Consider the following 144,179-nt stretch of genomic DNA (forward strand, 5'->3'; position numbering starts at 1 on the left):
AAAGAACAATGGAAGTCGCTGATGCATCAGCCTCTTTATCACTCCATTTCCCCGGCCATGTCCTTTGTCCCTCAGCTGATAAGATGCGTACACAGGTGGTGTTTTCAGCTGTGCATGTTAGTGTCAGTGTTTGCAGCTCTATAGACCTATAGGTTTGCTTGGAGCTGTGGGTCTTTGCGGGCTCATGCCCAAGCGCTGGCTCTTGCCAGTTAGATCGGGGGTCGTGCCACAGTTACTTTGTGCCCCGCCTTCATCACTTCCCTCTGTCCCCAGGGTCAAATGAGGTTCTGTGAGCCTGCGAACCCAGGCTGACACGTCTCTCTGGGTGCAGATAGCACCTAGACCATGCGTGACTTATATGAGGTATTCCATGAGATATTCTCCATGGTGCAGAGTCAGTACCCTGTATTTTTCTGTGCATAAACGGGACCACAGAATATTCTGAGAGAGGCGGACTGGTTGCACACAAAAATGGATTAAGGAGACTGCCTTAACCCATTCCTGACCAAAAAAAGCATGCCTCTGCAGTTTTTGCCCTGGTGAATTTTATGTGTCGGAGGAGGGATGCACTGTCCCGTAATGTAATGAGGAATGTATAGGGGGTTGGAGGGTAGTTGGGGGTGGGGGGGCAGTAATTGCGTGCGCCTGGGAGGACGCTCATTGTCCCTGCCTCTGTATCCCTCTCCCAGACCTGCACATGGCAACCCCGCTTTGCCTGTGTTTGATGTCCAGCTGTTAGAGAGAGAGAGAAAAAATTGGGGGGCGGTAGGGATGGGGGTCATAGAGGGAGGGAAGGCGCCTGCTCAGGCCAGTGGGGGGTGGGGGGGGCTGGCTGGCCTTTACCGTTTTGCCTTCCTCAAATCAGATTGGAGAGTGGGACCCGTTCACCCCCCCTACACACACACCACCACCGGTGTCCCGCTTGGATAGCATTTCAAGGCAGCGGTTTGGGAGGGATATGCAAATGCTGCCCTGGCTGCCTGCCCCCTTTGAAGAGGCACTAGCAAGCTGCCGCACGCTGGGAGAGCACAGTTGGCTGCGAGAGCCCAGTCTGCAGGTCCCCGGGTCCGGAGGCAGTCTCAGCGTATGCAGTAGTGTCTCTCCTTAGTGCCTCTGTCTTTCTCTCTCCCTCTCTCTTCTCTCTCCCTCTCTCTCCCTGTCTCTCCTTCTCTCTCTCCCTCTCCTGCCTGTCCGCCTTCGCCTGAAGCTTGCCCTCCACATCTGTGCGCGCTCGGCTCCTCTTACCGCCTCCTCCGCTGCGTTCGGTTCCCCCTCTCTCCGCTTCCCGCTCCCATCCCCTCTCCTTCTCACAGCGCAGGAGCGAAGGGAGATGATGCCAGCACAGATGTCTGGGCTGCAGGCTTCTCTGGAGTCGAGCTGAAGAGCTGAAGGAGTCCACTCTGAAGATACCTGGGAGGCTAAGAAAAAGAAAATTGGTGCTTTTTCAACAAAGGGAGGATTTCTCAGAGATTTTTTGGTATCAATCCTTCCACTTTACAACTTGGTTTTGGTGGATTTTTGTTTTATTTTTTTCTTCTTTTGGTGCTTTTTACACTTTTTCTGGAGGCTGAAGATGATGGCATCACTCTCTCAGGTCACTCTTCATCCCTTTTTGTTTGGTGTGCTGTTGTCTCTGGTTGACAGCAAAGGGACCTATTATGGCAGTCCCTACAGATACAACCTGTACAAGTCTGGAGTCAGTCCCCACTACTCTCCCGGGAAACCCATGACCAGACACAAGTGAGTACCACTCTCATCATCAGTGTTAACACTGTACACAAATACTTGACCTTGTAACAACCAGCAGTTATCAGTTAACATGCTGTATGCATGCTTTTTAGTTTAAAATCAATTTCAGGCTGTCTGCCAAAAGACAGAAAAGTGTCAAATATTTATTACTGTGGTGTCAAACACTCTTGCAAGTGTCATCTGCTTTGAGGAACCCTTCGAACAGCCGACCATACAATTTCTATGGGTCTGCTCTAATATGATAAAAGATAATGAGCATCTGAAGCATCTGAAGATTAAATACTAGGATGGTGTATAGTTGGATGTACAAAGGGCATACCAAGTGAATAACCATTGCGAAGGTGTTTGTCTGGTAAATGTTTGTTTGGGCCAACCAAACTCTTTCCCTGGGTTTACAATTTACAAATAACCATTCTAGGTGCCCTTTAACATCACTGCAGAAATATAGCCTACTTTGATCAGTATTGAAAGCATTTCACATGGGAAAAATAATGCTGTAGAACATATGGAAAGACTTTGGCAGAGCAACCTGGCATACAGTAGGTGGGTTTGCCCTGGTTTATTGCAGACAGAATGTTTTTGTGATTAGCTCATTTGCCTCAACTATATATAATATACAATGCAGATCTCTTCAAAATACACTATGTTTGTAGGGTCATAACATCCCACACCATCTTTTCTACTGCACAGTATTTCTTGCTGCCCAGCCATTAACATGAAATGAATCATAATTTTTACATGGTACACTTTGCAAGAACACATCTCAGCTCTTGCCGGATTTGAAGTGTGCACTCTAAGGAAAGCTGACTTGACAAGTCATCTGCGTTGATACTAATGGATGTAGTATATGAGAGCAGGGCAGCATGTGGGATGTAGGACAGCATGGGTGCAGTGATCGGTGCACTGGCCTTTAGACCTGAGGGTCGCGGGGGTCAGATCCTGAGCGGAACACCGCTGTTTGATCCATGAGAAAAGAATTAAAGGTACATTCTTTGCCACCTTTTCTCTGTTAAAAAACCCGTCTCTGACAAAGCTGGGCGAAAACAGAGGCACCTAGACATTGTTGTTGTTGCTTGATATTCTTGATATAGCTTGATATTGCCGGCATACGATACAGCTGAGATTGTCTGTGTGGACTGAAGCCTTTTTTGTGCTTGTTTGTCTCTGCCGTTTGCTCGGGAGACTGGGTTAAGCAGGGGGACCTCAATAAAGTTGTATCTTTTTGACTGAGGACAGAAGCGCAGTGTCCAAGTAATGTGTTGTCATCAGGTCTTCAGAGGTGCATTGCTATCTTTTGGCATTTTTCCTTTTCTGTTTCTTTTTCTTTTTTTTTTTTTTTTGCTCGGCTTCCTCTTTGGAGCTCTATCACTGTGGACAGCTCTGGGGCAACCTGCTGCTTTCCAGAGGCAAAGTCATGTCAAAAGGCCAGAGCAGTGTGGCTGTGAGTCTGCCCTCGCTGCCGGTCTGGGCTCTCCCTCCAGGCAGCAGACATTCCACACACCGCGCTAAGCGTTTCCCTGCAGCTGCAGCTACCGGCTTCGGTGTGGAGTTGTCACGCCAGGGAAGGCCAGCCTGTTCGGACTCTGCGGTCCACCAGGCTTGCCTCTTAACGCGCAGACAGAGACCTCTTTGTGCTCACAGGTAATGTTGTGTGGAAGATCAGGTAGACAGCGGTTTCCTCTGCGTATTCGGTTTTGACATCTGCGCCGCAGCCTTTCCGCAACCATCCCCTCTGCCTCCGTAACCCTGAGCTCTCGTGAGATGCAAGGTACATGAATATACTCAGTCCTCTGTGGTGTTAAATGCTGTAAGATCCAGTGTTACATCCTCACCCACACTGTAACTTCATTAGCCATGACACAGACTCACTGTGGGTCAAAAGAGGCCCTTAGTACCATTGTACCACTTTTTGCTTAGGATGGCACTAATTTCATGTGTGGCTGGAGCCTGTAACGGGCTCCTACAAGGAACTTTGTGTAGTGTAAGATGTATGTGTGACTTTTAGCATTTTTTCCAGGGATTTTTTATATTGGAACAGCCTCAACTCCTCCCTTCCTACACACACAGACACACACTACAGAAAATGACTGTTGAATACAAGCACTGCACTTGACATTTCCCCCGCATCTCCCCTTCTGAGCAATGCTAGTATATTTTTTTGGTTTTCTCTATTTTGCAATGGAGCATGTGATTTGACAGCCGTTCCCCCCTTTTATTCGAAGTGCTTCCTGGTGGGAGCCCATTGTGGGTCCATCCTCATTGGGAGTGACATCTCAGACAATGATCACAAAGGCCAGGCCGTACTGTATGGGGAGAGCCCAAAGTGTCCCACAGTAAAAGTTGAATTTCTCACTAAAACACAGCTCATTAGTCCCTTGTGTTCCCAGCTATTGATGGTCATAAGCACCCATTCTTATGCCACCAGGCGAGAAAGCCACGGTGTCGTTTGGGGGGGTGGGTCTCGCTTCACAGCTGCAGAGGCCAGGGCCCAATCCCAATGCTCATCTCACTTGGTTTCCATGCTATGTGAGTGCTTCTGTTTTCCAGGCAATATCCTTGATACTGTTTCAGGGTGCATCTCTAAAGTCCTTCCTCATACTGTTACACTTAAAATAATCCAGGTCAAGTAGTATGCTGTACACAGTGCAACATTTACTTATGAAAGGACTGCGACATATGAAAAATAACCCTAGCTCCTTACCATAGTGTAGTGTAGTAGCACAGAGCAGGGCTTGTAATCAAAATGTTGCTGGTTCTATTCCCCATTGGGACACTGCAGCTGGACCCTTGGGCAAGGTACCAAACCCATAATTTCCTCAGTACATATGCAGCTGTATAAATGGATAACATTTATAAAAAGCTGTAGCCAATGTAAGTCACTCTGGGTAAGACCCTCTGCTAAATGACAATAAAGTAATGTAATGCCCAAGAGCCAGGGCTCTCTAGTGAATTTTACCCTTTTTCAATTTCACCATCCAGCAGTAGTTTTACATGGACAACATGGAGCAAAAAAAAAGTAACCATTTGATCACATTTGAAGCACTGTACTTCTGAATCGGATTGCAGAGGAAAGGAGCCTCGGGGCTGTTTTGGGGGGCTGATCCTTTTTCTTCGGTGGTTCCTGTCAGAGCCGCGTGGGGCGGCCAGTCCTTCTGTTGGGTCTGGGTAGGTTTACACATGCTGCTTTACTGCGGTTCCGGTCACGGGGTCAGGAGTCGGTGGCGCAAGTTTGTGTTGATCCGTACGCAGAGGCCTGCTGGGGGTTGGGGTGGGGGTGGGGGTGGGGGTGGAGGTTTCAGGGAGGGGGGAGGGCACTCGATTCTTGCAGGGTCAGAGGGCGCACCCTCAAAGACAAGTTTAAGTCTCTCCAAAACCAATTTTCCCCCAAGGAAAAACAACTGCGTTCCAAAACACAGAGAGGCGCAGCGGTCCCCGCGGTACATTAGCGCTAATAACTCCAACGGACTTTGACAGCTGTGTAAAATTACTGCACTGTTTCACATGATAACTGTGGCGTGTCGTGACCTTGGAGCGGTATGAGCCAAGAGGGGTTTCCAGGATTCTGAACAGCCATGTTCAAATTGCATTCCAGATCTATCCTACAGAACTGTATGAAAAAGATATATCCTTTTTTTGCCCACAAGTACAGGAACAATATTAGATGGTGTTACATTACTGCAGTAAAATACAGACCTGTTTAATGTTCCACACTGGTAAATGACAGAGACTTCTCCACCTCTGGAGTACTTGATGACATATGTCTCCCTGACTGACACAGCTGCTACTGGGAGGCCCCCCCTTCGTGCCAGATAATTGCTTGTGTGTGAAATTAGTTATGATGGCAAGTCATGAGTCCCTCTGTTGACTAACAAAAACATGAAAGGGTTAACATAATGCTTCGCATTCCTGGATCTGAGGTTGCATGGAGTCTTTGCCACACACCCAGGCTACTGTATTGTTGACCCTTAACCCAAATACAGTAGGTAATAGTCTGATCCCAGGGCATGCGCAACTTCTGCACTGAAGGTCCTCCATCCACATCACTGCACTGGCAACCATTTTCAGACTGGCCATTCAGACATTCAAAGCAGCCAGGCCTGCATATGAAAGCGACGAGAGAGAAACTACTCTCTTTAGCGAGCAAGATGACCCCGTGTGCACTGTCTCCTTCCAATCACATTAGCGGCCACAGGTGCGTTATTTATTATGCTGATGCTCTCTTGCCATTCAGAGCTGCCAAATGCTTAAAAATAGGTTTCATTAAAAGCACAAGAGCACTCTGGAGGAGATCATTTTCGTAACTGTAAAGAAATCGCCCCGTTAGGCTCCCTCTCCCTGCCCCACCAATAAATCTCTTGAAGGTCAAATTATGGCCAGGTTCTCATGACTGCAGGTGAAAGGATCGCATTATTGGATTGCCTGCAAGTCGCCGTTTACAATTTCATTAAAAAGAAAAAATAGCGGGAGGGGTGGAGGGGGAGGGGGGAGGGGGTGCGAAAGGGGCGACTTGCAATAATATTTGACAAAGAGTGCCATATGGGAACCTTAAAGGGAATTCTCCTTTCCTCCAGGGAAGGTCGGAGGGGATTTAGACACTGTAACGGTATCCTGGAAATATTTACAGTGGGACCGGACCCGCCAAAAAAACGAATCGTCAGAAAAAATGCAAATACTTTTCGAAGCGCCTGAGGAACGTGAGCACTCCCTGGTTCACTGTGCTCCTCTGATGCAGAGACAGGGTGTGTGAGAGAGTTTAATGGGTGGGATGATCCCTTCTCGCCCTGCGCCCCCCCCCCAGCCGGGGTTCCCTTTGACTGCTTTGGGGCCTCCAGTACCTTTCCTAAAGATGAGGAGCTTATCCCGCCCCCCCCATCCTGAAAAGCAGCTGACCCGGGGGTAAACGGGTAAAACAGCTCTTGGATCTCCCACCGCCTGCCGGCTGACGCTCTGTCACTCAATGTGTGGTCCCTCAGATGTGGAACAGCCCTAAAACACTTGTGCCTTAATGGCGATTCCTTGGGGCTGTTCGTATCCTCTGTGACACTGAGCGGGACTAACATGTGGCCGCGGTGCAACGTGTTCGCTAACACTCTGTGTACATCTCTTCCATGAAAACAGCCCTCCTCTGACCTTCTCACCAGAGGACGAAACACACCTGACGAGATTAAATATCCCAGGGAAAAAGAAATGGCATTGGCAGACAAGTGACAGGAGAGGAGTGGGGCTGGATGGGGGGGGGGGGGGGGGGGGAGTACTCTGTTAACATCTGGATTCTTTTACTTTAAGGCTCTGTTAAAATATGAATGCTATTTGCTTCCCCAGATGTGCACCTGACAAACAAATCTTGGTTCCCGATTTTTTTTTTCTTCTCCGGTTGACCCCACTGTGACGTGAGAAGCATTCCTCCGTTCCAAGCATATCATCCTGGCGACTGTCAATCAGCTTCGTCCCCTGTTTCAACATCGGGCCGTGAGGGAGCCGCGCTCTCACGAATTAAACAGACAACAGGCAGTAAAGGTTTTTTATTCTGTCAATAAAACTCAGTATTTATTGGGAGGAAAATGCTGTGATAAAACCCTCTTTAGTTTTATTGCTTGATTTCAAAAACAGCTGCAATATGAGGTTGGGGTTGGGGGGGGATAACAACATTTCAAGAGTGCATTCTTAAAGCGTAAGGCATACAACAATCACTACCTGAACCCCAAGTACAAAGAATGTGCTCTGTCAAGACTCAGCTAAATTCTTCAACTGTGGGAAGAAATATTATTATTATTATTATTATTATTATTATTATTATTATTATTGTCATTATTAAAATTCATTTAACCTGAATCAGGTTCTTTTCAAATCACAGCACGGCCCGCTGGTGTTCTGTGGTAATGATTCATTCCTCTGAAGAATTCATTTGTAAACAGGAACCTACAGCAGGGGAGACTCAGAGCTATGTGCTGGAATGCTTAGAGTATTCTTTCCCACCAAGCCCTTGCTTGAGTGGATCAATCACTGCTGTACCTCACAGGAGCTGTGCCCCCATTCTAAATCCCCAGCCTCAACCCCGGGATTGCCAGGTCACAGCAAAACCACTTCCTGGATGGTTTATGGCCATGAAATACCTCTTAAGGTCTAAATGAAAGGAAGCCTGTCACGAACGCTCAAGCAGTTTCATACAACTGTATTAGCCACTTGATAGAAAAAAAGGCCAGTTTGCGGCATGAGTTTCCATGGTGTGAGGGGAGACTCTTCAGCGAAGATTAGCGAGGTGATAGCTTTATTACCTCTTACTTCCATATACATCTGCTGGCTATCTGCAAGTCTATACTAAAAGATTAGAGCATTATAATATATGATAATGGAACTGAGAACAGACAGAAGTTCATAATATAAAAATATTCTCATATACTGTTGAAGTATACATCAAAAGGCATGTCCTAAATAAATATCACTTGCAGAGGGGGCCAGGCTTGTTGGATTGCGTGATGTTGCAAGATGCTGGCTTGCAACAAGCAAAGTCTAGTGGGATTTTAGGTGGAAAAAAAAACAGCATGAGGTTACAGGTACGTTGTTTTTCATTCAGTCACCGGGTGTCCTGTGGGGCCAATAACATAGATTCGGACAGTATTTCAGTTTGACGGCTCCATTCTAACCCTACCGCTGAACACATGCAGCATTTGTGCGTGGATTTTTTTCCCTCCCTTTGTCAAACTCTGCGTTTTATCACAATGGTGTGGGGTCATAAATCGGGATCTACATTTTCCCTAGGAATAGCATTAAACTCTCAGGTTTCAGGCGAGGAATGTGGATTATTGTTTACCATACAGAGGGGGCTGGATGACATTCGCAGTTGCTGTAGTGTGAGGCCATGATGTGGTGGAGTTGTTCTTTTGGGGGGGGGGGGGGGGGGGGGGGTCAGGTTGATTTCGATCTGCGCTCTCTCCGCAGAGACCCTTCCAAAGAACAGCTGCTCGACTCCACGGCTGCGCCGCGGCGTTGGACGCGGTTTTAACAGCAGGGTGTCCCATGTGCCTGACCGCTGGCAGGACAGCCGGATGACACACTGTTGTTCTCTCCGCAGAAACTATTGCGCTTACGTCGTCCAGAAGAACATCTCGTGCACCATGCAGGACGGGATGGCCACCTACGTCAAGGCGGAATACACCAAGTGCGTCTGGGGACAGAAGTGCCCGGTCGTCATGTGAGTCCTGCAGCGTGACAGCCAGAACAACTGAAAGATTCCATCTACCATGTGAAGTTTTTTCTCAATTCCATCTACCATGTGAAGTTTTTTCCTCCCAGCTCTCAGCAACCAAACACATATGATCGTGTTTGTTTTTGTAGTGAAATCAAAGGGGTTGACAATACAACAGTCTGAAATGATTCAACAGCTCTGCTGATTATTTCACCTCATGTGCCGGACACATGATCCCATGAACTATTTGACTGACAAAAGTAAAATATGCTATGGATTGACTAAATACTGACCTCTAGTGTTTCAGTTTAATACTGCAGCACCCAAGGCAAAATCAATCCTGTTATGGTGTTTGGAGCCTTAGACAGACTAATTTGTTTCTGCCCCACAGTAAAAGCTCGGCCCCATTCAAAATTGCATTAATGATGTCTGTTCAATCAATAAAGAGTGCATTTATTACAGTGTAAACACTACCCATATACAATATTCCATGCTTAATACAATGAGAATACATTTGGTTGCTTCTCATTCATTCCTTTCAGCTGCAGTCCAAAACAATCAAGAGTAACCTGCTGTCCACCCACATTAGTAATACTCTGATGATATTCAACAACAATAACAATGGATTACATATGGCACCTTTCAATGTTTTCAAAGTCCTTTTCTATTTATTTATTTACACTACTTTGCCTGGTAGACTTCCTTTCCCAGAGTAACTTACATTTATGTAGCTGGGCATTCCTTGAAGCTATATAGGTCGAGTACCTCAATAATTATTACAACATTATTGCAATACCAAGAATTTAAGCCCCTAACCTGCTTGCTACATGATTGGCCCTTCAGTCAGCATGCCACCACAGCATTTTTTTAAATGACGAACACAATAGCAACTGTCAATAGCAACTGCCAATAAATCATTGGTTCTGTTCATCCCTTCCATGGTCTCAGATTTATTAATCAGCTGATGTTCTGTGTTGTCCAGGTACAGGACGTTCTATAAGCCCAAATACAAGGTGGGGTACAAGACGGTGACCGAGCTGGAGTGGCGCTGCTGCCCTGGGTACTCGGGCGAAGGCTGCTTCGACGGGCCCACCTCCTTCCCCGACATGATGATGCCCCCATTCAAGGGCGCCTTGCCCCATCCCGGCATGAAGGGCTACCCCCGCGGCCATCCTAGAGTGCCCCCTGACCAGCAATCCATCCCCACGGGGGAAGTGCCCCCAGGTGGCAGTAAGTCCAACTACGGTGAGTCCCGCCATTTTGCCTCTTCATGCACTCTTAAGGGGCAGCATGATGCGCAGTGATTAAGGAGAAGGGCTTGTAAGAAACTGTAACCTACTGTATGTAAGTTGCTCTGGATAAGATTGTCTGCTAAATGACAATATTGTAAATGTAATGTAAATGATATGGGAACCATACAAGCATGACGACATTGATAACCTCTGTTATGGTCCGATAACGACAACTTAGAAATAAGGGAAGAAATAATATTATAATACTATAATAACATTAGTAAAATATATAATATTACTACTAATAATGAAATGCATTCATAGAAAGTAATGTATACCGCTGAGTAAATCTGAACTGGCTGTTATTGTTCTTGCTCACGCCCCTTAGCCCAGAAGTTTGGTGTGACGGGTGAGCGCCTGGACCGGATGGAGGAGGACCTCCGGCGCCTGTCGCAGGGCCTGGATGCGCTGACGGGCACGGTGACAGGCCTGGAGGACCGCCTGCGCACGGCGCTGCGCGAGGACACCAGCAAGACGCTGGCCACCCTGCTGGGCTCCGCCCCCCGGCTGTCCGACTCCTCCGTGGGCTTCGGCGTGATCCCCGACGGCACGCCCGACGGGCTGGAGGGCGGCGAGGGCTTCCCCGGCTTCGGTGACCTCGTCGGGAGGGTGACGGAGGTGAAGGACGAGCTGCGGGCCAAGAGCGACATGCTGGACGAGCTGCACGGCATGGTGCTGGGCCACGACGGGCAGCTGAAGCGGCTGACAGAGGCGGCCACGGGCCGGCCGGCGCCGGAGGGTGCGCGCAAGCTCCTGGAGGAGCTGCTGGATGCCAAGCTGGCGGGCGTGCGGGCCGAGATCCTAGACGGCTTCGAGAGGCGGCTCACGGGCATGGAGAGCCACTGCGAGGAGCGCATTGGCCAGGTGCAGCAGCAGTGCCACCAGGACCAGCTGAGCGGGCAGGAGCAGATGCAGCTTTCCCTGGACGGCCGGGAGACGGGCCTGCGGAAGGAGCTGGGAGACCTGCAGGCTCAGATCCAGGGCCTGACCCTGACGGAGAGCTGCTGCGGCCAGGTGTCCAGCCTGGCTCACAGGGTGCTGCTGCTGGAGGACGCGGTGAAGGGGCTGACCGAGTCCCAGAGGCAGCTCCAGATCTCGCTCACCGAGCAGACCGCCCACGTGGAGACCATGCTGGAGGGTCGCCTGGAGGACATAGAGGGGAGGCTCAACGCCACGGAGAAGGGGGGCCCTGACGACAAAGACCAGGGTGGCCCGGGCGGCCTGGATGGCTTCAAGGCCCTGGTGGATGAGAAGATGAAGAACCTGGAGGACCGGCTGCTGGTGGCGGTGGAGGAGCTGAGCAATGCCACGGCGCCCGCCCTGCTGGAGGGCCAGGCGGTGCCGGCGCTGGAAGCGGAGATCGAGGCGGTGCGGCGGCGCGTGGAGACGGGCCTGGATGGCGTGCAGAAGCAGCTGACCGACCTGGAGCTCCTCTGCACCTCCTCCTGCTCCCCGACCGCTGGCGGGGACGAGACGCCACTCCAGGGCGAGGTGGAGCAGTGCAAGGAGATGGAGGACAGGCTGTCAGGCCGCCTGGACGGCCACTCCGACCGGCTGGAGCACCTCAACCGCACCCTGCATGGGCTCATCGCCCATATCGCCCAGGAGGAGGAGGAGGGCGCCATCCAGGGGGAGATCACGCTCCTCAAGGTCAACATCAACTCCGTCAACCGCACCCTCAAGGGGCTCCGCGACTCGGTCAGCACCGTCGCCCGCGAGGTGGGCCAGGTCAACGCCACCTGGCGGCAGCGCGAGGACCGGCTGGCCAGCCAGGTGGAGGGCATCACGCAGCTGGTGGGCCGGCAGGCGGCGCAGCAGGGCTCCAGCGAGCGCCGCCTCATCCAGCTCAAGGGCGAGCTGCAGAGCCTGAGGCGCCGGCTGGCGGGCGAGCTGCAGGGCTGCCGCACCACGGCGCTGGGCGTGCACAAGGAGGTGATGGCGGTGGACACCCGGGTGGCGCAGGTGGAGGGCCAGTGCGGCAGCCTGAGCGAGCTGGCCGAGCAGCTGGAGCGGATCCGCGGCGAGCTGGAGAGGCACTCCGACAGCTACCTCTCCCAGGTCAACGGGACGCTCGCCAGCCACTCGCACCAGCTGGCCGAGCTCAAAGACGGACTCAAAGACTGCGTGGGCAAAACGGGACAGTCCGAGCGGAGGGGGGACCAGTAGCACGTTGGGGGGGTGGGGGGGCGCCCAGGCCACAGGAAGCCTCACAGACGCACCAATTGGCAAGAAGTGAACCGAGCGTCGATTCAATGGGGCATTTCACTCTGTTTTCTCTCCCATTTGTTTCATTTGATGTCATGTGATTGTCAAGTTTTATATTGATTTTAACTGACATTTTAACTTATATGAAGAAAAAGTGACTGCATTGTTATTTACTAGATGTATTTGTAAAGATAACAAGGCAAATGACACTAATAAGCTGCTACGGGTTCCTACTGGCAAGTCAATAATTTTTTATTCCTTCATGGTTTCTTGTCTTTTCCTTTTTTAAATACTGTATGTTGACATCAAGGGTGCTAAAATTTTTGTACACGTTTGTTTTGCTGTCAAAAATGTTTGTAAAAAAGAAATGTATTTCTCTTTTACTTCGTTGTTTTGTTTTTCATTTACAGTAGTGATTACTTTTCTCTTAGTTAAAAGTACATATAAAAGCTCACACTGCTTAAGAGAATGAAATGAGAAAAATTCTATTTTAGTTTAAAATGTTATGCTCATTTTATAACGCTGTCCAATAAGCTACTACGATACTGTACACTCGTGCAGTTGAAGTTCCCTGGGTGCCCACAAGGTGGCAGACAAACCCCTAAGTAAAATGAATGGACAACCTTTGGCAGAGTTAGTTTGGCTTATTCTAACATATCATTTGCAATGCACATTTCTCCATGTTAAACATGCAAAATTATTTTGATAAATTTCATTGTTATGTTTCAAACTCAACAAACAGAAGGTTTACTTTGACAAAAGGCAACAGCTGATTGGTAACAATGAGCAACATTTGGAAAGCAGAAAATCACCAGACACATCAAATAACTTCAAATGACTGACCTATGTGCTTCTTGGAGCTAATTAGTGACAATAAATCAATGAAAACAACTGTGATATGTTTGCAAATTGAGGGATTCAATTTTTGGGCAGCAAACACATCAACTAGCCTCATCCTTGTGTCACTTTCATGTGGAATCAAAGCTCATTTACATTTTCTAACGTACGTCCGAATGGTGCAAAAGCGTGTATATGTACTTCCTAGAGAGGGGCAAGTAGTGGGCCTTACTCTCCATCTCCTAGACTGTGAATGACTTTGAATGCATGCACTGACAATGAATAGGGTGGCCTCTACCGCATGCTGTTAACAAGGTTAGAGGCCATCATTGAACACACGGGACAAGAGGAGGCCCTGAGCTATGAAGGTCTTGTTCCTGGCAGGAACGCTGGCCTGGTTGCATCAAGGCCTCACTAGGTTTTCTGATAATGCAAACGGGAGCAGGGCAGGATGACTACACAACAGTGTGGCACACAGATACTGCAGTAACACCAGATGCCTCTGGTGGCAGAGTGAGCCCTACAGCCTGGGAGTGAGTGCTAGAGAAATCTCAAGTGTTTGTACTGCTCAGAGAGGCAGGAGGCTCAGAAAGGCAGCAGTGTAGCACAGTGGTAAGGAGCAGCGCCTGTAACCGAAAGGTTGCTAGCTCGATCCCCCACTAAAGCACTGCTGTTGTACCCTCGGGGCAATGTACCTGACCCAGAATTGGCACAGTAAGCGTCCAGATGAATAAATGGATAGCATGTAAAAACTGTAACCTACGTAAGTTGCTCTGGATAGCAACGTCTGCTGAATGCCAATAATGTAATGTGCTAATGAGACCCCTCATTCATTCACCTCGGCCCGTGCTTTCATTTCATTTCACGCCGCACGGCTAGCCTGCTGCTTTTCCGAAAAGGTCACTGCTTCGGGAAAGAAGCTTGGGAGTGTGCAGTCTTGCCAGTGGCATGGTATCAGTCATCTACTCAGCGGCTGACAGCTGCCTGATTAGGAGGTCCGGAACCTTCTGCTACGCAGTAATGAGCCCCCCTGCTATGAAATGTACAATATTCAAAGGGTGCCAAGTTGGCAGCTCTTCAGGAGAAGGGGCTGGGTCATTCTGATGATGTCTCATAGCTACGGTTTACGTAAGCAAGTTAAGCAGGACTGGAGTCCAAGTCCATAGGAATGTGGACTCCTGTCAGTTGGAACATATATTAATGTGACCTTTATGTGAGTGGCCTCCTCTTACTACATTTCACCTTGAATGGGACCGTTGCCCTTGATAAAGCTGCCAGACCAGAGAGCTGATATTAACTGGAGGCAGAACAGATAACATTCTCACAGGGGGAGTGGAACAAGCAAATTCCTCTGCGCTCAAAGAAATTTCTTTCTTTTGTGACAGTTTCCCATTACACACCAGACAGGGCACATAGGCGATGATGACAAAATGTGGAAAGGCACTGCATTATAGAAAGCATAAATGTAAACATTTTACATTTACATTTGTGGGCAAACAGAGTTTGGTTGTGTTCATGTGAATCTGTGCATGTGTCTGTGTATGTGGGAAGTCTACTACAATCCATTCATATCACTTTCTGTCTCACACTGCCCAGATCCACCGACCTTTATATCAGTGGTGCATCTCATTCGCCTCGGCCAACCTAATGAGCTACAGATTCGAATCCCGCCAGACAGCGACTCCAGGACTGGAGGTGAACAGCAATGTCTGACTGCAAGACCAGCTGTGATTTAGAAACTCAAGGGAGCAAAAGCCTCCTGAGGGAGGGCCCAAAGCCAACCGATGGCACATCCTTTTTAGAGCTATGCACCTGTCTGAGCTATTCGCAATGGGGCATTTGGTCTGTCTGGTTGGCTACATACAGTCAGAAGCATTGATCGCAAGTTCACAGCACAGAGCAAAATGTGTCAGCTAAAAGGAAATCATACAGCGTCTTTGTGGCTTTACAATTTCACAAGTATGCATTGAGCTTCCCCTCTGGGCAACAGCTGCACAAATCTGTATTTTTACACTGATGACAGGTTATACAGTAGTGACGCTGAAAATGTTCCCATCCATTACAAACTGGCATAAGGAAATGTCAGTAGGGGGGAAAAAAAAACAGATGGCTTGATCATCATATCAGACCTGATCGCATTTAAACTGTGAGGTTTATGCGACGGTGTGTAGTTTCAGTGACATATTTTGAAAGGAACGGAGGTGGAATTTCCGTGTGCTGGATCGGCCTGCGCGCTTCTGCAGCTAGGTTGGCGTGTCTGCGTTTCTGCGTGCGGGTGGCTGCGATGCGCAGCCAGAGCAAGCAGACGGGATGAGAAGGACAGAGGAGACGCACTCAGATGGCTAGGGGTCACATATACATCCTTTATTTGAAACATCTCACCTGCCTCAGCCAGTTGTGGAGAGTTAATCATTAACAAGTAAAAAAATTGTATCTTTTAAAGATTTTTTTATTGGTGAATTTGAACAATGGTAAAAAAAAAAAAAATACTCCCTCAAAAAAATCTCAAGAATCACAAATATGCAGATACATATTTACACACTGATACACACACGCACGACTGACATCAAGTATATATGTGGCAAATGGCTTCAGTTTGAGGAGGCTGGTTTGAGACCCCTACAATCACAAAGGAAATAGATTTTCTCTTTTTTTCCAAAAAACACTGTCTAATAGAATTTGGAGTTGGTTACAATGCCTAGCATGTGAAATAAAGACAAACATTGTTCCCTACTGAATGAGAACAGTTTAGAAGACAAAGACAAATTTTCTGCGCACGCACACATACACACATACACACACATACACACGCAGAAGAAAACAATAGCACAGCAGCAGACACCACATGCTATGATGCGGTCAGTGGTTTGAGGTAAGAAGCTTGTTCCTCTTTCGTTTTTTTTTTATTCATTTTTTTATTTACAATACTCTCTGCTGAGACTATCCCTGCCACATAGGTAATATAAAACTAAATCTAATCATTTTTCCATGACTGCCCCCACCACCACTACCACCGCCATGTCCCCCACCCCCCCCCCCCGCCCCCCCAACCCCTTGTCACATGTCAGGCAAGCTAAGGGCAATACTGAAAAAGCCTGAACATTCCATTAAGGGGCCAAAATTGTGACCTCAAACAGAGTCCGGCCAAACAGATCTATAAGTCACTGAAATGAAGTGCACCAGAGAGCACTGTAAAATGTCTAGCCTTTTTTTTTGCAATTGAAAGAATGAAGCTATTGTGAGCTGAACGGAACGAAACTGGCCAGCAGAAACCACTCCAAATCCTTGCGATGATAGTACTCGCGGCTACGGCGACCGTCTTAAAAACACAGCACGACAAGAACAAGTAGGACGTGGGTATAGATTTACAAATCATTTCATTTAAATAGATTTGCTTATACAAAAATAAAAACATGAAAACATTGGAATAAATTAAAAAGGTTTAAGGCTGCCAGCCCGTCAGGTGGTTGTTGCCCCCTTCATTTGGGCTGGTATAGAATGGATTCTTTCACGGCTCTTTTGGAGCTATGTTTGACAATGCAGAGGTGTCACAGCAGGGCACTGACTGAGGATCAGCCAACCAAACCCTGACCCCAACCACAATGCGCAAAACACTGATCCGGGGTCAGGGCCGTCGGATGCCACAGCCCCTGCACGCGCCGGGTTTGGCCATTTCACTCAAACGTGCAGAGAGACAGAACGTGCCGCGTCCACACTTCCAGCCGAGCACCTCCTCGTGATTGGCTATGCAAGGTCAGCTTGCGCCTGATTGGATAGTTAAAAAACTTTTTTTCCCCCGCCATCCATATCATAACTGGTTTCAAGAAGCACAGCATGACCTTGTTAGAAAGAAGTGTTCTGGAACAGCACCATTGAGCGTAGAGAGGAGGAGCTCAGTGAAAATGCGTAACGCAGACGTTAGGCAATCCCTTCCAGCGTTCTCATTGGAAATGGCACTCTGCCTGTGTCGCAAGGAGGCTTCCCCATTCGGTTAAACCTCCTTCCAGGAATTACTGTTGGTTGTGGTTTTTGCCATCATATTGTAGCTGCTCTCTTCATACCAAATTGTAATCATTGCAATAACAGCAACAAAAACAAAACTAAACAAATTTAATAAATAAAAGAGGCCTGCCTCTAAAATATAAACTCCAAATATAAACCTCATGTAATGGTTAATCAAGGCTGTTCATAGAAGATACTGCTTTTTAATTATTTTTTGGGAAGAGAGGCATGGCTGTGGAGACAGGGAGGCAGGACTGGAGGGGAAATGAGTGTCGCTATCCCTGCTGGTCCCTGGCATGCACCTAAAGAAGTGACAAGCAACTTTGCGCAAAAATGGATTGGCATCTCAAAGAAATGGAAGTGCCGGGCTTTGTTTCTCTGGAATGCTGGCAGCAACCTGACAGCGGTGCTCAGAGACAGGATAAACTAAAGGAGGTGGGTGGCACAATTGGCCATGCCCCCCTTCCGCTGAGCAGTGTCCGCCCCCTTCTCCTCCAGCCTCTGCCCCGTAGGAACTATAGTTGTTATGATGAGTCATCATGTTCAGGGGAAAAATAAAAGGAATTGCTACAGCAGCGTCAAAAGTAAGACACAAACCATACCTACTTTGAGTGCATTCAAATCAAGTAAAAACACACACTTACATTTCTGAAAGGATGGAAGAGTGGAGCTTGTTATATATGGTAAATACCTTGTAAATTAGAGGTGACATATTGGTTGTGTTGGGGGGACTTTTCAAAATTTTTGAGAAAACTGTTTGGTGTTCAACGACTACTTTAACCAAATGAAGGTGGCAACAGCTCCAGTGTCCCACTGCCTTTCAGTTAGATGATGAATGCCTTAAGACAGCTGTGTCGAAGGCACTACACACACACACACACACACACACACACACACACAACTGTAGGACCACAGCGTAGAAAAAAGCAAGGAGTGCATGAACTGAGTTAACCCCTGTAGTATCGGAGGTCTGATGCGCCACATGCAAATCCTTCACTCAGACACCCGCCGTGACCTGCGTCTTCTTTTTCACCATGCAGGGGGGGCCCGCGTAGCTCCGTGTGAGCCCGCTGCGGCTCCGGCTGTGCTCGTTCAGGCCTGAAGGGCGGTCTCGGCTCACAGTGACGATTTGCATGCCCGGCATAGGAGGGGAAAGTGCAGACACCTCCCACAGCCTGCCATTGTTTAAAGCGCTTACATACTAGATGAGGAAGGTCTGGGCTGAACAGGTACGGGGCCTGTGTGGTTAATGTTCTCAGCGCCACCCTCCTCCATCCATTTACTGGTCTGTCTGTGAGACGTACCATCCAGAATGAGGTGATGTAGTCTAAATTAATCTACTTCAGTGTTGTTCCCATCTCGTCCTTCTAACAGTCACAATTAAAGATGAAAATAGAACCTGTCTTGATATCTCAGATGAGCCCAGAATCGTTCAGACCTCTTAAATAGCTCTAAAAGAAGAAGACTCAACATCTTCTCCTTGAGTGCACACTTTGCTCCGCCATCGATCGGCAGGAAGCCCTGCTCATTGTCCTTAATCTACTGTGCACACCCCTTTGTCGACGGCCCACCCACAACGGTGTGGAAAATCCAAAGTGGCTGGATCTGGTTTGGTTTCCCAAACAGAGGAAAACAATTGGGGTGGACGGATGCGGGGCCTTCCCAGGTCACAAGGGTCTGCCCGCCCGTGGCGCCGTGATGGCAAACAATAGCAGCGCCAACCGTCGGCAGCTAAATCAGTTGGCAGCCGCGCCAAAGGCGCATCACATCGGCGAGATGCGTGTGTTTGCACAGGTGCGCCGTGCCGAGCGGTTTGCATGCATCAATTTGTCTCTGTCACCACGCTGCCACTGTTTAAGTGGGGGCAGGGTTTCGCTGTCTCAGCCTGGAGAAAGAGGTTTGCATACAACTTTGATTCCTGTGGCGATAACGAGCATTTCCAGGCCGCTAGTAAGTGTGAAGACAAAATGGGAACTGGCAGCTGGGCTGAGCTCACAGAATAATAATGTTAGAACTAGAGCACCTGCGGTGGGAGAATCCCCGTCGAGGGGGGGGAGGTCATTTGCGCTCTGAACGGTTCTGTTTCTGTTTGGTGGAGTTTGCTCCTCCTTTTTTTCTGGGCAGCTAAAAAAAGCCAGCAGACAAATCCAATGAGGCATTACTGAAGACCCTTCAAGACCTGAGGGGCTGCACTCCACAGCCCTCCAGAGATCACCTAGGTGTGCGCAGTACAAATCTCAAGTCCGGTGTGTGTGTACAGTGTTTGTGTGTGTACCCGTGTGGGAACCACTACCGCCACCCACTTCAGTGCATTTAAGAAGTTCCAAACAAGCTAAGGATCACACCACCTCAACCAGTAGTTACACAGTCTCAGAGCATAAGAGGTTAAGTTCTTCTTGACACCATCGGAGAAGCGTCACAGGTGATCGGTCCAGTCGGGCGGCGGCGTAGTCGGGAAGACTTGGGCGTCACGGTCCAGTCTGCGGTCTCCGTGTATACCGGAGCTAGTTTTTTTTTCCCCCCAGACTTTCCCTTTCGAGTGGTCTCCCAGTGTTACTGGCCCTCTTTCAGTGCGGGTAAATTAATTAAAACAAAAGAAAAAAAGCCCTGCCGTTTCTAGCAGGACCAGCGAGGACTTTGGCTCGTCCGTGCTTCCATAAGTGTAAATTTTCAGTGCAGAGGAGAGTGCGGAGCAGAAGCCGGCGCACAGCGAGGTCCCAGCTGGGTATGGAGGGGCGCTGTTTCCCGGTCGTTTCTGCCAGTGGGTGCACGCCTTCCCGTCTGCTTATTGCGAGACATGGACTGGCCTGCTTCCTCCATTTGCCTGGAGGAAACTCACATGGCGATACGGGAAGGCAAAACGCATGAGAAATAGATGCATGAACGAACGAATGGATGAATGAAAAAAAATGAATGAGCAAAAGAAAAAGGCAAAAAAAAAATAAAAAATTGGCGCGAGGCAAATGGGTGTAAGGCATGACAACAACACTGCTGCAGACATGGCTGGGCCCGTTTTGGGGCCTGGAGAGAGGGGTCGCTCACAGCAGCAGGAGACAGACAGGTTCAGGAAAGGGGAGGTCTGCAATAAGGACCTCTTACAGATGCGATGAGGTCATGCGTACCCTTATACGACAGCGCTTAAAAAAAAAAAGACCAGCTTCTTTTTCAAAGCAGCGATGAGATTTTTGAAGGGTGGCTGTTACAGGAAGCATGGGCGCCGCCACATTAAGTGCTTCAGCCAATGCGTGGGGAAGGGGAGGAGGGGAGGGGTGTCCGCTGCTGACCTCGGGGTCAGTACTCGGCGATGGGGGCCAGCTCTCGGGTCAGGGGGACAGTGATGTTTGTGTAGAGTGGCCTACGGGAGACCTGAGGGGTGTACTTCAGGTTGTTAAGCCCGTCCATGCCCTGCCTCTCTTTGGAGCGCCGGAGAAGCGAGTACCTGAAGAGGGGAGACACAAACAGAGCAGGTGAGCAGAGCACTCTCCCATTCCTATTTTATTTCAGGGGGTGGGGGGCTCAGAATGTTCCGGTACATGGGCATGGGCTCACCTTCCTAGGAACTGCACTTCGCCGCGATGGTGGTGGGGGATGGACATGTAGCGGCCGACGTCGCCGGGCGGACGGCTCACCTTGTATCCCGCAAATTGCACCCTGCCAGAGAGACGCCACACAGTCAACGCTCTGTCACCCCTCAAATGGCCACAAACGGCACGCGGTACAGACTCAGCACAGCCCCACATGGTGGGGGTAAAGCTGGAAACGCATGTGCTCGGTACAGTAAAAAAAAAGAGCATCAGGAAGATCAAAGGTGTGCCGAGACACCGCCGTCACACCGCCGGCGCTCACTGTTGACAAAATCCTGCTATAATAAACCCCGCTGGGTTTATGAGAGGTCAACATGGAAGTTTATTTCGCTGTCCGTTTGGCAGACTCCTCACCTGTTCCAGAGGTCATCGTCCTCGCCCCCCCACCCCCAAAAAGCATTGGGGAAGCCGTTTATACTTTTGAACTGCTCCACCGTAAGGCCGCTGACCCCACCAAAGAACTCATTGTAAGGCAGCCTACAGAAGACAAAAAGCAGAAAGTCAGGATGTCAAAATTCAAGGGGTAAAAATGAACAAGTTTCAAAATGACGGTTCTCATACATTCCTCGTATATGTTAACAAAGCTGGTAGTGAAAATTGTGCTCTGTCCAGGGATTTAAAAGTGCTCAACAAATCACTGCAAATTCCATAGACGGCAACAGTTCAGTATTGCTGAAGATGCACCCCGCAGAGACAAATTAGAGACTTTATTGGGAAATTAAGGTGGGACGGAAACGTGCATTTCCCTCACATGTAGGAGTACTTGTTGAGCTTGACGGCGAAGTGGCGGGGCATCTCCCCGCAGCCGTAGTAGTTGCGGTCGTTCTCCAGGATGTGGTCGACATCATGGAAGACCACGCAGTCCCAGTTCAGGTCCTTCATGGCCTCCTGGAAGCCCACGTTGAACAGCATGGCGCGGTTGAAGGGCTCGTCCCCGGCCTAAGGCAGTCGGGAAGACAAGTCAGGCACATGCACACACGCGCACGCACGCGCACGCACGCACGCACGCACGCACGCACACGCGCACACACACACACACACACACACACACACGCACACATGCACACACGCACACATGCACACACGCACACATGCACACACGCACACACGCACATAGGAACACACACATCCACACACCAGGTTTTAGTATCACATTGCATCATCAGCGGGATTCCATTGAGACGATGCATGACACTCTGCGGAAAGAATGAGGGTTGAGTAAACGCTAGTATCGCCTGCCTCATGAGATAAATGCAATCTGAGGGCAATCTCATGCCTTTCACAAGTCAATGTGTTTTCTCATGGAAAAATCAGCCACTGTTGTTGTTTCAGCACACGACCATCAGAGGCTGGGAGGGGCTGACAAGTCAACAACACCCCACCCAGTATTCCCCTACAGAGTTCACCTATAGCAAATAGGTTTCACAACGTGTTGCGGTTACTGCTTTGCAAGAGGCAGAAACATGGCCCTGAAACAGGGCCATACGTGCTGCTCTAGTCTCTCCCATGTCCCGGTGAACTCGGGACAGACTGTGTAATGCATAAGTAGTTCATTCATGTATCAATTTTTACCAGTATATTGGGAGTTTGGAGTTTTACCAGGGTACATCGCATGGTCAAGTAAACCACACGCATTCACCACACAGTGCGGGAACATCCACCTTTATGCCACATAATTTTGGGCATGTGATTTTAGAGAAGAGTGTATGTGTGTAGGGGGCCAAACATGGTTACATTTACATTTATTCATTTGGCAGTCGCTTTCATCCAAAGACACTTACGAGTGAAACACAAGCAAATAGCCATATAAGGAGTCAACAATATTAGTAGCGCTTCATGACCAGTTTCAATAGCTGGCCAGACAAGGCACAAACTAGCTAGTAGAGATACAAAAAAAATGTTCAGGGGGTACTGTGCTGGTGTATTTGCACCGTTCTAGGGCGGTGAGAGATGGCGAGCGGACGCGCAGTCCTCAGCGAGGCGGCTGGGCCTGGGGGCTGACCTGCTCGACGACGTAGAAGCCGAACTGCAGCCGCTGCCTCTGGAGTGCGGGGACGAGGTGCCGCAGGAGGATGGGCAGGTGCTCGTGGCGGTTTCGGAAGGGCACCAGGATCGCCACCTGAGGGGAAGGTGACACATGTTAGCTCAAACCACTACGCGCCGCCACATCCTGAAAGGTGGCATTAGTTAATTAGGCATATCCTGCCAGTAAAGACCACATAAAATGCTTGTACAAAGAGCGAAAATATGAACAAACCAATTGTATATTAGGTTACAGCTATCGCTTTCTTGGAATACATTCAAGTACATATATACATATATGTACTTGAATACATTCATGTTTGCTAATGCCCATTGTAACGCCTACTCCAGTAAGATGCTTGTATGCTTTGTATGCTACAAGGCATCTACTGCAATGTACAGCCTTATCATCTTCTTTATTTAAAAGCTTAATTCAACAAACAGTGAATACATGCCTGAGACCCTGCATCTGAAAAGAGCTGAATTACTAATTAGTGCTGGCTGTCAATCCACCTGCCATAATACAGTCACACCTGCCTGAGTTATTATGAATTTAGAATATGAATTATAGAGGATAAATGAAAAAACATTTGCGATGAAGTTGACGTTCGCATTTGTACTTTTGTGCCGCGCGTGATTGATGGCACACGATTTCCCCCGTAAGCCTAACTGAGGGTGACATTAATAACCCTTTTCTATGGCTGTGGTGAAACTCGTCGCAATAAAGGAATGCAGAACAGCCACAGTTTATCAGCAGTAGCCCAGGTGTGGACACTGACAGAATTGGGCAATAGTACCATGACTGGAAAGTGGCGGCATCATACGGATTTTGCTGTTGACCAGAAACATGGAGAAATACCAGCCCTGTGTGGCAAGTATGAAAAAGAAATGTGGTTTCGTTTTCCCACCACTTAACCAGCGTTGTCTAACAGTTTTTAAATGCTGCCGGATATTGACTGAAGCAATGTAAGTACACTCCCTCGCTCAGGAGAGCGACCGTGTTGCCCCTCCCAGGGTTTGGTCCTGCAGCATTCTGGCTGAGGCCAGCTCCTCGCCTGCTGCGCCACACCACCCCGACCCGCGGATCACATCATTTGTTTTTAATCGTTTTGTGCCGCAAGTGGAGACGCCCAGGTGTATCCCAGTCCCAGAGAACCACCAGAGAACTCCAGGCACGGAAGTGATACATTAGGACAAGAGGATGCGGTTCAGCCTTGTGGAAGAACGCCAGTGTTATCTTATTCCAAACAGTTCCAGGCGCCCCAGGGCAGGGCTGGACAACATCCGCAGGGAGGGCCAGCCCTGCGGATGTGGTAGGGTTCAAGGCCCAGCCGTGTCGCGCGCTGTTCTCCTGCTGTCTGAAAAGAACCAGCCCGGCTGAAAAGATAAGATAAGGCCCTGCTCCAAACTACTTGCTCGGATGGCACTGGTGTCCCTGTGCGAGAGCATTATTCTCACTTGCGTGATTTACCACCAAATCAGAAGATATCTTCACACAAAGACGGTGTGGCATGTTGAGATATACACTTTTACACCCTTCCTATAGACAGAACACTAACCACACCGTGCACACTACAGCGGAGGATACTATATCTCTCACACCCCTACAGCACCAAACACACAAGCAAGCCAGTTTTAAAATATCACCATCAAAAAATGAAATCCTTGCTTACTGTATACATGGCCTATTTTGTTCCTTCAAAATCATTTCTAAATATATAATTCACAAAAGGGATATCTTTATTAAAAGATACCCACGCTGGTATTTGGGTGCGTGCTACAACTGAAAACAAGAACTACACTTGTCTAAAAAGCAGTAAGATGAAGTCCTTTCTCTGCATTGTAGCCCACTGAAGGAGAGGACTAGCGAGTCCTGATGTATTGTACCCTATTCGTAAATAAATCTCTCTCCTTAGTGCACATCACTTCACAGTAGATTCACAATCAGTTCATTTGCATGACATGAGAGGAACCATAGAGCATATGTTGGATTGCTTTAGAAAGGGTCGCGTACCTTCCAGCGCGGAATGCAGTCTTTGGGCTTCCAGTGTCCCCCAGTGCTCAGGCTCGGGTCCCCCTCCAGAAGACTCCTCTCCACTTCCTCCAGAGTGATCTCACTCACGTTCACATCCACCGGGCCCTCTGAGAAACAAACAAACAAACACACACACACACACACACACACACACACACACACACACACACACACACACACACACACAGTGTCACGAAACAATTTATTTCACTGATCAAATCTCCTATTTCCTAATCAAACCTCCACTAAGTCCCAGAAGTCCTATGTATGCTTGTCAATCCTTACACCATAACTTGTGAAGAGCGAATGCAAGAGACTGTCACACACTGGACATCGTGCATAAGGGCTTGAGCATCGGCGAGGGAATGCATGTATGTTGAAGGTGCCCATTGACAGATTCGGAACAGAAGAGCTGGCCATACTCACTCATTGAGGGCAGCCGTTCGGGGCACCTCTGGCTGGGTAGGTAGGTGAACCCCTCGGGGAGGTAGGTGGTTGCCTGGACATACGGCTCACTGAGGTTGAAGTCATAGGCGTAATCTGTACCAGGGAGAAAAAGAAGGGGGGGGGGGGGGGGGGGGGGGAACATACATTTTCCATGTTTTAGCAAGATTATCTGAATGGGATGTGGAAGCAGGCAAGATTAAACAGCACTGCTTTGTTTGTGACCAACAAATACAGCCTCTCTGCTGACTTCTATGGAAGGCTATTGGACAGCTTTGGTGGTGAATCCACCATCCAGTGTATGACTCAAAGTTCGCGTTATGGCTACCGTATCCAGGGAGTTCCTCTTAGCTATCCCAAGCTGTTGGTTACACAGACCCTCCTTCATGCCCGCCAGGGGAACTAAGAAAGCAGGTTTTCACCCTCCCACTGAGACATCTTAACTTCCGGCCGATGAGAGGGCGCCTGGTTGCCTACCTGTGCCATTAACATTGCTGTAGGCTCCTCGCACCACCTGCTCCAGGACCTGAGCCCCGATGTTCTTCACGTTCTCTCTGATCTGGATTCCCCGGGCCTGGACCATGAACAGGTACTCGTTCACTGCAGGGCGAGACAGATGAGCAAGACAAGCCATGAGAGGCAGGCTATACTGTATGACTGGCCTTCCCAACAGCCTCTCTGATAAGAACAGCTGCAAAGTCAGGTTCTCCTGGACTTAGCCCTCATTGTTGCCGTCATCATCATCCACATCATAACCACCGTCATCCCTATCATTTCCCTTGACAATGCCATTGTTAGGAGACTGTTTGGAGATGGAACTCAACTGCTGTGATGGAATCCAGCTCAGGCATCCACAACAGGGGACTCAAAAGGGGGGAAGAGAAGCATGTGGAGACAGTGGTCTAAAAGATCAGATCAGGAAGAGAGACCGGACAGAGAGGCAAACAGGAAGAAGTGCAATCCACATTTACTTATTTGCACTGCCTCTGACAGTAATGTTCCTTCACAGTGGGAGAGGGAAATCACATTTTCACACTGCAGCCATGGAAACAGTGCCATTTCAAATGAACTGCTTGCTGCGTGTTTGCGGCTACTTTACATTTACTTTTATCTGACAAGGACAAGCAATGTAGAAAATGTTGTCTGACTACATGTGTAGGTCTGTGCTTTGGAAACAAGGAACCAGTACTAGCTTACATTATAAACTACTCAAAACAATCGAAAGTTTACAAAGCTGACCCTTCATATATATTATTATTTTTGATTTCCCAGCACTGATTAGAACTTGCAAGTCTCTGGACAAAGTTCCAACTCTGGGGACTTCTTGTGGCCACATAAGCTGTACATCAACGGCACCTCACACAGGAAAGCCAGCTACTTATCTTCAACGGCAGTCTACTGTATTGCCTACTGTACTTCACCGTGCACAACATGCTGTGTGTGTTTCAATATGTGGGTGACTGAGTGAGAGAGCAAGAGCGAAAATGAGAGAGAGAGAGAGAGAGAGAGAGAGAGAGAGAGAGAGAGAGAGAGAGAGAGAGAGAGAGAGAGCGCAAAAAAGAGAGAGTAAGTGTCTCCGACCACTGAATGATTAATCTCCGGTGTGGTTTATTGCCTGTTTGTTGGCTCTCGCAGTCACAAGGCAAGGCTGATAAAGAGGACAATGACCCTTTGAGGAGAGGCTGCTCAGGTTGGGGGAATAACCTTCAGGTTTTTTGCCTCAGTTTGCATTTTTTCCATCCGCCGCCACCCCCACTCCATTTTATATACCTTCTAAACTGAGCTCTATAGCTACAGTTACAGCTGTTAAATTGCTCGGTCTGCACAATGCATAGTGCAACACAGATTAAGTAAAAAACACTGGAAGCATGTGTGTGACCTTAAAAAAACCACAGAACAATTCAACAGTAGTCATGAAGCTTCACACACTCCCATGTCCTGTTTTAGAATGATTATTTATATTAAATACAATGCTTTCAAAGAATTTACACATGTAAGGTACAGTGATGTGACTTGTGTCAAGGATGTGAAAAATGTACTTTTAATAATTACTTTTTAAACTCATGACATCTGACTAACCAGCAAGAGTTACCACAGTGAACGTGTGTGAAATTGTCAAAGTCTACAAACACCAGTCAAAAGGTGATTATCAGCTGGAAGTCGAAATGCGTCACACACAGTACATAAAAATTAAATTTACACTGAAAAGAAAGAATTCATTGGTTACCTCTGGCACACTAAATAGTCTCAACATCAAATTGTTTCCATTGAAAGTGCTAAAGTAGCACAGTTCTGGAAAAACAAGGGGTCGATTGACTGAGATGGACTCCCGAGATCTATCACATAGATGTGCATGAGAAAAATCTATACTAACCATCAGGGGTACACCAATTTAAAATCATTTCCCAGAAAACAAGCTCCAATGTACGGGACTAAAATCAGCTAATTCACAGTTAGCGCCATTAGCACTATAATACTAATAATGTTGCAAACTGTAAATTAGTATAACACCCCTTTGTATGTGCAAATGTGCCGTTGTACTTATGATTGTGTGCATTTCCAGTGGTGAAAAGACATGTAATTGGCTCTCCCATTAAAAGCACACAGAACCAAATGATATTCCCTAAATTTAATATAACACTGAGTATTTACTGCAAAATAACTTAATGTGTTGCCTACTACGGTAAGCTTATTAACAGCAAGTCTCTCTTGATCGTTTGTGCAGGCAGCTTTTGCAAATGTAAAAAAGATTTGACTTCTTTACCATAAACTCCCACAGATGGGTGCATGTCAGGATATAAATGTAGGCTGGTCCATGATTACCTATATATGAATGTAACTGCAGAGCCTTTGAAAAGACATCTAACAATAAACCATGTACTGACGTACTACTGTACGTCAACCAGATATCTCACATACTATTGTTTTCATCACTAAACATTAAGCTGTAGATGTATGCAGATTAATGCAAGTGCTACATAACTATACGCTACTGTGTTACATAACAGAGGCTGCAGCCTTTTTCTTGTGTTAACTTGAAGGTGTAATACTGTAGGTTGTTAAGCAATTAAACAACTTTAATTATCTCTGCACAGGGGAGCAATTTTGTGACTAGTTAACCAGCATTACATGTGATGTGAGTGTTAAATGATGACCAACGCAAGGGCAATCTGAATAGGTGTGATCAAATCATTCTGATTCACATCCTGTTACATTCCAAGTCACATCATGCATGTCCTTGCTTTCTAGCTATACCCCTCAGATTTCAGAGACATGACATATACCTGATAAGCAAGGTTTCCAAGTACACAATTGGCATTTCCTTGAAATGTTGTGAAAGTACAGTGCTTGGACAGGTTTAACTGATTTCTTTTCATTCCACCATGAGGCGGCTTCTCTTAGGTTTTTCCTCTTCCCTCTCTCAGAAGCCTTCCTGGGCCACCCTATCCTGGCTGGAGACACTGCTGTCTCCAACAAAACCCCCACTGTTCCCTTTGTCCCAGCATAGCATTCTAGAGGTCCGTCTTTCCCCTCAGAGACTTCCCCAAACAGAGTATGAACACTATGTTAGACTCACTTACCGCACTAGGCGAGACAGGCCTGGCAACCCAAATTAAATTGTATTCAGTCCTACAAACCACATATTAACTGGGTATTTGGTCCTCACTAAGCCAAAAAGATTCAAGCTTGCATGTGAAAGATTAAATGTCATGTCTCAGTGCATGTCAAATAACTGAACCCCATGGTACAGTGTGCAGGACAGAACAGGTACCCTCTGACTTTCTTTGCTTCATTATGTATTAATAACATGAGGGGGGGGGGGGTACTGCCTTTATTCTCCATTGCCTGTTACATTCACACAAACAAGTGACTTTGTTGCCAGCAGAGGCGAACACGGAAGCACAAAAGTTAAGATATTCTATCTTCCATGGTGCCTCACCCATGTCGTAATCCACTGGCTAGCATAGGCACTCTCATGAGAACAGGAAGTACAAAGTCTCATTAAAAAAATGGCAGACAAACTGTCAGTAAAATTGAGATGGGCAAACAGCTGAATGACTACAATACATGGAATTTAACCTCGGATTTGTCATGTGGTTTGCTAGCACAAACACATGCTCATACATATTTAATCATTAAACAGCCATTCATTCCGCAAAATAGAGCAACACATTATTGCTGTCTCCTAAAGACATGGAAACTACATATTTGTATTTATTTATGATTTAAAAATACAACTCCAAGGACAATCATTACACAAAAAACATTAAGAATTAAAAAAGTTATTCAAATAATAAGGCACAAAGCCAGTATAATGGGTACAATGGATTGTCTGATCTGAAATCACATTCAGACATTTTTATTATCTCATATATTGCTTGATTTAGACCTACATATTTCACATTTCAGAAAGACAAAGACACACACAACTGCTTATCGGATGTGTGTTTTTTTCTTTAAGTTGAGTTCTTGGTGTTGATGTTAGAAGAATGTCCACCCCCCTCCCTCCCTGCCAGCCAGTATGTGCCAGCTTATCTGTTCTCAAAAGACCCCATTGAGAAATGAAAGAGCACTTCAGAGCCCTTGCATTTTTTGGCCCTCTCCTTTCACTCATTAAAGCAGGGCAGGCTGGGCAATCTAATCAGCTGAGCTTCTCCAGTATTCCAGACTACTTACTGTGAAAAATGTAATTAGTCACAAAAGACCTGAGCTTCTGGATCGCCTTTAGTGCCGTTTTCACTTCTGAGAAACTACAGGGTGTGTGCGATCCAACCCCCCCCCCCCCCCCCCCCCCCCCCCCCCCCACCACCACCGCACTCCACCTCCGCCCCTGGAAACCATCCGTGCTCTCAGGGTGTGCTTCTTGAGAGACATTTGGGCTGAGTGCGTTCTCTTGGGAACAGCACGCTTCGCACACGCCTGCCACACTGCAACTGTAAGCATCGTCCCCTCTCAAATCAGGGCAACATGCGCTGATCTGAACATGCCCCATTCCGGACTGCGCTGGTCCATAAGTCAGTCCCTTCAGGGTTCAGCTGTTTCAGGAGGAAACAAGTTTCTTCAGAAATAAAAATGAAACAAGTAAATAACATAAAAGAAATAAATTAAAACCAAATTTGACTCTGGTGATTCAGGTCTTACAAGGGCTTTACGTAGCACATGTCCCCCTGTGTTGACCATCACTTGCGTTGTGACAATGTGTTCAGTGTCATCACATGGAGATATGAGCGCCATGCTAATGTGAACCAAACGAGTGGGACCGAAGACCAAAAAGTTGCGGCTCGCTGTCGTCTCACTTTCCATGGTGGAAGTGCACGACCTTAAACTCTGGTGCCTCTTCCATGTTGCAGTGAGCGGTGCTCAAATTTGTATGCAAGCTTTTTCCTTGATGTCAGCATTCAGCCTTGAGTTTAATGTGCACAGAACAAGTATCTAAATTCGATTACATTGTCAAGGCTGAATGCTATGGTTACATTTCCCTCCACAATTAAAGGTGCATGAATCCAGGGGAAACAGACTAAGCGTTTCAGCTTTCAGTGCTCCTGCGTACAAAGCTAAGTGCACAAAGAAGTGCAAGCGTATCTCTATGTGTGTGTGTGTGTGTGTGTGTGCGTGTGCGTGTGTGCGCGTGTGTGTGTGTGTGTGCGCGTGTGCGTGTGTGTGTGTGTGCGTGTGCGTGTGTGTGTGTGCGCGTGTGCGTGCGCGGGGAGTGAGCTGCTGTATCTGCCACACTGTTCTGTTCTCAGACAGTGCGTGACCTTTTGAAGCACAGAACGATGACTCCTGCTCACAGTGCCGTTACCTCTCCCCGTCTAACAGCCTCCCACGCGAGCAACTGTTGGGGAAATGATGGACTGCGTTCAAGGTACCGGACCAGAATGGCAACCTGTTTTCCAGTGACCGCTGTGTGTGTGGGTTTGCCTCATGATGCCTTACTAGGGACAGGAATTCCCATTCTGGAGAAAACCAAACAAAAAAAAAAATACCAGCAAAGGATGCTGATCTACATATAGACAAATATAATGATAAATGAATAAATAATATACAGAGCCTTTTTAATATGTCGTGAACCTTCAAAGACCCATGAATGGCTGTGGAGCACACTTTTAGGCTATAGTATTTTACATGACTTGAATACGCCTGGGGAAAAATTACTGTCACATCAGGAGTCAGCCACTGTACTGTCAATCTCTTATGGAAATGCCTCAAGCTCTCCTTATATATAGCTACGCTACAGCTAAGGCGGAGACATGCCTCCAGCGTGTACGATGAGGAAGCGACATGTGGCAGGCCAAAGCCACAATCCTATCACTGACCATGGTCCACCATCAATTTCCTGTCAAACTGACTGCTGTGCCGCTCGCACATTGAGAGAGATGAAACAGTCATATGTGTTGGGCCTCTCAGTAGTAAGCTAAAGGCACAGTGATCCACAGAAGCCATTTACTGTCCCAATGCCTCAACTCCCGTGTAAAAGCGAAGCTGGATTAAAGATCAAAACACACATGACTCGTTATAGAGTGCTGAAAAGCAATTCTTTCAGCACGGTCTGGAAACACTTGGGGAGACACATGAGAATGTCAAGAGACTTCAAATCCTGTGGCTTCCGCACCAAGGATTTAGGAATTCATTTTAATAAGCAAAGCACATCCACTTACCGGAAGCCCGGCCCATTTATTTTCAGCTTCTCTTCTCAGCAGCCATGCCCACCTACACACCAACACACTCACATACATACACTCACACAAACCATGCAAAATCGGCTGCAGCTTAAATACAAGCACCGGAAATAACCCCCAAGATCATTGGTTTTGGTGAGAATTATGTTTTGGGTCACATTTCAAAAGCTAATTTTACACCTAGTATAGCATCTGTGATAGACCTTTTTGTTTACGTTCATACTTTTACGGTGCAAAATACATAAAATAAAGAACCTACTTGATCATTTTCAGTATTAAAAAAAGAAAACCATACAAAAGGAGTTCCTATATGGGGCTGAGGGGCTAGATTAACATTCAGTGAGATGTTCGCTTAAAGAGCAGGCTGACCTGCTTTTGCAGCCCTTCCCGGTGTCTGTATTGATAGTGCAGTCACAGCACTTCTCAGCAAGAAATGTTTAAGTGCATGCGGTCAGTAAGAACAGCCATTTATTACCGAGAAAGAGAGTGTGTAGGAAAAGTAGCAGGGAATCAGTGAACTTTAAAAAAGCTGCTCTATTAGCCTGATTGTTAAAGATATACTTTTTATTTGTGTGTGTCATCATTATTTATCCATTTCAGACAGAGCAGAGCACTTTAAAAAGGTCTAAGTACCATTGCAAAATACAACCTAAAAATGATTCACGCATGTACTGATACAGTAATAAGTGCAAGATAGATTTGAACACAAATATGAATGGATTTTTCATGTTTTATCATGTGCAACTGGACTGAACAAAGTTTTAAATACTAACATTATACAACATGTTGTGAGAGTCTCCAAAATAATTCTTAAAAACGAATTGCTTGGTTTTTACAACTAGGGTATTTAAATAGTGTTAATATCACTATACGAGAGTTGATTCTAATATCAGCACTTTATATAAGTGGAGTGCACAATAAATATAAATAAAATATACCATCTTGCAAGTACAGGGAGTACTAGTTTAACACTGATTTACTAAAGAAATTGAGCATGTGCTGTAAAGCTAAAAATAAAATGGAGAGTATTAAGCAGAACAGGCCCATTACACATGAACACACAAATCTTCATATTTGTAGTGCCTGACGAAAGGTCCTATGCAATCCCAAAGGAATCTGTGGCCATTGTTTAAAAGCAGGATCAATAAACTCCAATTTGGATCAGATGGCTGTGTATTCTCTTCTGTTCTCTCTCTTGGTGGGAGCACCGCACTCTGTCATTCCCCATGGACAACCCAGTCACAGACACTCACTGCATTGTGTAAGCAAGAAAGCTCCAGGGACTGCCCTCCCCCCATTACCAACAATGCACCTTCTGGAGGTCAGAAATAACTGCCCCTGTGGAGGAGACACAAGCCTCCCACTGCCGAAACACCTGCTGTAAGGATGCAGTGACCTGTCTGTTCCTGTTCAAATGACTTGACACACAACTGTACCTTGCACTTTGTACGCACTTACGTCCATCTTTTGTGACTAATTAAACTGTATGACTGATCACTGGTTTTGGGTGCATCGCACCTGCTAATACGGGTGTGTCCGCGTCGCAAAATCGACATGATGAAGATCCACGTTGGATCCAAATGTTGTCCTGTGTGCTTTGCAAAAATAAATAGGCATTGGAAGCAGGCGGTGTGGGTGTGCGAATTTTCAATTCTTTGATACACTACTGAGAAAGTGGAGTATGCAAACGTTTATGACCTTTGCATGAACTGCCACCAGGCCACCTTTTTTATTCACATTAAATTTAAGTGAAAGAATACAGCCAGACATCCAGACAACATGTAGAACTGAGACTTTGCCAACTCAATCAACTCAGGGTCAGGAAAAAAAAAATTATATATATATACTCACATCAAGGGTCTCAATGTATGCCACAAAAACACACCCCACGGCATTATACAGCCACCACCAATCTGCATTGTTGACACTCTGCAGGATGGATTCATGGACTCATGCAGTTTTTGCCATATCTTGGTCCTCCAACCAGCCTGACACGGCTTGAACCGGAATTCATCAGATCAGACCAGGTGATCTTTTCTCAACCCTCCACTGTCTTGTGTTTGTGCCCCTAAACCCACTGACAGAAGCGGAACTCGGGTAGGCTGCCGGGTGCCATAACCCATCTGTGACAAGGCACGACAAGTTGTGCACTCTGATATGCCTCTTTCGGCACCACATTCAGTTGTGCCGCTCTTAATTGTCTTGACTGCAGCCTACACAAGTTTCTTTGTTACCACAGGACTGCTGTTGGCTGTGTGTTTTTTGGGTGGTAGATCACTCTTGGCACACCCATGACACTATCACATGTGAAAACCCCAACAGGGCTCCAGTTTCTGATACGCTCCAGCAATTCTGGTGCATACTACCATGCCATATTCAAAGACACTTTAATCTTTTGTCTTGCTAATTCTCTCTCTGAAGTACACACACACACACAATCCGTAGGTACCTGCCTACCTGCTTTAAATATCATAGTCTGAACATGTGATACTGTCAATGATTGAGCAATCTATCTCATAGAAAGCAGACATATCCAATAAAGTGGCCACTCAGTGTGTATATTAATTAGTCTCGATCACATAGCCAGCTACATATGCACATAGTTACCTTAATATACAATATATTTTACATCATTTCCACTGTTTACACAACTACTTTGGAGCCTATTTCCAGCCTGTCTAAAAATAGCAGACTGTCTCTCTTTAATCTCAGCTCATTTTATACTTCAAACATTATATACATTATATACCATAGCGTATTATATACCATGCTATAGGCCTATACCACAACATATTACATACCATATCCATTATATTTGCATTAATATTTTCAAAAAAACCCTCAAGTCTTCAACCGACTTCATTTCCAAGCCAACTGCCTTTAATGAATGCCGCCAACTAGCAATCTCCCACTGAGAAGATTGGGAACACCCACACGGGATGGGTTCAGTCCAGCTGTGAGGTAATCACTCCTAAATCACAGCACACACCACATCAACGCTGCTCTCATGCACTGCTGAACGCAAACAGCATTTCCCCCCGTGGCCTCAAGGTTTCTTCTCACCATAGCAATGCTGACTGGAATATCTGCCTGGGTTGTATTAAGAGAAAAATGCAGATACAGTACTTTCCTCTCTCACAGGCGCGCCACAGACCCGCAGCAGCGCATTCCAGTAAGGGTTTTTATCTTTAATTTACACCTTTGGCACACATTACGCCCACACCTGTACTTAAATGTGCCACTTAAGCGTAGGGTACTGACGGTAGCGATTCTGTTGCTTTGACCACCAGGGCCACACCACCAACAGATGACTGCCATGCCACACCCTGGAGCACTTCCCTCCCTCCCTGAGGAATTCATAACCCCCGCACCCCCACCAGCTGAGTCCCGTGATTACAAACGAGTTCCGTGGGGGGAGATTACTCCTCTGGGGTGAGTAGAGTGGGGTCATGAGACCACAAGTCTACATCCCGGGGGGGGGGGTTTGGACGACACCTGATCGCCCCCGGTTGATCAGGACAGGGTCGCATGCTGTTCAGGGTCACATGAGGCCTGGTCATGAGTGCATCATGGGGCGCCAATCCTGCACCAAGTCCTTCATTACAGCACCAGCCCCGTCTGCCATCCGCACCTCTCAATTTCTCCTAATCATGACATAATTCATTGGAATTTCCACTTTCCCTAAAAAAGCCCTCTCATCTTCACCCCAGGCAAACAAGAGGAAGTCAGACCAACTGCCGGAGAACGAGAAAGAACTTCCTCATGCCAGTAACTGTCACTGTCATCCTTTTATCTCTGCAAAGGCATGCAGTTACAGGTTAAACAGATATTCTGAAACTAGCAAACGAACCGCTGATGGTGCGTCATCATGCTCAGCGTGTGCACATGTTATCAAGCAAAACCCTCATGCTCCTGCATAGCTGTGAGCAACTCGGAAAGAGGACCTCATGCAAGCTCTCGTCACCTCCTCAGACTGCACATTTGGGTTCATTCCATTCCATTCAACACCGAGGTTCTGGATAAATTCCCATCCAGGTGGTAACTGGAAAAGCTTTGTGGTATGGTCCAGGTGTACAGACGTCTTGCGAGCTGTTGCATGGCACAGCAAGTCACTAATTGCAGCCTCTGCCAAATCCTTTATTAAAGGATGTGTTTGTTGGCAAGGGTTCCTTGTCTCACCGCTTTGGTTCTCAGGCACCCTGTTACTCATCAGGCCCATATTAGCCAATGAATTGGATGACTGTACTCCTGCACGAGTGCAACGATTGTCTCGGTGCTTATCATGCAACCAGCAACTGCAGAAGAGGGGTACAAAATTCCAGAATGGGGGTAAAAAAAAGGGGGAAAAGGCAAGAAAATATAGTACCACTGCTAAAATGCCATTTATTAACATGCTAATATGCCATGACACCTGCCTGCAAAGCCAGCTTCTGTGCATCTGTTCTTGAAACATCGCAACAGTGTTCTCAACCACAACATTCAGACAGAGGGAAGTATGTTTGCTGACTGGAATGATATGACAGAAAATGTGACAAGGAAATTCAGCATTTGATGCTTGGAGAGATTGTAAAAAAAAAAAAAAAAAAAATCAATAAGATGTCAGACACCTGGTACTGATCCAGAGAAGCTATCTTTTCCCTTCATGTTTAACTGTAATCACTTGCTCCATGCAGTTGTCAGCAGTGTGGAGCCATGGCTACGGATGACAATGTTACGCAGGGCACCGCCATATTTCAGACCTCCCAATAAAAGCTGTTGCCATGACACAACATGACTAGCGTCCACACCCTGGTTTAATGGTGACATTTTTTATTTGCTGAATGAAGTTTACAGAATCCACAGCCCCTGTGGAAAGTTACAATACTCCCACACAAATGTGTACCCATGTGTTAATTAAACAATCTCATGCTGTAGCTTTCGCAATAGCACACAAATTTCAGACAATCTGCGGTGTTTGGCGAGCATAATCATTTATTCTAATTACGCGATTGGTGTCGATTATTCTGTAAATTATTTGTTTTATTGTTAATTAAGGAGGAGAAAGAGGAACAGGTTGAAAGTAATGCTAGATTTAAACGTAGTGTTCGGGCTTCCCATGTTTCCAGCTCACCCGTCGCCACTGAGGCTTATTGGACCTTTTTGAATCAGTTTAAGTAGTCTGCGTTTAAGATAAAAAAAACAAGCTCGGAATATAAAAGAAATAAAGACTTGTAATAAGGAATAATTGGTGCACTTATGCTATAAATTGCAAGAGTATGACACTGCACATTTAGCAAACAGTAATGTATATTTATTCTTTCAAATGAAACATTCAAAGAAATTTACCCTAAAGCACAGCCTTTCTGAATTAGTCGTCATTTAAGCAACCGTTCACGAAATTAAACTTCAGCTCGCTTGCGGTTGCACTGAATGTCGGAACCTCGCGGCAAAGCTGAAAATACCCGTTTGCCGCTTTGATGTTTCTTCATTTGGCGGCTCATTATCATCATGAAAGTCGATTTATTAAAATAATAAAAAATGCAGCACACAGTTTGCACTTCACAGTATTTTTGCTAACGTTATCACAGTCCTTCCACATGGTACCGTACTTTTGTATGAGCTGTCCGTTTTTCACATAAACTTATATAGACTTATGAGCAAATGGGCTCCTAGAATCTCCCCACAGCTTCAGAAAAATCGTGGACGCACAGGTTATTTTTGAGGGTTGATATTTCATACTTTATGATTAAAATGCAGTCTAAATGATGCATCAATTCGCTTTATTTCGTACGCAATGTTTGCCATCGTTCGTCCGATAATTGAATGCTTTTGAAATAGCGACAGGCATCTGTTTCGTAGCCAAAATAAGATCCATATAACCATAGAGAAATTTACCCACAACGTCAAATCAGCCCCCTTTTAGGAGGCCCTGTCTCTCTCGTACACCGTCTCATTCGAAGGCGCTCACATGCTGCAGCTCAAATGTGACCCTCACAGATAATCTGTGCCAAATGTGGTCATTTTAGTTATTGCAATTTTTAGTTTATTTTTATCTTTGAAAAAGAATTTTTCATTAGATCTTTTTGCTCTTTATTTAACTTCATGCCTGAAAACATATGACTAAGTAAAGAGGATTTGTAATTAAGTCCATGTTGTCACAGCCTATTTCTTTTCACACCGAGAAAAACATGTTAAAAGCATTCAAATATCAGCCTGAAATGTCGGTTATCGTCCTCTTTTTGTCACAGATAATCATTATCGTATTCATGCTATCTTTGGTCTAGTGCTAAACCATATCAATCGACCCCTACTAGTGACTTTTCAATTTTAGCCTGGCAAGGTACCTGAAACGTCACTAGTGGTGAATAAAAGTCAATTAATGCTATTCACCTAAAATCCCTGGAGTTCTGCTAGAGCATTCATTTCATCTTGCACAAAGCAGACATGTCAAAACACCAGTTGTACATACTGAGCTGGCCACAAAAAGAATTTCAGCAGTCCTAAGAACACTGAACAACACTGACACAGGAGGCCACAAAATAGTAAAAGCATACTTTTCTGCCAAGACAACATGAATCATCTAGCCGCATTCAAACTGAATGGTGCTATGAGCTAAATTGCAACTATTTGAATAATCCCATCAGTAGTCATGTATATGAACCTTGCTTGGGGGAATCTGTGTCCATAGACAGATACACAGAGGAGGCGAGGCACCTCATGACCATTTAAAAAAAAAAATGGGAAGAATATCTGTCCAAATGTGCTTCATCTGGGTTGGCTGAGATTTTGGGGTGCCTTGCCGAGGCGGCTGTGTGTGATTCTATGAATCGGAGCTTTGTACCACACCCTACGCTCCCCAGCCTTGTTAGCTTTACGTGCAACGACTCCTGCAGAACTCCTGGGGAACGCTGAGGTGTACTGCACGCCAGGCAGCAGCAATAATGTTCCGTTACTAGAAGCTCTGCCGACACCTTAAAACCTTCTACCTTACTCCCCTCTCACACGTCGTGTCAAAAAAGAAAACCCTGACCCCCTCTGTAAACCTTCAAATGTGCAGCCCTTGAATGCACTTGGAAAACATTTGGAACAATACAGCAGTTAACCTCCCTTGTTCCCATGTCAATTTATGATTGTGAGTCTTCTATATTGAGTGATTTTATGAATAGTAAGAAATTGTAACTGTTAAATTGTAATTGTAACTCTCAAATCAAAACTTGAGTGCATCTTGACACATCCTACCTAGCCAAACGTGTTTTGCAAGATGTCCCTGCCTGGTATATTGACTGCTTTTTAAGACAGCTCACTGAATATGCCACAACATTGTGAAGATTCAAAAACCTTACTGAGTATCCTTATAAAATCTGCTCTTCAGGACAGCCTTCATTTTTTCTTTTTGAAATTTTGCATTATTCTTTATTTGTTGTCAAATAATAATAATGTTACCCGTGGTACAGCTATTGATGATTACCCAGATGGTTATTAATCTCTTACTCAGGTAGTGCCATTCTCTATAGATATATTGTTAAAGCAGAGCACTGTGGGTGTTGCATGAGGGTGATACTCTAGATGTGCAGATGAGTGTTCTGGAAATCGTGACCAGCCTGACGAAGATAGACAGGGATGAGCTCACAATTATGCTTTCACTTTAGCTACTGCTTTCGTCCAGCACTTGAAACTCAGTGTTCAGCACAGCTGAGGGCAGCTGTCTGTGAGCTGCTGAGTCTGCTGCCCAGTGGGGTGGGGGTCTGCAGAGATTAGCCAGCCAACAATCTCCGCTCGTCATCATCCCTGTTTACCCGCTGCAACCTGCTCATCCTTCAATTACACTGGCTGTGCACTGTAATCTCCCCAAAGCCTGTTAACCTCATCTCCTGCAACAGCAAACACACACACACACATAAACACACGTGTGCGCATGCGCACAAACACACACACACCTACCCACAGATACACATCTGCACAAAAACACATATACACACGCACACACACACTCACACATCACATACAAACACACATATTCACACACACATACAACACATAGACAAGCACAGACCTCAGCAGCTCAAACCCTGCCCTGGCTGTCTTTCCCAAAAGAGCACTGATTGTGTTTTATATTGTCTGAAAGCAAAAACATTCTAATCTGTATGTTCTTCCAAAGACCATGTTACTTAATTTTCTGTAGCCCTCAGTTACATTCCTGAACTACATTCCTCACACCTTCAGCATTCTTCCTTTCTTCGCCCTCTCAGTCTTGAGTAGTGAGTTCTGTTGTCAGCTTCTGCCTTCTTTCCTGATTAAAGCTACAAATTAAACCAGATCCTTGACCATGACAATGTTACTCACTACTGGTTTTATTCCCATCCAGTCAGCAAATTACCATAAACCATAGCAATGTCCATTTAAAGGACCCAGGAGTCATACTAATACCTGTAATACTAAATACCTAATACTAATCCTACTGATACCAAATACCTTTGCAACCATGTCATTTATTTTAGAATTTATTTATTAGGTAAAACTGGATTTGCTTTATGGAGGTTAACATCTCACTAAATCCAAAACAGTACTAAACAAAAAATTAAATTACAAATATTTAATCTTTGGAGATTTTATTAAATATGTGCTGTAGCCTTATTTGTATCCTTTTTTACATCAAAGTGCATATAACTGTATCCCTGAGTAAATGGACAGAAAGACCACATCAGAACAGTGATTCTGGTATGCAGGTCTGGCAGTAGAGTATGTGGATGATTAGCAGCATCTCTGGGAGATTGGCCTATAACCTTTGACCATCTTCAGTCCTCACAGCATTGGGTGGATGGACTGTGCTGAGCTGTGCTGGGTGGGTACTGCCCCATTCGTCATACCGATTAAGGAAAGTTGAGGTAAGGTGAACGCATGACTCTGGTTATCCTCCGTCACCTAGGCAACGGCAGTGGAAAAAAAATCGTCAAAGGGTCGATTCACTTCAAATTGGTTGGGTTCCACGGCTAATTATGCCACACGCGCTGCCATCTGTTAATCAGACCAAGGACACTGACACAAGACGGTTTAGTTCACCAAGAGGTCTTCTGAGTTAAAACTGGCAAAAAAGGAAAAAGAAATAAAAATCCCTTGTGATTGACTGCTGGATTGAAGTCACGAGTGAAGGATGCATTGCTGACGCCAGAGTCGGACTGTGATGTAAAACATCAGCATGACAAGCGGCTCAGTCACAAGGGCAAATCCATGTGCTCTGGCTGTTCACTCCCTTTCCCTATTTAAATAGGCAGGGGGGATACTGAGACAGCCTATTTTGGGTACAGGGTCTATACCTATTAGAAACTCCAGTGAATACGCCACCTCCCCCATCACCTTGTATGAGGTTACATACTATTAAGGGTTTGTTCTGCTGGAATGAATAGATGGGTCAGAAAAAGAGATTATTAACAGTGAACTACAAAGGATTTTTGGTTCACTGGACCTACAAAAACATGGCATACTCCAGCTACGGTAACTTAGCAAAGACCAATTCTCAACTTTTAATGCAGCTGACTATGGATGTGTCTGTGTGTTCCCACTTGTTATATTACTTGGATAAATTATCCTACAACAGAAATATCACAAGGGTGTGGAAGGTCTAAGCAGACTTGTATAAGAGGACTGCAAATAGACAGGCCCTAATGTGACCCTGTAAAATTGATGTTTAACTAAATTCCATTGTTCATATGACATTTATCATGTAGTGTGTCTTTTGGACTTGAATGATAAATCATTCAATGCACACAAGAACTGAACCATCAGAATGTTATGAAACACATAACTGAGTCATTACAGACCCTCCCCTTTGTCCAAGACAGCACACCACAGGTAAGGTAAGGTCCAATCAATGCAGCAGCCTGAGCATTTTTCAATTTCAAGACACGTACTGTGAAGGAAGACACAGTAAGCGCATGTTAGTAAAAGATGAGTAAAAAAAAAAAAAAAAAACAAGACATTGACATCTTTCTTTTGCCAAAAGCAATTCAGTGTCACCTGTTCTGGCCATAAACTGCCGTTTTCCCTTTGCTTCACAAAAACATTCAAATTTTCTGGAATGCTAAATGCAGTTGTTTGGCACACAAACCCCATAAGGTGAGTCAGTGGTGCTGACACTGTAGCACTACCTACCCAGCCATCTACAGCCCTCATAAAAATCCTCCTGCAGAAACTTGTCACAATAGAGGTGGGACAGAGCAAGGCCACACCACTTTGTGGGGAAAAAAAAACATATATAGCAATTAAAAAAAGTGTCAAAGTGCAGTCACAGGATACATTGAGTGAGTTATCAAGCACAGCTATGTGCACTTATGTCAGAGTGCAGGATGAGTAAAAAGTACAAAGAGGATAAAGGTCCACGCGCCTTTGATGCAGCCAGCAATGCACTGAAAGCAAGAGTGGTCTTATTATTCTTCCAAATGTGAATTTCTGAAATACTGTATGTTCCAACCGTCCCCTTTGCTGGCACTGGCGAAGACTAAAGCACTGTCAAACAACAAGAACGATAACCAATACAGGTCTAGGTCAGGAAACACCCCATCATGACCTTTTTCCAGCTCAGCTGAGAGCTTTAGTCCTGTTGCTGTATTGAGCCTGTGGCTACACTCATCACATGAGACACCACTCCCCTCTCCACATGAAGCACTAAAAAACACAAAGGAAAAATGGTGGCTTAGGGGGGAATGCAGAACACGTTGGAGGCAAAACTGAACATGCTCAATGCAGCGCAGTTTTTTTCTTTTGTGCATAAACGTATTGATTGATTGATTGATTCTTGAAAGGAGGAACCAAGGCCTGACAAATGCCTTCCAAACAGGGAGAACTCACAATAGCTCTGAACAGGATATGTGTAAAGCTTCACGCATGTTGCGATGTGGACTGCGATATGTGGCATCAAGGATTTGCTAAGAGTAACTGCACATTACACCAACAATCATGTTCTGTTTATTGAACAGCCATAAGTTAATGCACCCTCCATGATAATATTGGCAAAATTGCTAAAACCACAAGAGGCCTCACTTTTAAATGTGTTGTGCATTCAACAGAGTACATAGAATGGCAAAATTCAAATTCTGAATTGAAGAAATAAATTCAGAATGGCCGGGGCAGGTTAGTTAATTAGCTAAAGCATGAACATGCACAACCCATTATAGGACCCTGTATACCGTTTTACTTTCATAAAATATTTACTGTGTATTACCCAAGTTTGAATGCATTCAATTAAATGCAAACTTCAAAAGGATTATAAAGACCTTAAGGGTGCAGTCAGTGCATTTCCCTCTAGTGCAGAACTGTAAAGATGACCAATGGATCGTTAAAGTAAACTGAGAGAAAAAAAAATGTGCAAGGTCTACTGTCGTCTTGGTGGGTTAATTATAGATGAGGCTGCATAAACACATTTTCTCTGACTTGCCTGGCAATATGAAAACAAAATTTATGTGCTACCAAGATACTATTGTGTAAATTATGCTGGTTGAAGTAAAACTGAACTTTCAGTCAAAATACATTTGTTTTGCGATGCCTGATAGATTTCAACCGATCCTCAAAAAGGTATGCATAAACACCTGGAAAAAATACTTTGATGAAGACAGTCTATTATTTCATTACAATTTACTCTTAGAAGTCAGTCACCTTATGTAAATGACAATCAATACCCTATCCTACTTTAGTACTATGATGCTACTAAAGCTTCATAAACAGATGGAAAAAATAGTTTGACTAAGACAGTCTATTATTTCATTATAATTTACTCTTGGAAGTCATCACCTTATGTAAATTACAATCAACTACAAAAGCTCTATTTCCAGAGGAATTCCTGTTCCCTGAATAATGTGCATGCATCTTCTATGTCAAAAAATACTATATTCCACTAACTTTGTTTTCATTTTTTGCCATCATTATTCTTATACTCAGTAAGCTTCCATTTTACCACTTCCTATCTACCATTTTTACCCATTTTTGCAGCATTCATTTCAGTATGTTCAAAAGACAAAAAACTTTATGGATTGTTATGAAACTTTATGAATTATTCTGTTGTTGTGAGCCTAAATCTTTCATTTGGCTCCCAAATATCTCATAGCGCTTAAAAATAAACCTCAGGTGAACCTGTGCTACTCAAAAAAGAAATCATGGAGGTGATGGAATGGTCTTTTTGCCAATGCTTTAACCATATTTGAAATTGATGCGTTTCTTTTTCCTTGTCACTCTCTTCAGGGGCCACATGTGAAGCTCTGTGGGTCCGCATGAGGGCCCTGGCCCAGCAGGTTGGCATCTCCTATCATATTGAGCCTGTCCAAAAATCTGAACGTATATTACAGTATAAGCGTACGTTACAGGGAATGCTTTCTGGGAAAATGCACCATCGTCTGCTCGTATCGCAGGGCTCCCTCAGCTGTGTAGGGCACCTGGCCTCTCCCAGGGTTCTCTGCTATAAATATGTGTTCTCTTTGTGTAGTCTGATGGGATCCTCCCGAGTTTTAATTAAATAAAATGCTGCTATCAGGCCCAGCTGTGGCCCACCCCCCCAAGCAGGCTCCCAGAGCCCTGGCTATGGGGGTCTGTCTCAGGAGGGTCTTTCATTGGGCAGCAGGAGAGATGGGGCTTCCCAAACACCCCCCCCCCCCCCCCCCCAAAAAAAAAAAAACAGCCTGGGGAACCTTCATATAGCAGTCCATCACCAGCTGTTTATGGTACTGAATCCCATTGCATGGTTTCCACTTACTAACAATGGTCTGACACTGACAAAATTTTGGAAAAAAATAAAAGCCATCAGCCCTTTAGACAGATGAAAAAAGGCATTATAAATTGCAACTTACTGTTACATTGTGTATGTGCTCATAACACATATATTGTGTCACATAACTGGAATTTTATAATAACAATATAAAATTCCAAGTGTGTCCTATAGGCTGGTACACACCTACCTCCACTGACCTCTTCATTAATCCCTAGGCTATCAGCAGAGCAAAATACAATGTACAGATGTTGTTTCATGGCAGCACAGCTACACTTGTACTAAAGGATTCATATGGCAGTGTAGCGTAATGGTTAAGGAGCAGGACTCGTAACCGAAAGGTTGCCGGTTCAATCCCCGCTGGGACACTGCCGCTGTGCCCTTGGGCAAGGTACTTAACCCACAGTTGCCTCAGTAAATATCCAGCTGTATAAATGGATAACTGTAAAGAGCTGTAACCTATGTAAGTCGCTTTGGATAAAAGCGTCTGCCAAATGAATAAATGTAAATATGTAGCTTGGTGTTTTACTAAGTGCCCTGAGCACTTTGCACTTCTCATTTGCCATAAAAAAGGTGCCAGATACAATTTGTTAATGACTGATAGTCACTGAATGCCTAATCATTAGGACACATGAAATATGCAGTTGCTGGAAACTATTATTTATCTGCTCATATCATGCTTGTTTTTCAAATGCAACTTCCAAGTATCCAGCTGTGGGGAGTAGAGGAGATGCTATTAAACTCAAAGGAAATTACTTTATAAATCTGAGCCAGCAGGGATTAATCAATCCAGCTGGCTCACTCCTGTAGAATGCAGTTGCCCAATACTCAAATCCCATAGCCCGGAAAAGATTTTCATACATTTTGGTTTGGATATATTTTGATACATTTGAAACTTTCAGTTTCTGAGGAACTAAAATCCATTTCCAGAGGCCAAATGCCACATACCAAAGGAACAGTTATGACAAGTCCACATTCCTTCCTAAAATGTTAAAGTGTGTATTGCATGACCAGACAGAAAACATCTTCATCTTTGGGATAGTGTTGCTACAACAAAGTGTGGCTTTTACTGTTGTAATTCTGGTCATATGACCAACACCCATTCTCCTCTCACAGTTTATTCACTTGTGTCAGTCACTGAACAGGAACAGAAGCTTAATGGTGGCTACTTGTACAGGGAAGCTGAGAGAAGGCTAATTTCTGGTTTTCACAGACAGAAGGACATACCTTATCTCTTTGTGCACCAAGTTCTTGTTGCATTACAAAGAGAGTGATGCTGACACTGATATCATGTCTCTCACTGTAAATAGTAAAGATAAAATGAAGGGCTGAACTTTAGACAATTCAACCTCATATCAACCACTTTATAATGGTAACCTTTAAACTTTTCAACCACAGTGCTGCTAATGGAGATAAGGATAGAGAAGCTTTCATTACAGTAACTAATCTTGCCCTCTCCCTACGGTTAAAATGAAGCAGTAGGACATTTTGAATTCAGTATTGGAAATGGTAACATTGTTGGTGTCTTACTTAGAATAAAAATAAAACAAGAATTCTGAGACAGACACAAATACATAATAAAGCATGCAAACTAATAAGCGGGTATAATAGTTAGGCATTGTGCAATATACGGCATCTGGGGTTAAGTGCCTCGCTCACAGTAATAACGCCAGTGGCCCACCTGGAATTCCTGACTACAGGCTTGGAGTAACCTCCCTCACTACTGCTCGCCACACTGCTGGCCTAGGTTATAAGGATCATTGCCTGATCAGTACATGTGGTTTGTCAAACAATGGCTGACAACGCTATAGCGGTTTAGTAAACGGTATTACGGTGTGGCCAATCAAAGATAATGCCTGGTAAACGGTACGGGTTGTAGTGACAAATGTAACCTTGCTCCTACAGAACCATTCAACCTTAAATTAATCCTTCAACCTCGAAGCTACTCCCAAAATGAGAAAATATTGTGGCCAGCACTCACTCCATGACACCCCGACTACGTATCAAATTTCGGGCGTGTTTGAATAATTTCATTTAACAAACGCTAAATGAAGGTCATAATAAATAAATTAATATAATAATATATTATGCCATCCATGATGAGAGAGAATCTAACAGGACGCACAATGTGTTTCTTAGTCCTAACCGCCTCTCTCTCTTTGAACGGAAAAGAAAATCAATCAACAACACCTGATCATCATTATCATCATTGACATATCGACATCGTACATGTTCAGAGTGAGCTAATTCGTTCGCTAACTTATCTCCTGAATCGTCCTACTAGCCAGCTACACAACTGTACAATGCCACTTTAACTGGCTAATCAGCTAGGTACCTACCTAACCGCATACAGTGTCGTGTTAGCTAGTTAACAAGAGCTGGAAATCTCGAGACTTACACGTTACCAATTCTCGCTGACTAAGAACAGGTTTCTTCAAACACATCAAATAGCAACATGAGTCATCATCCATTAGGGTTCAATGTAGATCGATAACTAGCTGGATAGCCGTAGGTAGGTATTTATAATAGGTAGCTAACCTTACTAGAAAAAAAAATCGAGTGTAAAACTAGAAATCCAGCAAGACACTTGGCGAATAAAGAAATATAATTACATGTGTAGCTAGCGTTAGCTAGGAAGAGACTTACCGATGCCTGGTGCTGAATAGATGAAATACAGTGCCGAAGTGGAAAGCGAGAACAGAAATAAAAGCCCAAGGAATGACCTTCTCGGGAATCGCAACTGTGTCGGCATTGTACAGCTAGCTAGCTGGATGGAAAAATACGGAAACGTTTCAAGTAACCGATTAAATTAAATGCGTGATGAATTAGTGTAAAATCTTCCACCAGCCCTCTTGATGTATACACGCCGTGTAACTAGCAGACTGAGCTTGCTGCAGCGGGAGGAGTATCTAGCGAGGAAGTACGGAGAGAGATCGCGAGCAGAAAAGGTAGCTACTAACGTTAAAAAGTATCCCAAATATTGGCTGGCTAGCTACGTTGCTCAATCTTAAAATTAAAATCTTTCCCGTCTGTACAACCATTAGCAGCGGCGTTTAGTTTCAACGGGTCACTGCTCAGAGGCTCGTTAATACTGTTAGTGTTTCAATGAAATCTCATCATCACGGTGCTAAGGGATAGTTGCCTCACAGTCTCTCCTCCAGTAGTGATGAATGGGGCATTACGAGCGTCCTTGCAACGCAAATATAAACTATAGCTGGATCGCTACCTTCATCACAGGGAGTGTCGGGAAAAGTACATCCGTTAAAGCAGGAGGGAGTGTGTATAAACTACTGTTCATCTTATAAAATGCGTGCCCTTTTGATTTAGAGTACTTCAGCAGCCCTAAAGAGGTTAACAGACGTCGTTGCGCTCGCATTGAAATGTTCCATTGAGTGTTGTACAGCATTTGTTCAACTCTAAAAATGTTCCTTTGAGTGAATCAAGTGGTGAGGAAGTGAAATTGTAGGTAAAAGTAAACGAAGATAAACGCTGTAAGACCAGTGCTAATATTAATACTAATACTAATACTAATACTAATAATGTAATTAAAGTAATTGATATTTCTTATTCAGTATTTGTGGCAGAGGTCCTTATTCATCAAGACTTGCCTGACAAGTAGTAGTACACACAATATAAAGTACAATATACATATGATTAAATAAAAGTGGATGAATGTGTTGCTATTGAGGACAGAATTTTAACATTATAACACCTTTCCCTGTTCTCTGTGCCTCCACCAACCAGTTCATTCTCTCTGTTGGCCTCTATAACTCTCAGCCATCTTCTTAAAAGGCACCTCTGGTCCCCTTGTCTTCACAGAGCAACCTACATGGGTTTCCCCCACAACACCTTTCCTTGGGCTATTCACTGTCCTCTGCAAGCAGCGACTGACAAACATGGTATAGTGGGGACACAAGTCTGCTGTTCTCTCATTTCAAGTGCTTCTCAGGCTTTCAGTCCTCCCTTAACCTTGTCTTTCCACTCCAACTTACAGAGCAGGTAGGCATCTGGACCTCACACTGCCACGCCTTAACTGTCTTTCACGGTCTAACCTCTGCTTTGGCATCCTGTTCATTTTCATTCAGTGTCACCCTTTCTCCTGATTCCTCCATTACCATCTGAAACAAACGTTGCCCCTACTTCTTCTCTAGCTTTACAGGCTGCCTCTCCCTCCCAATTTTGTTGACTTTGCTCCCACCCCTCTAAATAATATCCCTCTCCTTAATTGTCAATTAGTACTTTAATCAGTTGCTACTGAACCAAGAATCCAATTGTTCTTCATCCTCCAAACAATAATTGTGCAGTAGAGAAAGTGGTGGCTGCCCACAGTCTCTCCTGATCTTGTCCAGCATTTTTCCCTCACCGTTCCTCCTCACTTCTGTTTGTGCTCATTAGGTCCATTGGTATAATGGTGTGTACCCTGGTTTCCTTTTAGTTTAATCTTAATTGTCCAGCTTTTCAGTAACCAATTGCAACCAATCACCATACACAGACTGTACCTGAAGAGTGGCTAATAGACAGCATAGTTGCCATTTTGTGCGTGTGTGTGTTTGACTGTGTATATGCTTGTGTGCATGAGCGTGTATGCATACGTTTGTGTATGCAAGGTCACATCATCAGATCTTTCAGAGCAGGCTTTAAATAGAACATTTTAGACTGAGTTCTGCTGGAGGCTGGGGGGAGTTGGACATCAAGGCTGGAGAGTGGAGGCCAGAAGGGAACGAGCTGAGAGGGAAGCCAGAGAAAAGACCGCACACGGGGAAGGGTAGTCATCCGCTGACATATGGGATTGCCTGCAGCATGTCCTGGGAATTTGGATGGCATTGGGGCTCGACAGAACAGGAGAGTAATGTTTTTTATTCAGGTATCTGTCTGCCCACCAGAAGATGGTGCAGTGAATGGAACTCAGAAGATGTCATTTTAAATACGTTTGGAGGTTTTACTCCAGAGAGGGACGTGTTTCGCCTCATTAAGCAACAAGGTGAGCACAGTAAATGCAGGCTGTGGCGATCCACTCTGGCACACACAATGAGCACAAGCCATCGGGAGAAAACACACGGGAGCGAATCTGTCAAAACACAGCTCATTATTCAGTAAGAATGTAGTGTGCACTGCAGTCGGCCTATTAACACAGAGAGTAGAGAAGAGGCCTCCATGGACCATAGCCCCGATGCAAATGAACCACGACAGAAGCATGCAATAAGATGGTTGACAGATACAGCTTTTAGCCTTCCACTAGCTTACTCAGGTATAACTGATTGGCTTGCTTCTTAGGTTATGTAGAGCTCCTTCAGCCAGATTGATAAATAGTTGGCTGGTTAGACAGACATGTTGCTGCCTTTGCATGTAGTCTTTTACTCCTGAGAACATAAGCCCAGCCAACTAGTTAGTTTTTTTTTTTATTTATTTTGAAAAAGATAAGGCTTGCTAGAAAATGAACGAGATAGCTAACCACAGTATATGTCACTGTCCTGTGAAATACTTAAATACTTGAAATATTAAAAGGTATTCAGAACTTTTCAGGTGCTGATTCTAGTGCAATAAAAAATTAATATCAGTCCAAACTGACTGCCTGTTTCAAATAAAGAAACTATATAATCTATTGTTTAGATGGGTGTGTTCTGTGCCACTCAGGTGATTGGAGGGCTGTTGGAAATGGTATCATAATATGAATGTTAGGATTTTATTTTTTAAAATGCTTTACTCTTGACAGCACTGCTTGATTTTGTACATGGCAAATACAGTTTAATGTTCACTTCTTCTGTCATTCCTATAATTTGCATGAATCTGGAGTTGTAGTTTTATGCCATTGCAACCATAGTGCAGCACTATTGAAAGCTACTTTTATTTATCTTACAACCTTGGAGTTTTGCACTCAGAAAAGTGTGGTATCATATTCATATGTGAACTCAAGTATATTTGCTTGCAATTTGCAACGACCATATTGCACATGTGTAGGAGAATTTCTCCTGAAGTGTGATTTACATAATTTGTAGATGTTGCCAATGGATTCACAATTGGATTACCCTTATACATTAATACCGTATATTGCAATTGGTTGGGTCACCTGCTTTGGCAGGTACTTCGTGGTGATGTAGCATAGTGGTTAGAGCAGGACTCCGAACTAAAAGGTTGCTGGCTTGATTCCCTGCTGGGGCACTGCTACTATACTCTTGATTAAGGTACTGAACCCAGAATTACTTCAGAATTGCCTAACCCATCTGTATAAATGGATGACGTAAACACTGTAACCTATGTAAATCAATCTGGATAAGACTGTCTGCTAAAGTTTGATATCTGTAATACATAAAGTAATTACTGACATGTCTATCTAGATTGCAGCTGTGAGGTGTATGAGCTAACAACATCACATTGTTTTATTGCCAAAAACTATTAATTGAACAACTAATTAAACATAACTGGGACAGGGATTTAAAACTGCCTTGGATATTCCAAGAAACTGTTTTGTTGAAGAAAAGACGGACAAAATGTGATTATAACCACTCACACTAGAATGATTAAAAATCCTGTCCTGTTTATTTCTTTCTTTCTACCTGGTTTTTCCCATCTTGGCCCATCTTCACCACACCCAGATACACCTGATATAGTCGCATTGCCTGACTAGGCTCGGCTGTGGCACACTTCATGTAAATGGTGTCTAAATGTGTGTGAAATACTTGTTATTGCATTAACTCTTAGGCAATGCCCATTATTCCTGCCAGATGCATTTTTCATGCATGTGAGTACGTATATGTTCAGGCACAGTTAACTCATTTACTTGGAACACTTACCAGGCATACTATGCACACCTGGCACTTGGCTAGCACAGCTCTTGGTTCCTAGCCATGCCCAGCCACACTAAATAAGTTTGCACAATATAACAATTTACATCAACTGACTTTTTACAGCATGGAAACAAGACATGTTTGACCTTTCGCTGCATTACCAGATTTGGCACATTTGAATCATACCTTTCGTTGCGCAAGGACACAACCTTATCTAACATAGCAATTAAATGTTCTCACATTTGTCATGTGTATCAGGAAGAGGTTCTAGCTGTGTTAAGACTGGTTTTCTTAGTTTTGGTTCCTGGCTGTACATTAAAGAGAACTCTTACACATTTATCCACATTCATTCATCTCACATTTGGTATGTTTCTTAGGAATTATCTCTAGATGTACTGTTGGCCATCACGCACTAGTGATTAATCGTAAAAGCCTTGGGGGTTGCCTGTAATCTCAGACACATTTGTTTTAAGGAAAGGCGTTCAGGAGACAACTCAACAAATCCAAGTGAGCTAACTAAAATCCCCATTAGTATCAATTTAATCAAGCTTAATTAATTAAAAGTAGTGTAGGATTTTGAAACTGCACACTATGATTAACAGCTCCACTCCTCTGTCCTTCAGGTTCATTCCTCTTCAGGTTTCCAGACTAACAGAATGTCTTCTTTGCAGGTAGTGCTCCCTCTCATGCTTTAGCATGAGAATTTTTGGCATACTGTTGTAATGTCCGCTGACTGAAGCATCAGTTTCATGACAGAAGTATATAGATGCTTGGTGGATCTAGAACTGGGTATACTACTAGAATGATGATTTCTCAGCATTTTGTAATATAGATTTTTGGAATGTGTGTGTGCGCATGTAAAGGATACTGTGAGGTAATGTGTCTAATGTAGACATGTTTGTTTATGCTAATATTGCACACCATGTGTGTTCAACCTCTTACAAGTATGTTATACGTTAGGCTGCTAACATAGTGTTGTCAGGGGCTCATTCCTTGTAGAAAGGCTTCTGATATGTTTTCATTTGTGAAGGCTTCGGCCTTGGATATTGAAACAATGTTTGACATAGTGTAACTAATGTTTGGCCACACTTGGAAAAAGTATCCCCTTTTGGTCTGGTCAAATCCTTTTTCAACACTTATCAGGATAACTAAACAAGGATCTTTGCACAGTTTTGAAATAGTCTTTGTGTATTATCCTATCCCCTCATTTGCTGTATGAGCCCTCTTTGACTTTTTAATGTAGATGATGTCATCATGATCTTCCTTGCTGCAAAGAGTAAAGCATTGTCAGGGGTCCGGGGTTGCTAAAGAGCTCTTTATGCCTTTTGAATTTTAAGAATACATTATAGCCAAATCTAAACCTGAGGAAGTTTTTTGAAGAGACTCTTTCAGCATTTGTGTCAGTGGCTCAACAAATCTGTTCATAAAGTTAACAATAATAAAGGTTTCAGTGGGATGCCATTTCTGCCAAAAGCATTGTCCATCTGTAAAGATGAACTACTTTACGTACTTTTAAGTACTTTGTATTGTGTGACATCTACATTGTGTGTTTACCTTGAGCTATCAGAAATTTTAGTAATTGGATGTAAAAAATTTGTATACATTCAATATAATTAAAACCTTGTTCAGATTTGAACAGGTCACTATAGAATGGTTTAAAGCATTTGCTGATCTCTTCTAGTTCATATGTTGTTGTTTTATTCAAATAAGTGTAATAATCTGTCATTTTTGAAAGCATAAAATATTTCACCATGTAACATTATTGTTTATAATACATGTCACATCATATTTATATATTTTTTTATTTTGATTTCCCTGGGTGGTTATCCATTCTCATATCCACTGTAGGTGATATGCCATAGAAAGAAATACATACACATATGTATAATAAAATATGAGTTTGGCTGCCGCACATAGCTGTTGCATTTAGTTTTTCACTGTATCCCTTTTGAATGTAACATGCAATGCCTTTCCTCTGAAAATAACAACTGAACTGTGTCTGTTCAACATCCGGCTTGTCTTGCATTTCATTGACCTTTTCATTTATAATGAATGATTTTCTATTCAGCCTACATGCTTTTGCTTAACAGCATCTCGTTTGGCCATTGACTAGGAAGTCCCTGAAGCAGGGCTCTGGGGCATTGGTCTATATATGTCAACACTGCCTTCTTACTTACCCAGGAATATTAAATTTTTAAAACAAAGAAGAGGCATCTCAGCAGTTTGTTTCATCTCATGAAAAAATGTATGTCTTAGTAAATATGTTACTGGATTCAGTACCTCCAAAAATAGTTTTAGAGAAGTGTCAAGGTAGCAAGGCACCTAGTTATAACTGTGGCAAACCTTTTCATTATTTTAATGCACATGCTCCCTAATTTGCTCAGAAGATGTAGCTGAACTGCTTAAACACTGCACATTACATGCTAAGACATAACTGTAGCTAATGATTTATGCATGACGTTAATTCAAATGCTATTATTATAAAAAGCACATTCTGTTGGGAGATGATTCCTAAACATATTACTACCTATTTTGTGTCTACTTTTCATCTTCATTACATCTAAATTACAAGCAAACAGAAACTGTATGGCTGTATGGTCAGGATATAACTACACTTGCAGTTAACTGTAAACATCAATGTTAAAACTTTAATATAACTAAAACAAAAAAACCTGAACATAGGATTAGTACATTTAAAAATGCTAAACAATATTACGCTTGGAAGTTAGCTAATTACTGTTTATCATTATCCTGGGTGCTTAATGCAGGGTATGAAATCATCAGAATACTGAAGGCACACCCAGCAAAGATGAATACTGAGGTGAATGTATCAGTTAAAGCCAAATGAACAACTGTATTATTATTATTTTTTTTTGCAACATCTAACAAGACAAACCGTTTGGTCTTTTCCAAACACTTATGTTTTATCTCAAACCTATACTGAACTGGCCTAGAATGTTGCCCGTTCCTCCACAGCCAGCTGTTCCAACAGACCACAACGTTGGCTACAGCTATTTTTACAGCTAATTTACTACAAATCCCATGGAACATTGCGTTTCGGCAGTGGTTTTTGCTGAGCTTTTGGGAACTGTAGTACTAAACATGCACACACATAGGAAGAAAGAAAGGAACCGCCATTAAAAATAGTTTTTCACATTTTTAATCCAATACAATATTAGTGTATTCAGTTACGAACCATAAATTTAATGTGGGAATATGGAACGCGATACATAAACACATCAGTAGATGAGAAGTGACTTCAATTCCCTTCACCATGACAACCAGGAAGTGAGGTTGTGATGTGGTCCAAAACATGAGGAGATGTGAAATGGACTTAAATCTTAATTTTCGACGGGAAACCGCAATTTAAACCTTATTAAAGCGCAATTTCAAGAATGGAAATTTTAAGGTACCAAGTCGTCTTATGCATATTGCTTCTATATCCAACGGCGTATGTTGCAGAGCAAGTTCTGAGTCAACAATCTGCAGTACATTCTAGTGATGACGCTGGAGGTAATGGGGGACAAGAACATAATGGTAATGTTGGCGACACCAAACAATCACAATCAAACAGCAATACAGCGCTGTCTTCCGACCAGCGGTTGGTAGCTGGCCACCCGGAGACAACCAGGTGAGAACAACCGTAGCAAGCTAACATCATACATAGTGCATATCTGTAGTGAGCCTGCTAGCTAGCATACGTTCGCTACCTAGCTTACTAGCTAAAGTGTGACGCTTGTCTGATAGAGTTAACGTTATAGAGTCGCTATTTATGTATGCTGCGCTACGTTGGTAAATTAGGTAGCTTGCTAACTTAAGTGTCTAAGACCTTAACCGCTGCAATATCTCTATACAGATGAGCCTATACATAGACATAGCCAAAAAATTTGCGATTTAACAGGATATGCAGTTACATTTATTTTTTGAGAAAGATGGCAATGCCATTATTAAACAGAAATTAATCATATCTGGATCTTGTTTTCTTAACATCAGGTGTCAGTTTCTCTCGCCTTCCTGATTGAGAATGTAGGCTACTGTATGTCCAGCTTGGGTTATCATTTCCCACCAAACGTCATCATGGCGAAGTTTTACAGTTGAATCTGCATTTGTTGCTGCCTCTGTACTAAATGTTGTGTGAAAAGCTAAATCTCTTGCTGCGTTTAGTGTAATGTCGAGGACTGCATTCAGTCTCCACTTGGATGTAAATTTATGTAAATATTCAAATAATGCTGAATAATTCTTACAATGAAGAGGGAGTTACACACAGCGTGTAGCATTATCCCAAAGATGACTTTCAAATGGGCCACACTCATCTTGAATATCTCTTGTTGCCGCAGGCTCAATGATACAGAAAACGCCAGCAATGAGTCATTTCACACCACTGCTGTTGCTAAGGCGACCACCCCTGCACCGCCAACCCCCAAGCCCATTCTGCCAGTGCAAACGGGGGTCAAAGCCCAGGAGGAGGAGCAGTCCAGCGGGATGACCATCTTTTTCAGTTTGCTGGTCATTGGTGAGTAGCGGTTGTCATAAGGAGATCTCCCCTTCTGATCCCTATATTCCATACTGATCCCCACTCATCATTTCATCATTTAAGTTCCCATTGGCAGGATGTTGTGGCACATAGGGAGGGAACAAATCGCTCCCACATCAGGCATCAGGAACAGTGATGCCTGTGCAGTGGAGAGTTAGGAAACTTTACCCAGAGGGCACAAATGACATGAATCATGACACACAATATATAGGCCTATATCTTGGATAGACAACCTTGCTCCTGTCTACATTGATATGCCTCATTAACAACTGACGTACAAAGCATGCATGGATGTATGTTACAAGGCTCAGTGTCACAGATCCAGGGGAAATTAAAAGCCATGCTAGACAGAGTGTATGTGTGTGTAATGAACACCTTAAATTAGGCAGATGAATTCTATGTGCTGTGTTCTCAATCTGCTACTAATGTTTGGAAGGTGTTGATAAAAACTGAAAAGCTGGTGTTGACATAGGACTGAATGTTGTTCTGTTCGTTTGACATGCTGAAGTTCCAGAACAAGAGCTCCATGTCATTTTGGGGTATAATTAGATCTTCAGGGATAAAATGATGTGCTGTTCACTGAGGTGGATGTTGATCGTACACTGTGAGATCTCATGTAGGTACGCCTACAGACTAGCATCTCATCTCATTGGTATATGTTTTTGTGACTCCGCAAGGATGTGTTCCTCTTTGAGTTGCAGTTGGCATGCTTCTATGTATGATATGTTTGTTTTGCTGCAACAGCTCACTACTCAACACTGAAAAGTACTGTCTTTTGGCATGCTAATCTGAACATCTCTAGCAAGAAATTTGGTGCTGTGTAGTATTTCTTCTACTGTAATTTGAAATGAAGAGCCAATGTTACAGTGCTAATGACATAACTAATATAGCAGTATTGGACATTAACTTAGATTAGGACTTAGAAGGACTGTTAGATTAAGACTGGGTGTTGGAAGTCTAGCACGCCTTGTACTGAGAACCTTAAGTGCCTTCCACACTAATGGCTAATTTTTGCAGGGTTTTAAAATAAATATGCAGCCGTATTCCACTGTAAGCAGTGGTGTCTTTTACAACACCTCTGCTGGCACCACTCGACGTTTTACTCTTTTTAGTATTTTGTTTGATTATTCAAGTTGGTGTGATTTCTGTCTTGTCTGTTGCCGATGTCTGCCCTACTACGGGGGGTAGTCCATTCAGTAGCTTGCCCAAAAATCGCAAGAGCTGTCCAAGAGCTGGTCAAACGGTGTTACAGTGGTAGAAGTAGTGTAACAGTCATGGCTATCATAAACAAATTGTTACAGGCAAACTTTGGTTTTGGAGACATGAACCGATATTTTTACATACACAGGTATTTATAGTATCTTGGTTATGTTCATTATGTTTGGGAAGCATAGGGTTTAATTTAATTTCGTGCTTCATGACTGCAAAGGCCTTTGGGTTGAGCTCATGGAAGATTTCAAATGAACTTTTGGTATGCTAACTAGAGTGCTCCACTTCAGTGACATCATTATTTATTTTCCATGCACTCCTTTGACCTTTGCTGCTATGTGCACATGGTTTGTTTATGATACAGCATATATGGGGGGAGCAGGGGACAAGTTTTCACTTTATCTATTTGCATAGTTCACACCTTGCACTTAATGTACCCTTATCACTATATAGGAAGGGAAGGGTTGACACTAGATAGGAAAAGTCTGTGAATCGGAGGTATCCGTCATGTTAAAGGAATTCAGTCAATCTGAAGTCAAAGTCAAAGTTTGTGACATAGTGGAAAATAACGTTGCTAAATAACACCTGACATTCTTTCAACACAGATCTGCAATCCCATAAAAGTTGCAGCAATATTGTGAATATATTAAGCTGTGACCACATGTAATGTACTAAATAGTTTTGTCAGAGGGCTAAAATAAAAAAGATATATTATTGTACTGTACAATAACATGAATTGCTCATTTAAGCCACTGTAGCATCAGAAGACATCTTCACACTGTTTGTTTCTCCCATCTCTCTACAGGTATTTGCATCATATTGGTGCACCTACTTATTAAGTACAAACTACATTTTTTGCCAGAGAGTGTTGCGGTTGTGTCTCTGGGTAAGTGCTGCATCAGTTACATTTACTACGTGGGCCAGAAACCCAAAGCCTATTATTGCAGTTATTGCCTTGTTTTGCTTTCTTTTATTCTTTAATTCTCTATATTCTTTATATTTAAAAGAGTGTGTTAAGTTAAAGGTTTGTTTTGAGAGGTTGGTAAAGAATTTTACATTCTGATTCCATTTTTGTGTTCTCTCCCATTATGTATTCATTTAATATTGATTCCAGCAGATGTAGAACTTATTATTAAAAGTGCAGTGCGCTTTTCTGACATAAAGTAAGTGTAGCAGGAAGTATGTAGGAGCTCTTCCTCCTCTCGCTCCATTGTTTGTGTTTCCTCTGTTGTTCCTCTGTTCCACCCTGTCTTTCCTCTCCTTCTAATTAGCTGCTCTGCCGAAGTGTTGAAACTGGAGAGCTGCCCCCCCCACCTCTACCCCCACTGGTGAATTTTTGCCATCCATTGGCATGTCCGTAGGGTCTCCTGAAGCTGTAATAAAATAGCACACACTCTCCACAGTGGAACAACAACATTGTTTCCATTAGGCCTGCACGATATGAGGAAAATCTGCAATGTGCGATAACATTGTTCATATTGTGATGACGATATGAGTTGCAATAAATAAACAAATATTGAAGTGTGCAGATTAGCTATACAGTTCCTATGTCTTTCTGCTTTTTTAGGTACACTGCTAACATAGACCCCAAACATTGAATTGCCTATGCCCTCTGAATAAAGAAATGAAATGGGTTTATTGAACAAATTGCACATGAATACCCAACCAATTAAACAGACCATTAATTTAAATAAGAAATTATAACTATAAGAAATGAAAGTTTAATTTCCCCTCTTCCCTTTAAAATATTTCTTCTAAGCCAGAGGTGCCCAAAATCTTTCCTATGAAGGGCCAAAAATTAATCTGGATCGAGGGCCGTGGGCCAAAAAATGTTGATGTTATGTGAAATTGTATTACATTAAAATGTAGTATATTTTATAGAAAATTAACATTCTAAATCTAAAATAAAATTTCAAAATGATAAAAACACTACTCTTTAATCTGTTTAACAGTAGTTTTATTAATTTGCAGAGATGATTGTCAAAAACATAAAACATCAATAAGCTTCTTTTTGGGAGCATAAAAGTATTTAAAAGGAAAGACACCTTTCTGACAGAAAGTGCATGCAACTCAAGGTGCTTTAGAAAATTTGAAAGTTGAAAACAACTGTATTGTCCACCTTCGTAATCGAGTGGAAATTTGATTTCAGCTTGAAAAATTGACAAAAATATAAAGTTAAACATCATAGTGACAACACTGAATAACAAATCAATATTGGATATTAAGTTTACACTGAGTTAACTGAGTAAGTTACATGTCATCACAAAATGCCCCCATATGGTAGCTAATGAGCCACAATGTCAAAACATATTAACGAAAATTAGCTTCTCATTCACAGGTCACTCGGAAAAATTTGGTAATTTCGTTTTATAGTAACGTTGGCTAACTAATAACACCAACAACAGATTATTGGTTGGAAATACAACAGAATCCGCTAACCCGGGCTGCCAGGTTTGGTATAATTATTTTGCCTAATTGGTATTTTAGCCATCAATGTCAACACCTGTTCCTGCACAGAAATAGCCACAGTTTGTTTCCACGGTTAGCAGTTTATTGTAAGTAAACACTTGGCAGAGTGGTTTTTTAGTGCTTTCTCCAAAGCGAACCTTGTCGGGAATCGGTTTTGATAGCGTGTAACACGATTTCAGCTTTTTATGTGACATCACTTGAAATCAGACTGGGAACCCTATAGAAAAGGCCGACTGTAGTTTATCACAAAGACATGCTTTAGTGCATTTTATTTCCTATTCAACCAGCGCTCGCTATGCCCCTGCCCCTTTCCGCTCATTGGTGGAACATCTGTTTTAAGGGGTGCTTCATCTTACCTGGAAGAATGTGGTGGCGGGAGCGCATAGGTCAAATGTTCGCATGCTGAGTGTGAATGCGTGGCGCGAGTAAATAAAATGATTTTTTTTTTTTATTCATCGCATTTCAGGCAGTCTTTTGCAATGTGTTTATCGCGCACGTTCATATCGCGATGAGGATGAAAATACGATTTATTGGTCAGCGCTAGTTTCCAAACATACTACCATCACCTGAGAGAGTTCAAATTAACAAAAAGGATCAAACAAACAAAAAAAGAGAAAGTTGAACTGGTCATCAGTTTTCCAGTTTGCCAGTCTGTTGTTGCTGGACAAGTAGTATATGTTGTGATATTATTTAAATCTTCAGAATGACAAAAAGGAAGTGTTCCGTCATCAAAGGAGGCCTTTTTACTGGTGTGATGCTCACAAGACTGTTCAGAAGCCTTTTCGCTGTCGCCTTATGTCCCTGCATTTATTCTGGGCTCCTTCTCCTCAAGTCTGTTTCACTCTCTGTTGTGTCATGCCTTTGAAATGCCTGTCAGCCTTCTTGTTAAACATCTCATTAGGAAAAAAGCTGACAGGCTGGTGTGTGTATCCCCAGAGAGCATGCAATTGCCATAGCAGAGCGTACAGTCTTGAAAGTGTCTCGGTCCTCACATGGCAGTGCACAGGACATAAACTAGTGGTTCCATTTGGCTGCTGTTTTTAGGGAGATTGAAATGAGAACATGTTTGTGCACCCTTATTTCAAAAGTAGGTGAAGTACACTAACTGCAGTATTTCTAATTCTTATTTTCCTTTCACCCCCTAAATGCCATGTGGCTGCCTTCTCACTCTTGTTTTTAAGATTATAATGATAGTCTGCAAAATTGATCACAAAACTGGTAGCTGCAACTGCCAATCTGATTTTGCTCCTTCGTTGTGTTTCTTCATGTGTTCCAGGTATCATAATGGGAGCTTTCATAAAGATTATAGAGTTTCAGGAGCTGGCCAATTGGAAGGTAGGTGATTTACTTGAATCCAATGATTGTCATTTTTTTTCCCTTTTCTTCTTTGTCTGTTCAGTGGATCCAAAGATGAGGGAAGCTGCCAGACCTTGACTGGCTCTGTTGGCAACGCGTTCACTTTGAGTGCAAAAGCCTGGGTTCAAAACTGGCTGCGTTTTTTTTGCCAGCAATGTCCCGAGAATCAATAGCTTTGCAACCAATGGCTTCATTTGGCCAGTAATAGGGGTGGATAAGTCAGCTAAGGCTTCCTTGTCTCACCACGCTCAGGCACCTTGTGATTCATCAAGTTGCCCACAGGTTGCTTAGGTAACGTCAATGCAGTTAGCACCTCTGTTGTAGTGTGGAGTGTGACTTGTGAATAATAGCAGTTAGTGCATTTGAGTGAACTCACCACTCCAGCACGAGTGCAAAAACTGCTGGGTGAGGTGGGCCTAATGTACAGTTGACGATTGCAAAACAAGGTTGCATAAGGGGGGAAAAGAAAAGGACAGCTGCATCTCCACTGTGACCGTGTGCACAGAGCCGTCAAAGGTAGGGTCTTGTGGATTCCTGCGGTAGAGTATACACTGCTGTCCTTCCTTGGCATGATGTCGGTTTGCTTGCAAATTGGAAGGCCCATTTTGACACCCAAGGACACACACTTATCATCTAACACTAACAGGGCTTATGAATTTTATCTTGCAGCCTTAGGTTTGGTCACTTTAACTCTTTCAATCCTGGTCGATCTGTAGTAATGAATGAGCAAATGGTCATCTTTTTCTGGAATGAAACCCTGACCTTTTGGTTCCGCGCATACTTGATTGCCCTCTGAGTTTTCTCCGACGTGCTGGCAGCGGTACAAAGTTAACCCCACTTTGTGACTTTTCTGTGTTAGTTCTCCAGGGAGAAAGCTTGTTTGCCACCTCTCGTTTTTGCCCTCTATGCACCTCTAGGTTTCTTTCTCTGCCTGCTGCTCTCTGGTCGATTTCTCTCCTAGTCCACAGGCTTTAATTAACATTCTTTTCAGGATGCGAACCAGTGAAGCAGGGTATCTCCACGGCTTCTGCACAGAAGTGACCATTGTTCCGGGCCTGGGGGGCTCAGTGCTGAGTCACCAGGCCGGGTAACAGGAGATGTTTCTTGGCTCATTGGCTTCAGCAACTGCAAGGGACAAGCTGGCCAGCCTGTTCTAGTTACAGTGCTCTGGTTCTTACTACGTAACATTACGCATAATGTTACTGGGCTCCTTGGTTGTACAGATAGTCCCCAGGTTATGTATTCCTTGACATATGTAAACTTGACTTTACATAAACCCCCTTATATGAAATATTAAAGTATATAAATATTTAAAAATCAGAGATGCATAGCATTTACTGAAGTAGTACTTATGTTTATGAGAGAGTGTGGTACGATTGCGCTGCTCGCTTATGTTGGTAGGGGATACTTATACAAATGGAAGTCTCAAAATTAAATCCAAGTTGTGTTGTTACTTTGAGAATGTATATAAATGTACGGCATGAATAAAATAAGAGTTATGCAGTGACTTCCAGAATATAACCCTCAAGTGACCTGGGGACTGTCTGTGAAGCAGTTGTAGGGAGATCAAAACTGCTGCCTTCTGTTGTCAAGGTGGACACCCACCATTGCGTCCGTGACCTGAGAATTTTGTATTTTGCAGAGGTCTAAACTAAAAATGGTATACTGTAACACACAGAAAATAGGGCAGGTAACCACTACGCATCTGAAACTTTACTTTGATTATTGTTCCATCATTTATTTATTTATGTATTTATTTATTTATTGATTTGTATTTTATTTATTTTATATCTTCTCAGCTAAAGCTCCTGTGCAGGGCACCTTACAGAAATTACATTGCAAATGCATGCATCTGGATGGATAGTTACAGAGGCTCTTTCTGAAGCTATTTCATCAAGTCACTGGCCCAGTTTTTTGCACCCTGTGAGGGTCTGCCAGCCACCACCAGCACACATATCACACCGCAGCCCAGCAAACCCCACATCTTTTTTTTTATTTTGTTAGTTCAAGCAGCAAGCCTCTCTGTTTCTGTTGTCCTCATTCCCAGTGTGTGTGTACACAGAAATTGAGTGCTACTTTCATCTTGCACTGCTCTCTTTAATATGTGTAAGGAGGGGGGGTGCATTTAGTCATTCTGTCCTCGGGACTTCACAGCATGCTGCCAAGGACACGAGTCTTCAGGCGACTTCTGTGTTCCTCTTTCCAGCCCCCCCCTTCAGACTTAATTATGTTCTGTCTGTTTGATAGCTTTTAACAGGACCCATTAAGACTCCACTTTAATATGCTTTATTTTTATGGTTGCTGTTATGGATGTGTCGCTTTGTTGCTTTATTCTGTTGTGGAGCTCAGGAGGGAAACCGACACAAACGCCCTACGCCTAGAGAGATCTTTTTAATTGTGTTCTTTTTTGGACCTCCTGGTTTTCCCATGTGATGTCATACTGTTCTTCATTATAGCTCTGCCTAAGGGAAACAGTTCCTCGGAAAACACCAAAGCACGTACAGTCTCCCTCTTTCTCCCCCTTTCTCTCTCTCATAAGAACATAAGCAGTTTAATGATGGGAACGGGTCGTTCAGTCCAGCTAGGCTCATCATTTTATCTGTAGGCTGGGACTGTGTCAAGCCTGGTCTTGAACACTTTGTCTCCGCTTCCATTACAAATCCTGGCAAGCTATTCAATGCATTTATAACTCTCTGAGTAGAAAAAAATACACCCTAGTATCATTATGAAATTTGCCTTAAACTAATTCCTCTCACACTTCTTCTGTCTTTATATCTCTCTCTGTTGGTCCCTGGATCCCTCTTTGAACTTTGAAAGGTCCCACCTCATATTTTGTTTGGGACTGCTGTGACAGAAAACTTCCTTTCTCTGAGAGGCACAGGGTGTGTCCTTAGAGCTGTTACGCATGTATAGTGTGCATTTCCTGTTCTCTGCAGTAGGATTTTACAGCTCTTTGTTTACTTAAGTTTAATGATGGGTGGGTGTGGTCATTGGTAGTCTTAGTGTTTTCCTTAAACTCTATTATGAATAATATCATCTTCCCCCTTTACAGCAGAAAATAGTCATTCATGTTGACAGCACAAGGGCCATGACAACAGAGAACATGTTTGGAGGGGAGTACCACAAAAAGCCAACATTGTTACGTGTAATGGGAAAGTGACGTGTTCTGATGAGTGAAATCATTAAACAGTCACATGGGAAGTCATGCAGCAGATTAGAGCTTTAAACAGGGAGTGGAACTAGCGTTCATCACAGTGAAAATCCAGAAACCAGCCCCTGCACTCTTAGTTCTAGGGAAACAACAGTGAGTAACCATGAGTTAGGATTGAAATGCTCCACTGCAAGGCTAAATGAACATTGTTTCAAAATGTGCCAGTGCAATCTGGAGGCTCTACTGGTTGGGTGGGTTGCAGGGTGTGGGCTGGCCTCATACCCCTGCAGAGTTCCAGCAGGGGAGAGGCAGCAAGCTTGGGCGAGAGGAGAACCCGACAGGGATTCCAGAGCGCCTCCCTCCCAATAAGCGCTGTGGTGATTTGGTGTGACAGCAAGCCACAGGCCCCACACAGACCATCTCCCCTTCTCCCACACCTCTCTGAATCCACTACACTGGAAGGAACTCTGATAACAGAGGAACTCAGATTAGTTTTAAAATAGACTTACATCCCCCACCAAGAACCAGATTTGATGCACTCACAGCTCCTCTTGGAGATAACTGTTTTAGTTTTAAGTGTTGGGTCATGGGTCAGTTGCACACTTCTTTTGTTCACATTAGTATGTGTGTATGACTGAAATGTTAATTACTGTATTGTATCAATTTCATTGGCTAAAAGGTAGCAGTTTTACACTGATGGCAGTGTGTATTTAATGTAGTAACACTGCAGAGTTTTAGATCACATGTGATCATAGTACTTAACGCATCTTCAGTCTGCGCTATTTCACAAAGTTATTGTAGCGTTCTTGGGAATTATTGTCTCACCAAGTCTGTGGTGGCTCTTACATGAGCCAGTTTTAAGATTTAACCAGTGCATGTTTATTAATTATGAATAACATTTTATATGTAAATTTGCAAACTGCCTTTAAGAATGTTTTGTCAAATGCAATTAAGTATAATAATGTCTATCTTACTCGATTAATATGCTGGGCATAAGCAATCGGAGAATATTTTACAGTGCTTAACAGTGCTCATCTGGATGCGTTTTTGTCTGGCAGGAAGAGGAGATGTTTCGGCCCAACATGTTCTTCCTCCTCTTGCTTCCACCCATCATCTTTGAGTCTGGATATTCACTCCACAAGGTGAGGTTTTAGGGCCCAGGGGCGCCCCCAAAAATGCAGATGACACTTAAGTCCATGGCAAAGTACATAAACTTTAAAAACTGAAGGGTGCTGTGGAAAAAGGGTATTTGGTTAAACCCTATTTTGGTGTCATGGGATGCATGACAATAATTATGTGATAGATGTCATTCCCATGCAGAGAATAGAAGACACATCTGAAAGTATTCATATCTTTCACAAGCAAAACTCAGCAGATTACTGAGGTTGTTGTGCAGCACGTGAAAGAGTAATGTTCTTTTCCTTCCCTAGGGAAACTTCTTCCAAAATATTGGATCCATCACCCTGTTTGCTGTAATTGGTACAGCCATTTCTGCTTTCATTGTTGGAGGGGGAATCTACTTCTTGGGACAGGTAATACCAGCTTCTTGTTTGATGTGGTGTCTGTATGTGGTAACATGCCTTAAAGTGTGGGAAAGCAAACACAACACCGGTTTGTCTTTCTTTTTCATGCAGGCAGATGTCATTTACAAAATGACTATGACCGACAGGTAAGAATACCATTTCACATTGTTGTTAGTGTGCTAACTTCTTTGATTGCTCTCTTGTACATTGCTTGATTTATGTAATGCAGACATGATTTTTCTATGTTATTAAATATTGTGCAGTTGTGTAGGGGTTTTCTGTTGAAAAATGAATGGGATCTGGGGTTGAAGTAAGTCATTAAGGTGTACCCATGTGATTGTTTTGTCCAATGAGGGACCTACAATTCATGCTCTCCTGTTCTGCTATACTGCAAAATCAGGCTTTTAGGCCTTGCCAGATATGAACATTCTGGAGTTTTTTTCTGATGGCGAGTGGTACTTGCAAATGAATGCAGTCAATAAGGTTGTCACCATCTATCCTGATGGTGTGAATAAAGGCCCATTTCTCTCTCATTTTTCTCTCTGTGATGTGACATTCTAGGGCCCTTATTGAAAGGATGAAACTTGTGGGCATTCCTGAATTTCAGCTAGTGCTGCGTAGCATGCTACCTGACTTAGACCCTCAGGAATGCAAACTCTAAATCATGTTTTATATGAGTGCCAAACCTAATGTAGCTGATGTTGCATAGGAACCGTACCATGGCATTGGATAGTTGACAGCAGTGAGTGTGACACCAACCACAAACACCTAGGCTGTTGGGTGAAGAAAATGTTGTCTTCCGTGTGCGTGCGTGCATGCGTGCGTGCGCGTGTGTGTGTGCATGTTTTCTTCATCCTCTCTGCTTACTCTCCCTCTCTCCAGCTTTGCCTTCGGCTCCCTCATCTCTGCTGTGGACCCTGTGGCTACCATCGCCATCTTCAATGCGCTCAACATTGACCCCGTTCTCAACATGTTGGTGTTCGGAGAGAGCATACTCAACGACGCTGTCTCCATCGTGCTCACCAAGTAGGTCACCCCCAACCCCACCCCCCCCACCACACACACTCACACACTCACACAATCCTCTCCTGCAGGATGAGACCCTGCAAATGCACTGTGGTGTGGATCCCCCACCACTATTTAGACCGTACACTCACATATTCTGTGCTAGCATATATGGGCTGCGAAGATCATCCAATAAGAGATTGTGGTTGCCTTTCTCGCTTTGACCAATTTCTGAACACCAGGGTTGCTTTCCTGTCATTGCTGCTGAATGCGCTCACGTGTGAACTCACCACAGCCACCGCATCACTCAGGAAGAGGTCTTTCTCATCAGATGCGTCACTTTTTATTTTTAAAGACACATGGATATCAGCCAGTGGTCACATGGTCTCTAGCAGGATAGAGGGCTTTTGTGGCATCAGAGTTATTTGAATTTGTAGGGCTATTCCTTCATCACCGGTGGCATGACCGTATGCAGCTTTAAATCTCATGTTGACGTAAAAAACAGTGGGAAGGACACACAGCGGTCAGCCTAACCAGCTTTTGCAAGTTGTGCGATACTCACTGAATGGAAAGGCAGGAGGGGTGGAAATGCACCAAAATGCAGGTGAAAACTGATGCATGCACAGATGGCGGAAATGAAGCGAAAGACCAGGGTGAAACTGCTGAGGCGTAATGCATGCAGCCAGCCAGGCTGACTGGAGGAGGCCGTCTCAAAATCGGTGATGGTGTTGTGACGTGTGTGGTCATCTGAGTGGTTTTCTTCAACATGACTTAAAATAGACAGCGACCCAAAACTCCACCGCTCAAACAGTCAAATAAATTTAGTTACACTCACCTTACTTGACACATTTAGGAAATATCTTACAACCCGTGTATACAGCGTAGCCCTGTTCTTCATACTTTTTAGTGCAATTCATGCAAGCAAATACATCTTATTCATTGTAGCGTATGTCCTGTTTTTGTATTATTTTCAAAGCGCTTTTCAGCACGCCCCCTAGCATATGTGTGTTTTAACTGGCAAACCAGGCGAGCTGTGAGGCAGGTGGATAGTGTAAGACATCAGACACCATACAGCTGCCTGATGGTCTGGTTTAACAGGATGAGTGAGTCTGGCTTCGGTGTGACCTGGGCTGCTCCTTGTCTCTCTCTATCCCTCTCTCTCTCTCTCTATCTCTGTGTGACAGTCACACCCAGGGTTGTCAGGATTAATGGCCACCACAGCCTCACATGCGTGGGAAGCACATAAATAATGGATACACGAAGGAGCTGGCTGCGAAACTGCTGCGTTCCTAGAGAGCAAGGCTCACTTTCACATTACGTCAGTCACCTGTGTTGAAACACTGAGCTAAGACCTTAATCCAGTACGACTACCTTATAATTATAATGAATATTATTGTTGTTGGTAGTGGTGGTGGTGGTAAAATAGTTATTCATTTTAATGTTATTATATACCGTCACTAAGGACTAAAACATTTTGATCAAACCTTACACATTTATACAGTATTGTACTTATTGTAGCACTCAGAAGAAGCACCTTGCTCCAGGGTACAACCGAGGTGTCCTGCAAGGATTGGAAAGCAACTTATACTTACAGATCTGGCCAAACCACCACCCCACGTTGCTTCATATGCTTTGTCTTATTCGATGAAGAGGTCAGGAAGTGTGGAAACTGGGAATTCAACATTGAAATCACCCAGAACATGTTGAGAAATGCATGTGATGCATGCAATGTTATTGCATGTGGGAAGGATAGCTGGGTTTGCCAGGATTCCCTGGCTCAACTCTGGCTCCATCTTGGGGTGTACTATGGTAGTGCAATAGCACAAATTATATATAAGGAAATGTAAAATGGGAAATAGAACAGATGTAGAAAAGGGCATTTCTTCTTCACATTTCTTTGTCTTTGTTTGTGCACACCACCCCCGCCTCTCATAGACCCTTTGTTTACAACTCAGTTGAAACCTGCCCAAACCGGTCCTGCTGCTCCCCTTATCAGCAGGACCCCCACAGGTACAAGGCACACCCACAAGGACAGCCCCCAGGTCACCATTTTCCCTCTGATCTGTCCATATCCTTTAGCCACCAACAGGGCCAAGGATTTGGGAAAATAGAAAGTAAAAGTAGTGGTGACCTCCCCTACCTCAGTACTGCACCAATTTCTGTGGGGTGAACTGGGGAGACCAAACCCTTAGGGACAGATAGTTGTGTGCCTCTGTGCCTATGAAACCGCACACAGCACACAACCAAACACACTACACACACTCCACACCGCACAAATCCCTCACTAAAGTTCTGAACCGAGAACCTGACTCCTGATGACACACCACTGCAACAGCAACCTTAGCCTTAACCCAGTTCACAGGTGAAACTGCCCCCCCCCTCAGTTTCAACAGTTATTTCACTTCATTGCCTTTACCTATTCACAAGTTATTCTTGGCAGTGCACTCCTTGCCAGCCCTGTTTTTGCAATTGTTGGCCTATTTGTGGAGAGCCCCTCACAGCAAACGCATCCCTTCCTGTTTCTGGACAGCACGGCAGAAGGCTTTGCTCATTCTGAGAACTCCACGGTGACAAGCTGGGAGACCTTCCTGCAGGCGCTCGGATACTTTCTGAAGATGTTCTTCGGCTCGGCCGCACTGGGCACGCTCACGGGCCTCATCTCTGCCATTGTATCCTCTGTTTTTGTGTGTGCGTGTGCGTGTGCGTGTGCGTGTGCATGTGTGCCTTTGTGTCCGGCATCCCTGATGAAGTATCAAGCCTTCTTGATGTCTTCTTCACTGTCTTCATCTCACAATCATAAAGTACTGTGGAAAGAAAAAGGGATCTGTAGAGCTTCAAATTTAAGGATTGTTTTAAGGTATTCTAATGCTGGTCTTTCCATATGCTTTGTAACCTTTTCCAATCCTGCTATTAGGATCTTTCTTAATGTCTCCATTTCTCTGCAGGTAGCTCTTAAGATACATGAACCATTCAGCAGTGTTCAGTGGCTACTCATTAATATTAATGGTATGCTTAAAGGCTTACCAAAACACCTCAGTCTTGTTGCAGAATTTTATTGCAGGACCCAAAGTAACAGGAGGAATAATCGTTGACCCTTGGAATCAGCAGGGTTTTAGAAATAAAGAGCTTCTTTTAAGAATACTGGGCTCCTTAACCCCGCCCTGCGTTTCAGTGTCTCAAACACTTTGACCTGAGAAAGACGCCTTCCCTGGAGTTCGGGATGATGATAATATTTGCATACCTTCCTTATGGACTGGCTGAGGGGATCAAATTATCCGGTAATTCAAACTGTCTCCTATTAAACTTTAAAATATTATTATTAAGAAATGTAATGATTTAATGCTCTTGTTGGCTTTACCTGCTAGTTTGTACCTTGCCTGGCCAACTGTTGAAACCTGGTCATGCAGTGCTTCAAATATCATTGACTCTGTATGGTTTTTTGCTTGTTTTGTATTGTACCTCACTTGCATGCTGCTTTGGTTGAAAGCATCTGCCAAATGAATAAATGTAAACGTAAATGTAAAAACCTCATTCCCCTGCAACACAATGTGCTTCTAATATTGTGTAGTCACAAACCTAGTCCAGCAGGGCTGTGGTGTGTAGAGCTGTCATTCCACTTAACTGCCTGAATGAAATCATCATCATTCTTATCCTGTGATTCGTTCAGTTTAAATTCCCATCCTAGTGAGCTGTGCAGGTAATTGCTATCTCCTCTCTCTCTCACTCTCTTCCTATATACCTCCCTTTGTTTTTCTAGGTATCATGGCCATCTTGTTCTCTGGGATCGTGATGTCACACTACACCCACCACAACCTGTCCCCCGTCACTCAGATCCTCATGCAGCAGACTCTGCGCACCGTGGCCTTCATGTGTGGTCAGTGCTGTTCTGTTCTTCGTTTCATTTCCCTCTCCCTCTCCCTCCCTCCCTCCCTGGTCAAGTATTATTTCAAGGATGCCCCCCTTCTCAATTCCACAGCCCTCCCCTTTCACCCTGAAGTGCAACCCAAACAGCAAAACATTTCATTTTTGTTTACTTGTGATGCCCCAGTCTCTCCCCTGCATCGGGCCTCTTTCCTCCTCGTCACATTGACACTGCAGCCCTCAGTTGTTTCTGCCCTTTGGCAGATCGATAGTATTCCACAGCTGTGATTTGTGTGGTGCCTAACGAATGTCACTGTGAGCCAATCTTTGGGAGACCACTGTAGCATCACTGCTGTCGGTAGTCATGTTACTGAGCGTGTGATGTGCACCAGGATTACGCATGCCACGCTCCTGTCCCTAGGCGTGGAAGCTGAGTCGGCCTTTTCTGATTGCTGCCTTTGGGGTGACAGCATCTCTGTGGCTTCTTGTCTCTGCAGAAACATGTGTTTTCGCCTTCCTGGGCCTGTCCATCTTCAGCTTCCCGCACAAGTTTGAGCTGTCCTTTGTGATCTGGTGCATAGTAAGTATGGTTGTGGAACAGCCACGCACCTCGCTGTGCTGATGAGGTGAACATACAGAGTTGCGAGGGCGTACACACCCCCGTCAATGGAGGTTTTCCTTAAGTCTGAAGCTACTGAATAACTGACTCGAAGGCCTGGTTCTGACCTGCCTCTCTGTCCTACAGGTCCTGGTGCTGGTGGGGCGGGCGGTCAATATCTTCCCTCTCTCCTTCCTGCTGAACTTCTTCCGTGACCACAAGATCACCCCCAAGATGATGTTTATTATGTGGTTCAGTGGTAAGAGCACGCCACTGTGACAAACCGGTTTTCTACTCAGTGGGTAGGTTTTTCTACTCAATGCAGTAGGTTCCCTGCTCAGTCGGTCTGTATTTGGGCATGCATGTTTTAGTGTGTGTTCATTATCATAGTATCAGATTAGAAGCACCAGAGGTCATTTTTACGTCGTCCCTCAACTGGGCGTTAAATATTTGCCGCTTTGCTGCAGTACATTCTCCTGTGCTTGGGATGCAGTAAGAATAACACAAATACAAAGTCGGCTGAAACACTGAGCAGAGGACTTCACAAAACGTAGGTGCTGAAATCCACAAATCATTAAGCAGATGCCTTTTAAGTGTAAAGTGGGTAAACAGATTCTCTTACCCAGAGCGACTTCCAAATAAGTGTATCACAATCATAATAATAGTTATCGGAAATTTACATTTATATTTATTTATTTAGCAGACGCTTTTATCCAAAGCGACGTACAAAAGTGCATACGGTAAGTATAGCGACAGTACGGGGACAGGATGTGTACAGTTCCACAATGAGACAGTTCTCAGCTGAGAGCAAAGTCTGTTTGAGGATACAGTACTATCAGATTTGTACAACTACAGCGTATAGGGCAACTAATACGATACACCTTCAAACAGCAAACTTCAACAACTTCAAACAGCGCAATGAGCATCAGGGTAAAGGCAGCGACAAGAAACAATTTACAACAGCACTGATTTGGGGGGGGCAGCAATTGTGTGCTGGGTCAGTCCAGGTAGAGTCTGAAGAGGTGCGTCTTCAAGCCCTGTCTGAAGGAATGGGGTGAAGGAGCTGTCCGTAGCGGGTCAGGGAGTTCGTTCCACCACTGGGGAGCGATGTAGGTGAAACGCCAGTGTCTGGCAGAAAGCGCACCTCCTGCCTTGACCATGCAAGGAGTGAGGCATCAAGTTGCTGCTGAGCGCAGGGGTCAGGCTGGTGTGTAGGGCTGGATGAGTTCTTGGAGGTAGGCAGGGGCTGTCCTGTTGATTGCAGATGTCTGTGAATGTGTGTTTACAAAGAGTGTGTAGGACAGGGTGTGACCATTATCAAAATATCCCAGTGTGATTGAAGACAGTGTTCCTTCACAGTACAACAGCGGACTCTTCATGTTAGGAATTCCAGCTGTAACACCACGTTTATCTGTTTCCGCTCACATTCCGAGAAGCTCTTTTGTCCCTCCGGGCAATCTGAGGCTTCACAGCTACGGCTCACCTCCCTCCTGAATTCTGAGAAGCACCGCCCTGATGCGTGGGACTGTGTTTTTAAAGTATTATTGTAGCTTTGGTTCTAGGGGTATTAGACTGGCTCCTGAGCAGAATGCCCACTTGCCACTCCTCCCTGATCCCAGCCTCTCGTCTCACCCCTTGGTGAGAACATTGTGCTGGCTCCATTTTGAATAGTGAGCAAGACACGCTAACAAATCCCCATGCCACATAAATGCTGTTACCTTAAATGGTGATTCACCGTGGTGATTCTTGCAATACTGAGGACGCTACTATGATTGAAAACTCTTTTCAGTAAATGCATTCATAAAAGATTGCCATTCAGTGCTTTTCATTAAGGCACTAGATTCAAACATTCCAGCACACTGCCGTCTTCAGCATATTCTGATGGCAAGTTGTTTAACCCCATTTTACGGCCTTGAGTATTTAGCCGGAATAATAATGGCATGGAGGCAAATAAATAAATAAATAAAATGAGTTGCTTTATCATTCACCTGGTATATAATATATCAGTTTTACACAGTTTTACAAACATAATGAATAAGCAGACTTCCTTGCTCATTGAACTCTTGAGTGCTAGCTTCTGTAGTCTTTGAGCTTACAGTAGCTGCCATTGGATAGACTATCAGTGCCCACTCGGTACACTTGGCTCTTAGCACTTAGCTCACTAATCCATAAAGCCTGAAAAGTGGTACAGAAAATAGATTTGTTAGTACCAAGTCTTGTATTTTCACTACATTGATAACATTACAGGATCACTTCTGCTTACTGAATATATCTCATATCTAGTAATTGGTAACCAGTTGTCTAACATTAGCCAGTCATTGTGCTCAGAGACCAAATGAAATGAAGTATGATACATTCAAATTCATAAACTACAGTAAATGCTAAGTTAGGTCCGTTTCCCGAATCACTGTGCAATAAATGGGTGATGTTTGATTAAATGAGAATTTGAAAATATGAACCAAAGTATCATACTGTGTTGCAGTTTGTTAATTCTTAGCACCTGAATTAGCCAATTGAATCCAGTCTTCTTACTTTGCTTCTTTGAGTAACAAATTCAAGTCTACATTTTTCTGTATGTAATATTATGAGTAAAAAGAAATAATACTGCAGCCATAAATTTTAGATGTAACCAAGGGGCAAATGAAACATGTTGCTGTTCCCACCTACAATATTGAATGACCAGGTTTCAGGGTGCAGTAGAGTTCAGGCCTGCAGTTCTCTGACATGGGCCTAATGGATATCCCCCCCAGGTCTCCGCGGTGCCATCCCTTATGCCCTGAGTCTCCACCTGGGCCTGGAGCCCCTGGAGAAGCGGCAGCTGATCGGTACCACCACCATCGTCATAGTCCTCTTCACCATCCTGCTGCTGGGTGGCGGCACCATGCCGCTCATCCGCCTGATGGACATCGCAGAGAGCCAATCACGGCGCAAGAACAAGAAGGACATCAACCTCAGCAAGACTGAGAAAATGGTAGGAGGGACACTTTGTTAAGCTTTGTGTAAAGGCAGTGGGTACGGCCTGGCACAGATCTGACCTATGATGCTTACACTGGTAGCGTAACACTACATGTAATACTAGTGTAATACTACATGTAATATTTAATACTACATACAGTCTTAGTATATTGTCAGAAGAATAATTAAATCTGAAAAAAGATCCTGCTGGCCATTCTGTGAGTTTTTATATAAGCTGAAATTCAATTTATCCCATTTGTTCCTTGTTTTTTAAACTGTAGTATGTAGATTAGGAGTTACATTCCAAAGTTAGTTCTGAAATGTTTCTACTGATGTTCACATTAATGGTATAATGAGTCTAATAATAAAAGGAATGTTGGAATGATCAATGCAAAATGTAACAGCTTTTAATGTAGAAATACTGTGGCTAGATTTTGTGTTTTCTGACAGGTCCCAAATAACTGTTGTCATATCCGAACTGTCACATGATAGACTCTTGAGTTTCTTGATTACAGTGTTCCCAGCCCAGAGTAAAGAAAAGATTGTAGATTTCCTGGCCTGCAGGACATCAAGATTGACAAGGATAAAATGAAGCATAAAACTATGAACACAAGAATTTTTTATGTCTGCCTTTTTATGTCTGTTTTTGAAACTGTTGAAGCCCTGCATTTTGCATGGTTGATATACCACACTCTCTGAAGTATGTCTGTGTCGTGCTCTAAATTGTCAGCATCTGTTTACCTCTGTCCTCCCACAGCAATGCGCTCTTGAAGTGTTGCCATTTCTTGCATCAGATGAAGTTTTGAGAATTAGGGGGTAGGCACTGTGTGAAGATGATGTGGAAATTTGGCATGGCAAGGTGTGTGTGTGTGTGTGTGTGTGTGTATTTATTTCTGTGTTCAGAGTTACACTGCTCTTGCCATGTCTCCCAGGGCAATGCCATAGAATCGGAGCACCTGTCTGAACTGACGGAGGAGGAGTATGAGGCTCAGATTTACCAGCGTCAGGACCTGAAGGGCTTCATGTGGCTGGACGCCAAGTACCTCAACCCTTTCTTCACCCGACGGCTCACTCAGGAGGTGACCTTTCCCCCTACCTCTGCCCCTTTCAGCCCCTTTCAGCGTCCACTTCCATTGCCCCCTCTATATTCCCCTCACCAGGGGAATGACCAGGGCTAAAAGTGTTATGAGTGTTAATGTTAAAATGGGGTTTAATTTACAGTACGTCCTTTAGTTTGTGCCTGCTGTTTCAGAGCGAGGGGCCAACCTGGTGTTTGTCTGTTTCTTCTAGGACCTGCTGCATGGCCGGATCCAGATGAAGACGCTGACTAACAAGTGGTACGAGGAGGTGCGGCAGGGTCCTTCAGGCTCGGAGGATGAGGAGGAGGAAGAGGAGGCGGAGCTGCTCTGAGTGGTCGCAGCCATGTAGGAGTCCAAGGAGAAAAGAGAGGGGGTGGGGACTGTGCCACTGGAGCATTCATCTCTGCCACCCCCTCCACTGGAATGAACCATTTGATGTGAACCAAAAAAAACAAAACAGTGAAAATGGAGAAAAGTTCAGAGAAGAGAAAACTCAAGCTGTGATAATCCGAAGAGCCTGGCACAACTGGAATTCATTAACACTATAAGCATACAATGGGAAGTGCAAGAAAGAAAATAGAAGGGGAATCTTCAAAAGAGAATATTCTACCAAAAAAAGCAATATGATTGCACCTTCCAGCATATAAATCCTCTTTTTATGTGCTTATTAATCTGTTTTTTATTAGTTTAAAATGTCATGGCCTGACAAAAAGTACCAATGAATGTTCTGGTGATGGGCATTGAATTCTGTTCTGTGAAGTTACATATTTATCTTTGTTTTTTATTTATAGGTTGATTTATTTTTATTTGGGTGGGGATGGGGCTTTTATAATAATGACGTATTTCCAGTGAGCGCTAAAAACTGTTCTGAAAATAGTTCTTATACTATATAATGTGTCGAAATGAAACGTTATGCGCCCTTAATGGAGCATTCTCTATCTGCTCTTTGTACTGCTTGAAGGAATGCTAAACTCATGACACTCGCAAGTGAGTTTGAGACATAAATCAGTGGTCTCCTGTGGTTGGTATTCCTCACATAAAAGGAGTATTTATAATGACTTTCCTCTTTTCGTGTGAGCTGGGAATGTCAACTAGATTCAGGCAGATTGTTATTGTCCGATCCCAGAGCATCATTATAATGTGATTTTTGCAAATTTGCTGTGATTGACCAAAATGTGATAAGTGGGGGTTTTCTTGTTTTAAAATGGGAAATGTGTCACAATGATTCAGTTATCACATGTAATTACTTTGCACATGTTATTCATTCTGGGTCAGATTTCCATGAATTTTTTCCCCTCTTCTGTAGAGGCCACTTTGTCTGTTTTGTGTGTCCAAACAAATGCTAATCCTTGGGATTAAGTAAAAGACTTTAGTTGTGGGTATATTTAGATTGAGCAGGAACAGGTTTTAACCTTGTTATCTTGTGTCATCCTTTCCATCGTGTGATGGCAGCTTTCCTAAAATACTATATTGGTATTATCTGTAGTCCTGGGCTTGGCTGAGCGTGTAAGGCAGTGATGGGGTAACCCCTGGCTTTCAGTCTTAAAGTGCTGTGTGCTTTTCAACAAAAGAAGAAAATGACCACAACAGTAATCTCTGAGGTTTCAGACCTGGCCCCTCTTAGACCCCCCGCCCTGATGCACTGTAAGGAACATTAGCACACAGTAAAAAAAAAAGTGTATTGAAGGCATTTCAAGCATGGTAAAACTAAGCCCTTAATATCTTGCAGGCGTGGTCAATTTATCAAGTGGTGTATTTGTACTGGAGCTGACTTGTGCCTGCAAAACATGAGGCAGTTATTGCAGCCGGTGTCTGGATGACTAACTGAAAGCAAAATTTCAACATCGTGAAAGCTTAGAGGATCTGGGGGAAGCTTTGCATGATGCAAATGAGAGTAGCAGAATGAGACAGGATCATTTTATCCAGTTTAAAGAGTGCAAATACTGTACAGCCAAATATGTAACAAATTAAATAATTCAGAACAGGAATAACTAGTATATCAACATTTACAAGCAGCCATAGATGAGCAGTGAAAAATTAATGAATTTGCACGTCAAAATTCCAAAAAAAAACCCAAATCGTTCCAGTATATGTATATGATGCAAAAGATGACAAATAATAGGGTAAATTCAGCAGTGATGGTGGTTTAACTCAATACTCCAGTTGAAGAGGTGCAGTCCTGGGAAGTGGATGTGTTAGTTTTTCATTTGTTAGGTTCTCTTTCCCAGATTTCCATTGCTAAATTTGTCTTTGTTTGAATGTTGCACGCTGACAATGATGGGAATTCCTTACGGCACTCACCGACACCTCCTTTCCTGTTGCATGGCATCCACTAGAGGGAGCCGAGGCCTCTGTGTTTGTCAAATTTCCAATGTGATTTATATTTCCAATTTTTATGATACACAACCCCCATTTAATTATTTGCAACTTGATTTCTTCCAAAACAACTGCAAAAATGCCCTTAACCAGTTATCCAACAGCAGTGTTCCTCCTTGGGTTAAAACCGTAGGGTCTCAGCCGTTTGCCAGAAAGACGGTGAGCTTAGGGGCTAATGTCACTTGCCGCAGTATAACAGGGAGCTTTGACAAAACATAGGAAGAGATTTTGAGTGTAAGAAACTGGTTTTGATATGAGAAGAAGTGATAATTTAAAAAAACAGCCATTTCCTCTGGAGGTGTATTTGTTACAAGCAACCCTGGCAGTGACCCTACTGATCAGATTCACTCACTCATTTCTCAGATTTCTGACCACTGTAGAGCTAGGAAACACAAATGAGTCAGCAGACAAGACGGAACTGACATGGAGAAATTTGCCTGTCCCCAACGAATGATTAAAACAGAAGGGCAGAGGTGTCTTTTATGGCCGTCGATGAGGGGCGGGTGAGGGAATGCACTGGGTCCCACAGAAAGCTGTGACTGCACGCAGCTCTGGCCACACTGTGCAGAGCACTGTGTCCTGCAGGGGGCAGCAGCACCTCTTCTCTCTCTGTCTTGCTCCCTCTATTTACTACCTTCTTTCCTACTCTCTCTGTTGCTCCCTCTATTTTGCTGCTGTTGTCACCCTCTTACTCACCTCTCCGGCTTGTTTCCTCTGTTTCCCTACCCTTGTCACCCTCTGTCTTACTCCCCTGTCTTTAAGTCACTCCCTATATTTCTCTACCTTTGCCATCCTCTCTTACTCCCCCCTCTCTGTCTCCCTTGCGCCGTCTTCTTCCTCTGTCAGCCTCTAACTCCCATGTCTTCCTCTCACTCCTCTATTCGTCTGTCTCTGTCGCTCTCCCTCTTACTTTCCTGGCTGTATGTCTCTCCCTCTGCCAGTGCTGTGCCTTGGGCTGGCAGTCGGTGGGCTACATGCTCTGCTGCGTGGATCCAGAGGGGTGCACACCGGCATTACTGCTGGGGGGGGGCTTTTTCAGTGAAGTGAGGAGTTGAATCTAAAACATTTTTTTTTTTGTGTGTCAGGGCCATCGAAGAATAGAATGTCAGGCTTCACTGGTATTCATTCATTAATGAGCCAGATGTGAACTGATTTCAGTCAGAGCGATCTGTCATGGTTACAAAATGTCACCAAACCACGTACCTGCAGACTGAGGGACCCGTCCAACGCAGGCGAGTGCTTATTCATTTCCAGGAAGGAGAAATAACTCAGACCACATTAACCCTTTGTCTGGACCGCGAAATCTCAGCAATCAACAGTCTCATTGTAATAGTTGCTGTGTTTTGAATGGCTCCTGGGACTTGCACAAACACTACAAGACATAAAACAATGTACTACTAGTTTGGGGAATTATTTCAAAGGGTGGGGGGCTGGGGGTGCGCAGGGTGGGGACCTGCTCCATGGCTCTTAGATCTCTTTTTAAATGGCAAATGCAAATGGCCTGCTTCGAGGCTGACAAATGATAGGGGATAAATACCGCACTGGTCACTGACTGATGATGTATGGAGGATATCTTGGCACCACTTGACTGAGGTGAAGGAGAGTGATGATCAGGGGGAACAAGATCTCTCAAGTGCTGCACATCCAGAGAGAATGTCGCATCACGTCAAAAGCAAATCTGTCTTTCCTTTGCCCTCTGCAGTTCCGTTCCATTGTAGATGTATTTTTTCCACAGTGCATGCCTTCATAATATTTGGGTGTAAGTAAAATTTTTTTCATGCACCAGATTTACTTAACCTGCATTGGCGACTCTTGCTGGGCCTTTCCTGTTAACCACCAGAGAATAGCATCAGGGTGCTGAGTACATAGAGCATAGTGGTCTCTGGTGTCCTAACCTTGCATCACCAATTTGAGAACCAAACATACTTCTTTACTCGTTATTTTCTCTAATGCCACTTCAGAGATTTTTGGGTTCTCACTGATTAAATTGCCTATGAAAAGGGGAATATAGATATGCCTTTGAAAAGAGGACTGCATCAGAAAAGCATACAAACAAATGAAAATCTCCATCTGTTCTTCCTCTAATAAAAAAAACAAAGCATCAGCGAAAAGGAATGCAATTTCAGCAGTGCTGTTCCAGTACAGAGAAGATGATGGCTTACCTTTGAGTTCCTGCAGACGTTATTGTATATGTTAATTGCGGCTGATGACTGCCTGACTCCTTATCGTAGGGAGTCAAGCCATTAATTACTGAGGTGGGCCAAAGAATGCAGAGAGGCCTGCGGCCGATAGTTGTCAAGGCCTCCTTCCACAAGTTGAGCACTTAGGATTCCTCTCACACAGCCGCTGGGACAGAGTTGCGGGGATGGTACTCCTGTGGTGGGCAAAATCAAAGTGCGCCATCAAAGACCTTTTTTATCTTGTGCAAGACAAGTTTGTGAAGCTAAACCTGTGTGACTCACACTGGATCAAACTTTATCTTTGATTGCTGCCGCCGTACTGGTTCCCGCTCTCACCTGTGTCAGCGGGATGAAGCCCTCCATTCCGTATGGATTTTATCATGTTCTTGTTTGGTGAATAAATTCACTTTCTCTCCAGTCTCTAACATTGAGAAAGGAGGGCTAAGTGAAACAGAGGGGCCTCTGTCTTTTCTTGTGCTTCAGAGAAAAACAAATTATATGATTTAAGTAATTTATGAAATGTGTTATTTATGAATAATTTATTAAACAAATCATATATACGCCACACAACATCCTTACAACTTCTTCCTGAATTCGCAACTGATTTCAGTCTGTACCACAGTCCTGATTACGTGCAGGTGATAGACAAACTGAAAACTAGCAAAATGCTGACGTTAAATGAATACATCTTTGTGCAGAATACCAAGCACTCATAAAGCAAAACAAGAGCTGGATGGAAGTGTTTTGAATCAAAATTAGTCAAAATACTCCCGGGCATGGTATTTGGTTAATGAAAAAATCTGGCACAGAGTGTAATTCTAAAGTAAGCAGATGGAAACATGAGCCGCCATGGATTTTGCTGACATCCATCTGTTTGACGCATGCATAGGTCAGTCTTTACATGCCAGCCTCAAGGGAGGATTAGTCAAAACTAGCCTGGCGTGATGTGTGATTGGCAGATGGATCGATGTGGTGCTGGCCCACCTCCTGTCCCTTTTTCATTTAATAGGCAGTGAAGAGGGTCACTGACCCTACTGACAAGATGGTACAGAGGAAGGGGTCCATATGTGACATTGGCGCTGGTGCTGTGAAGGAAACAGGTACGTGTGTGTGTGTGTGTGTGTGTGTGTGGGGGGGGGGGGGGGGGGGGTGCAGGGGTTGGGGTTCAAGGTCACAGAGAGAAAAGGAAAGAAATGAAAACTCGCACTGAAAGGGGTTTTCCCACGGGGGCACTTCGGTGACATTATTTCACCAGTTGAATGGTTTCGCTCAGCTGTTGCCATGGAGACAAAATAAAAGTTGTGTCCAAACTGGCATCCCATTTGCGAAGGTGATCACCTTTTCAAGACTTTCTGGCCTCTCTCTGAATATCAATGTCCATGTAAGAGGTTTTTTTTGGAAGGCAAAAACAAAGGATTCATAGTTGTTAATGGTACAATATAAACATTTTTAAATTTCCATTACTGTCATTTACCACAGATTGATTCTTTCAGGGATTGTAAAAGCAGATAGAGGGGAAGCATTTCTGTTGTTTTAATATCAGACAGTTGTAAAAGCATTGATCTCACCCCACATTATGGAAAAAGAGAGGACAAGAAGTTGAAATTTCAGGCTTTCCATGAAATATATAACCAGAACCATAAATGCAATTTGGTTGATTCCATTCAGAGACACTGTGTTGGCATTTACCGTTTGCTACCATTTTTCAACAAGTCATTTGCCTTTGTATATCACCTTTGCTTTGTAATTAATTGCACAACAGATTAGCTATGTTGTTTTATCTGCATGGTTATTTAGTTGTGCACACAGTTCAAGTTAATTGATCTGAAATGACTACGACTACTATATTATGTTTGCATGGCTACATGACATGGCTACAGAATATTTAATCCCTCTTATTATTTATAATAATCACATTCTGAACTGCCTCAATTCCACAGTATTATTCGAAGTAAGATATTTTTATGGTCTCATATTTGTATTGTTCAAAACATGTTGACACACAACAGAATATGAGTATGTATGTAAACATGGTCACTGCTGAGAGACAGACACCCTGTAAGTGCAATGTTTCACGGTAGTTTTACTGAAAAGCTGAACTTTAATTTTAAATAAACAAAATTAAATTAAATAAATTAAAAATAAAATTAATTTTAAATAACATCTACAAGGACACCTGTATATAACCCCCCCCCCCCCAAAAAAAAAAAAAAAACTTTTCATGAATAACCAACTTCTTATTCTGCATGACCTTTCTGTGATAATTTTTATAAACTGTCTTATAAAATGGTAATCACAATCACCCAGATTAAAAAGAAAAACTCTCTGAACACAGCTAATTTATTTTTGGACCAGCTAACCTTTGTAGGATGACTCCACCGAGCTTCAATGTCATGCTAGCCTGCTGGCTTTAATAGTGTTTAGTTCACTCCATATTCTTATCTCGAGGATGGAATTTATGCAGGCAAAATGATTTACTGCCACTGTGACACTTTAGATATAAATCAGAGACACAGTGTCAGATATAAACAGAACAGCATATATGAGACCTAGATGAGGCCATTCAGCAGGACAATCTACTGTGTGGCCAAATGGCTTCCGTGATAAGGATGCTGCACTGGTGGTGGATTCTCAGTGCACTCCTACAATGTCAATCCCATCCAACACAACAGAATATGAGTATATATGAGACCTAGCATATATGAGACCTAGATGAGGCCATTCAGCAGGACAATCTACTGTGTGGCCAAATGGCTTCCGTGATAAGGATGCTGCACTGGTGGTGGATTCTCAGTGCACTCCTACAATGTCAATCCCATCCAACAAGCTTTTAAAATCTCATCTTCATGTTCTGGTGGTGTTTGGCTAAATGTTAGCCCACAGGAAAATGAATAGGCTTATGTCCACAATGAAAGATAGGAGGATCAGAAACATTCCTACATTAGAGACATGTCTGAAATTATTCCTGTGGGTATCCAAAGTTAAAAGGGTGAAGCCATCCCTTTTATGACTGCACCATGAAAGCTGTATTTCTATGAAGTCTGCTTTTTGAGAGAAGGGTGCCTTGAATTTTATTGGGGACTTTGTGTTGTCAAAGACTTTAGGCATCCATAATGTGTTTCTATCCCAACAGCTTGTGTTCTATATTTCTTTTATCATAATTAAATTATTTTATTTCTATATGTATAGTTTTGAGTAAAACTCTCTGAAAGTCGCCGCTGTGGGCTGCTGCTAATGTCGACTTCATCAATGCAGCAAGGACTTATGGAAATGCAAGGCTTAATTTATTCCATCTGTCTAATGTGCTGAGCTGAGGAGGACTAGGGATGGATGAAGGAGATGAGAGTGTGAGAGGTCACAAGACAGGGGTGGGTGGGTGGTGCTCATGAGAGGAGGGGTATAGCATAGGGAAAGAACCAGACAGAAAGAGAGAAGGGAAAAAAGTGCCTGGTCCCTGTTTTGTCATTGCTCCCCTGTATGATATCCAAAGGACAACAAGCAGTCATTCCCATTCTTTGAGACATATCAAGTTTAAAGACTTTCCACTGTTTCTTCCCCCTTGGTGCCATTGCGTGTGTTCATCTCATTTGTCTTTTGAGGCAGGGTCTGGCCCAGTTATCGAGATGACCTCTTTGGAGAATCTGGCATGACAAGGAGGCTGCAAAGTCTATCCCTGAGCCATGTTTATCAGAGCATTCACAACTTGCGTGGACTTCACTTGGCTTTCTGAGTCTGGCCCATGCCTATTTTTAATGCCTTTTTTGATTGACAGTGCATGTTCCCACCTCCTCCATTCTCCCTGAAGAGAATACCTTTGCCAGTAGGTTTTGAACCTATCCTTTAAACATTACAACTATGTTTTACATGGGAAGTCAGTGGAGAGCTTCTTTGATCCTTTAGCTGGCAATAGGAGAGGAGGAAAGATCAGGGTATAATTGTTTTTCCCTTCAGGGAAGGCTTTCTCTGTAAGAGGAAAAAGTGTGTTTAGACCTGGAAGCATTCCAGCTGAGAGAATCCGATAAAGATGAAACCTTGGAAGGAAGTCTAATCTTCAGGGCGCACATGACTTGGGTATGTATGAGTAAGACTGAGGGCTTGCATTAAACGAGAAATGTGGAAAGAAAAAATAGAATATTTCCCATGAGAGCCATGGACCAAATTTCATCGGTCTTGATGTCGGCGTCTTCCAAAGTGTACCACTTTAAAACAGGAAGTGCACGGGTAAGATTCTCCTGTTACTGCCTCTGTAGCCGTTGCCAAAGGTTGAAGCGGTGAGCTGCTCTGAAAAGATAGTGTGGGGATTTCTTCCTTTACAGTCTGAAAAAGAAGCGCTAAAGCGCACGCAATTAGTTTAGGGCAGAGAGCCAGATCAGAAAGGGGGGGGGGGGGGGGGGGGCAGTTTGTCAGAGGGCTGATAAGAGCATCAGAGACAGGGCCCCCTCCAGAACATTCTCTGGCCTCTCTGTGCAGAGGGGAGCCTGGAGGAGGGTGTCAGAAAAAAGGAGATATCAAGCAGAACAGGACCCTCTCTCCCTATTTCTCTGTGGGGCTACACCTCCCTTCCTTTGCTCCCTCTTGCCCCTCGCATCAGTCAGCAGGTGATGCCTGGGGTGACCGTGTGCTCGCCAGGGGCTGCGACTGATTTCATTCACTTCAGTTGAGATTGCTTTATCAGCAAGACAAATGTGACATCTGCATTGCCAACAGTGTTTGCAGAGGACACTGGAAAAAGCAATAAATGCACAATTTATCAGACTAATATCAATTTGTCTTAATTCAAATCACAATCATGGTGATAATAATAAAATAGAATGATAAAAAACAATTAAAATAAAATAATAAGAAATAAAATAATAATAAAAATAATAAGGAACCTTTATCATGAGTGACTTGCAGAGCTTCATCAACTACAAATAAACTTTTAAAACAATTCATCCACAGCCCCCCAAAATATCTGGAAATAGTTGCCCATGGGGCACAGCTAGGTAGGTAAGATAGGTTCAATAGCCTTTCAGGGACCTAAAATCATACATCATAGAGATAAACATACTGTTTGAGTTTGAACAGTAGATTAAGTCAGGTCTGGAGAGACTCAAGTGTAGTTTTAAGTGGAGAGGTCTCCAGGAGGTGATGGAAAGTGGTGAATGACAGTGCTCTCCAGATAAGTGTCAGCAGCTTATTTCACTACAAAGGGTCCAAGGCTAAGAATGGCCAGACTCTGGTCATTGACCCTGAAGGTAGAGTTTTAACTCATCTCGGGTGTTATTTTAGGTTATTTATATGTTGACATGAAATCATGAATAAAAATAATTTCTTAGTGTAAAGCTCAGTTAAAATGGCTTCATATCATACCTCTGCAATGCAAGGTGCTTCATTAGGGGTGATGAACATGCACCATATGCTTATCTCATCACAGGAGGAAGATGCCAGGTGTGCATATTGGGTTGGGATGTTGAAAACCGTAAATTAACAACAGATTTAAAAAAAAAAATTGTCCATTGTATTAAGAGCACAGCCTTACACTCTCGAACAGTTGATTATAAAGAGGAAACTTTGCCACCTCTTTCTTATTTTTTTTCTCTCTCTCTTTCTCAGTTTTGTTTCCTGAGTTGATGTGATTTGCATGCCTGAAGGCTACTGACAGAAATGAAATTCATGATAAATCAAACATGCCAGGCAGAAAATTAGATACTCCACTGAAGTAAGATGGTGCGGAGTTTACTGCTGTAAAAGTGGTGGTCTGGGATTGAACCTGCACTCTTGGAACATTTGGAAAGGGAGGGGTCAGCACAAGCTAAAAGTTTCTGGGACTTTGGGTGCCTACTGTGCCACCTGGGGGAGGCTGCATAGCAACTATACCGGGCAGAAATGTCAGTCGAATCCTGGTTTTTCTGAAAGCTGCAGGATCACTAATGTGGGAATCATGCCAGCCTTTCTGCCCTGAAACATGGTTAATTACCATGCTTTCCAGTGCAAGACATCTCTGCACCTTCATGTGAACAGAACCACTGCTGAATATTAATGAAGAGGTTGCATAAGTCTTGAAATGCCTTCAGTAATTAGTCCTATGGGATACACTTCAATACATTGGAGGATTATCTCATTAAAACGATAAGGCCCGTGTTCTGTCTATATAGACAGAAAACCTCATGTGTAAAATAAAAGTAAAGATATGATAATCATGGAACTTTTGTCTGTGCCACCAGAAAGAAACTCTACAGGGGTTGTGTCTATGTGATTATATCAATTTCCTCTTTGGTCACCCATTCTAGGTTGTTATTTCACAGACAATATGTAGTCTATTTTACCACCCCCCATTGAGTTCATCGATTGCCAAGTCACCCAGCAGGAAAGAGTTCATGGATGACTTGCGGTTAGAGAATGTGTTTTGTTGAGAGTTATCTGCTTGATGCTGCAGAGAAAGCCATGGTTTGACACACTGTGCCTGCCAGGTCTGCAGTTTATTCTCCCTGGGTGCCTGGTATACTGGAGGACCCCTGCCGCAGTGAACACAGAGAGCAGGATGTGAGATTTGTCTTGAATCCCCTTCAGCGTTTTTTGCAAGGATTACCAGCAGAGATCAGAATGTGATATATTACAACATGTCAGTGCAATTACACTTTTTTTTTTACTTTGGAAAGAGCAACAAAATGGTACTTTCTTGGTGACATATACAGATGTGCAATATCATAAGAAAAATTACAGGTGTATGTGCTCATCCAGGGTAGGGATCCTAAGTCACTATTACAAGTGCCCAGGGAGGTATCTGGATAAATGTGTCACTTACGACAGTTTAGATGACCATGGACATAAATTATCTACCCACCCTATATGAATAGCTGGTGTGAGGAAGATGTCAACGTACTGTATATGAGAGCATAGTGGAAACAAAGAGCTCTGTTCACCTCTAAATTATACTGATATTGAGAAGATGTGCAATGTTGCTCTGTAATAAAACCACAGGTGCATGCCACCTGTCTGTCATCTGTCCCTCCCAAATGTGGAGGCTCATGCCGGCAGAGTGTGGTTCAGTTGCTCTGAAGTCATACTATTTGTGCAGGGGGAAGAACATTTACATTTATTCATTTGGCAGACGCTTTTATCCAAAGCGACTTACATAGGTTACAGTTGTTTTACAATGTTATCCATTTATACAGCTGGATATTTACTGAGGCAACTGTGGGTTAAGTACCTTGCCCAAGGGTACAGCAGCAGTGACCCAGCGGGGATTGAACCAACAACCTTTCGGTTACGAGTCCTGCTCCTTAACCACTATGCTACACTGCCGCCCAGAACAGTTACTGTACATCAAAAGGGAATTGTATGTCGGTGTGGAAACATTTAGAAACATTAACTTCCTGTTGGTTTGTATAATACTGTATCTTCAAACTTTTAACATGAGTTTTAATGTCATTTTCAAAGCCAGTGAAACATTCAAAAACAGTGAAATCTAGACTAGTATGGGTTTTCTGGGTTATCCATGGCTCCATTCCCATTTTACTTAAATCTCAGCTATATGTTTCTGTCAAAACTGAATTAGAATTCAAATGAGTAGATATTGTTTTTAGTCACATTAAAATCATTTAATGTAGTTTGCATAATAGAACTGTCAAGGGAGTTGTTGACTTGTCGATAATTGGCTTGAAGATTAAAACCATACAAATATGTTTTTATTCTCCTGTCATCTTTGACAAATTATTAAAGAACTTACCTGGCTGACTGAACACTGATCAGATTGGATGATGTCATTGCAGCTACATCTTAACCACGCAGAGTGACTTGAAATTTCAAAGCCACTTGCCTGTGACATGCCAATCGATCCCAGAAGTAAGAAGTGAAGTACTCAACAAAAAACACATTGTACAGAGGCTAGGACTAAGCCCGCTGGTATTTTCACAAACTTCCGAGGGTTTGACAAATATGTGGGTCTTAACTTTGTGCCATATTAGTTGATTACTGAATTCAAAAACAACAAAATTGGGTAAACAGTTGCACTTGGCAATTTTTTCCACAACTCATTTAGTATTTTCACTATACAGATGGACAGCCGATAAATATGCACCTGTCAGTGTCTTTGAAAGTTGAAAGACAAGTGCCCGTTTCATCCCTAATCTGAAGGTTTTCTGTGCTCCGCCTCGGCACAGTTCTCAAATACCTCACGACAGCGTCCTTGCTGTGTTAACAGATGGATGTGCGAGAAGCTGAGAGGTTTGTCCAGGAACCCATTAAGCAGGTGTTAAAGGCCCTGCTGTGAAATGACAGATGAGCGCTCCGGCCCCTTGCCGTGATTGATGAGAGGAGCCCCGTTGTAATTAAATGGAAAAAGTGCATTCGGGCAGGGTGAGTCAGAGATGTCTTCATCAGGCGCTAACTTGTTTTGAAAACAAGTCTCTGTAATCCATCTGGGTCACAATACATGGCCAGAATTGTTTTTGAATGCATTGTCTTAAAGCTTTGTCTTGCAGCATGTCTAATTTTGGATTGGATCTGCATAATTACAAGATTAAAGATGCTCTGATATCTGGGAATGGCTTGTGGAGGAGCACCCAAAGTTGTATCAATACAATGACTTCTCTCTGTGGCTTTGCATTTTCCTTGTGGTTAGGGAGAAAGGAGCAATTTGTTGTGAGGCTGGTAAATCATACAGTTAACAGAGACTACCCTTCCTCTACATGTTACATCTAAGAAATTTTATCCCCCACTCCCCATGCTCCCATAGCTAATCAGTCAAAGCTGGTGAAAAATGAGGAGGAGGTAGAGAGCCGGTCACTTATCAGTCTAGGCTAGTGGAGGGGAGGCCTTTAACTGAATGAGTTTATAGCATTATGAGCCCATCTCCTTATTGTTTATGTATGCATTTAAAGGTTGTTTCCATGCTTCCCTGATGTGTCAGTGATTATTCAGCTAATTGTGATGAATGGTTATGCACACACTATGCACCATGTGGGTATGGCCACCCTTTGGGAGAAATATGGTAATTAATGGAAGAAAAAAAAAACAATGGAAAGAAGCCTTCAGAGATAATGTACTGAAGTGTGCAGCAAAGCTAAATGAAATTGTGAGACTTTTATTGAGGAACTTTTATTCTGACACAGCGCTTTGGGTGCTGGTATATTTTTAATGTGTCTGATTTGGCAGTCTTTTGGTGATGTCAAGGAGGTGATGGGGAAACAGAAGGAGAAGTGGGAGTGACAAGATGTGATATGTCTCCATCTCCTCTGTCCTTTTTCGAGAACAGCCCTGACAATAAACCTGAGTTCACTTAACATCTCTGAATTCTGCAGTGACTACATTTCATTGTGACCCCTCTCCAGGCTGCTCAACATCTCTTGCAGCCAAGTGCATACCCACAGTCTTACAAAATCATCATTTTGGCTGCAGTTTCACTGTTTGATTAATTTCATTCTTTGTATCAGCAGCTACATATATCACACTACCTATGGAACTGAAATTTTACTCAGAAAAACCCCACAATTCACAGGTGGGTTACTATGGTTGTGCACTTGTGCAGGGCACTTAATCTAAATTGCTCTAGTACATATCCAGCTGTTCGAGAGTATAATATTTTAGATGCAAGGTATGCTAGGCCCTCTGGGTAATAAGTGGAGCTATTAAGCAAATAAATAATGTAGTAGTTCACATAACATTGTATGTGAATAGTGTATTGATTAATGCAAAACTTTTGTGAATTGTGACCCAAGTGCTAATTCAGTGTTCAGTCTTAAGCAGATATGTGATAGCTGCCCTGGTCTGTTACAGTAGCCTCTTTTGGCTGATGCATTGGGCACCAATGCGTGCAATAACAGATTGCCATCATGCTCAGCAGAAGCAGCCAGACGGCGATTCAAATGCCAAGGTAGGCTGATGAGGTCGTCTTTGGATGTCCTCAAGAACGCAAGGGCGTAAGGACCTCGTCTTTTCCTGGAATGTGCCAGATTCTGTAGACAGCATGCCTTGGCACGGGAGTCAACCTTTCAGTCATCGTTAGAATTCCCATAAACTGTGACATTCACTTTAATCAATGACACAGGGTTTCCTGTGCCATGGGTATGGCTACCTGACTCCATAAATCAGACAGAAAATCAAACATAAAAACCTCTTGTGGCCGCCTGATGTTTTCTAATTAACAGTGGGTGAGTAATGCTGCTGCTGACACGCTGGCGTCTCTTCATCTCCTCATTCCAGACGGAGGGATATGATCAATCTCACGGGAGACACCCCTCTGCTTCTGTCCTTTCAAAAGGCCCAGAGCAGCAGTCCACCTCAGACTCTGAACACTTCGACTTCAAACATGCAAGGACTGCACACGGAGACAGCCTGGACAGAGAGTCTACACTAAACTGACCACACTTACAGTCTGCGTATGACATGCTGAAAACTCCACACAGAGTTCTTTCACGGCACTCATACTGCAGTTAATATAAATATTCACAATATAAAGACATTATTTACACTGACAAATATGTGGACAGACGCTAAACACACTCACAGCTAGAACACAGTCACTAAAATTAGTTTTTGCTATTGATAATGGATCTCTAAAGATTTAAGGTCAGTTTTTTGAAACTGTAATCAAAGTGTAATGAAAGAGAAACATTGTAGTAATGTTATGAAGCCCAGGATTAATTTGAAATCTCTACCCTCTGGCCATAGCTTCCACTATAATGAGCACAGCCTGATTTTATACAAGGGTTATTCTTGTGTAGACGAGTAGATGTGGGTTATGGTTTTTGTGGCAGATCTTGTATTATTTAACGAGCACACTAATGATATACAATTAAATTAAGGCAAAATCAGGTGCACCTCTCAGTCCTTGATGGAATGCTCTGTTCAGAAGGAGAAAATTACAGTTTGCACAGATGTTAAAAAAAAAAAAAAATTGTGATTTTAAAATAAACCTAATGTGATGAAATGAAGTAAAATTCCATGATTAATGATGAATGTCCTTTAGTATACAGCCATATGAGAAGGATCTGAGCTGCTTATTCCCGGTACCTGCTTCATCTCTCCAGCACACTTGCCTGAAATCATTAATTGCTGCTAGTTGGGCACATGTGTCTGGATCTCATGGTGGTGTACACTCTGGAACCTGCCCTCTGGACCCAACCTGACAGACAGAATGGTCCCGCTCGTGGACTGACCGTGACAGCACAGTGAGCTCTGGGTGCATGTGAGTCTGGCTGTGGTCCCGGTCATTCATTTCCCTCTGTCAGCCTGTCAGCAGGGACCATAACCCACAATGGTCGGACTGCAACTGACTGACATGCATGGACACCCACCATTGCAGGAGTCAGCACCAGTGGGTCTCCCAGTGTGGCAGAGACGACATCTTAGCCTGCCGAAGACAGTGATTGACAGGTGTAATTGAGAGACTTTTGCAGCACCTATTATAAGGTGTCTGCACCGGGCACAGAGGGTGTGGAGCGGGGATACTGACCCATCAAATTATGGAATTGAATTATGACTTGCATTAAAAAGAGTAGGTTTGTGTAGCACTGAGATGGATTGAGTCACACTGCAGTAAAAAGTCAGTATCTCTATGAAGTCAAACCACATTGTTTCTTGTCTATGGTGGGATTTGAAGAAGCTATAATGTATACTGTTACAAACCCTCCAAGTTTTTGAAATGATCCTATGATGCATTTAGTTTCGAATAAACCAGAAAAACTAGACCCCTTTTATCACATTTGGAAGGGAATGCTCTTGGAATTGACAGTGAATCCTTCAGAAATGGGCCTTCAGAAATGAGTTTCACAAGAATGGCCATGACGTCCTTTGCTGCAAGATATTTTGGGAAGGACATAAACTTCTGAAAGTTTTATTTTTTTACTAATGTTGTGCATTATTTCTGTGTATATTCTAGGTCATATATGGGCTCTGATGTCAGAGAATTCTGAGTAAACATACAGCTGTAAACGTTTTCCGGTTTTGAATGTGCAGAGATTCTAAAATGGACTCATCCTAGTTCAAATACAATACTTCAGTATGCTGCACATAACAATTTTGATGCATTTACAACTGATGGCAATTTGCATCAACAAACTGGAGCTAGACACAGATTGGTGCTCCTCATGTCACATGTTTCTGCATTGGCCAGGAGGAGCTTTGATCAAGAGCAGCTCCGTGTCATCTTCTTCATGATGTGTGTCGTTTTGATTTCCCACAGAAGGTGCAATGCCTTTTCACCCCTCTGTCACATCTGATTACATGCACATACAGGCCCATTCAAGTATAAATACAAAACGTCAGTAGCTGTCAATTTTTATTTCTCTATTTTCTTATTTTCCATATCAATTTAGGTACACCCACTGTTTTTCAAGACAGCTTAGGGCATCAAACTGTGTAGAGAGATCAACCAATTAATCTCTTTTTTTACCGTCTGCCACTCATAGTCCCCTCTGATCTGATAGAGAGAGAAATGGTGCAGTTTACAGAGTCTATTTATCCTTTCAGATAATCCTGGATAATCCCTCTTTTGCGCATAAACCATGGGATCCAATTTCCACTGTCTCGGGAGGTGTGGTGCTCAAATCCTACCGCCCTCGAGCGGGGGAGTGAATTTCCGTTTCCAACAGTCTGAACCTGTCATGCGCTGCTGTAGAATTTGCAGTGCCTGGTGAAAGCACCATAGGCAGGCTTGGTTGGCCTTTCCCACACCTCCCTGGTGCTCAATAGTCCAGCAGGCAATGTTGTGGGAAACTTTACAGTGCCATAGCTCTGGTACTGCAGGTAAAGGAACGGATCAATTTGTGAAGAAGCACTTATTTTGGAGGATATGGAGACAAAACTATAGATTTTCCCTGACGGATGCTGACATCATGATGTGTCTGTGAAAAAGATGTGCTTCAAAACACTTAGAACACACACACAAACACAAACGGAAATGAGCAGAATGTTAAAGACCTTGTTAAAGAATTTTTTTCTATAACCATGCTTATTTGACAGTGTGCTCTTCAAACTTTATGACTAAAAATATTTAGTGTTCTATGTGTTTAAGTGGAGAGGAACCCCAGTTCTTTGTAGATGTTAAAAATGAACACAGCCTGCTACCCATTGTCTGCTCATCAATCACAAAGTGATTAATATCCAAAAGGATGTGCTTGTACAGATAGTGTTTTATATGTCTGTATGTGTATATATATATGTGTGTGTGTGTGTGTACATATATATGTGTATATTGCAGGAATATATATTCACAGAGCAAAAATGCTGAGAGGGAAGCAGAGTAGAGAGAGACAAATGGTGGGAACAGAACCAAAGCAATATTACTATGAAGTACGGTTTGAGGTCTGCCAACACCTGAAAAGGTGGATGGCGGACAGAGGGAACGGTCACTGAGCTCCACAAATACATTGATTTTAATGAGGACACCCAGTCCTCTGGGTGGGTGGCGTGGGCTGTTTATGGGCTTGTCATCATCGATGTTATTGATGTTCCTTGTTATTGCTGCTGTTGTTGTTCTTGTGTCAACTGAAGAAGGACACTGCCTGATGACTTAGCCTGGGACCCATCCATATTAGGGACCAGAGAAGAGAAGCAAAAGGAGTCAACGAGACACATTCCTGTCTCTTCTGCACTGGCTGACAATTGCTTATACGCAAGGTTCAACATTTGTGGAATGCAGATGTTAATCAAATTAAGACACATTTCAGAAAGAAGACTGGAGGCACTCAGCAAAAGGTCACAGATACAGAATAGAATTCCCAGTTCACCTCCCCTATTAGAAGGGAGGAGTTAATGCAATTGAAATTATTATGAATGGAAAGTCAAAGAAACCCTAAGGATAAATTAGGAAAAAGATGCCCCTTCCCCCCAAAAGAAAAAGGTGTAAACACCTTAAACACCCTTTAATTTCTCTGTGGCTTATCACTAACACTCCCTTAAGTAGATTTACATTCCTTCACTAAACAAAGAAGCCACCATCATGTTATCAATTCTGTAGCTATGTTCATTTGAATGTTTCACACCTGATTTACATCTGATTTCCACTTTGGGGTTCTGTATCTTTCCCATTCAGAGCCATGATGAATTTTCCCTGTTATGTGGCTCTCAAAGTAAATTTCATTCTGTTGAAGCAGCTTAGAAAGGTAATCACTGAGAAAACACTTTCAAGCAGAAAAGATTTATGAAAAAGCTCTTTCTAAATCTCTATTAACTTTTAGCAATTCTGAGGACTAATCTATACAGGAAGTCTGTATATGGAGTGTGGAGCTGATACACCAATTCAGTTCCTATACACTTTGCATAATCCATCTGTGCTATAATGTGGCAAGGGTGCAGGAATTAAAACTGCGCGCGTGTGTGTTTGTGTGTGTGTGTGGTTGAGTATGTGTATATGCATGCATGTATGCATTTGTGCATTTACACCAATGTAATATGGATCTGCTGGTGGTCTTGTGTGTGCATGTGTGTTTGAGAAATTAACATAGGGTAATTTTTGACTTTGTGTTGTACCTGCCTGTTTGTGTGTTTGTTTGTGATATCTATTTATCTGCATCTGCCAAAATTCTGTGCACTGGCACAAGGGGTCCAGTCCCACGTAAAAAGGGGATGTACTTACCATTGACGTAACAGAATTAAATACAGGGGCAAACCTTTTAAACCTTTTAATGCTACTGAAGTAAAAAACTGGTATGCATAATTTACATCCTGACTGAAATAATGTCACCCCAGGTCACAAGAACAGACTACCAGACTGTTATCTGAATCATCATCATTTGACATCTGTACACATTCCGTAGATGCAACACCTTAGGCGCATTTTGGGATTGCTTCAATGTACTTCCAGTTACAGCAGCTCTGTGCACTATCTGAGCCACTGCTCTTTGTAGTCAACTATCACATGGTCCCAGATGATCTTCCTTTTAAATTTAGACTAGAGCTGCTCAGCTTCAGTTCTGCTGCAGGTGTGGGTTCTAGCCTTCTCAAAAGCACTAATGTTTACAGGGATGAGGAAAGGGAAATGATTCAATAGAGACAATGCTTGCTGGAGTATGATGGTTTAAAAGCTTGAACTGATGAAAAGCAAACACTAAATCCGTGTAGGACTGGGGTAGAGAAGCAAGGTTTTGTCATTGTTGGTGTTCATCCTTAATACTGTACCTACTAAAAAAAAGTCAATAATTAAAACACTGCAAACACATTCAATATGATGGAGTCAGAAGGAATGGGATAAGATGGAATGGCATAGGGTACCATGGTGTGAAAGAGAAGGCTTTGTTTGGTCTGACACTGTACCTACCTCCCCTACAAATGACTGTGTTTAATTATGGCTGTGTAGCATATGACTGTGTAGTGTATGACTGTGTAGCATAGTGGTTAAGGAGCATGACTCGTGACTGAAAGGTTGTTGGTTTGGTCCCTTGCTGGGGCACTGCTGTTGTACTCTTGAGCAAGGTACTTAACCCCAAACTGTCTCAGTAAATATCCAGCTGTATAAATGGATAACGTTATAACTGATGTAAGTTGCTCTGGATAAGAGTGTCTGGTAAACGTCAACAATGTAATTACAAATGTTTTATGTTAAAATTGTTAAGTGTTGTAAAATAAAAAATGTTAATTTATATTAATTGTATGTCTCACTTTTTATTTACAAAACTCTATAAATTCAATATTAGAAAAACAATCAGTGTAAAACATGTCTCCTTCCATTTTCATGTGTGTTGTATTAACCAGCATTGTTACCTATGGGATGGCATGGCATAGCATAGGATGGATTGGAACTGCAAGTGTAGCCAATCAATCCTTTTTGACATGTCTGGCAATACATGAAATTATACTGGTAGTATACATGGGTGCATGTTTGTAGCATGTGTGCTTGCTTAAGATATGGGTCTCTGTATAGCTGCCTCATCAATGGCTCAGTTTTCTCCAAACGGCGATTCCAAAGTAGTATACGTACATTCAGCAATTACAGAACTAAAATCCATGGTTTGTTTAATATTTGAATGGAGAAGTCACAGCCCAGGACCTGTTCTGATGCCCTGCTCCCATGTGTCACCTCAAACTGTGAGGACGTCTGACAAGGCTCTTGAGAAAGCTTTCCCGGTGCTAGATTGGTACCCAATAGAAAATAATGCATGGCAAGTGTGATTGCAAGTGGGAGATAAGTGTCTGGATGCAGCACAAATATCAACTCTGGTCATGGGGACAAGCAGTCTGTCTGAAAGATGGACGAGGGCTGGTTAGATTCCTGTCTGACTTTGGATCACGGTGTTTGAAATGCTCTTTGACAGCTTTAAAATTAGATTCTGCAGTGCCACAAAGGACATGTTAACATTCTCCTCTTGTGTGTACCTTTTTGGTAAACATAATAGTTTTCAGTTAATAATTGCAGGCAGATTCCATTAAAACGTACACTAAAAAAGCTATTGGTACGTTACAACTCAGCACCCCTTTAAAATAGAGCCAGGCAGATTTCAGATTTGCTGAGAGTTAGCTGCTGATTCAAATCCATCCCCGAATAAATGCTTTCTTTCTGCTTAGCTAACTCATGTGTGGATGGAGCGAGAAGAATTGGAAATGTGTTTGAAGCACACAAAGGAGGGACTGGATACAGCTGCATTAAAAGCTTTCATGTTTCCAATAAACGTATATTTGATGTTTCTTAGATTTTTTTGTCAAGATCATGCTGACAGCAGGTTTAGAATGTGTTGAGATTTACAAACACCACTACATTTATGCTCTCAGAATGAGCACAGCATGAAATAGCTGACGAGATATTCCACCCCTTCCAAAGATCCTTTCATTGAACCTAAAAGTGAATGTCAAGAGTCTTACAAAGAGAGTGCGTGTGTATGTGCATGTCTGTTGATGTCTGGTGGTGGAATGTTTACACATCAGAAATTGAACGCGTGTGGTGAGTGTGTGTGTGCAAATGTGTCCGTGTCTGAGTGAGTGTTTCTGCCATTCACATTAACACAGTACAATGTGTTATGTTAATGTTGGCTGTCAAATGGAGGACTTATTTTCTCCCAGTGACTTTGTTGTTCACTTTGTTCACTTTGTTTGGGCAGTATCCAGTGGCAGCCCCTGCTTTCCAGTGAGTAATGACAAGGCAGACTCTGGCAGCCAGAAGACATGCCTCTGCCCAGTAGAGTGTGACTGGGTGGCTCAAGGGCTTTGCATCCTCGATACTGCCTCTGCCCCTGCCCCTCCCCCTCCCCCCGGCTTGCCTTGCCATAGCTATCCTGTCTCCGCCTCAGGTAGCGCTCGATCTGTGCTCTGCATTCCAACACAGCGCTTTCCTGAGATGGAAAGGTTTGTCTGGAAAGGTTTGTCTGATGTCTGGTTTCTTTACTGCATTCTGAACTACAACAACCACTCCCCACACACACACAAATTCTATTCTTCTGCCATGCCCTGCTGGTTTCACGGTGCAAGGTCTAATAACTCTTCAGCCCTTTTAGTCTGGTAGGGTCCGTGACAGGTCTTCTTCAAAGAGGCGCTCCAAGCCTCTGCCAAAGGGGACGCCTGTCTCTGTGCTCCCACACAAAAGTAACTCTCTTTTCTTTTCATAGCATGGGGTCTGATCCCTCCTGGGCTAGCACTTTCTGACAGAATCATTCATATCACTTTCCCCTGCATTTTGTGTGCGCTGCCTGGCTGTGTGTGTGTGTGGCATTGGGACGCATGCACCCAGGAACCCCAGGCAGACTCAATTTGGCGCAACGTCATGAGAAAGCTATGAGAGATCAAGCAAAGTCGTGAGGAGAATGCTGGGACATGGTGTCTGTGCTTGCACTACACAGAGGAACTCACACATTGTATTTCTGCCTGGAGTCATTTATACCTCACTTACCAAATGTTTCCTCATTGGACCTCATATGCAGGCTCTTGATTTCAACAATTGCTCTAACTTAACCCAATGCAATAGTAACAGCAAAGTAGTTGCCAGTTGATTTTTTAAAAAATTTTGTTTAACTGGGTTCACAATTTTTATTCATATTTGAGTGTTGTGGAAGTCTGATCTCTTTTGGGAACATACCAGCTCCTGATACAGCATTTGTTCACTGAGGGCAGCAAAGCAGCTAAATCTTGGATGAAGGCTAAGATGCAACCTGGTAACATGCTTCATTACATATCCTGATTTGTGTTTGATTATTACTGACACCAGCAAGGAATCACATTGAGCTGGCTTAATGTGGCAGGACAAACTTGACTGCAGTAGTTTTTCTCGGTAATCACAAGTAAACACCACATTGCCCTACACTCGGAAAATATAGTTCACAAGCTTTTGTCTGGACCAGCAGCACTGACAACACTGTGTGTTGCTTGTACTGGAATTCATTGTACCGATCTGTAGTAATTGGTGATAATCACAAGCAAGTACTCAGTTGCTGTGAACTGAGTAAACCCTGAACAGTGTATGGAGTGAAGGAGGAATGGCACAGATGTCAGACTTGTTCATGGAAAAATCCAAGGCTTATTCTCCCAGCGAGATTTATTCACGGTGGACTTAATGCTTCTATAACATATCATGGTCATTTTTATGTTTACAGACTTGACCTGTCTGATTTGTCTGAGAGCTGAGAAGAAAGAACCCTCAAAACAAAATGTTATAGTTATGTTCTTTGCCACACCTACTTCCCTCCAAGATCAGCCCCCTCTTCCAGCTTTCTCAAGACTTGCTTAGTACTACATAGGTAAACGAGATACTGAAAACTGACACAAACACTGCGTGGGCCGTTTTTAAAGAAATCCCTGCTACACTTACAAATCACACACTTCACATGGCATGTGACAACATGTGATAGTGAACTAACGTCAGTTTGCTTGCAAGGTTGTGGCCATGATGGATTGTTTCGGTGAAAAACTCCCTCCTGGCAAATGTCTAAAATAGAACCTGAAACACCCTGAAGAGATATCTTGCTTTTTCAGTAACATCTTGTCCTTTATTTATTGTAATGGGAAGAATTTCACACACCAGATGCTGTCTAATGTTTTCCGATGTTTTTTTCCCCAGATCTGGGCTAAACTGGCATTTTTCCAAGACTATAGGCTCAGTCATTATTCTCGCAAATGTGCAAAATTTAAATGTTTTGAAATTTCTCACTACATATTTTTAAAATCCGATTTAAATCATCTATTTGGAAAGAGCTCTGAGGTTTTGAAATTTGTTGTTTCTGTTTACTGTTTTGTTTTAAATTTGGCATCAGGGTATAGTGAAGGATTCATTGTTTTCAGACAAATTCTGCTGAGCAGTTCATGGCAAGCAAAGCAGGACATCATTTTTGTATTTCAGTGTTGTGTCAACAGAAATTCAACACGGGACCTGTACAAAACTAAATTTGTGACCACCTGCTGCTGTGGATACATACAAGGAAAGAGGGCCAGAACCTCCAGGTGACTGGGTGAGGCACCAGCATCTTAAGGTGCAATGCTCCAAAAGTAATTGTAGTTCAGTGGTCATAAGAAACAAAATAACAAACTGACTTTTATACATTTTACTGAAGGACATCTGCATTTGAAATGTACACCAGCCTCTTTATGTGGCAGGTAAAACTCCTTTAACATAATATTGTCTGGCAAGTTTCCCTATAGTAAACATCAGGGTCTTTAAGAAAATTAGGCTTTGTTTAAAGGGAGACAATTAATTAGTCAACTAAATCCTACAGAAACTACAGAGAATTCAATTAAATTCACAATACTCTTGGGCAACAAAATGAAAGAAAGACAAAAAACCACAGAGAACATAACATACACCATACACTCACATCCCATCAGGGGAAATTCAACAAGTTGTTCAAGAAATGATACACAGTTATACTCTATATTAAACATTATCCGCTGTGCATGTGAAGCAAGACAGTGAATTAACTCATTCTTGAAAGGTCAACTGGACACTCTGGATAAGAGAATCTGCTAAATGCCAATAATGTAATATAATAACGTTGCGGAGTGGTGTGCTTTCCACACTTCATCTGTTCTACTGAGTCCATCTCTGTCTTCAAGAAACATCTGAAAACACAGCTCTTCCGCTCTCACTTGAGCACCTGAAACACTACCCCTTAAAGGAACTTCTCATGTCTCAAACTGTCTCCTACTAAACTATAAAATAAAATTATATATAACCTTTGAAACCTGGTCATGCAGTGCTTCTAATATTGTTGACTCCCTTCTGTTGTATTGTACCTCACTTGTAAATCGCTTTGGATAAAAGTGTCTGCCAAATGAATAAATGTAAATGTAAATAAATATAACACCACATGGAGTCTCTTAGCCATGCAGTTTAAGTCCCATACAGGCCAAAATGGAGTTCTCTGAAATCTAAGTTTAGTGGAGATGCCAGAGTGCCACATAGGGTTCCTTAGTTGATGGAAATATGCCTTTCCATAAAATGCTCCAGGATAAATTCAGATCCTTAGGGGGCATGTGAATGTGAAAGGTTTTGGACACTTGCCAGCAGATATAATTTTTGCTAGAGGCATTTTAAGTAGACAAGTGTGGCTTCAGAGTATAATCCCAGGGGTCTGAATTAAGCATCGACCCACATGGAGACGTGGAATTAATGGTGTGTAATTTTATCAATACAGAATTTTAATATATTGTAGATAACATGCGTCACTGTCAATCAAAGTTGAGAAACTGAATTGAAATTCGGGAAGATAAGAAATTCCAAGACAGATTCCTAGATAGACTTACTCTTCTCAAACCAATCCAATCCAGGAAGTGATGTATGTAAACTGCCTACCAACCTATTCCTCCATATTTGATCAGCTACTTACATACCCACCTTCTCCTCTCTTTCTGCCTCTTCCTCCTCTCCTCCTACCAGCAGCAGTCTCTGTCCAAAGCTCTGTCCCTGCCTGGTGTTGACATTCACCCTGGCTGGATCTAGGGCTCCACTTTTGGTGAGGACTAGGCCAGGTCTGGCCCTTTCTGCTCCATGAGGTCTACGAGGGGAACATCTCAGTGCTGTCAAACAGCTGCATTAATGTGCTTGCTGCCCTGAAGGACTGGTTCTGCTCCAACACAGCTGATTCAAATGATCAACTCGTTATGATCTCCTGAAGCTGCTGAATAACAAACTGATCATTTGAATCAGCTGTGTTGGAGCAGGGAGAGATCTAAAACATGAAGGACAAGTGGCCCTCCAGGAGAGGTTTGGACACCCCTGCCTTAGATAGATGAATTACAATTAGTTTGGTCACAAGTATGGGATCCCAACTTTCACAGCTGTTGTGAAAGTGGTAGTGGCTCATGGTATAACATCATTTTTACATGTGAAACAAAAATAGCTAGGTTATCTTCTTTGGCAGCCATGATGCATATGGCAAATATGATGCACACGTTAGAAGTATGTTATTTAATAAACTTGATTAAATAATGTTTACACCCGAATGACCCGAAACCCGAATGACAGCTGATTAGCACAACAACCTTTTAGTTATTTTTTGGTCTGAGTTGCATGGCCTTCAAATTCTGCATATTTACTTGTACTATCTTAAAATCTTGCACAAAGCATAATAATAATAAAATCAATATAATAAAACCTCATAAATTAAAACACATACCTTTGTAGGCCTATTCTTAAATGAATTTTATGCGTCCTGCATGCATTTGGAAGCTTGAGAGGCTGCTAGCAATTCTCTGCTTTATGCTTTACACGTACCTGAAAATACAGCTTGATATTTTTAGCTGCTAACAACAGTAAATTTATGTGGGAAAAAAGATAACATGACTATAGCAAGCAGAACAAAGTTATGTATCTCTGTTTATCATGCTTGTGCAGTTATCACTCCATTCCACTCCCCACTATGCAGATTTAATGTGAAAACAAGATACCAGGCCAAAAGAATACAGTTACAAGCAGGACCATCTTGCTGACAAACTAGATCAGCTTCAGACTAGTATTTTGCCAGTTCTGGTATGACTATCAATGACAGTTTGCCTCTGCTCTTCTTGGATGGGGTCTAGAGCGCTAGGATCAGAGGGCTGCCTGTGCCAGTCACTTTGATTAATATCCCACTACTGTACATGCCCTGCATCCCACTGTCCAAATGAATCCCACGAAGACTCCCACAGCACTCCTTTCATCAAACCTATCTTTACTATCCAACAGCAGAATCTCTCCTTGTCCCACAGGACAGTCCACTGCTCACATTATACATGCATATAACATTAAACAGAACTTCCATGGTAATTATTTAAATCTAGGGAAAATTAAAGTGGATGTTTTTCTCTAAACTAAAACTGCATAAAAATTGCTTTCCCTGGTTTAATTAAGGTCTTTATTGCTGTGCACATAAAATATTTCCTCAGAAATTTGAGATGCAAAAAAGCATGAAATTGCAAAAATAAACTAACTGCTAAAAACTTTTGTCTTGATATCCTCAGTGAAGCTGGCTCTAGGCTCTTTTCATAGGATTCATTTATGCATTACATGAATTTGTGACAATTATCCCGATAGCAACAGTTTCACAGCACATTAAAGTGTATTTTTTACATGTCCTCCTTTTTCCCAGTGAGAGAAAAAAAAATATATATCATGAGAAGAAAAAGCTTCACGGCGACAAAAATAGAGTCAAATTAAATTTCTGCTGTTGGTATTTGGCAAAAAAAAAAAAAGTAATAGAACTCTTTGTGAGTTTGAGTGTGAGCTGCACTCTTCCATTTTACACCGCCCTGCTTCATTTGCCCAATGATTGCTAGTGCTGACCGGCTTGCAGCACGCCCCATTGCCTCAGTTTCATCACGAGATCCACTGTCAGCTACCCCTGTCATTGGGTCATGACACTAGGGCTATTCGTGCAGTGATATTCGCGGATCAAACCTTCCGTCGCTGCCTTGGAGTCTGCCATTCGGATGAGTTCACGCACACAGTGTCACATCTCCCAATAGGAGTCCAAAGTGAATACTGCAGCTTTCTAGACGTGGTTCACACCTCATGTCACCAGTTGTGCTGCACAGTTGCCAGTTGAGCACTGAAGGAGAGCAGCTCACAGAATGCATTGAAAGTAATGCAACATAATTTAATGTAATGTATAGATCGGTTTGAGAGATGCACCTACTAGTTGGCTATTTGGTATCATTGCTCTTTAATATGTGGCAGCAGGGTAGCGTAGTGAGAAAGAGCAGTGCAAGTAACCCAGTGGTTGATAGTTTAATTCTCTGGTTGACCTACTGCTTTTGTGAGTTGGTCAAGGCACTTAATTGAATTGTCTTAGTAAAAATGAATCTGTATAAATGAATAATATGCAAAGCTATGCAAGTTGCCCTGAATAAGAATATCTACAATTTATTCCATTTATTGAGTTTTTTATTTTATTTTTCCATTTTTATCACCCAATTTCTAGTAGTTGCCTATTATATATTGTTACCACCGCAATGGCAACTGCTGAAGCCACTTAGGAGTGTGGGATGAGGCGCATGCATGACTACTTCCACACTGCAATTCCCATGGTGCACCAGGAAGCAAATGCCATCGGAGGGTAAGCACATCTTATCACTCAGTCTGCATAACTCGTCCCAGGGTGCCAATGATGAACCCTATTCCTGGTTCAACAAAGTCATTTTTTTGTTGGGTTCCCAGTCATTGTCAGTGATGACAGCTGGTTCTGAACCTGGGGAGTAGGGCTCAGTCCATGCTAGGAGCAGGCAGTCTTACTGTCTGAGCCTTCCATTTATGGACTTACATAATGTACATATGAATAAAATATAAAAATATTAATATGCCATGGTAAAGTAATCACACCCTTACATCAGCTTAGCCCTTTCAGGGAACGCCACCCTCCTGGTTGCTCTGATAATCAATTCAAATCATTTAGCAGTGCTCGAACTGGCTTGAAGGGAGTGCAAGGGAACAAACTGTTCGTGCATTTCTAACCGATCTGCACATTAAATTATGCTCAGTGCTGGCAGTAAGCTGTTCACTTTGGGCACTCAGCTACGTAATGTGTCCAATGTTACATCTATGTCCATGCTGTATTCACAAGTCCTCAGGTGGCCCCTAAGACACTGTAATCATGAAATATTACCCTGCAGTGAATGGACCACAAAATCCAGGGCTTGTTGTCTGTTTATTATGCATTTATGTATTAATATATGTGAATCCACATTTAAATGAGTACGTATAGCTCTGTGTGCATCCTCTATTCATGTTATTCTCGCTTAATTAATGGTGATTTGGAGCAGGAATTCAGCTTTTGGTATGTGGTAGACATTGCAAGACATTTGTATGAGATGAAAGGAAATCATTGCAGTTGGCAATGATCTCTGCCCTTAAACAGTTAAACAATTACACAGATAGGCGTAACAGAAGACAGGAATATAAACTCAAATTCATTTTATTTATTTCAGGTACAGTATGGTCTAACCATCATTAATTTGTAAAAATCCAAAACCCACTCTCACATGCACATCATCTGTGCTGTGCGCTGTGTATGTTATAAAAGTCAGACAACCTGAGACATTAAACACTGCTGTAGGACTGAACTTTGACCACAACTTTAGTAGTTCTTTAGAGGAATATTCAGTTACCAGTATTACCAATATCTGTCACCTATTCATCATGTTGATGTATCTAGCTTTTCTTGTTGAAATGAAAATGACTGATCTGAATCAACTGATCTAATGCTGTGTTATGTTACTGTTATCAGGATATCATTGACTCTTTTGTAAATGACACAAAAAGGTCTTCTTCAGCATCTTGTTTTCTGTATAGAAGATGTACAAGATACATAGCTGATGGCATAGATGGCACTAGAATCAGAATGGCCCTCCTGACTGTGAGTTGATACCATTGTCCAATGGTGCTTGCAGCTGCACATGGGTACAAGCAATATGACCTTACAGGGAGCAGAATTTAATTGGCAAATACTTCAAAGTGCACTGGAATAACCCAACCTGATCCCGTTGAATAACTAGGTGGCATTGAAGGATGATGCAGCTGTCACCTTTAAAACAACAGGAAGGAAAATGGGTTAAACATTGAGCACATGGCAGAGGTCGGTTTCTTCTGCTGGATTTCAAAATGCGTCTGACATTCTCCCCCTGAAATCTCATTCTGGGATTTCTGTTCCCTGCCACACTTTGGAAATATCACCTCAGACTTCAATCATTTCACTTACACTTGATCCATACCTGGTTGTCTGCTGCAGCTGTATTTTTTCCCTCTGCTGTGGTCAGCCTGGGTTATTATAAATAACCGAGGCTGTCACTGGATTGGTAAAATTCTCCATTAAAAACTGGGTTTCATCAGCAGATGCCTTTCCCATATACCTCAGCATTTACCTGAGCAAGCAAATGCTTCCTATCAAATTGACAGGATAGCCAATGTGTGAAAGTGCCTACTGCTCTGTGCAAAAATGGCCCAGTGCCCAAAATATTCATAACCGTGCCCTGCACTTTCTGATCTCCACCCTTTACCCTCACATTGGGCAAAGTACTTGCAGATGTGGGCCAGTTATACCAACTCTGTAAACATCCAATTCCCAAACAAGTGTGCTGAGTGTGTTTGCCAACTGCGCCATTAAATTCAAGCTTTAATGAATCAACCAATTTAACATTGATCTCCCTGCAGTGATTGTATTGGCATATCTGAACCTATAAATAACAATGAATGAGAAAATTAAAACTTTATTTCCCCCATGGGAGCTACTTGTTCTAAAGCTAGTTCCATCAAAAAGGAATATATGTACACACACACACACACACACACTTATTAGGCATTTCTCCACAGGCACTTCATGCAAGTGGCATCAGTTGCTTGTCTATATCCTTTAATGGAGGATAGAAGGAAAATCCCAGCAGGTGTGTCTTTTTCACCTGGTGTTGAAAGAAAAACAATGCTGACAATGCACCAGAGGGTTGTAAAGACACTTTGCTGTTACATATTTCCCAGGAGTGCTTTCCTCCCACAAGTAAATAAAGGAATCTGGCTTATTTTGCTCTGTTAAATGCTCGTAGCAACATAGAAGAACTGAGACAAACTAGCAACAAGACCAGACGCAAGTGGGGAATATATAGGATGAGGCTGATGAGAAGATGGGATGCAGGTTCGCAGGCAGGCAGGTGGGGACAATCAGGTGATCAGGTGGGCAGAGACAGGGCGGAGAGCAGGGAAGGGCTGGAACACAGGGAAAACAAAAGCACATGGACAGGGAAAACAAAAACAAATCCGGCTCAGATGCCGGGGCACTGACAACTATCTCATTTAAAATCAGCAACTGTGCACAGAAAATAACTGGAGCCACCCCACTGGCTGAGTCACTGAACCTACTAGTCCCTGTAGAAGGTCAGTAGCCAATAAGATCCCAATCCTGCAAATGTGAGCAAATATGTTTTTCTGTATCTGTTAGCAAACATAATTTAGGCAGATTTGATTAGAATTAATTGACGGGGAATCACGATAACAGATGGTACGGATGATGAACATCCCTGGCCGCACCTGTACAAGTTGTTCATCTTGGAAATATTAATTCAAATAGTAATTTTAACAGTTCTTTATCTTCTACTGTGTATTCATTATAAAGCCTCCCCATTCAGAAATCTATCATATATTGTGCCATAACTGGGGCTGGTGTTATGGATGGTACTTGCTACTTTAGGCATTATTGGCTCTGCCCCTTCCTAGACAACAGCAGCAACAGGGGGATGGGCCACACCTGGAGTCAATAGGTCCTCATTAAGGGGTGATAAAAGGACCTCATTTGCCTGTGTGGGTGGGGGTATTAGAACTATTGTTAGTATGTCTGTGTGGAGTTTTCTAGAGCATGCTTGTTTGGAAATATTGTATTTGACCCTTTCTTTGGATGAGTACCCATGCTGTGCTTAGACCTAAGCCTGTCCCTTGACTACTCCCCCCAGTTAGTAAGTTCTAGTACGTGGCTTAACTGCCTGGAGGGATAGGTAGCAAACAGTACTGTTAGGTAAACTCTAGAGGAGCTACGTTTTTTGTTTGTTTTTTTTTTTTGCTTTGTTTTTGTGTTTTGTGCAGTTAAGAAACACCCGGCGTTTTCACTGTGGGCATCATATTTGTTGCTGTTGACTGCACATTATCACACATGCCAACCTTCCCAGCAGCCTGCTGTCTGTGGTGTCACAATATCAACAGTAATAGAAATACACTACTCTCCACTCACAAAAATCAAACCTAGCCAGATTATTTAGATCCCACAGTTTCACAGTTTATCTTAAAAACAGAATTACAAATGAATAGATAATGTGTGGATAATGGAAAATGAACACATCATCATCACATCTGCCTGCCTTCACAGTTTGACCCTACCTGTTCCGGTTTTGATCCTTGTTTTGCCCTTGGACTGCCTGCCTGGTAATTTGACCCTGCCTGATTTCAACTGCCGGCTTGTTTGACTATTCTGTAAATAAACACCTGGAATCAGAGCACTCGTGGTCCGCGTCTGAGTCCGTGCCTGAGCCCTGACACATTTGTCATTTGATAAATCCTCCCCTGAATGTGATTTAATGGAATGTAACATTCATTTAGCAGGCACTCTTATCCAGAGTAACTTCCATCACAAGAGAACAGAACACTTAAATGAGCAACACTGTCAGACCAGGCTAACAATGCTCCCAGACAATTTGGTGTGAGCACAACACCATTCAAGCACTACCACTACTAAGGTAACCCATGCTAATCTGAAAGTAGACAGCCTAGAAAACTAAGAAACGTCAAATAGATGCACTACCATATATCTCAATGTCTACATTACAGTATCCACAACGTCATGATGCTACAAGTTAATAAGCAGCAAGTAATGCAAGTAGCTGGTGCTAGGGGTGGGGGTTGAAGTAGAGCTGATATGTGGTCTGGGGAGGTGGGTCTTTAGTTTGTGTCAGAAGATGGTCAGTGATTCTGCTGTCCTGACCCCCATGGGAAGTTCATTCCATCACTGGGGGACCAGTACAGACAGGTATTGTGGCTGAAAGGAGCGACCCTGTCAGGAGTGGACAGTTACTTGCCACAAGGTTACTAAATGTAGTGATCTGACTGAGGACTGACTGTTTATGTTTAGGGAGGTTGTAGACAAGTTATGCAGCTGGTTTCTGGATTTCTGGGTTTGGCATAGGCAGGAAGACAAGCAAGAAGGGAGTTATAGTCATCTAGATGTGAGAGGATGAGGGCCTGAACTAGGAGCTGTGTGGAGTACACAGTGATATACGAACAGATCCCTCAGATGTTGTATAAAAAAATCTGCATGCCTGACTCACCACTGCAACCTGTGAGGAGAAGGATAGCTGGCTGTCAAGGCTTTACCTCAAGGCTTCTGACAGTAGAAGTTCTATCAGTGAAATAGCCTATAGTATCTAGGCTGAGGGAAAGGTCTTTAAATGCAGAAGACTTGGAGGGGATATAAAGCATTTCAGTCATAGCCATGAAACAAAGTATGTTAAAATGTAAGTGGGCATGTTGAGGTTTACTTACATGGTTGTGGTATGTGTTAGCATTATATTTGGAATGATACAGCTTTTAAGTCATACATGTTGCTTTCAATCTAGCACAAGATCTCAGCACTATGTTTGGCACTGATGCTTGTCTATGTATGGTTAGTGGTGTCCTGTTTGTGCAAGTTTTTCATGCCACTGTGTAAGTCACTCTGGGTGAGTGTGTCTGCTAAATGACAATAATGTAATGTAATGTGAAATTCTCACTTCATTCATGCATTGTATTTCAAACATTTAAATGTTTGAGTATTTACTTATTTCAGAATGTTTTTCATAATTATTTTCAGGGGCGTTTATTTAATTAATGTGATTATTTATTGGCTGGAAAAGAAATGAAAGAAAAAGTTTTGTTCTCTGAGTGAAATTCCTGCTTGGTTGCCTCATCATCCATGGAAAATTGCCTGTTGATATGTTTATAGCATGCTCATTGAAATAATTTGATTCCAATCTTTTCAATGATTGGGGACTGTGACACATAGCACAAGTGACATTATGAAAATTTGCTATGAGTGGGAGACCAAGAATTGGCATTATTCCAAAAACGAATTTAGTGAATTTAATGTTTTGATTGCGTATACTTTCACAGGTATATGTATTTGTACATGTGTGAGAAAGGCAGAATGTGCTTTTATGAGTACATCTATTATTTGATTTTTTTTTCTTCTTAAAAATGGAATAGAACTGTTCAGCACAATGTACAAACATGAGCACTAACGCCATGTGAGTCAATGTCATGTTGTATGGCTGCCTCCTTAATCTCATAGCTTTTTTGTCCATTAAAGGTGATTTCTTAATTTCATTCAGCTAAATGGGAAAGCTATCTCTTTCAGAGGGTGATAAAGCTGTCCTTAGCAAACTAATGGCCCTCCTCTTTAAATTGTACTGTTGCCCTGTCCTCCCCTGTAAAGAACACTTGATTTAGTGCATCTCCTTCCATCATCGTTTGTGTTACTCTCTCCCTGTGGGCTTTCTCAATGTCTCTCTTCATCTCTTTCTCATCACCTTCTTTTCCAATTCGCCACCCTGGACAGAAAAAAAACAAGATTGTTTTCAATTTAATTCTCAGTTTTAGCTCTTCTATAACCCAGAATTTATTGCTCAGAAATATCTTATCTTGCTCTGGCTTTTTTTTTAACTTTCTGCCTGTACTTTCAGATTTGACCTTGCCTTATGATTTTGGATTTCTGTATGTAGATTTTCTGGTTTTGACTTGGACTGTTTTATGAATACTGTTTTTGGCCTGCTGTCAAATAAATACTTGGTTTGGCATTCCGGTCTGCATCTGGGTCCTTCCACCCAATAGCCTGACAGGAGGCTTGTTGACAGTTGGTATGGAATGGGGTTTGTGAGTCAGATGGGTGCACTGCATAGGGAACTAGATTGTATCTGCTTAAAGGATTTGGGTCTAGTGGAACTAGTGGGAAGACTTAAGCAGCTGTGCAAGTATAATTGGTTGGAGTGGAAACTCATTTGGGATAAGCTTTAGCAAACCTGATGCCTAAGATAGATGGAGAAATAGTTGGCAGACTACTGCAATGTGTGGTGGACATAACAGCCTCTGTGTAGACTCATATTGTGAACATCCTGTGTTAGAAACCCATGAAGGAAATGGTACGAAGAAAACTCTTTGGAATTGGCCCTCAGCTCACTTGCTCTGGACTTCACATCCAACTATTACTGCTTCAGTGATAATATATAGATTATTTTTCATGGAATTACTCTTGGCGATTTAAACCTATCATGTTGCCATGACACATGTTCCTTCATTTAACCATGAAGTGTCATCTAAGATCTGAGATGAGGTGGATGGGAACAAAGAGAGGAAAAAGTGTGATCCTAAAGGCTTTGTTTGGTTTGGCAGGGTTCAACTTTATGTATGCCCACTGTTTGATGAGCTGCCAGTGTTTTTCAAGTGGGTGTAGTATTGCTCCACCTACTTTCAGTTTTCCTTCAATCTTGTTCCATCAAGACAGCATGTATTTAATATTAGCCATGTCACAACATTGATGCATTGCTATCTATCAACCATTTTTTTTGCTAAAAACTGCCAAGCACATATGTGGACATTGGAGTGGGTGTCTGAATCTCTGTGCCCATTGCTTTTGATCCAAGTTTGCAGCCCTTCTTACTCCAGACTCTGAAGATGGTGACAGGTGAGAGACAGGCAAAAAGAGCTGAGGGTAAAAATTTAGGGTGGTCACATACCTTCCCACAAGCAATTCTGCACACAACCACGGTTAAAATCCATTTTTTGCTGTCCCTCAATGTCCTCTGATAATATATCTATCCTAGGGAACCTGCCACATTTACATTCACATCTTGTCCAGAGCAATTTCCAAAAGGCTGGTCCAAAATGAGTTTAATGAAACTGTGAAATGTTGTACAAAAAGGGACACAATTAGGCAACTAAGTGAAATGTGGGATAATTTGGGGACGTTAAAGACTAACTGAAAGGCAGTATGCTGAATGAGCTGCAGGAGTTTGATCATACTTGCAGGCAGGGCAGCACAGCAGGCAGTTACAGTAGTCCAGACAGGAGAGGATGATAGCTCGTACCAGGTTTTTGCTAGAGTATGTGGTGAGGAAGGAACAGATTCTGGGTATTAGTGCTTATCTATATTTTACAAAAACAAAAAAAATAATAATAATGTACAGACAAAGTACTGTGTTAAATCTTGTTCCAAACAGGAAATTGTTTTGGGTGGCACACCTGTGACTTGCACTCGTGATAAATTTATTTAGGAGACTGTAGCATGGCTGTATGGTAATTGTAAGAATGTCAGATATAATGTGGTAGCTCATGGTCGTCATTGGCTTCTCCTTAGAGTCACCTCTAACTTCAAGCTCTTCTGCAAACGTGTCCTCCTCTCAGGAAAGATGAATCAGTGATGAAGTTGAATCTCAAGTTTTTTTTTTTTCTGTATTTTACTTTTGAGGAGAATTTCATTGTCGGCAGTTGCAGATTCTTCAGGAAGGTGGAAAAATGAAATGAAAGGAGGGCAAAGACACTGAAAGTAAGTCTGGCTATTTATTTCCACCTGTCTGGGCAAGTGACAGGACTGATCCCTGAGTCCAGACAACCAAAATACAGAGCTTGCTAGTCTGAATATCGTTATCACATCATATTCAAAATTAAAAAGCTTTCTCCCAAGATGGGATAAAGAAAAGGGAATATGTATGTAAATTTCCCAATAGGCCTGTGTCTTGTGATGAGGTAATGACAGTCATTGATCCTACCCCCAAGATATCTGGCACATAAGTGAAAGAATCTGGCTTCTGACAGAACTTCTTTTTAAAACATTTTTACTGCACAGCTAAATAAATGTTTCTCTAAAAGGAAAACTCCACAAAAGGAAAAATGAAAAAAAAACAAACATTTACAAAGAGAGTACTTGCTGATTGTGGAACGCAGACCTTACATCTTTCCCAGTGGTATGTTAAATGTTTTCTGAGCTTTAAGTGTTAGCAGTTATGAGACAGGGAGAGGCACATATAAACAAACTAACACACACAATTCAACCAGCAGGAAATAGATTCAATCATTAATGCAGCTTCATTATCCTCAAGCAGTGATGGTAATACAGTTATTCATTGAGGGATGTGCAATCACAGTCCCTTGTTATAATGTTTATTGCCGGTCGTGCATCGGGGAAACATTAACTTACAGAATACCCAGGAGATGTATTTTAAATTCTCTATGAAATAATCTTTGTTCAAAAGATGAAGCTAATGCGTAGGATCCTCAGTCAATGACTGTAGTGAAAAGTTAAGACCTAAAATGTATGCATGGGTGAAGGAAGGAATTAATACCCTGAATCTATTAGCCTGGGAGCCAGTTAGCCTGGTTTCTCACTGATGACAGTTCGCAATGATGAACTGTCACATCAGATGTTTTTTGTGTGAGCGTGTATGCATGTGCTCACACAAGACTCGTTTTTGCACAGGTTAGTTATGCTGTGATTTTTGAGCTGTTGAAACTACTAGAATCATTGTGTTTTATTGTTCTTTGCGCTGTATGAGCTGAAACAAGACTTAAAACTTCAGTCAGATTAAGTAAATGAGTAGGAAAGGCGTGTTTCAATGAAGGCTTTACGTAGAGCACAGGTATATTTAAAACATCCAAACTACCGAACACTCGGAAACATTTCACTAAAGTAAAAAGTCCCTAATATATTTTTTCTTAGGTAAAGTAAATTCCCAAAAGGCTAAAAATGTGATCGTATGCCTTACATCTCCTTGGTATCTATTGAAATGCATTGATTTCACAAATAAATGATTGTCTTTGCTTAGTTTGTACAGATCTGATTTAATGGTTTTCTTTTTGATGACAGATCTGTGGAGAAAGTTACCACGTTGCTAAAACAAGCCTTTTTAGAAACACTTTTTAGAAGTGAATTTCTGATTTTCTTTGGAAAATGTACACATAGAGAATTTGTAATAAACAAAGATCTTCATGGCATTCCTTCACCTGATGATAAATTATCAAACATCTGCAAAGTGCAGGAATGCTCATAATACAAGATTTGCACTGATTATTGATGATTTTCTGTTAATGTAACAGACGGATAAGGATGGGTGCAAACAAATCAAACAAAGAAAAAAAAATTCAGATGATGATGGGGTGTCTGGTCTTAATATTAAATTGGCTCTGTTATGGAAACCTGATTAATTACTGTAAATGAAAAGTAGGGGAATATTTTATAATGGAATAAATAGCACCACTAAAATGGTCCTGTCACACCTGCTCCCAGTCAGCCAGCTCAGCCATGCCCAGTTCAACCTGCTCAGCCAGCTCAGCCACACCCAGATAGATCAGCCACATTATAATTCAGAACTGAAAAGGGTATCCAAAAATTTGATTTGATCGCTTACTACTTTTATTTTAGAGCCACTGGGAATACTGCAATTCTTTGTCTTTATTAAGACGAAGCTCATTACCTTGGTAGCCTCACCCACACTTCAATATTGCAATGACTGTTGCTTTATGACATACATACATAACAGTGATGCATTTACATTCAAACTGCCCAGATCTGCTTTCACAAAGAGGATGTTTCACCAACAAATGATCAATATTGCCTACATTGCAGTCAGATGGTAGGTTATCAAAGAATCTGATGATGTGAATGGCTATAGAGAAAAATACAAGTTAAAACATAGTTATTAATGGAGTAAACTGTAAATCTGATTGGCTGAGATTATGGATCTTGTGATTAGGAGCTGATTACACTTCAAAGGTGGCACATCAGTGTTTTATCTGAATATTGCAATTTTCGGAATTTCAACCAATACATGTTTCTCATGACTTTCATGAAATATTATTTTGTGTTCCTACCAGAGGTGGTGTGTTGGCATAACTCGTGTATGCATGTGCTTGTGCATGTGCATAATAATGTGAGTATGTGTAGACATGTGTGCATGTCAGAGTGTATGAATGTGTTTGTGTATGTGCATAATAATATGAGTATGTGTAGACGTGTGCATGTCAGAGTGTTTTTGAGAAATATACAAAAACAAGTGATTTTCAGTACTGCCATTAAAGTGTCATGTAAATTTGTTGTCTGTGACTCATGGTTGCCATTCTAATTCACATGTAAACAGATAGAATTGATGTGTTTTATAAATGTTCCTGAAGTATCACTCACATATCACCATTGGAACCAAAAAAAAAGTCATTATGCCACCACCACACATCTGCATTAATTCAACCAGTCAAAATAGGCAGTGACAATGACAGCCAACCTTGTTTTATTGCTTTGCTTCACAGGAAACTGACATTTTGCTTTGAAGTGGCTTGCTGGGTTTTGAGTGACTATGAGTGGGTGATAACAGCGGCTCACTTGAATGAGGCTTGTTTCAGACTGTGCGTCATTTGGAGGTAATATCCGCTGACATTCCGTTTCAGTGATAATGATGTCGATTTGACCTTGAAATTTTTAGTGAAGAAAGACACCTTGTTGTGGCCCAGTGATTGTTTGCGGGTTGGATCGGAATCACTTGGCTCCTCCAAAAGATGCTTGCTTTTGCTTGTCAGATACCCTTGAGGTGCTTGTTTGTTGGTACAATTGAGAAAAAGTGGCTATTCTTTTTTTAAAAAATTGGAATATCCACTGCTTTTTTTTCCATCTTCTCTCAATTTGGAATGGCAAATTATGATAATTCTGACAATTCTGATGGCGCAGACATGTGCTCTCCTCTGAAACATCTTTATACACCACAGTCTCCATGCCAAGCTTGCACACACATGAATCAAAGGAAGACACATGCGCAGCTTTTTAGTACAGCTTTATACATGTGGACCACCAGTGCCTGATTGACCAGTGTAGGTTGCTGAAGAGCGGTGCGATGAACAAATCCCTGGCCAACCTGGCCAACCCTATATACCCGGTGGAACAAAACCAATCGGTCCTGCTGCAGTGGGCTCCCAGTCATCATCATCTGTTGGTACAGCCATGATGAAACCTGGGCCACAGGCTCAACCTGCACTTGAAACCACAAGCGGTTTTGTTGACTGAGCCACTCTGGAGCCATAAAGAACTGTATTCCATACAAGGTTATGATAACTCTGTTTCTCTGGGGTCTGAAACCTACAGTCCAGTACAGTCGGCACAGCACTGTGTCTCAGATGAGAAAGTTAACGCAGCACACTGAGATGGAGCATTTTGGGTTAAATAACAGATGAAAATGAATCATTATGCAATAATGCTGAATTGAGCTTGTGCACAACTGATGTTAGCGTCATGGTTGTCAAACAGCAGGGGTAATGAGCCAGAGGGAGAAGCTCAAATCCCTGTCACTGCTCACACGGCACACAGATTAAGCAGGATCACACAACAAAGCTGAAATTGGTTCACTAGAGCGACTCCTGGGCCTGCTTTCCAGCAGCGTCTCCAGCTGAAGGGAGGATTTTGACTCTCTCCCCGACTATATTTTCATCCTTCGGCATTCCCTCCTTCATCTATGAGGTCTTTGTGAAATCACTCTGTCTCTGTCAAGGTACTCAAACCTGCCGGCGGATCTTTGAGCCTTCATCTGGTTAGCTGAAATGGGAAAAGAGTAAAAAGTTGAATCCAAACTCATGGGCCAAACTCTCTGATTCCTCACTAGGGTTGTTGGGGGGGAATGCCTTACTAAGCAGACTCGACAAATTGCCACAAATCCTCCACATCCAAAAAGTCTGGTTTGTGTCCTGAACAATTTCATCCCTAAGTACAGAGAGAGGGAGCCTGAGGAGAAGCAGGCCAATACTGAGAGGCTCTGTAGGAGCTTCTACCCCTCAGCCAACAGAACACTAAATGCAGCCCATACTGAAGTCTAACTTCAATACTACTACTGCACCCATATATATATATATATATATATATATATATATATATATATATATATATATACACACACACAATCATCACCTTGTATTCTAACTGGTATCTCAGTTATTTATCCTGCAGTGTGGTATAATTCTGCCCTAGCTGTCTATGTAGATTTTATAATTTATCTTCCTTAAGTTATTTCTTTAAATTATATATATATTTTCTTTTGTGAGATAATATAGAAAAATAAAATACAATAAAATTATAAAATATAGAAGAATACTATTCTGTACTTACCTCAATCATTTAAAATCACTGTAACACCAGTAGATCTAAATACACTACTTGACAGAACCTAGGTCCTACCTCAGTTTGACAGTCCACAGTATCATATATAGCATAGAGTTTAAGATGGATATGGCTCTGTGATAGGAGCATGTGACATGTGCAAGACATGCGGGTGCTGTGTTGTGTGTTGGATGGACACTTATGTAACCTAAGGCCTTGCAGCATATGTATAGTAGCTGAAATACTTCTCATTTCGGCTGTCATATTCAATGTTCTGCATTGAGAGCTCTCCTATGATTTAGCTTGCTTTAAGGCTGCCTTTGGTAGTTAACATTGCTTTCGGGTATTTGGGCATACACGTGACTGCAGATCTGCTTGTTATCTGTTTGTTCGATAGGAGTGCTAGTTATGTACATATACAGTATATCTAGGAGGCTTCTCAATGGTTTCTGTGTTGTGTTAGTGTTGTGTAAGAAAATGCAACTGCAACATGGGAATAAGCCATGTTGTGTGTTATCTTAGGCTGCCAAAGTGTCAGTTTAGTTTGTCAGAATAATTGGGAGTTCTGTAAAAACAAACAGAAAAAATGACCGATCTCAGAGGCATTTATCACATGCTTTTCTGTGAAAGGCTTTTTTCCTCATAACCAGTCTTCAGTGCTTTTTTGAATGGGTACATTATGTTACTGTAGTGAACATTCTTAAAAACAGATGCATATGGGGCTGGGATTGATTTTTATTGAGTATTAATATCACTTTTTATAATAAAAAGTGTTAATAATGTCATATTTGCAGTTCCACTCCCCTCAAGAATAGTATGGAGATAATGTGAGCTTGTTATCTGCTAAGCCAGTAAATAATGAAAAAATATTAAATATGCTTTTTGCAGAAATTCACTATAATCTTGTTTATGTGTAGTGTCTTAATTCATACACAAATTAAAAGGCTCTCTCTAAGAGAGAAAATCACAAATCTTTCTGTAATCTGTTTTCTGCAATAGATTTCATGAGATTGCAAAGCAATTGGTGTAGTTTCACTACCTGAATTGCACAGAATGACACATTTTGGGTGGTGGGTGGTATAAAAAATTTGTAGGTGTGATTTTGACTATCTGATGAATAACAGTCTCTGAGGATACTTTTCATCTTTATTATCATTATTAATGTAGTTTATGGGTGCTTCTAACTGTCTCATATAAATGCTTGTTTTATTGGTGGGGTACATCATGAGAAAAGAAGGATATAATGCTCCCTTTAATTTGAGTTTAAGTTGAAATGCACCCAGAGGTGATACTTACATATAGAACACTTTCTACATAAACACATGCATCATAAGAGTTGTGAGTGCAGAAACTCATTTGAAATTTTAAGGGAGTTAATTTTAGCCAACAAAAATGGTTTCTTCAGTTTTTTAGCTCCAAATTTCTAAGCAAGTCACAGTGGGTACAAGGGGAGAGACATTTTCTCTGTGAGTGTGTTGGTGGTGTAACTCATCTTAATGGAAAATACTGTGGTTATTTTCTTTGTAACAATTATCGGGTGAGCCAACGGTCATACAAGCCTTCAGTAATAGTGTAAAATAGACTAAGACCTCTTTTGCCTCTGTTTTGTTTTAGAAACAGCAACATCATTTGCGCATGTCTTGATCTGCTCAAAGCTGAATTTTTGGACTTTCTGTTTTTTAATTTATAGGAGTCTTTCATGGGGGATTTTGTGTGGGATTTTTTTTTTTTGTGGATGGGCCAATTACCATACAACGTTTCCATTTCTGCCATGGCTGTGGAGCTGGGTTTTGTGTTCGAGCACTTACCAATCAGACAGCACAGAAATACACCTACTTGGATTCACCATCTCCTATTTTTCTGTACAATGTTGCTTTACAATTTATGGTACAGCTAGCTAATTAAGTAGTGTCAGCAATAAGGAGGAAGAATATTTGTCATAAATTATGAGGTTGTGTAACATTAGCAAGGTGGTGCAATATCTCTGTGTATTGCTCATGTTTATGTTATAGAATCGTGTATGAGCACTGACTGCTAAATGAGGCCACATCTGCTGGTTTGGCCTCTTAACTGTGATGTGTGAGAATGGACTTGCATTCATTTGTGATCATATGTAAAACTAGCTTGTGTTTTCCCAAATACCTAATGTGTTTTTTTTTGTTTTTTTTTTTGGACAGTCTCCATGCAGGTGCTAAATATAAATGAATGGGGTTCAAACATGCCGCTTACTGTGGATAAAATCAGAAAGTTTAGCAAGCTGAATGCACATGCCTAGGGCAGATGGAGGCACACAGCATCCCCTGGTGGAACACACTACAAGGCGTCAAGCGCGTGGTGAATCCCACACCAGTAAACAGCAGCGCATGCATGCCAGCAACATGCATGCCTGGTGTGACCCGGAGTCCTTCTGCCGCTGAGCTTACAGTAGAGATGGCAGTCTGTCTTTGGATCAAAGCTTAGCAAGCTGCCCTTGGTTTGTCCCCCGTCAGTGATCAGGGCACTCTCAGATCACAACAGACTGCATAGCTGCATGACTGAGCTAGCACTGTGATATATTTTCACATGCACTCCTCCCTCTGGCTTGGTTCCAGTGATCCCCCCCCAGAAAATAACTCCTCATCATTTAATGATCATTATATTTTCTTCTTTTTTCCTTTGTGTTTTTTCCCTGAACACAGAGGATTTTCTGGCTTGTGTTAGCCCAATGGGTGTGATTCTGGGAATTTGGGGCACAACAATGCTCTTTCTCCTCATTGTTATGTTTTTGAATCAGTGATCGGAAGTGAAAGTGCCACTAAGAGCTGAGCAGGTAATACCATTTACAGCCCAATTTGCAAGGAAGGAGACCATTACATTCGAGTGCCAGGTGTGGGAAATGAGATTATCCAAGCAATATGAACTCAGATCAAAGGAAATAAAGTAGAACAAAATGAAAACAAACCAGGCAGTTTAAGCATGATGCAGTACACACTTAACAGCTGACTAAGTACAGGAAAAGTAACGTTTTCCTGCCGTTGACATCTCAGTAAAATTACAGCAGTTTCCCTAAATCTTAGGCTGTATAGTGAACGTCTGGGAATACACAGGTGAAATGCTTGTTAGTTAAATCACATTTAGCACTGTAGGGATGTGCAGATTTACCACACAATCACTTATCCTTCATCTACTTAACACAACTATCATAACTATACTGTGCATTGTTCTCTTGCAAAGAAGTCTAGCCAACAAAGAGGGGAAAAAAAGAGTCTGCATGTTTATGTCTGGTTGTGTGTGTGTGTGTGTGTGTGTGTGTGTGTGTGTGTGTGTGTGTGCGTGAATGCATGATTATCTGCGTGTGTGCTTGCATGCATGCGTGTGTATGTGCTTGCATGTGTGTGTGCATGCATGCATGCCTGCAGATTTTTCTAGGTTGTGTGTTTGTTTATTAACCCCTAAGGTTGTCATCGTCAATGTGAGAGGAGGTAACGCAGAATTATTTATTAATGACTTTGCCCCTAGTCCTGGGACCAGATTAGGGCTTGAGTATTTTAAAAGGGATCAGAGCAGCATCCCTCTGCACACTCCTGCCTCCATCCCAGGCTTTGGCACAGCAGGTCCCTCTATTCTTGGGTGCAGACAATTGTTTATGAGTAACTGAGATCAGAACTTGCAATGCTTTATCCTCAACCCATTGTGATCACATTACAAGCTTCTCTCTCTAACTGTAGGATTAAAATATTTCAGTGAAACGAGTTTCAAGCCTGATTTCATAGATCCAGATTAAGACTAGCCTTTGGTTACTTTACCTCAATGAATACTGTCATCCTTGATTAGAGCTAATTGGGTCTGTGAAACCAGAACTAAACTGATTCCAAGAGAGACAGAATAAAAGATTTTACTGAAAAAAATGGAAAATTGCTTTAAGCTATTCCTTGTATGTGCTCATCTTAAAGGTACTGTATCCATCAGATGAATTGGAAAGCAATGCAACTGCAGGGAACAAGTCAATGAGGATATAAAATCTAAATATAAACTCAGTTCATTAAAGGCGTAAAACCTTTCATAGACTTTCTCATTCAGTTCTGCTGTCATCCCTGTATTAGTGCTAATTAGGAGTTTGAAATTTGTAAATAAATTATTTGCTTCCAACAGAAATAAAAGCAAAGATTTTATAAAAAGAATGGAAGATTGATCATTTGTCACACAGTTCATTTTGGGTGCAGGAATGATGTTTCACTGGTTACACAAACACATGAAACATATTTTTCCTCAGCTTTCACCTCATTACCTCTGGTGGAATACCAATCAATGAGTAGTTGCTCTGGGATTGGTTCACAAGCTAGATGTAAGAAATGGCTTGTGGACTGCTCTGATTAGCCAGTATTTTTTTTATACCATCACACTTTTTACCCTACAGACACAACTCAACTCCTTATTTATCATTCTATTTTTATTTTATTCTATTTATTTTTATTTAGCTTAGTAGCTTTTTGTATACTGTAGATATACATATTTGGGAACACTGTGTTCTTTGAATCTACCTCATTGTGTGTGTTTCTGTAAGTTATGTGTGTCTTTTTTCATTTTGTACTGCTACTGTAACACTGGAATTTCCCCTTGGGGATAAATAAAGTACTCCATCTATCTATCTATCTATTTACATATAGCCTGGCTGCCCGGTTTTCTTAAAAAAGGACACTTTAATGGACTTTAAGGACACACAAATTCAGAATCAACACAAGTTCAAAGAATGATACATTCTCATAAGGAGAACTGCAGAAAATGGACTAACTGTAAATGTTTCACATTCTCTTGCACACATGACCACTCATGTATGTTGTATGCGCAGAGAGAACATACTGAAGTGGGAGGATCAGAGGTCAAGCGCCACAGGAATTGCTGTTAGCCAGAGAATAGCTGCACCTCACTTCACCGCTTCTACCCAAGATCGCTAATTGTTCCTCTGAGTCACCATCCACCAGCAGAGCCCTTGGAAGCATACCAACTGAGGCAGAGTGCCAGCTCCCTGATGCCTGCCTCACAGTGCCCTTTCACCTCCTCTCCACCCTGGTCTTGTCTGTTGAGTGGATCATGTTGGGGTTTGCTGTCCACCATGACTGCAGGGGATAGCATTCCATCAAAAGATGACTTGAGCAAAAGGTGATTTTAAAAAAGAACTGAAAGAATGTTTTGGTAACATCAGGACAGTTTTTTTGGCATTAGAGTTCTTTGGCAATTATCATGCCTAGTCATAGTACAACCTCAAAGCTGTATACATGGAGCCAAAACATTGTAAATATATTTGTCTCACCATTTTTTCTGTTTGATCCAAAATGGTTTATAAAATGCTCTCATGAATTTAAACAATGTTGATACGTATCTTACTTTAAACATTTTGGCACTTTATTCATTACAATCAGGTGAACACTGTAAATACCACACAAGTCGGTAAGACCACTTGGGCGTTGCCCATACAGAGATGTCGCCTAAGATAAACATTCAATACCGCTGTTCTGTTTGTGAATGGTAACATGACTCCTCTCTTTTTTGTTCCTTTGTTACTGTAGGTCACTAACAAGAATGGTGAAAAAAGGTATTTGACCCATATTTATATTTACATTGTTTATTGCAGAAGCATAGCAGATGGAAACACATCCTGTCCAACCAATGAAAGGGGGGAGAGAAAGGTTGTGGAAGAAGGGCCGACAGCACATAAAAGTCAAGGGGTCTCAGTGTGAACTCTGGTGTTTGTTTAAAGGGAACTATTCTCCAGGCTGATTTAAGCACTGCCGATGGGAATGGTGAGCATGGCTTTACCCTGGAGGATGTATGTTATCATTTACAGCATCTTCAAACTGGATCTGGCTGGCCTTAATTAATCTGTGAATTTACCTGCAATAGAGCAACGGTTCACATCAGACTAATCAAATTCACTGGACTCATGTCATCAAGCTAATCTGATTACATCGGGTCAGTGTCAGGTTGTACACATTTCTGTCCATAATTTTTTTTTATTATATTTTTAAAAATTCAGTACTACTAGTCATAATTCATTACAATGTAAATACGTGGTATATTGGTAATATATAAGCCAAAATGGAAATCTGATTAACTTCTATCCTGCCTGATTTCTAATTACCTTAAAAATAAGTCAGTAGTTCTAAATACATAACAATAAAGTATCTGTTTAATAACAGTGCAGACAGGCCCTTAAAGTGTGGCATTTTTTCACATTGTTGTCATAATTGTTTTCCTGTTTTGGTCTTTTCTGTGTTGCCATTTTACGTTTGGTTTTGATCTTTGGTCAATTTTGAGTTTTTTTTTTTATTTTAAGTGCAATCTTTTCATGCACTTTTTCAAGAGTTTCTGTGGAACTTTCATTGCAAACAGCACAATACCAAATACATTTTTATTACACAGTTGGGTAAGGGCACGGTAGCCAATGTTTTGTGATATACAGTCATATTTAGTGTGTAATTAGTTAAATTAAATGCTTTTGTAATAATCATCTGAAAATGTCACATTCAATTTCTTTTGTCTTGAATGGCAACACAAGTCATTTTAGTTTGACATCAAATTAAAATCTGACCGCATGATTTCAATACACTGGCCTGCCAAAAACTTTTTGATATAAATTCTAGGTAAAGTCAAGATAGAGATTTTAAAGAATGTTTTAATCCTGGCTGTTTGTTTCAGAGTCCAAAATGTTTGAAATTATTTTGTCATGCTAGTGGAATGCCTATCCTTTGAACACTATTTGGACACAAATGTCAGATTTTTATCCATTTTTACTTGGCTTGTTGCCCTTTCATAGTGATTTCTTGCTCTGTACATCTCGAAAATCAATGTGGAAATAGAGCAACTACCAGCATGGGGTCAGCTGAATTTTTTTGACAATAGTGGCATAGCTAGAGGGGGTTAATAGTGCGACATAGTAGTCACACAGGGTCAGAAGACACACCATGGAGAGAGACAAGTTCAAAATCTGGGTGCTTGTGAAAACATTGGGGGTGCAGTTGGGGTTAGCTCCTCTAGTTGTATAGGAATTTTGTTCTATCCTGCACCGCCCACCTTCTTCACCAGTGGGACTTACACTAGGACACAACTCTAGGATTCTCACCTTTGATTGTCACATGTAAACAATTTTGAGATGGTCGGACAGTAAACCAAGCCACTGTTCCTCTTCATCCAGGCTTGTCAAGATCTGAGGCGATGTGAAGGAGGCTACCATCTCTTCACTGCTCCAGAACATGGCTGCTCCAAGGCCAGTGGGGAAAGAGGTGAGATATTTCCTTTACAGGGGAATTTCCTCAGCATGCAAATATATATATATTGAAAAAATCACTGATGTGAACTTTCTTTTCTATGTGAACTGACATTTTCAACCGCTAGTGGGGCGGGAAAATATGTGTAAAGTATGATGCAATGCATTTCTTTAAGCAGGTAACATGCCTCTCTACAGACACCCTCCATCTATGTGAGGTTTCATCCTTGTCATACTCTGGCGTCATTGTTGCCTACAGGTCGATGAATGAAGCTAAGGCAGGGTCCTTGATTGCAGTAACATTTAGAGCAGTAATATATGATACAGCACATGCACTCCTCATTCTTATCCCAAACCTCATTCATAAATTGTTGTCAGATAGAGTGGGGAATAAAGTAAACAGCACATTGATAAATAATGCACTGGCTAGGAAACATAAGCAGAGATGTAAGGCGTGCGTGCCAATGCTCTGTGGTGACGTGACATGTGTCGTTGCTGGTGGCAATAGAGGCTGCTGACTTGCTAAGATTATCGCTGACATTTACTTTTGTTACGGCCTCAGAGACAAAACATTCCCCCTCCACCCCGCTCAGATTCTCCCAGCAGCCTTCACCCTCCATGAGGTGACGCTTCCCTTGCCCCTCATTCCCTCATCATCATGTTGGTGACAGATGTAAGGGAAAAAAGGGAGGAAAAGATGTGAGACAACAATGTGTTGGAAAATATGTGTGAGCATTTGTTGTTGAGAGGAATGGGAAGCCCAACCAAGGGGTCCAAGCATTCTGCCTCTTGTGATAGGGATGAAGGGGTTAAACTACCTCCAGCTGAACTCACTGATTTTGCCAGATTATTTTAAAACTCAGAGTTACGGTGAGAGAGGAGAGGGTGTGTGGGAGAGTGGAGAGAGACGCAGCGACAGTGACAGAGAGAGAGAGAGAGAGAGAGGGAGGGAGGGAGGGAGGGAGAGAGATGGTTGTACAGTGGAGGGACAGTGCTTATTACTGTTGTGCTTGTCTCTTCCCCTGGTTGGATTGCTACTGTTCTGGGCTGAGCTGTGTCTGCTTGCTCCTCTTGGATCTACATCTTTTTCCTGTCTAAAGAGTGTGCGTATGAAAGTGCATTTGTGTCTGTGTGTGTGTGCATGTGGCTGACAGGATTCTCCAGCATGAATCCTTGTTTTTCTTTCTTTTTTCATCTCATTTCTGCTGTTTCTGCTCCTCCTGAAATGGTCCTTTCACCCAAGGGTGAAGGCACACAAGTTGTGGAATCTGTCTGTCATCCATTAACGTGCATGCGGAGCAGCATCTCTTCTCTCTAAGGTAGGCACCCTGATAATCTGGAGGGTCTTTCATTCACCTGGGAAATGTGTTTGTTTTTCAGGGAGTTCTGCCTGCTGTAGATTATCTTTTGTGGGGGAAAGCCAGAAATATTTCATGGAGGGCTGATGCTGTTTGATGACATCAGATGTCAAGTGTACCTTTCTGACCTGTCAGGTTTGCTGGTTTTATTTTCATGGTTTAGGGCTTTCTAAGCATTTAGATTTATTGATATTTTGTATGAGGAAAGTTGTGAAATAGGACTTGGACCTGTTCTTTTTTATTTGAAATTCTGCTCCTGAATAAAACCCAAGTAATTACAACGGTAATCATAGTCATTATGCTTAGTTCAACAAAGCTTAGATTTGTTGGGAATGTGGTCCTCTCATTGTTGATTACTGGATGATAATTAAGACAATGCACGTTCATATGACTGTATATTACTTTCTAATGCAAATGCCAAGATATCAGTAACTCTGCTAAATACGTCTGTGACGATATATATCTGAAATCAAACGGTTGTTTGTCCTTCCTCGTGATTTTTCATTATACAGTATTATATTACACTGTAGCTTGAGCGTGCATTCTGGACGTGCAAGTAAAAACAAATCACACTATTCATTTTGGTATATGACCATGCTATATTAACATGCCAACTTTTTACGATTTTACACCAGTAAATACAGCGACAGTCATTGAGCTAATGACATAATAATCTCAATCTCGGCTGCCATGCGTGGACTCTGTCAAAGTTTTCAGTAAGAGTGCGCCAATTTGTTTCTGTGCAAAAAACAAACAAACAAACAAACAAAAAACTAGCCGTTGCTAAAGATATGAAGGAGTGAGAGTGAGACAGTCGTGCAATATACTGTACAGTTTGCGCTCTGTCCCAGATGCGGATAGCTGCGTCGCCCGGCTGTATTTCACTAAACTCGAGCTCTGGGAGCGGAGCCGGTACTGTGCAGTGTTCCCGTGCAGTGTTCTTGCCTCAAGTGAGAGATATTTCAGAGCGAGTTCGTGCTGTCTGCCAGCGAGCACGCAAGAGAGACGTGTCCAGTTGGTATTCTCCAGTCATCTGTAACTTTTGATAAAGTTTTTGATTTATTCTGAAAGCAATAACCAAGCTATTTCTCGACCAAAAAAGACAATGAACCAAACATAAGATGGACATTATCATGTAACGGATACATTGCTGTATTAAGTAAATAATCAACGTCACGTTGTAGCAATATCCAAATATGTGAATTCAATTACAGTGTATTTTAAAAGCACTGGGTTATGATAAATGATTTGGCCTTGCCATGCTAGATTGGTCCAAATACTGTGTGTGTGTGTGTTTGGGAGCTTGAATATGAAATCGCTCCATGGCTTTGTATTGGTAAGGATTGGTTTTCTCTGCATATGGGTGATGAAAGCTATACTGTAACAAAAACTGAATTCCACAATGTACCTGCTGTACCTGCTGTCAGACTGGCACCTACTCAGTGAATCTGTCCCTGCCATCATATGTTTTTTTGGTGTCCTGAGGTTACAGAATGTGTTCAGAGACAGTAATTCCTCCTGCTGCCTATGTGGAGTCATTGTGTGCACTGTTGAGGTGCTTCTTTTCATTCATCCTAGACTTAGATCACCAAACCCTATAGAACACAATACAATTGTAGCTCTGATTCGGACTCAGTAACAGTATTACAGATATGCTGTGCTACATGGTAACGGGTGACAGTAATTGCTCCTGTGAGCATCAAAGAGCTGTGATTAAATTTCTGGAAAGTAAGAATTATGTGCAGTGTCATGTTTCGTGAGAACATGTTTCAATGACCAATGAAAAACAACCATTTAAGAACATAGTGTGCTAACAGCTGTTTCAGTGAAGCTGCTTCCTGGGGAATAGCAAGAGTAAGTGAAATGCCATGGAAGGACACAGTAGCAACAAGATGCAGAAATATACCATGGCAAACAACGAAGACATCATAACTGGAAAAAAAAAATCTGGGTTGCTGGGTAGAATAAGTTTATATGTGTGTTATTGTGTCATGTTCTTTATATTTAAACCTCTGAGTTAGCAACCAAAAACAACAGCATGGTGATAATCACCATAATAGTCATTGGCGGTGACACAAGTATGACTCCAATCACAGCTAACTTGTACCTTGTTAACCGGCGAACCTTCAGTACACTTTCTCAATATTTTAAAAAAATTAATTTCATTGTGTTTGCTACAATTAAGTTACTAATTCCTCTTTGGTAAAGCCAGCATACTTTACTGCAGAAAACATAAATAAATCAATAGAATAAATGACAGTCTAAGCATATCCCAATGTGCCTTCAACATTTTGAGTTTTGCTTTTGCATAATCGGGTCTTCTTCTTAATGCATTGTCACATATTGTACAGTATGTGTGGAACATTTGAGTCAGTAAGTGAGTTTACCAGTGTGTAATTGTGGAGGTGGGAGTGAGTGTCAGTACAATTAACCCATGTTACAGTGGATGAGTTGGTGGTTTATAAGTGGAATGTATATTCCAGTTAATTAAATGAAGGGTAAATTATAAATGCAGCTCCATAATTGAAAATCATTTGCAGTAAATGGCAACACCTCTCCTTATGATGTAGTTCTGTGTCCTCCTATTTACTGTTCTTTTTTTTCTGCAAGAGAGGAGACCTCTATATATTTGATCCAGATAAAAATGTATAGGTGGAATTAAGTAATTTGATCATCCATGTCTGTGTGGTGGAGATTTAAGTAACACGTGAATGCTTCATGGCACATTGTGTGTCAATAGCTGCTTGAGCAGTATATAGCTACATCATTCCTCTTGACTCTGCATGCCCTGGTGCCTACTGGGAAACCTTTTCAAGGCCAATGGAAGGGGTAATTTGGACTGTGATGTAATAGGAAATGGTAGCATGAAATGTATGCACATCTTCGACCTCCTTTGGTGTTGTTAATGCCCACGCTACATAAGAAGCGTGGAGCAGTTGCCAATTTCTGTGCATTACTGCTTATCCATGTTGCATAGTCTGACCTCCCGAAAGAGGTTTAATGCTTTCAATTCAGAATTTTTGTTTTGAATCCCAAACAAAATTACACTGAACAAGAATGACTCTGGAAAAGTGAAATTAAATTATCCTTGAACTGGAAAAGGGGCATAGAGGTCATCAATTACACTTGCTGAACAAAAGGGCACACGTTTGAAATCGCTTTTTCCATAAATAAAAAAACATACAATCTTCAAAGAGAGAAGGAATGACACTACTCAGTTCACCATATTCTTGAGCACATGCACCTCATAGAAGAAGGCTTAGTAAATATAAACTTAAAAATCCAAAACCTATTCATACTGTATGAATATTTTGTAACATATATAATATAATCACAGATAAAAAGTACAGTGTAAATATTCCTGTTTGTGACTGAGCTATGGTCCAGGAATGAGGGCATAAAACAGTCATCAGACCAGCACTTACGTACAAAATGAACCAGATGGCACACACACTCACAACACGTACAATAAAGATCATTTCATAGTTACAGTGGTTTATGTATTCCCATATTGATCCTCTGCAAACTCTGTTGTGTGTTGCTAATTACCTGCATGAGTTCACTGAATAAGGAATAAACAGATGTGGTCTTCCTTTTATCTGCAATACTGTAATTTATCTGTAAACTGGGTTGATTGGATGAAAATGAATAAATAAACATGCTTGAGAAGTAGCCTACAAAGCAACTCTCACATAACATTAAGTTCCTGTTAACATGAATGACTGAGAATGATGTTGTAAAACAATTAATTGCAGCTCGTAAACAGCTTGTATAACATTTTATATGATTTTTATAAGTGTGGTAAATGTCGGCTGTCATAAACTGATATGTTGTGAGAAGGGGACTGCTTATTTTTTCCTCTTTTTCAGAATTGAGAGGTGTAAACCAACAGCAAATCTCCTATGCACTCACTTCTAGCAAACAGCTATTTTATATATCTTTCACTCTGGGGGAAAAATAAAGCTTTTTGTTTTTTGAGCAGTCCAATACAGTTTGTGTTTGTAGTCCAATGACTGTATCTGCTTTAGATCCTGTTTTTACAGACACTTTTTAAAAAGTTTTTCTATTATAGTAAAATTAAATTGTTACTGTTAATACCTTTTATGCATGTCACCATGTCTATTGTCTATGTATCCAGACACAAGGAGCCGAAAACAAGATATATAATCAAGGTTATGTTGTCTGATTTACTAAATCCTAAGAATATCATTCTATAATTTTGTTATCCTCTAAAATAAGATGAATTACTATGAATGAAACTGTGCATTATGCCTTTGACTCATGACATCACAGCATGTGATCAGGCTAGCTAGCTACATTTCTCAAGTTGGGTTTTACGACTGTGTTAGTGGAAAAGCCCAGAATAAGCACAGATTTAGAAAAAAAACCTTATTTCATGAATTTGATTAGTTATGGTCTGTTGGCAGTATCACCACTGACGTCCTTTTAGGTTATAACTCCCCACTTACACTGAATGGGAAAATTTAGCTGTCTTGTTATCAATATTTCTTGTCAAGCTCTGAACCATTGGAGACTAAAGAGGATTTATAGTAATTTGGTCAATATGATAATATGGCCAAAAAAGGAGATTTTTAAAATACAATACCTGAAACAAAGGATGGCAGTCTCATGGAATGATGGCAGGTTTCCTGATGAAGCAGCTACTTCATAATGCACCTCCTCAATCTCCATATAACAATAAATGCCCCTTTCTGTTCTATATCCTCCTCTTGAGCCTTTTAAAATCACCTAATTATGTCATGTTTCATAGCTTCTGTAGCTCTCCATGGCTTCAGAGTGTGCTTGCTACTTCACATTTCAGTCAGTTCAACTAGATGCTTTGTTAGTTGAACAAAAATGAAAAGATATGTCTGTCAGAATTGTAAAGGATTTTCCACTGATATTTTACCACTTGCAAAGGCCATATGAGGACTGTTTGTTGGCAACATATCCACATTGGACAAAGTCATGTATAAGATGCTGGGCTGGGCTCTACAGCTTGGTTATGTAAAAAAGAAAAATGTCTTCTATTATATTATTATATTATTACTATTATACAAGGTGTTTGTTTACCGTATCTTAGACTAACATGTTAATTGATTTGAGTATCGATACAGATACTTTGCACAGACACATACAGATGAACACTTTTGGTGAAGAGGCATTTTTTGCGGGCACATTTTGACAAACAGTGATATTCCAAATTATAGGGGGAGGAAGCCGTCTTTGGAGCCTAGAGAACAGTTCATCATAATGACGGTCCATGGATACAAATGGTATATTGTTCGAGACAAGGATGGAATAGAACAGCTCATTGCATTGGTGTAACTCCTGAACTTAGCCTTGTAATAGGTTTGTTATTCACAGAGAGCGCACATCAAGAGCTGTAGGAAGAGAAGAACAAGGGCTTCACTATGCCTGGTATGATTGTGGGGCTGGTATGCAGTAAAATGCATTTTCTTTGGTGACACCATGTGAGAGCATTCCAATGGTCCACAATCCAAGTGTCCTGTGACTCTTTTTGATCATCTTATTTGACTCAGCATATATTGACCCCACATAAGAACAAATTGATTACATTTTGTACATGTACAATATTACATTTTTATGGTTCCTATACCCTGAGATTGGCTGCTATCTACTTTTTGTCCTCTGGGTCATATGCAACAGGCTTTTAATAGGAAAAAATAAGCTCTACTCGCTTTGTAACTGGTCCAGGCAGGTGTTTGCACCAAGAATAATCATGGCTTTACTGGCTTAATGAAGTTGTGCCATTTGGCTCACAGTAAGACAGTGTGGCTGTTGAGATTGAACTGAGTTTACAACCATGCATTCTTTTAGCTTAAGATAAAAGAAGCACCAGGAGAATAACTAAGATTCTTATGTCAGGATCTGAAAGTGAAGTTTAAAAATAAAATAGTGATTGCAGCACAAAGAAATGTAACAGCTGCCATTTTTTTCTTGAATAGGAATGGTTTGTGCCTCCTTGTTTTGTAGTTGTGGGTTACATGGCAAAATCATGTAAAAAAGGCAGATAGGATGCTAGGTTAAATTGCAAAATTTGACTACAACCTTGAGTGCAAAATTTGAGTAAAATAACAGGTCACATTTACACTGTTACACAATGCCTTTGTCAGAACACATTCTGAGTGCTTTAGAGTACACCACACAATAAGAGAAACATTAAAAGATACAGAGAAGAGCAACAAAATTGGTTCTGGCTGTCAAATATAAAAACTGAAAGAAGTCGCTTAGACACTTATTAGTCTCAGGTGGGATTGGGGCATTTAATGATAGAAAGTACATCACAAACACTTTTCATGCTTCATGTTTTCAAGGTCTGTCAGCAGAAAAAGAGGGTGAATTTAGCTCATCTAAAGTCAGGTAGGTGGAAGTTAGAGAAGGTAAACTGCACACTCACTGACACAAGGACATTTTTTCACAGAGGATTATCAGTGTTTGAAAGACCCAGGATCCATATTGGAAGCAGAGGCAAAATGACAAACCTACATCAGCTATATGGCATGTTACAGGACTGAGACATTATGTCAACAGTTAACAATGAAGTGTTTGACCCAGGGCCGGCCCGACGCATAAGTGAACCAAGCACCTGCTTAGGGCCCCCGTGGCAATCAGAAGGCCCCCAAGAGTGCTTGAAACATCCCACAAGAGAGCTTGAAATGTTTTTTTTTTGTGATGTATTATATTATGTCAATGGTAATCATACAAAAATGCAATATTATGTTAACGGGCTGGCTAGCTAATCCTACTGGTTTAATCAATTCCCACTGCCTCTGTCAGAACTGGTGTCACGTTCATGCGCATGCGCACTGTAACAGACGTTAACTGCATTTTGATGCAAGCACAGTCAGACTAACATATAAGGTTACAGTACTCTCCTTATCGTCGATCAAAAAGCAGCAAAAAAAAGTAATGCTGCAAAAAAGGGCATATCCTTCTAATATAATATATATATATATATATATATATATATATATATATATATATATATATATATATATATATATAAATAAAAACAATAGTTAATAGTATTGGCCGTGCCGAGGCGGTGGGGGGCCCCCAAATCAAATTCTGCTTAGGGCCCCATAAAGGCTTGGGCTGGCCTTTATGGGGCCCTGTGTTCTTGTTACAGAATCAGCAAATCAGGGTTCAACTTTTCTGGCAAGAGTGTACAATAAGTCGTTTCTTGCTAATGTATGTTTGCAAACAAATAAGCTTATTACTCCTGAAGGCATATTGTTGTGGCTTGCTGGGTGTTAACTGCAGAGCTGGTTTCGTTGTCTCTCTGCCGCCTTCATTAGCATCGCGTTGACTTCTCATTGTCGAGTTCAGTTGCAGAAGAAAACAGATATCCGTTTTGTTATATGTCTGCAGCATGCTTGCAGTGAACCCATATTCCTTTAGTCAGTCATGTGTAGGAACAAAACAACAGACAGGATAACATGGTACTGGAATTGAATATGAATATGAATGTGAATTGACTATAAATGTAGGGTTTGAAGTTTTCTGCACTATTTTGAAAGCGCAGCTACCACAATGACTGATTGCGGGTGTCAGTGATTGACAATGATTGACTCATTATTGGGAGTCAGAGCAGATGCAGTTAGGACTTAAATTGCTAGAGAGTGTAGTTATAATTTTTCAATTTATGTTAATGTACCGTAAACAATACTTGTCAAGTACCTCTAAGTGCTTGATCAGTAAGGATGGCCTCTCAGATTCTCATGGAGATGATACTCAGTTCAGTGGGCATGAACTAAAGACAACTGAAGAATGAAGGTTGTGTTTGATATGGTTATGGCGGTACTTTTATTTCGTTTCAAGTCAGACAAAAGGCTTGCACCTGGTCACAGGCAGAGGTTGTTGACCCCCATTTGGACATCACCAACAGGGAAAAGAAAGATGAGCTGGAGGAGGGATGCCATGAACAGCTGACGCATAAAGAGAGTGGTAAGTGGGATTTTTTATAGTTTTGGATAGGACTGGTTTGTCTCGGATTGATTAATTGCAGGGATTGTCTGAAAATTCTCCTCCTGAATCTTTGTTCAGAAGTTCAAATGTCATCAATGTCACTTCCAGCTGATGAGAAATAGAAGCAGGTGGAACATAACCTATGGAAACGGGCACTGTGCACATATGAACTACCACTCACATACACACACATACACACACACACACACACACGCATACACACACACATACACACACACACACACACACACACACACACACAAACATTAAGATGCACAAAAGTGGACATCAGAAATTTAGGCGCAATAAGAGAGTAATGTGATAACATTTCAATTTTTCATCCTTCCAGTACTGGGAGCTTTTAAAGGTCGAAGTGAGATGTGTGGCAGTTCTGGTCTGGTTTATTTGGACGTAGGCCGAGGGGCATTATATGCACAGAGGCACGGAGAGCTCCACAGGCACTGATCCAACACAAATGTCTTCCCAGAATCAATTACAATGAAACGATTATCAGACTATTGGAACTTTGCTGCTGTTGCTGTTTGTTCGGTCTTGAATTCTTTCTTCCCTCCTCTGTCAGCCAACTATCTGGCAATGTAGAACAGCAGTCTGTATATGGAATTGGATGGCCTCTGTGTGTTGCAATGATTAGGAAAGGAAAGGAATTACAGAAGGGTCTACAGGAACAGCTGAGGAAATTGCATGCAAAATCGTCTCACTATGTCTGTTGTACAGTCATGTAAAGACACTCAAATGGATTTCATCCCATACACTGCAATAGTGTCTACAGAATAAGAATCTAATGTTGGCTGATTATTTGACACCTTTTCTTCTCAGTTGTTTTGTGAAGTGGCCGGTCTGGGAAATAAGGGCTGAGATTCATGCCCATGACGGTAAAACCCCTGTGTCTGGTCAGAAGAGGGGAGCTGTGCATCACCGTGACAGAATAGCATATGACTCAGGCAGCTTATTCCTGCAGGATTGCAAAGAGGGGTGTGCTGTCTGTCCACTTGTAAACCCATCCCTACACACTCACGCACAGACACAGATACAGACACACACACACAGACACACACACACACACACACACACACACTTACACATATTCACACACAGATCAAGCGCACACACACACACACACACACACACACACACACACACACACATTCAAGCATATTTATGAGTTTTTCTGCCTTTTTTCTTGAATATGATCATGCCCACTCCTTTTAATCAACCATCTGCAAATAAAATGTAATGTACATCAAACACAAACCACCTAATATACAAGTGGTAACATGTACATATGTAGACACAATTGTAACTAATAAATAATTAAGACAATATTTGCTTTATTGTGACACAACAACACAATCATGTTTGTATGTTTCATGATGCTTGTCTGAGAGCAGCTATTCAGAACTGAATCCATCCACAACTCTGTATGCGTAATCGGTTACGCAGCTGTGACGTCTGCACAGACACTTGTGATCTGAATTCCAGTCTGGAATTATAGTTATTTCAGTGGCAAAGAGCTGAGATTCAAAGAGAGGGCTTTGAGTCAACTCTTCAGGGGTTGAGGGCACAAGAGAGATGGCTGCACTCCAGAGACAGCTTCTCACTCATGTGTTTTTATCTGCTGTGATTGGGATGCCACTGCAGTCTTTTTCTCTTTAAAATGTGATGTGTGCGCATGTAAGGTTTACTATGAGTGTACGTGCTTGTGAGTCTGTGCATGTGAGTGAGTGTCCGTGGGGAAGCTCTGTTTTGCACAGTTTGTGTCTCACAAGACCAGTTCCCTGGTTAGGTATCTCTAATGATGGAGAGAAATTGTTTAATTCATGTTATTAATGTAAAGATGAGGTTTACGTCATGCAACCAACACCACGCGTTTTTGGATCTCCTTGAAAATGTCTGCTCAAAGGAGCCTCTTGTTTCTCCCTCTCTTCTAGCTTTCTGTTTTGAATTGGGTCTTTGACTTCCACCCTTAATTTCAATTAGCTTAAATAACAAGTTGTGCTAAATGGAGGAGATGGGATGATATATAAATATGAAGGCTGCAGGTAGGGGAACATCCCCTCTGTTGATTCAAATTGTCATTCTTACATGACTTCCACACCTATGGGCGATTTTCACAGGGATAAAACAGCTGTATTCCATTATAGTAAATAATGTCTTCCACTCCACCAGCTTTTTTCTCTACTCTCTTCTGCCATTGTCTTGCTACTGGCCATGTTTTACTCTGCAAGGTAGGACTCCATTCAATGGCCTTGTAGTTGAAAACCACCCCCCCCCACCCCCTGGCAAAAAGTTGCACAAGCTGCATAATTGTAATGTGAGAACACAGTGAGAAATACAATGCAATACAGCAGTTTTAAATGAACTGTCAGCTTTAGTCTGGAAGATGTGTGAAGAGCTCTTAAAAGACTGCAATTTCCATTCATTCATTTTTTGGAGTTTTTTTTTAGTAAAATAAATAAATGAATGCATGAACAAATGAATTTTACAAAACCTTGCCCGTTCAGGGATGTCTTTATGGAAGCATACAGGACAAGAAAATATTTTACATTACATCACATTACATGCGTTTAGCAGATGCTCTTATCCAGAGCGACTTCCAGCACAATAGAACATGAGTGTATCCATTCAAGTTAGATGAGCAGAGTGTGAGCAGTGAGTGTGAGCATGACACTGTTTGAGCCCTACCACAAGTTAACTTGTGCAGTCTGATGGAAGCCAAGTATACTATGTTACAACAGTCCCTAGAGCACAGAATCCAGAATTTCACAATACCATACTACTTATAAAATAAGTATCAAATATTAGAGGTATCAGGTGTTAGGGGAGAGGATTGAAGTGGAACTGAGATGCGGTCTGAAGAGGTGGGTCTTCAATCTGCATTGGAAGATAGCCAGCAAGTCCGCTGTCCTAGCCTCCATGGGGATTTCATTCCACCACTGAGGGACCAGTACAGTCAGTGTCAGGTCGGGACAGTCAGTTGTGCTGTAGACACGGAATGCCTATCCTGACTAAATACATTCAATACACATTTTGCAGAATAGTATTGAGCATGTACTCTACCAGGCGCAGTGCATTGCAAGTAAGTTCAAGGATATTGCATGATTCCTTGGCTGTAGAGAGGACCAGTGACTGTATTTGGGAGGATGGACGAATCAGGGAAAGAAGTGAAGCAAGAAAGGAACAAGTGACTGTCTCCATGCCTTTGTTAAAGATAATTTCACCATAGAAGTGAATTATGATCAGAGCATCATCTGCTATGTTTTGGCACAAGTAACTGGAGTTCCAACACTTTAATACTTAAAAAAAAAAAAAAACTTCTTTTGATTCTCATATCCAGGCTTTAAATATTAATACGCACAATGAGGATCTGAGAGTATCAATGACAGCCAATGAATTGCTTAAAGGGGAGTATGGTTTTTATGGGTATATAGGGATTGAATTAACTATGTTTTCTGCATCATGAGATTTGAAAAAATAAGCAAGACGAGACAGGTTTGGTATCATTATGTGTTCTAAATTTTTCAAGCTGGAGTGACAAACCAGAACACCCTGACACTCCACATCGTATAGATGTGTGGAGTAAAGACTCTCCAAAGGACATTGATAACTGCATTGTCAGAAATCTTTGAGGGTTAGGGTTAGGGTTGGGGTTATTCTTGGTTTGGGCAGAACAATATTGTTTTTCTCTTTTTTACACTTTTACCTGAGGAGTTAAGCTCTTCAACATTACAGAGTGAAAATAATGTCTATAGAGGATCCCAGCATGCCAGGGGCCTCCTCTGGCTCCTCTCCCATTCAAGTTACATTCCTAATCATTCAAGCTGAACACACTTGTAATGGGTTGCATACAAGTCTACCAAACCCCCAGATTTCACCTGTACATTACGTTACAGTACATTGATTTACCAGATGCTTTTATCCAGAGTGACTTCCAGTACAAAAGAACAGAAGTGCATACATTCAAGTTGAATGAGCGACAGTGTCAGATCAGGCTAACAACATTCCCACACCAGTAAGAGTGAGAATAGCACTAATCAAGATATGATTAAATTTAATTGTATAAGGCAGTTATGTATTTGCATAATACACATGTTCTCACACACACACATGCAACACACGCACACACACACACACACACACACACACACACACACACACAGATGTATTTCATTTCTGTTTACTTTTTGTTTTTTCTAGACCTTAATTAAAAGATGGAGAAGCTTTGTCATGTCTGGCTGGCAGCCAAAATTCACCAGACACTTAATAAGGTCTACAACAGCTCATCTTTTCATTTCATCAATCATTCTGTCAGTCATTGTGCGAGACTCCAGGGATACGAATACAGAGCGACTCCTTTCATGTCCCTGAAACACATGTAAGGAACCAGGGGTAGAATCAAATGCCCTTTCATTAGAAAGACACAATGCACAGCAAATCAAGGCAGTGAAATATGCAAATTCCCTGTTTTGCAGTTACGTTTTCACTGATATTGCCATCTTGCACCTGTCTTGCGTCTGACAGCAGATGTCTTCTTCATCTGTTTTGCATTAGCATTTGAGGGGAAAAATGCCCACAAATGGAATGGACTGGAATAACAGATTGGGCGGGATGACAAAGATGCAGTTCTAGGTAGAATTACACAAAGTTTCATTCTCATTCACAAATTAATAAACAAATGAAATGAATGTGAAAAGTTAAAATTTATTTTATTTTTTCAATGGGAATGCAGTCAGTAAGCTGTAACAAAATGGTATCGTTCCTGTTTTTGATCACAAACAGGAAAACTGGGTTGTTTTAACAGGGGACAAGTGTCATTGTTTCAAAACTGCTGACTCTTGCTGGTTGAGACCATTAGCATCGCCTCTGATCAATCAATATATCAGCACAGCTAAAAAATGAACAGTAGTAGGAACTGATGAAAGAGAGAGAGCTGCTTACTTTCTTTTAACAAGGACTTTTCCATGTAGCATTCTGGCTGTCTTTTTAGTGGTAAATATTCCACCAAGCAGAAAACAGCACAGCAAGGCCTTACCAGCACATAAAAGCAGTCATACATTTACATTTACATTTACATTTATTTATTTAGCAGACGCTTTTATCCAAAGCGACTTACAAAAGTGTCATACAGCAATAAAGTACCCTGCTACTTTATCCTGTGCACACACAATGACCTAAATGAAAACAGAAAATGAAAAGTGCCAATTTTGAAAAATTCCATATCAAGAGTCTGAAGAGCCGTGAATGTCAGGTGCACTTTTATGTCTGACATTTTTGCATTCTGAGGGGTGTTTGCTTCGCAAATGTTGACAGAAAGTGCTTTGAGACCGTGTAATGACAGGCGTGTTCTGAAAGGTAAACAAGGTACCTCTCAGCGCTCTTACCTTTTGTCAGAGTGGCAGGCGTGAAATGCTGGTGTAGCCCAGAATTCCAAAGCCATGGTTTAGGGCAGGTATACTCTTGGGATTGGAATGAAGGAATGACAGAAAAGAAAGAAAAAACACTGTTTTTGAAGAGGCATTATTGAGACATAAAATCATATTAGAACTAACTGAAATTTTCTTCTGCTGAGGTTTAAGATCATCATGCTAAGAAGATCCTTTAAGAGCATACAGTACCACGATTCATTAGCTAGATTTCTTCTGACGTTTCCAGAGCAAATCCAGAGCTTCTTGACTCTGAGGCAAGACAACTATAACTCCTGGGCAGCTGCTGGGCTGTGAAAGGAAAAGATACAATCAGCATTCTGTGCATTTGATTTTTATTTAATCTGTTTGCATGAGATGGCTGTCAGCATTTGATGAGGGGGGGTCTGAGGGAAGGAAAATTTTCCTCCAGGAAAAATGTTTTATACATAAATATATATATGTTAAATATTAGGTCATATGTAAAATTTAGATGAGGGCACAAGTAGTCACAGGTATGAAATGAAAGGGCAAATGATGTCAAAATGATTAATCAAATGTGTAACGTAATAATGTAAAGCTGGTATGTTAAAACAGAATGCATAGTTCATTTTTTCAATGCATGATTAACATGAAAACAAAAATGATGACAAATGACAGATCCTGGTAAGCCAATAAGCTGGTTTGATCTGTGATATACTGTCCTGTGATTTATTGACTTTGAAGCCATTAACATAATTATATAGACATTTATCAATCTAACAAGTGAGACAGTTTTATGACCTTCTTCAGCTTTCAGAGTAATTGAAACTCTGTGGGCTATTCTTGCTGTTTCAAAGAGTCCAGAGAAAGTATATCGGGAAGTAGGGATCCTTTTATCACATCCAGGTCCATGGAGACGTTAGGGTTATGAGATGGACATGTTTAAGCACACCACCTCATTCCACACTGTTACAAGGAGCTCTGACAGGTTTGCTTTATCGTGTTAGCTGAACGTAAAGGTGAGACTGGCATTTACAGACATCTGAAGAAACTTCCAGTGGCTTTCACAGCTGTGGAGAGATAACTGTTGGAAAAAAGAGAGGTTGGCTTAAGAACGGAGCATGCGGTGAAGACTCCACTGTACTGAGGTGTAGGTCATTGCATTTGCGGGTGGCCCAGAGGCAGAACCACAGGACCATGCGACAGAATTCACTCCATCTTAAAGGTATTTAGAGGGTCCCTTCGTGTGGTTCGGGCCTGGTCGTTACCATCAGCTCCTGTATCACCAGAGAGCGTGCCATTTAGGCAATGTAATTTCTGCGCTCCAAGTCAAGCCTTTGACACACTCATTGCCATTTTATTTTGTTCAATTGATTAGTCAGGCTATTAATGTGTATTCCATGCATGGTAATGAGCAATCATTGAGAAACCTGCTGTTCATTTGCAATGCGGGTGGGTGTGAGGTCATGAGGAGCGGATGCTGAGGATAAATTCAATGTGCCACCCCAGCCTGTCACTCGGCTTATGATTGACATTTGTGTGTGGGAGGACAGGCTGGAATAAACAGAGTTGGTGTGTTTGTGTGTGCGTGTGAGTGTGTGTGTGTGTCTGAGTGTGCGTGTGTGTTTGCATGTAACACTTGGCAGGTTTAAATAGGTGAGGGGGAGCACTGGGAGGGGGAATTCATGATAAAATGCAATGTGAGGATCTCAGTGTGATTTACAGTGTGGCTATAATTCACCTCACTCACCACTGCAGTTTTATACCTCCTCATCAAACACCAGCTGAGGTGAAGATTTGAACACACTGTATCCACTATAACCGTAGAACGATCTGGTTGCCAGATTGTGAGACTTGATATTCAACTTTGACATTCCAAGAGATGGTCAGCCTTGCTTGTCAGTACGTGATCAGGAACATCACCCAGTGTGTAACACTAACGATAATAAAGGGTGCCAATAAAAGGTTTATAAAGGGGTGAAAATCCTTGACCCATATTCACTTGACCCGCAAATCACACTGTAAATTCTGGTTCACAATCACAACTTGCTTCACATTAAATAGTAACACTCTGTAAAACACCGATCTGTCTGTAAACGTTCCTGTATAGTTCCAGATATCCAAGTGGGCAGGGCAGGGTTTTGATTTTTTTATGTGAGCTGCTTTTGCCATTAAATGAGATCCGTTTTATGTAAGGAGTGGAGCAGGTCCCTAGTCAATGGAGTTTCATAATCATTTTTTTTCTACTGCTAAGTCTGGAATTGATTTTTGCTTGCCCTCTACTTCAAATTAACCCAGGAAATCATATTGGATTGTGGAAAGACTTTGATGGCAAGTTTTAACTTGCTTTTTTCAGAACAGAAAAGCACACTGTTTTGGGGTGGAGAATGTCTGAGAACAGAGATGCCAGTGCCTGGTTTCTCCCACCCATCTTGCCTAGTACAGTTTTGGACCCTGAGAAAATTGTCAACACCGTTCCTCTGCTTTGCACTGCCTATTTTCCTTACAAGCTGCACCATGACAGCAGGAGTCCAAACACACCCTCCGGGGCTCCTTCACAGCCAGCTAAGCACCCCTGAGTTTCTGGCCCCCATCCCAGCATGTGGGGGTACATCTCAGGAATTTATCACATCACACACTCTTTGGCAAATCCAAATGGAGGTTAAACACAAAAAGGCACTGCTGCTGGGAAGGCTAGAGGGAGCCAGCTTATTGAGAATAGACAAGTAGAACCACAGAACAGGATGATGTTCAGAGAACAGTGTGACTCCGCAGTGAGGATGCATCACCTCAGGTACATCACTGTAGGGCTCAGGGCTCAGTGCAGTTAGATATACCTCACATCATGCTCAGCACGGAGGATGGGCTTCACACGTGTCTATGAGAGCGAGGTGGCGGTGAGGTGGGGTGGGGGGTGTCCTTGTTGGCTACACTGTGGCAGAGCCTGTGGCACTCAGTGTCGACAGGAGCAAGCCTAGCCTCGGAGGGGGCTCTTAATCCTGCCGTTGATCGCTGATGATCTAGGCGCTCTTACTCTTGCCTTTTCTCTAATCTCGGACCTGCTCCTTCGCCGGCTTTGCTCTCATCCCCGGGAGAGCTTCAGGGCATTCACAGAGCGAGCGCTAGCAGAAGGCTGTTAAACTTATTCGACGAAGCAATCCCGCCTGAGGAGCAGCTCGCCTGGTCCCCGCCTCGCCTCGGGGATCAGCGAGCATCGCGGGCCGTCCTGTTACTCTAACAGCGAGCGGAATCCCGCTCAGCTCGGGAGCTCATGCCATCTGCCACGCAAAGGCAAAGGCAAAGGCAAAGGCAAAGGCAGCTGCTGAAGGAGAACACAGGTTCACATCCATGAGTCAAACCTTTTACCTCGGAAGAAAAGAAGAATGAAAAAGCATAAGGCCACGCAGTCACGTTTCTGACATGCACAGTGCACACTAGGAGCATTGCACTGGAGATGACACAGTACGAGCTGCAAGCTTCACACGAGATGACATAGTGCAGACTGCAAGCTATACACTGGAGATGACACAATATGCACTGCAAGTTACATACTGGGGATGAGCACTACCAATGCTGTCACATTTTAAGAATGTCACATTTTGTCCTGGAAGATTCCAGTTATGCGGCATGTTTTTGCAAAGGTTTCTGGGGTCCATGGAGACCTGCAGCCTAACGGAAATGTCTTATGCAACACACACACATGAAAAATGAAATGGCATTTGGGCTTTTTATCCTTCTAAAGTTCAGGCAGGAGAAGACATAAGCACAGGGTCTGTGTCTTTGTCTTGAACACCCCGTCCTCCAAGGCAACTGTTTTAAAATGGATGTAGCTTCGGATTAGTTTAGGATTACCTTGTCTGGATTAGCATGTCGAGAGCTATGAGAGATCACACAAAGTCAAAAAACGATGCCCTGTCACTGCACTGTAAGCCTACTGTGGTACAACTTGGTTATGAAAGTTGTTCCGCTGTGTAAACTATGTGGAAAATTTCAGCTTTTCAATTTCCTGAGGCCCACGGACATATTTACCCTTTGCAGCTGTAGCTGTAAACATCCCATAGAGATGGTGACTGTAACCATTGCTGTGATTAAAAAAAAATTAATGCAATGTAGAGAATAGCCCCCAGCCCTTCCTATCCCTGCAAACGTTATGAAATCAGTCTTTATGAGAAAAAAGTTCTATTTATGTTCTGTTCTGTTATGTTATGTTTTGTTCTCAATATTAATTGAGTATTTTCAGTGGCTGGGGTACATTGTATGTATTCTGAATACTGTTTATTATTAAATCAGCACCCAGTTTTCAGGCTGATGATAACGGCTTTGCCTCTTCTCTTGAGATTTCTCTGCTGCATTGAAAATTCTGGTTTCGTTACACACATCACACACAGCCAGAGGGACATTTCTGATGAGCTGCCGTGGCTGTGCCAAGCATGGCAGGTTTGAATTGGTATGCCCTTTGCAGCATTATTATCATTGTTCAAGCAGATGTTTTCATTGGCTGTAATTTATCTATTTTAAAATAGCCTTGTCACTTCAGTTACAGGATTAGAAAGCAAACAAGCAACTGCATTTGCTGGCAAGGTACCGCTGCTGGGTATTTACAACAATTTACTGTATTGAATATAAGTCTTGCCATTGTTCAGAGCTGCGCAGCTACATGGATGATTTGATTTCATCTTATTTCAGATTCCTCTGATGCACAATTTCATCCTCTCAATTCTCTTACTTTTTCATGTGCGCCCCCCCCTCGGCCCCATTTTTGCTACTCTAATAGGATAGCAGTGAAGGGTGAGTTTCAATAACTCTGCCAGCCCTCCAAAGATCAGGCAGCAGGCTCCTGGCTGTGAGCTGTCAAATTTGCCTGGCAGGAGCAACCGCACTGACTGACTAGAGAGAAGAGTCCAGTGGATCTCTGACAAGGACAGGCTGATGACAGTGCCACCCAAGTGCATGTCAGTTGGACTGCGAAAGCCATAATGCTTCCCCCCCCAAAACAGTGATATGGGAAGATCTCCTGGTCGGCACCCACCACCCCCTCCCACAATCGCTGCTCTCCACCCGTTGACCCTGTCTTGCACCTCTATGTCACAGTCCCTGCCCTTAACGTGGAATCAGAAGCATGACAATAACCTCATCTTCAGGACTGCAGCGTGTCCACTTTACACTTCATTCACACAGTGTTCAAGTTGCCACTGCTGGAATTCCCTTTGAATCCTTAAGTGATATATGTTAAATTTGCTGATTATGCTCATTCATTGCAGACAATAATTTCCATCCTAATGTACTGCAGGAAGTACAAATTATTTCAGGCAGCAATAGCCTCACTACATGCATGTGTGTGTAAAAAAGATGTAAAAGTTCCTTCTGCATGTGCATGAGGACTCCAGCAATGTTCACACAATCATTTTCTCTGTTAATAGCTGTGTTTACTCATCCCTGTATCCTTTATTCTTTAAAAGGGCTTTCAAATAAGAGAATCTCTCCTGTGTCTGGAAAAGATACATGCAAAATGGAAGGTACAAAGAGAAATGCCACTGTAGAGTATAAATTACCAGCAAGTGCAAGGTTTTCTTCCCTCTCTTCCTTCTCCCTGGTTTTAAATCGGCCAGCAGAGTCATGTCTCAAAAAGGACATGAGGTAATTAAAGGACGTAATTAGCAGAAGTGAAAAGTTGTTTTCCCTCATCTCAAGACTTGCTTTGAAGCCTGATGTTTCTGTCAGCTGTTGAGAGGGAGGCTCCTGCTTTTGGTTGTCTCCTCTTTTCCTCAGAGTGCAACCTCTTCTTGTGAGCCAAGGAAATGCACAAAGGTCTCCAGCATCAGCAGAGACTGGAGACTGTTTTACATTCGAAGGTGCCTATGCATTCAGAGGTGCCTGGGCTGTTTACTCTGAACAAAGAATCTACTCCAGTCCCAGGGGGTGGATACAGTAGAAATTTAGACTGCAATATGTAAATTTTGGAGCCAGGCAACATCTGCATTAACTGGAGCCACAGGGGAAACAGTGTTTCTGCAAAGGTTTGAACAAAGACTAAATCCCCTGATGCTGGAGTCACAACTGGTCAGACCAGTTTGAAAATAACAATACACAGCTTTCATTTGTAGGTTGTTATTTTTATGCAAAGCAGTGCAAAATAAAATAAATAATAAATAAATCCATCTATAAATCCCATCTGAGAGTATAAATGTTAGATTGCACAATGCATGAATCTTTCTTTTGAAGTCTTAAAAAAATGAGTTTCCAATTTGTCTCGGTTTTTGTGCCTAAACCTGAATAGGTTTACGGTTCCTTTATCTTTATATGCTTACATAACAGCCAATGGTGGCTTCACA

General features: G+C 42.4%; 3 protein-coding genes across 4 annotated transcripts; 2 read left to right on the forward strand and 1 right to left on the reverse strand.

Moving 5' to 3' along the window:
- Window positions 1-1,573: 1,573 nt before the first annotated feature.
- LOC118781411 (EMILIN-3) lies at window positions 1,574-12,393 on the forward strand. The gene is made up of 4 exons (XM_036534442.1): window positions 1,574-1,740; window positions 8,822-8,941; window positions 9,918-10,165; window positions 10,556-12,393. Exons 1-4 carry the CDS (start codon window positions 1,574-1,576, stop codon window positions 12,391-12,393), a joined length of 2,373 nt encoding a protein of 790 aa, XP_036390335.1.
- Window positions 12,394-18,240: 5,847 nt separating this feature from the next.
- Window positions 18,241-47,950, reverse strand: b4galt5 (UDP-Gal:betaGlcNAc beta 1,4- galactosyltransferase, polypeptide 5). Its single transcript, XM_036533670.1, has 9 exons — window positions 47,413-47,950; window positions 25,834-25,956; window positions 25,339-25,452; window positions 24,892-25,019; window positions 22,858-22,974; window positions 21,607-21,794; window positions 21,210-21,332; window positions 20,821-20,922; window positions 18,241-20,710 (listed from the first exon to the last, which is right to left on the reverse strand). The coding sequence occupies exons 1-9, from the start codon at window positions 47,516-47,518 to the stop codon at window positions 20,563-20,565; spliced, it is 1,149 nt and encodes a 382-aa protein (XP_036389563.1). The 5' UTR covers window positions 47,519-47,950; the 3' UTR covers window positions 18,241-20,562.
- A 6,900-nt stretch (window positions 47,951-54,850) lies between these two features.
- On the forward strand, window positions 54,851-77,304 carry slc9a8 (solute carrier family 9 member 8). Of its 2 annotated transcripts, XM_036534274.1 has the most exons (16): window positions 54,851-55,182; window positions 55,889-56,064; window positions 58,100-58,180; window positions 61,040-61,098; window positions 65,329-65,412; window positions 65,701-65,802; window positions 65,905-65,939; window positions 66,676-66,819; window positions 69,329-69,467; window positions 69,971-70,076; window positions 70,556-70,672; window positions 71,157-71,239; window positions 71,405-71,516; window positions 74,008-74,228; window positions 75,145-75,291; window positions 75,503-77,304. In XM_036534274.1, exons 1-16 carry the CDS (start codon window positions 54,947-54,949, stop codon window positions 75,620-75,622), a joined length of 1,962 nt encoding a protein of 653 aa, XP_036390167.1. In that variant the 5' UTR covers window positions 54,851-54,946; the 3' UTR covers window positions 75,623-77,304. The 2 variants fall into 2 exon arrangements, with proteins under 2 accessions (XP_036390167.1, XP_036390166.1); XM_036534273.1 differs by having other exon boundaries at window positions 65,701-65,939.
- Window positions 77,305-144,179: the final 66,875 nt, after the last annotated feature.

This window comes from Megalops cyprinoides, chromosome 7 (genome assembly GCF_013368585.1).
Source record: "Megalops cyprinoides isolate fMegCyp1 chromosome 7, fMegCyp1.pri, whole genome shotgun sequence".
Taxonomy (NCBI): domain Eukaryota; kingdom Metazoa; phylum Chordata; class Actinopteri; order Elopiformes; family Megalopidae; genus Megalops; species Megalops cyprinoides.

What these genes read in the sequence shown, in the direction of transcription:
- LOC118781411 (XM_036534442.1), top strand. Translation starts at nt 1,574, where the DNA reads ATGATGGCATCACTCTCTCAGGTCACTCTTCATCCCTTTTTGTTTGGT. An exon ending in CAGAAGTGCCCGGTCGTCAT is followed by an intron (nt 8,942 to 9,917) that starts GTGAGTCCTGCA and finishes TGTGTTGTCCAG; the next exon opens with GTACAGGACGTTCTATAAGC. An exon ending in GGAAGTGCCCCCAGGTGGCA is followed by an intron (nt 10,166 to 10,555) that starts GTAAGTCCAACT and finishes CACGCCCCTTAG; the next exon opens with CCCAGAAGTTTGGTGTGACG.
- b4galt5 (XM_036533670.1), bottom strand. Translation starts at nt 47,518, where the DNA reads ATGCCGACACAGTTGCGATTCCCGAGAAGGTCATTCCTTGGGCTTTTA. An exon ending in CTATTCAGCACCAGGCATCG is followed by an intron (nt 25,957 to 47,412) that starts GTAAGTCTCTTC and finishes CTCGCCCTGCAG; the next exon opens with TGAACGAGTACCTGTTCATG. An exon ending in CTCAACAAGTACTCCTACAT is followed by an intron (nt 21,333 to 21,606) that starts GTGAGGGAAATG and finishes TGTCTTCTGTAG; the next exon opens with GCTGCCTTACAATGAGTTCT.
- slc9a8 (XM_036534273.1), top strand. Translation starts at nt 54,947, where the DNA reads ATGGAAATTTTAAGGTACCAAGTCGTCTTATGCATATTGCTTCTATAT. An exon ending in GTCTCCATCGTGCTCACCAA is followed by an intron (nt 66,820 to 69,328) that starts GTAGGTCACCCC and finishes GTTTCTGGACAG; the next exon opens with CACGGCAGAAGGCTTTGCTC. An exon ending in CCTTTGTGATCTGGTGCATA is followed by an intron (nt 71,240 to 71,404) that starts GTAAGTATGGTT and finishes TCTGTCCTACAG; the next exon opens with GTCCTGGTGCTGGTGGGGCG.